The sequence below is a fragment of the Pongo pygmaeus genome, chromosome 6 (assembly GCF_028885625.2).
Source record: "Pongo pygmaeus isolate AG05252 chromosome 6, NHGRI_mPonPyg2-v2.0_pri, whole genome shotgun sequence".
Classification (NCBI taxonomy): domain Eukaryota; kingdom Metazoa; phylum Chordata; class Mammalia; order Primates; family Hominidae; genus Pongo; species Pongo pygmaeus.
Genome location: NC_072379.2, coordinates 148,497,150 through 148,641,328, shown reverse-complemented (window position 1 = coordinate 148,641,328; position 144,179 = coordinate 148,497,150). Strand labels below are relative to the sequence as shown.

Here is a 144,179-nt window from a genome sequence, read left to right as displayed (position 1 = left end):
TCAACAAGAAGGCTTAACCATCCTGGCCCAGGCACGGTGCCGCACACCTATAATCCCAGCACTTTGGGAGGCTGAGGTAGGTGGATTGCTTGAGGCCAGGAGTTGAGACCAGCCTGGCCAACATGGTGAAACCCCATCTCTACTAATAAATACAAAAATTAGCCGGGTATGGTGGTGCATGTCTATAATCCCACCTACTCAGAAGGCTGAGGCAGGAGAATTGCTTGAACCCAGGAGGTGGAGGTTGCAGTGAGCCAAGATCATGCCACCACTCTCAGGCCTGGGCAACAGAGTGAGACTCCATCTCAGGAAAAAAAAAAAAAAAGACTTAATTATCCTAAGTATATACTCACCCAACATTGGAACACCCAGATTTATAAAACAATTACTTCTAGACCTAAGAAAAGATTTGACAACCATGTAATAATTATGGTTACTTCAACACCCCACTGACAGAATTAGGTCAGGGAGGTAGAAAACTAACAGAGAAATTCCAGACTTAAATTTGATACTTGACCGATTAGATCTAATAGATGTCTGCAGAACACTCCACCCAAATTAACACAGAATATACATTCTTCTCTTCTGCACATGGGACATACTCTAAGACTGACCAGGTGCTTGGTCATAGAGCAAGTCTCACAAACTTCTAAAATCTCAAAATTATACCAAGCATCTTCTCAGACCACAGTGGAATAAAAATAGAAATAAATATCCAGAGGAACTCTTAAAACCACACGAATACACAAAAACTAAACAACTTGCTCCTGAATGACTTTTTTGTAAACAACAAAATTAAGGCGGAAATTAAAAAATTGTCTGAAACAAAGAAAGTAGAGACACACCATACCAAAACTTCTGGGATGCAGCAAAAGCAGTATTAAATGCCTACATAAAGAAGATAGAAAGATCTTAAATTAAAAACTTAACCTTGCACCTAAAGGAACTAGAAAAACAAGAACAAACTACACCCAAAGCTAGCAGAAGAAAAGATAACCAAAATCAGAGCAAAACTAAATGAAATTGAGACCCCAAAAAACCATAGAAAGAAACAACAAAACCAAAAATTGGTAATTTGAAAGGATAAACAAGATTGATAGACTGCTAGCTAAAGTAACAAAAGAAAAAAGAGAAGATCCAAATAAGCACAATCAGAAACGACAAAGGAGACATCACAACTGATCTTACAGAAATACAAAAGGTTCTTAGAGACTACTATGAGCATCTTTTTGCACACAAACTAGAAAATCTAGAGGAAATGGATAAGTTCCTGGAAACACACAACATCCCAAGAGTGAACTAGGAAGAAACAGAATTCCTGAACAGGCCAACATCAAGTAATGAAATTAAATAAGTAGTTAAAAACCTACCCAAAAAATGCCCTGGACTGGATGGATTCACAGCCAAATTCCACTAGATGTACAAAGAAGAGCTAGTACCAATCCCAATGAAACAACTCCCAAAAATGGAGGAGGAATACCTCCCTAACTCATTCTATGAAAACAGTATCCCCCTGATACCAAAATCTGGCAAAGATACAACAAAAAAATAAAACTATAGACCAATATTATTCCTGTTGAACACAGACACAAAAATCCTCAACAAAATAATATCATACTGAATTCAGCAACACATCAAAAAGCTAATTCACCACAATCAAGAGGGCTTTATTCATGGGATGCAAGAATGGTTCAACATATGCAATTGATAAATGTGACTTAACACATAAACAGAATTAAAAACAAAAGCCATATGATCATCTCAATAGATGCAGAAAAAGGCATTTAATATAATCCAACATCCCTTCATGACAAAAACCTTCAATAAACTAGGCATCAAAGGAATATATCTCAAAATAATAAGAGTCATCTCTGACAAACCCATGTCAATGTTATACTGAATGGGCAAAAGTTGGAAGCATTCCCCCTAAGAACTGGAGCAAGATAAGGATGTTCATTATCACCACTCCTATTTATCATAATACTGGAAGTCCTAGCCAGAGCAATCACACAAGAAAAGGCAACCAAATAGGAAAAGAGGAAGTCACATTATTTCTCTTCACTGACAATATGATTCTATACCTAGAAAACTCTAAAGATTCTACCAAAAGACTCCTAGACCTGATAAACTACTTCAGTAAAGTTTCAGGACATAAAATCAACATGCAAAAATCAGTAGCATTTCTATACATCAACAACATTCCAGCTAAGAGCCAAATCAGGAATACAATCCCATTTATAATAGCCACACGTGCAAAAATACACCTAGCCAAGGAGTTGAAAGATCGCTACAAAGAGAACTACAAAATACTGTTAAAAGAAATCAGATGACACAAACAAATGGAAAAAATATTCCATGTTCATGGATTAGAAGAATCAATATCATTAAAATGGCCATACTGCCCAAAGCAATCTACAGATTTAATGTTATTCCTATCAAATTACCAATATCATTTTTCACAGAATTAGAAAAAACTATTCTAAAATTTATATGGGGCCAGGTGTTGTGGCTCATGCTTATAATCCCAGCAATTTGGGAGGCTGATGTGGGCAGATTGCTTGAGCCCAGGAGTGTCAGGCCAGCCAGGGCAACATGGTGAAACTACATCTCTACAAAAAATACAAAAATTAGCTGGACATGGTTGTGTGCACCTGTAGTCCCAGCTACTCAGGAGGCTGAGGTGCGAGGATCACTTGAGCCCAAGAGGTGGAGGTTGCAGTGAGCCAAAATTGTGCCACTGCCCTCCAGCCTAGGCAACAGAGCAACACCCTGTCTTAAAAATAAATAAATAAATAATAAATAAATAAATTTAACTTAATTCATATGGAACCATAGAAATGCCCAAGTAGCCAAAGCAATCCTAAGTAAAAAGAGCAAAGGTGGAGGCATCACATTACCCAACTTGAAACTATGCTATAGGCTACAGTAACTAAAATGGCACAGTACTGGTACAAAAATAGACACATAGCCGAGTGGAACAGAATAGAGACCACTGAAATAAAGCCACATCTATAACCAATTGATCTTCAACAAAATTGATTTTTTTTAATGGGGAAAGGATAGCCTATTCAGTAAGTGGTGCTGGGAAAACTGGCTAACCATATGCAGAAGAATGAAACTGGACCCCTACCTCTCGCCATAAACAAAAATTAACTCAAGATGGATTAAAGACTTAAATGTCTTATTCTAGAAGAAAACCTAGGAAATACTCTTCTAGACATTGACCTAGGCAAAGAGTTTATGACTAAGTCCTCAAAAGCAAATGCAACAAAAACAAAAAATTGACTAGTGGGACCTAATTAAACTAAAGAGCTTCTGCACAGCAAAAAACAAAAACAAAAAAACTGTTAACAGAGTAGACACGCTACCAAATGGGGGAAAATATTTGCAAACTATGCATCCAACAAGGGTTTAATATCCAGAATCTATGAGAAACATAAATCAATAAGAAAAAGACAAACAACTGCATTAAAAAGTTGGCAAAGGACATGATCAGACACTTCTCAAAAGAAGACATACACATAGCCAACAAACATGTTTTTTAAACGCTCAACATTATTAATTATCAGAGAGATGCAAATAAAAACTAAAATGAGATACCATCTCACACCAATCTGAATAGCTATTATTAAAAATTTTTTAAATAACAGAGGTTGACAAAGTTGCAAAGAAAAAGGAATGCTTATACACTATTGGTGGGAAGGTAAATTAGTTCAGCCCCTGTAGAAAGCAATTTGGAGATTTCTCAAAGAACTACAAATAGAATTACCATTCAACCCAGCAATCCCACTACTGGGTATACACCCAAAGGAAAATAAATCATTCTGCCAAAAAGACACCTTGACTTGTATGTTTATCACAGCACTATTCACAATAACAAAGACATGGAAGGCTGGGCGCAGTGGCTTATGCCTGTAATCCCAGCACTTTGGGAGGCCAAGGCAGGCGGATCACCTGAGGTCAAGAGTCAAAGGCCAGCCTGGCCAACACAATGAAACTGTGTCTCTACTAAAAATACAATACTTAGCCGGAATGATGGCAGGTGCCTGTAATCCCAGCTACTTGGGAGGCTGAGGTGGGAGAATTGTTTGAACCTGGGAGGGAGAGGTTGCAGTAAGCTGAGATCGTGCCACTGCACTCCAGCCTAGGGGACAGAGCAAGACTCTGCCTCAAAAAAAAAAAAAAAAAAAGACATGGAATCAACCCAGGTGCCCATCACCAGTGATAGGATAAAGAGAATATGGGACCAGGAATGGTGGCTCATGCCTATAATCCCACACTTTAGGTGGCCAAGGCAGGAGGATCTCTTGAGTCCAGGAACTTGAGACCAGCCTGGTCCACATAGTGATACCCCCATCTCTACAAAAAATTTTTTAAAATAGCCAGGCATGGTGGTGCATGCCTGTAGTCCCAGCTACTCAGAAGCCTGAAGTGGGAGGATTGCTTGAGCCCAGGAGGTTGAGGCTGCAGAGACTCAAGATTGCCATGATTGCACCACCGCACTCCAGCCTGGGTGACAAAGCAAGGCCTTGTCAAAAAAAAATGTGGTACATATATACCATGGAATACTACACAGTCACAAAAAAAAGAATGAAATCACATCATTTGCAGCAACGTGGATGCAGCTGGAGGCTATTATCCTAAGTGAGTTAATGCAGAAACAACCAAATACCACATGTTCTCACTTATAAGTGGGAGCTAAACATTAGATACATATAGACAGAGAGATGGGAACAATAAGCATTGGGGAATCCAAAAGGGGAGAAGGAGGGAGAGGGAGAAGGGTTAATAAACTACCTGTTTGGCAATGGGATCATTAGAAGCCCAAACATCAGCATTCCTTAGTGTACCCATGTAACAAATCTGTACATGTACCCCTTGAGTTTAAAATTTAAAAATTTTTAAAAAGGTCATCAGTAGTTCATGTATTCAACAAACATTTATTGAGCTCCTACCTGTTCCAATCTGTGTCATGTTCTGTGAACCCCTAGCTTATGAAGACTTTGTTTTGGCAGTCAAGGAGCTCATGGGCCAGAGAACTGTTCCCACTGCAGATATATACAGAGTACCCAAGGGACAACATGATCCTCATCCTAGTCTCAGGCCTCCAGGAGAGGTCTCTGCACCCCAGGCCAACAGCTCTTTTGAGCTTGAGCTTATGTGCAGACCAGCAAAGAAAAATTTTCTTGTTGATATCTTTGTCCACAGCATGGGGGAAGGGAAAGAGAAGAGTATTTGTTTGTTCTCACACTGCTATAAAGACATACCTGAGACTGGGTAATTTATAAAGAAAATAGGTGTAATTGGCTCACAGTTCTGCGGGATGTACAGGCTTCTTCTGGGAAGGTCTCAGGAAACTTACAATCATGGCAGAAGGGGTATGAGAAGCAAGCACATATTCACATGGCCGGCAGGAAAGAAAGAGAATAAAGGGGGAAGTGCTACACACTCTCAAACAACCAGATCTCATGAGAACTCACTCACTATCACAAGAACAGTAAGGGAAAAATTTGCCCCATAATCACCCCCCACTAGATCCCTACCCCAACATTGGGGAATACAATTCAACAAGAGATTTGGGTGACAACACAGAACCAAACCATATCAAGAGAGTGCAAGGGCTTTGGGACTAGACCTCCAGTGAGGCTAATTGTTGAGAAGGAACAATACTCAGTCCAGCTCTGCTCAGCACATCATTATTGCAGCAGTCTAGCATCTCTTCCTGTCTTCTCCTCCAACTCAGACATTGCTGGGCCAAACTAGATTTTTTTTTTTCTTTCAGATTTCAGCCTGACCATATCACTCCCTCTGGTGGACAGTTGTTGATTCTTTTTACCCAGCATCCATTTCTCCATCTTAAGCTTCTTTCATTGTTTCTCCTTCATCTCCTTTTTTGTCTCAAATACTGTCTCCCAAAAGATGCATTCTAGAAGAGAAGAAAACTAGGGGGCACCTGGATTTGAATCAGGGACCTCTTGATCTGCAGTCAAATGCTTTACCACTGAGCTCTACCCCCTGCTGCCATTATGTTTCCTATTATTTCAGCTTTGGAATCGTTTTGTATTAACATGATGGTAAGTGGCAGAGATTAAATTTCAGCTGATAGAAAATAAAATATAATGTAAATATCAGAAGCTGACTTCCAGGAACTCAAATGTTCTCAGGACTCTCTCCCTGTAGCTTTATTCTTTGGTTCCCTCTTAAGTTAGCTTTAATGTCTCAAACCCATCTCTCCACACAGCTGAGACCCTGCCTCCAACATTTGTAAGTTCATTGCTCCACACTTTGATTGCCAGAGAGAAAAAGACTTGAGTCTAAAAAATTCTAGAGAAGGACTCTGGTTGGTTTGGCTTGGGTTCTGTGCCTATCCATGACCAGCCACTGCCACCAAGGGTTAAGGTATGTAAGAGGTATAACCATTTCAGGAATAAGGTCTTCTAAGAGTATATCTGCTTCCACTCAGAATAAATGTCTATAGTATGAGGAGAAAAGTGGTTCTCTAAAAGAAGTCAGGAGTAGCCAGGACATGGCCATGGGGGACCATCACTGCAGCCCTAGGGGCTTCTCAGTATCCTCAGTAGAGTGGAACATATTAAGAAAGACTAACAACCTACTGCCTCTGCTAAACAGAGCCATGGAAAGCCCTGCACAGCCAGATTCCTTGATGAGTTTCATGCATTAATTCAATGAGCACTAGTAGGTGCCTTCTGTGTCCCAGACTCTAACAACCACACAATTCCCGGCCTCAGGAGCTAAAAGTTTAGTGGAAATGCCTGTCACGGCAATTCATGATAATAGCTCCTGGAATACAGAGGAGATGGTGTAAATTACACACCTGACCAAAACTAGGGTAATGGCATGTTCCCTATTCAAAATGGGCCTTGCATTCTGAAGGGCTTACTTAATAAACAAGGCAGGTGGGAAGGAATTCCTTGTGAAAATGGCAGCAAGAGCAATGGATTCAGGTGCAGCCTTGACAAGAAAGTTCGAGGATGGTCATTGCACAGTGTTGGGTGAGACTACCGGGGAGGATCCTGGAGAGGCGTCGAGGCCCAAGGGCTACAGTACAGCAAGACCTCCTTGCAGAATTAATAGTCAACATAAGGCCCCGAGTGTGACCCCAGTGGAGAAAAGGACCCACAAGAACTGCTGATGTGTTGGGGCCATGGCTTAGGGCACTGGACTGTAGGTCAAGAAGTTGGGGTTCAAATCCAGGTGTCTTCTCCCTATTCTGGATTTCGCACATGAATGTCTTCCCATATTTTTCATATTATAGCCCACTTAAGAGACAAACTCTGGTATTCAAGAGTGGTCTTCACTGTGCGTGTTCGCCAGGAGACAAGGTCCCTGCTTTGGGTTGAATGGGTCACCTAAAAAGGTATGTTGAAGCCCTAACCTCTGGTACCTGTGAATGGGACCTTATCTGGAAACAGGGTCTTTGCAGATATGATGCGCTCAAGATGAGGTCATTAGGGTGGGCCCTTATCCAATATCACTGGTGTCCCTGTAAGAAGAGGAAAGGAGACAGACACAAACACAGAATGTCATGGGAAGATGGAGGCAGAGACTGGAGCGAATGTCTGTAAGCCAAAAGCACCAAGGAGTGAGGCCACACCAGAAGTCGGGAGGAGGCAAGGAAGAGCTCTACCTAGCGTCTCCGAGGAAGCAGGCCTGACTGGTATCTCCGCTTCTGACTTCTGGTCTCCAGAACTGTCCAAGAATAAACTGCTGTTGTTTCAAGCCACTCCATTTGTAATAGCCCTGTATGGCAGCCCTAGGGAATTAATACAGTCCCCATGCAGGGAGTTACTTAGTCCCTGCATCCAGGGCAGGGACTGCAGAGAAAAGAGTGAAGCTGCCCAACTGGGCCTGATCACCTCCAGGCTGTGAAATTCCAGCTTCTCCAGCCTGGCTGGCCTGCACAGATGTGGGGGTCCCTGGGATTGCTAGGGCTGCGGCCTCTCTGGCCAGGAAATAAATAGCTTTCCCTGGAGACCTTGGCTCCCCAAGGAAGAGGGAGGGCTGAGTAAGGGAAGGGAAGGAAATAGCCCAGATCAGGAGAAAATAAGTGGACTTCACTGCATGTGGCGAAGTAGAGAACTGTTAGGAATGCTCGGTGAAGGCTGAGACGCACACACCACACAAAACCCCATTCCTTACCTATGAAGCCAGGAGGCTGGCCCAGACCCTCATAGGTCCTGTCCACCACCTCTCACCAGCAGGAAGCAAATGAGGAGGAAGCCGCAGTGCTCTGGGAAGGCGGCGGAAAGGGCTGCTCCGCAGCGGGGTGGGAGTCCGTCGGTTCTCCTTCCTGATGGTCCAGCTGGAGCCGTGAGTGTGACTGCCTCCTTGCGTGCTAACTGAGCCCTCTTTTCTCTTGGACCTGCCTAGGACTGTTTTGCCATTTGTTAAATGGGGATGTAAAAGCCCTACAGCGGGGCATGGTGGTTCACACCAGTAATTCCAGCACTTTGGGAGGCTGAGGCTGGAGGATTGCTTGAGCTCAGGAGTTTGAAACCAGCCTGGGCAACATGGTGAGACCCCAACCCTACAAAAAAAATTTTTTTAGATTAGCTGAGTGTGGTGGCACGTGCCTGTGGTCCCAGCTACTTGGGAGGCTGAGGAGGGAGGATTGCTTGAGCCTGGGAGATTGAGGCTGCAGGGACCCATCATCACAGCACTGCACTCCAGCCTGGGCCACAGAACGAGACCCTGCCTCAAAAAGAATAAAATAGAAGGTCCTACAATTGTGAGGATTAAATGAGAACCTTCTTTTTTTTTAACTTTTATTTTAGGTTTGGGGTACATGTGCATGTTTGTTATATGGGTAAATTGCATATCGTGGGGGTTGGGTGCACAGACTATCTTGTCACCAAATAATAAGCATAGTACTCAATAGGTAGTTTTCTGATCCTCACCCTCCTCCCTGTCTCCACCCTCCAGTAGGCCCTGGTGTCTATTGTTCCCTTCTTTGTATCCGTGTGAGGATGTTTAACTCCCACTTCTAAGTGAGAACATTCAGTATTTGGTTTTCTGTTCCTTTGTTAGTTCACTTAGGATAATTGTCTTCAGCCCCATCCATGTTGCTGCAAAGGACATGACCTCATTCTTTTTTATGGCTGCATAGTGTTCCAGGGTATATGTGTACCATATTTTCTTTATCCAGTCTAAATGAGAACCTCTACAGCAGGAATCAGCAAACCATGGCCTGTCACGGGGTACAGTCCCACAGGCTAAGAATGGATTTTACTCTTCTCAATGGCTTGGTTGGGGGGATGGGAAATGGGACCTCATGGAACTTGGGGAAAAGTAAATGAGACAATTGTTGTTTTTTTTAATGGCACAGAGTAAGTGTTTAATAAATATCTGCTGTTGCTTCAAAAAATATTTTGTGGCATGCAAAAATTATATGAAAATCAAATTTCAGCATCCATAAATAAAGTTTCCTTGGAACACGGCCACTCTGGTTCATTTCTTTGGTATCTGTGGCTGCTTTCCTGTTAAAAAGGCAGAGCTGAGTGGTTGCAACAGAGACTATTTTGCCTATAGAATAACAAACATGTACAATCTGGCCCTTTTCAGAACAAGAGTCTGACTCCAGGCTTACAGCCTTAGAGTGGTGCCTGACCCATAGCAAATGTTTCATAAACGATGGCTAGTGTTGTTATTGCAGCAGAGAGTAAGCAAGTCTCACTGGAGAGCCTAGAGTTCCCTGCCTCCCATTCCAGTTTCCCTGACTTTCTGGCCTCATTCACAACAGCTGCAACCCCAGCTCCCTCTCCTCCCCCAGCCTCATTCTCCAAGACCTCCAGGTAAACTCCTTTAAGATGCTAAAAACTACAAAGTCTGATACCACACTAGGGATTCAGGGTGTGTGGGGAACAGTCATGTTTCTGCGTTGTTGGTTGGAGTGTACACTGATACAACCCCTAAGGAGGCACCTGGCAAGAACTTTTGAAATGCTAAAAGCACATAACTTTGACCCAGGAATTACACTTCGAGAAACTAAGAGGTCTGTGAACACAATTGTGAAATGATGTCTGTGCAAAGTTATTCCATAGCCACATCATTTTTAATTATAAAACATTAGAAGCAACTTAATTGTCCATCATCTGGGGACTGTTAAATAAATTGCATACAGCTGTACGACTGAATGCCAGGCAACCCTTTACAAATGGGGGTGCTCTGTATGTACTGATAGGGAAAGACTGCCAAGAAGAAACAGAAAAGCAAGCAAGGACAATGTATTTCCACCATAGCCTGCTACTGTTACATTTATGTCATGAAAAAACTCTAGAAAGATGTACAAGAAACTGGGAACATCAGTTGCTTGCAAGGAGGGGACATGGGTGGCTGGGGACAGGAGTGAGAGGAGATACCATTGTTTCTGTGCCACTGGAATTTTGAACCATGTAAATATATTATTGTGTCAATATTTTCTTACCTTTCTAAAAAGGAAGAGAGTATAACAAGAACAAAAACTCACTGGAGCATAGGTATCACCCCTTCTGTGATGGGGTCACACCTCATCTCCTTCTTCTCTGCCCCCTTCCCATTGGGCCTCTATGTTCCCACACAAACATGTACCTTTTTTCCTAAAAGTAAATATAAAAGTTACTAAAACACCCACAATATTTTTTAAAAATACTAGGAGTAGCCAGACATTGTGGTTCATGCCTGTAATCCCAGCACTTTGGGAGGCTGAGGTGGGTGGATCACCTGAGGTCAGGAGTTCAAGACCAGCCTGGCCAACATGGTGAAACTCTGTCTCTACAAAAATACAAAAATTAGCCGGGCATGATGGTGGGTGCCTGTAATCCTAGCTACTCGGGAGGCTGAGGTGGGAGAATCACTTGAACCCAGGGGGTGGAGTTTGTAGTGAGCCAAGATGGCACCACTGCACTCCAGCCTGAGCGACAGAGTGAGACTTCGTCTCAAAAAAAAAAAAAAATACCAGGAGTAATATGACTCCCAAACTCAGTTGTCTGTATATTATAATAAAATACAAATTAAAAAGGACACATACTTGCAATGTCCAGGAACCCTAAGTTAAATTTCCCAAAACACTGACTCTAGCATGAGTGTAGTGACTTGTTTCTTACGGTCATCCCCGCTGGTCTGAGCCTTGGGGACCCTGCCTTACTTGCCTTGTAGCCCCATCACCTAACACATAGCACATGACTCGGGTTCAGCAAATATTTCTGGAAAGATAAAGGCCAATCCAAGACCCTGGAGGGATGCCTTCTCCCACCAGCAAACAGAGTTAGCACCTCCCAGGGCCCACAGCCTTCAGCAAACCCCCAGGAGCAGCCACAGAGAGAAGAATCCTGTGGGGTGGTGCCGGCAGCCTCCACGCAGCCCGAAGGAAGCTGCAGCTGGTTCACCCTGTCCTATGAGCTGTTCACTCTCCATGCCATCAGCATTTGACCCACCATGAATCCACTCAGGCTGCCATAACAAGACACCACAGACTGGGTGACTTTAACAACAGACATTTATTTTCTCACAGTCCTGGAGGCTGGAGGCCCAAGATCAAGGTGTCGGTGGCACTGGTTTCTCCTAAGGCCTCTCTGTGGTGTGCAGGTGGTCACCTTCTTGCTGTATCCTCACACGCCTTTCCTCTGTGTGTGCCAATCCTGGTGTCTCTTCCCCTTCTCATAAGGACGCCAGTCCCCTTAGATTGGGGCCCCACCCTAACAGCTTCTTTTTAGTTTCATCACCTCTCTAAAGACCTCATCTTCGAATACGGTTACATTATGAGGTACTGAGGTTTGGGACCTCAACATATAAATTTGTTGGGGGGTGGCGGGGTGGTGGCTTACACCTGTAATCCCAGCACTTTGGGAGGCCAAGGCGGGGCGGATCACTTGAGGTCAGGAGTACGAGACCAGCCTGGCCAACACAGTGAAACCCTGTCTCTACTAAAAATGCAAAAATTAGCTGGGCATGGTGGCACCCGCCTGTAGTCTCAGCTACTGGGGAGGCTGAGGCAGGAAAATCACTTCAGCCTGGGAGGCAGAGGTTGCAGTGAGTCGAGATTGTGCCATTGCACTCCAGCCTGGGCAGCAGAGTGAGACTCCATCTCAAAAAAAAAGGGAGGGGGAAATAATTCAACCCATAATACACACAAAATGAATCGGGTCATGTTGTTGCCTTCCAGAAACTTTTCTTGGTTAGTGTTATGGACTGAATGTCTGTGTCCTCCAAAATTCATATGGTGAAGCCCTAATCCCCAAAGTGATAGTGTTTGAAGGTAGGGCTTTTAGGAGGTAATTAGGTTTACATGAGGTCATGAGGGTGGGGCCCCAGGGTGGGATTAGTGCCCTTACATGAAGAGAGACCACATCTCCACATCTCTCTCTCTCTCTCTCTCCTTTTCTCTCGCTCTCTCTCTCTCTCTCTCCCCAACATGTTGAGGATGTCTGCAAGCCAGAAGAAGAGCCCTAAGGAGAGCCAGGAGACAATCTGCCCACATCTTGATCTTGGATTTCCAGCCTCCAGAACTGTGAGAAATAAATTTCTGTTGTTCAAGCTGCCCAGTCCATGGTATTTTGTTTCAGCAGCCCAGGCTGACCAATACCGTCAACACAGTACTTTTTGTTGTTTTGTTTTTGTTTCTGCTTGTTTGTTATCTAGCACTAACATTTTAAGATAGCAAGTCTGGTAAAATGGGATTTTCCACATTTTCAATCCTCTCCAACCCTTTTGGAAAGCAATTTTGGCAATATTGTATTTATTATATTGACTCAGTCATGCCACCTCTGATAATCTATTTTAAATAAATAAACACCCATGAAAAATAATAAACCTAAGATTATCACTGTATTATTTTTAATTTAAAATTAGAAAAAACCTCTAAATATCTAGCTGTAGGGGAATGGTTAACAGCATTCACTTAGTGGAATGTTATGTTGCCATTTGAAGAGATCAGGTAACGTTTATGCAGCATCTCCTCTGTGCCAGGCTCTGTGCTAAACAGGATAGATGCAGAGATGAAGAACATGGTGCTTGCTTTCAAATAATTTACATTTCAGTAGAAGAGACACAAAACACTCATTTCATAATTCAAATATTTAGTAAGCACCTACTATGTGCCAGGCATTATTCTAGGTACTGGGCATCAAGTAGGAACAAAACAAAATCCCCATTCTCGTGGAGTAGATAATAATCAAACAGGCAAGGCACAGTGGCTCACATCTGTAATCCCTGCACTTTGGGAGCAAGAGGCAGGAGGATCATATGAGTCCAGGAGTTCAAGACCAGCCTGGGCAACATGGTGGGACCCCATCTCTACAAAAAATTCAAAAATTAGCCAGGCGTGGTGGCATGTGCATGTGGTCACAGCTACTTGACAGCTGGGGCAGGAGGATTGCTTGAGCCCAGGAGGTTGAGGCTGCAGTGAGCTGTGTTTGTACCACTGCACTCCAGGCTGGGTGGCAGGGGGAGACCCAGTGTCAAAAAATAAATAATTTTTAAAAAAATATAATAATCAAATAATGTCAGGTGCAAATCTGTGCTGTGAAGACACAGAAGGCAGTGGGGGGAAGAGAGGGGCCCCAGCAGCAGGGAGGGTGCTATTTTAGATGGAGCATTCAGAGGTGACATCTGCAAGTGATCTGAAAGGAGTGGGGAGCGAGCCATGTGGATGTCTGAAGGGAAGGGCTCTCAGGCAGAGGACCAGCGAGAGCAGAGGCCTGGAAGCATGGCCAGCGTGGCCAGGTAGAAGGATGGGCCATTTACCCTGGCCATGAGGGAGGCCGCCAGTGGGCAGTGCAGACTGCAGGGAGCCAGGGCAAGGCCTGGCTGTGGAGCATGATGTTTGAGGCAGGATGGTAGCAGAGGTGGTGGCGGAGGTGGGTGGCTGAGGCCTTTGGACGGGATGCATGACTTCAAGAGTCCCTGAAGACATCTACTCATTGTTTGAGACCCAGCACAACTGTCATGCTCCTGTGAGCTCATCCCCGACTCTCTTGACAGCCAGTCTACCCCTCTCCCGGGTTCCCACATCAACGTGTAGTCTATTTCATTATTGCTGCTTTGTATTGGATTCGAGCCATTCAAGCCCTTCACACATCTAATGCATGCACGCTCACACACATCTCAGAGCATGGACTCTCACTGCAGATCCCGCATATTTGACATATCTAATGTACAGGACTTAGCATGGAAAATGCTACTGAATACATGAGTTATTTAATACATAAACTCACACCCCCCAACTGCACTGTGATTTCATAGTAAAAGAGCAGGACTCTGCCTGGAACTCCTGCTCTATTCAGCAGTGCCTGGAACAGGCGATACTAACACCTCTCAAGCACCACTTAGATCAGGAGCGCTTCATGGGCATGAACCTGTGCAGTGGCACAGAGCCCCGTGCTTAGAAAGACCCGAGTTTGCTATCATGCTCTGCTGTTGCCATCAGGAAACTCATAATCTTACCTTTGAACTTGTGTTTTGCAGGTGAAATCCAACAGGACAATGAGCATGTCAGGAGCAGAGATGAGCACAGCATGTTCCCTGCCTGCAGCCCAATTTGCATATAGAGTGTTTGTGTTTCCCCATTGCATTCTGAAGGCCCACAATGCATGGAGTCCAGCAAGACCCAATGGGATATATACAAGGTAAGCACATTCCATCTATGACCGAGAAAGTAGGGTGCTGACAGCCCAAGAGGTCCTACTTTCCTTTGGGACCAGAACTTGGTTCAAATACAGAAAGAATACCATGGTGTATTAGTCCATTTTCATGCTGCTGCTAAAGACATACCCGACTGGGCAATTTACAAAAGAAAGAGGTTTAATGGACTGACAGTTCCACATGGCTGGGGAGGCCTCACAATCATGGCAGAAGGCAAGAAGAAGCAAGTCATATCTTACATGGATTGCAGCAGGCAGAGAGAGAGCTTGTGCGGGGAAACTCCAGTTTTTAAACCATCAGATCTGAATCTCATGAGACTTATTCACTATCACTAGAACAGCGCGGGAAAGATCGCCCCCATGATTCAATTACCTCCCACCAGGTTCCTCCCAAAACACATGGGAATCGTGAGAATTACAATTCAAGATGAGACTTGGGTGGGGACACAGCCAAACCATATCACACAGTGTTCTGAGAAACACAAGCAACCAAGGAAGTGTATCAGACACTTTCTTCCCCATGCTACTCATATTATCATACATGTGCTAGCCAATTACTTACTCTGAAAATGTTGAGCTAGAAGGAAGAAGAGAGGGCAGCCCATGGCTCCTTTTCCCTCCGTCCTTTGCTCCTGGTTATACTGAAGATAGTGTTGGTAGAACGGGCATAGAGCAGGAAGTGAAATGAAAACAATGAAGTTAGCTTTGGGCAGTTTCCACGGTTCTTGTAAGAATGAAATGCATATGCATGTGTGAACTACAAATATTGTTTACTTGTGTGGAATCATGTGATTTCAGTGATTCTGCATCCCAGTATATGCTCTTCTATTTGCATTTAAAACTATCATTTCATAATACAAAGATGAATGGTATACATGCTCATAATGTTTTAAATTTTTGTTTTACATTAACAATTAATGTTTTAACTTTTCTTTACTCAGAATGACAGTAAAGAGCAAACAAAAAACACCATGACAGGTCAAAAGAGAGAGTGTGGAAGAAAGGAAGAAGTTTAGTATTTTAGCACCCTCCATGGTACTTTCTTTCTGCCTTTGAATGAGGGGCCCTGCAGTTTGATTTTGCGCTGGGCCCTGCAAATTACATAGCTGCCCAGATTCAGCTCGAAGCTGCAGTTGCCAATGCCTGGTGTAGGGCAATGATAAAGATGAGGATAGCAAGGGGTCTGGCTTCCATTCACAACATGAACGCTTTGCCATAAATGAAACAGCAGGCTCAGGACAGCCAACCGCCAACTGAAACAAACTGAATACCAGAAGGTCATTAAGGGGCTTTGAAAGAGGCTCTCAGCCAGGCGCGGTGGCTCACGCCTATAATCCCAGCACTTTGGGAGGCTGAGGCAGGCGGATCATGAGGTCAGGAGATCAAGACCATCCTGGCTAACAAGGTGAAACCCCGTCTCTACTAAAAAAAAACCAAAAAAATTAGCTGGGCATGGTGGCGGGCGCCTGTAGTCCCAGCTACTGGGGAAGCTGAGGCAGGAGAATGACATGAACCCAGGAGGCAGAGCTTGCAGTGAGCCCAGATCACACCACTGCACTCCAGCCTGGGTGACAGAGTGAGACTCCTCTGTCTCAAAAAAAAAAAAAAAAAAAAAAAAAAAAAAGAAAAGAAAAGAAAAAGAAAGAGGCTCTCACATCCTGTAGCCATGGGGCAGTCTGTGCAGAAGGCTGGAAGGAGACAAGGGACAGCAACGGGCTGCCCAGGTCAGAGTCAGAGTCCACATGGGACAGTGGGACATGGGGTCCAGGATGGGGAGATTTGGATAGACAAGCCTGAGAAACGGGGACCCCACCCCCACCCAATCTCCCTGCACTTTCCAGATGGTAAAGCGGGGCTGAGGGTGGAAAAGCTATTCTGTTTTCTCCTTATTCCTGCCAGGAGAAAGTGGCACAGCTGCCTCTCACCTGGAGAACAAGTAATAGCCTCTCCTGGAGCAGGGCCCAGCCTCGCCCTCCTCCTCAAAGCTGTGCCTCCACTGCCCCATTCGTCCTGGCCCAGTGGGGAAGCACAGTCTCCACCCCAGGAGTGTCCTAGGGCCACTGAAACAAAGGACCACACACTGTGGGGCTTAAAACAATGGAAATGTATTCCCTCACACTTCCAGAGGCTGCAAGTGTGGTATCAAGGTGCCAGGAAGGCCGTGCTCCCTCTGAAGTCTCCAGGGGAGAACCTGTTCCACATCCCTCTCCTTGCTTCTGGTGTCACCAGCAACCACCCTTCCTTGACCTGCAGACACATCCCTCCAAACTCACTCCACCATCACATGATGTCCTTCCGCATCTGTGCCCTTCACATGGCATTCTCCTCTTACATGGACACCAGCCATACTGGATTAAGGGCCCATCCTACTCCAGTGTGACCTCATCTTAACTTACATCTTAATTATATCTGCAAAACCCCTATAAGGTCACACTTACAGGTACTGAAGATTAGGACTTGAGCATATCTTTGGGAGGACACAATTGAAACCACAACCCCGAGCCAGCTGCCATCAGAGCAACATGTGGCTCTGGATCATCAGGGACAGGATGGATGTAAGCTGGAGACAGCACTGGTATGGACGCCTTCTCCCAGGACTCTGGATTGTGCTCTAGGAAGGAGACCCGGAACAGGTCCTAATCATCTACTGACATGGCTCCTCGGAGCTTGGGCATGACAATGGCCTAGAGTAAATGAAGTGGAAATTCTAGAAGGTGCGGTAATGAGGAAGGGATCAGGAAGCTCTTGAGGGAGGGAACTTGTCTTGGTTGGCTCAGGCTGCCATAACAACATATCCATACACTGGGCAGCTTAAACACCAGAAATTCATGGCAGCGCTGGAGGCTGACATGAGGGCGCTAGCATGCCCAGGTCCTGGTGAGGACACTCTTCCACCCTCACATGACAGGGAGTTCTGGTGTCTCTTCCTCTTCCTGTAAGGACACCAATTCCATCGTGAGTGCCCCACCCTAATAACCTCACCATCTAAGCCTAACTACCTTCCCTAATGGCCCCATCACCAAATACCATCACACTTGAAGTCAGGCCTTCAACATATGAATTTGGGGAGGGGGAGGTACAATTCAGCCCGTAGCAGAATCCTAGAATAAATTTGCTACATGAGACAAGAGGACCTAAAGGACCAGAGGATCCTCCCTGCAATAGGTGCCTCACCTTATTAAGGTGAGGGAGGCTCATGTGTCTCAGGGTGATTTGTCTGTAGCTGGAGTTGACGATAAGAGCTGCTGTCACAAAACTGACCTCCCTGGTGCCAAGAGAAATGATGGGATTCCAAATTCAAGAGCTGTCTAGGATGTGATGTATTGGTAGCCCATCTTGATAGGACCCAATGCTGTTCTTGGTTCACTTTTACACTTCTAGGACCTTTGTTAAAAATGAATCATTGGCCGGGCATGGTGGCTCATGCCTGTAATCTCAACACTTTGGGAGGCCGAGGTAAGCGGATCACAAGGTCAGGAGTTCGAGTGAAACTCGTCTCTACTAAAAATACAAAAATTAGCTTGATATGGTGGCACATGCCTGTAATCCCAGCTACTCAGGAGGCTGAAGCAGGAGAATTGCTTGAACCCGGGAGGTGGAAGTTGCAGTGAGCTGAGACGGTGCCACAGCACTCTAGCCTGGGTGACAAAGCAAGACTCTGTCTCAGGAAAAAAAAAAAAAAGAATCATTTGGCTGGGCACAGTGGCTCACTCCTGTAATCCCAGCACTTTGGGAGGATGAGGTGGGCAGATTGCATGAGCCCAGGAGTTCCAGACCAGCCTGGGCAACATGGTGAAACTCAGTCCTACAAAAAAAAAAAAAAAAAAATTAGCCAGGCATGGTGGCGTGAACCTGTAGTCCCAGCTACTCAAGAGGCTGAAGTGGGAGGATCACCTGAGCCCTGGGATGTCAACGATAAAGTGAGCCATGATTGTGCCACTCCACTCCTGTCTCAACAAAGAAATGAATCAGTTGATCTGACATTGTCAAGAATAGTAACAGTGGCTCACATGTCACCACCTAGTTATCATCCTGCATTGAGAAGAGTCATGGTGAAATTGACACATTTTTTCCTTGCTTAGTGAAGTAGAAAATAAGGGTGTGTCTTACAATCAATGGATCTTAGATTCAATGAAATACTGGAAATGTATTAACAACTATTATTTAAGGCAGGAAATGGTAAAGATGTGTTGTTAAAATTTGCATTATCAGATCAATGACATTAAAATTGAGAATGGCATCACTTATGAAAACATTTTTATTATTCATTCATTCCACAAACATAGGGGCTTTCCATGTGCAGGGCACGGTGCTGGACACTGAGGCCTCTGCCCTCCGGTGCCCATCCAGGGCTTGGTCCTCCAAGCCCACCTGGACTCTGCCTTTCTTTGGGACGTTGTCCTGGACTTCAGTCCATCCAGTACTTCTTTTCAGAACGTCAGAATGGAAGCACAGGTGAAAATCACTATATTTCACCACTGATCATGGGAACCTAGAGTGGAATATCATTACTGCATCACAAATAAGATCACAGACAGGGTAAGAAGGGGGAGAGAGGAAATTTACAATTCCTCATAAATAGTTCCTTATTTATAGAGGTTGCAAGTGATTATGTAAATCACAGAGCTTCCAATTAAAACCAACTCAAGCTACAAACGTGAAAGTCCAGGGCAGTGCCAGAGCCACCTCACTTGCCTGAGTGCTGCTCTCCAGGGCTTGCTACCATCTGCTTGTGTGCCCCTTAAAGCGAGGGCAATGGTAGAGACAGCACCAGTGTCTAGTCCTAGGAAGCACACATGCATTCATGTCAAGCACTGGGGGCTGAGTGGGGAGGAGGAGGGGGACAGGGGTTATCTGACAGCTGAGGATCTAGGGGATCCTGGCCGAGTCTGGGTCGCAGCTGGAGCCCAGATGTGGCTGAGATCTCCAGTAGCTGAGGGGGAACTAATGTATCAAAATGGGAGGGTCTCAAACTGGCCAGCCACCATAAGGGCCTGCCTGAAAAGCCCAAGGGATTGGCCTAATCTTCAGATGGTGGCGGGGCCACCACGATCTCAGGGGGGCTTCTCAGCTGCTGGCAGGCCACGTCCAGGTTTCCTACCTCCCTTCTGCTCAACCTTTAGGTGCTTCTGCAACATTTACTGCAGCCCATGCTGCCTGCTGTTGTCTGTGTGTCCTCTGCCAGGTGCCACTATTGATGTCAGATACTCCTCCCAGCCCCACAGCTAGGAACCAGGCCTCAGTCTTCTTTGTATCCCAGTGGTTGGCACAGGTTGGATCCTCAGAAAGCCCCCTTTGCCTGCCTGTTCCAACAATGGCTTGAAGGCAAATATTACACCAACTGGACAGTGCCCTGTGAGGGCCAAGATGGCTGGTCCTGAGCACTGGGCCACAGCCAGCCCAGGCCCTTCTGGGACACATGGCCCACAAAGCTGCCTTTCCCAGGTAATGGGGAGCAAGGGGGAGGCAGAAGGCAGGGAAAGTTTCCATGAAATTTTACAACTCACGAAGGCTATTGGATTCGCATCTGAGGGACACTTGGGCTCAGCCTGTTAAACAGGAGGCTGGGTCTGGCCTGGACTCTGTCCAAGGCCTCCTGCCACCACTGCCCACCCTAGGAAGCACTTTAGAATCTTCACAGTCAGCATCCAGGAAACCAACAGCTATGGCTAAGGGTGAGCACCTTGGATGTCCCTTCAAAGGTCTGAGGTGTGTTGCATGCTCTTGGATTCAGGTGATGACCCAGTAGGTTCGGTAGAGTCCTCTGCCTCTCAAGATGTGTCCCAGTTTCTTAGCTTGAGCTGTGTGACCTTAGATACTGGACATCGAAGTTGCCTGTGCAGCACCCAGGGAGAGCTGCTCAACCGGCAGTTGGATATAGAGGTCAGATTCTTGGAAGACGTAGCTCAATTAGAGAAAATACATTTGGGAATCACCTGCATATACTAAAAATTCTGAAATATAAAGTGAATTTTCCTCCCAAACCACATCTTAAGAGGACAGATGGTCTCATATTGCAGGGGATGCACTCAGATATTTTATCTGAACCACAAAACAGTTTAAGCGCCACATCCTAAATATTTTATCTGTCATTTGACTTCAAAGGCCAGGATGGTACATATGGAAAACAAGAGCAGCAAGATGGTAGATTGAAATCCAACAGTGTCAATAATCACATTAAGTGTAATGAATGTAAATGCCACAGTTAAAAGGCAGATTAGATAAAAATGCAAGATCCAACTATATGCTGCCTATAAGAAACTCACTTTATGAATACATTAAAAATAGAAGCATGGGAAGATATATGAAAGACATCTGAATAGATAGACAAAGTAGATTTCAGCACAGAGAATATTACTACAGATGATATAGAGGGTCATTTCATGAATAAAAGGTTCAACTTATCAAGAAGAAATAATCCCAGTTTATCAGTTTTTGTGGCCTTTATTTTGAAGTTCTGTTACAACTGCAAGAAGTACACCCATCCACAATTGTAGTAAGAGATTTCAACACACCTCTCAATAATTGATAGAACAAGTAGACAGAAAAACAACCATCTTGGCCTAATTGACACTACCCAGCAACACAATACTTGGAACATCTACCAAGATAGACCATATTCTGGGATATTGAGCGAGGTGTGATATACGTATAGAAATTCAAGTCATGCAAAGTAGAATAGAAATCAATAACAGACACTTGGAAAAATCTCCAAATATTATAAAAAACTAGCACACTTCCCAATACCTTATGGGTCAGAGAAAAAAATCAAAAGGCTATTTTGAACTGACCAAAAATGAAAATACAACAGTGTGTGGCATGCAGCTAAAGCAGTACTTGGAAGTTTTATAGCATTAAGCACCTATATTAGAAAAGGATACAAGTCTCAATGACTTTAGCTTCCATCTTAACAGAAAAAGAGCAAGTTAGACAAAGAGGCAGAAATGAAATATTAAATACCAGAACAGAAATGAATGAAACAAAACTGAGAAAATAAAGCTAAAAGCTGATTTGAGAGATCAATAAAATTGATAAACCTCTAGCCAAAAAAAAAAAAAAAAAACACCCTGAAATTACCAACATCAGGAATAAGTTGCAAGCGCACTAGAGTCTACAGATACTAAAAAGCATGCTGAACAGCAGGAGCTCTGATTCACTGCTGGTGGGAGTGCAAAGTGGTACAGCCACTCTGGCAAGTTTCTTCCTAAACATACTCTTAACCTATGATCCAGCAGTTGTGCTCCTTGGTGTTTACCCAAAGGAGCTGAAAACCACACGAAGCCTGCACATGGATTTTACAGCAGCTTTATTCATGACTGTCGAAACCTGGAAGCAAGATATCCTTCAGTACGGGAATGTTTTATAGCAGCTTTATTCATGATTGCTGAAACCTGGAAGCAAGCAAGATGTCCTTTAGTACACGAATGTTTTATAGCGGCTTTATTCAGGACTGCTGAAACCCGGAAGCAAGATGTCCTTAATACAGGAATGTTTATAGCGGCTTTATTCAGGACTGCCGAAACCCGGAAGCAAGATGTCCTTTAGTGCATGAATGGATGAACTATAGGATGAAATATACTACATTCAGATGATGGAACATTCAGTGCTGAGAAGAATTAAGCCATGAGCCTTGAAAAGTCATGGAGGGATGTTAAGAATATATTACTCAGTGAAAGAAGCCAATCTGAAAAGCTACATATTGTACGATTCCAATTATATGGCATTCTGGAAAAGGCAAAGACAAAAAGATCACTGCTTGCTAGGGGTTATGGGAGAGTGTGATGGTTGATTTTATGTCAACTTGACTGAGCTAAAGAACACCCAGGTAGCTGTAAGACATGATTTCTGCGAGTGTCTGTGAGGGTGGTTCCAGAAGAGAATAGTGTTTGAATCAGCAGACTCAGTAAAGAAGATCCTCTCTCACGAATGTGGGTGGGCACCACTCAATCCATTGGGAGCCCAAATAGAACAAAAAGGTGAAGGAAGGGTGACTTGTTCTCTCCTTGGAGCTAGATGTCAGCGTTCTGGCTCTCAGGCCTTTGGACTCAGACCAGGACCTGCATCATTGGCTCCCCTGGGCCTCAGGCCTTCAGCCTTGGGCTGGAACAACACCACTGCCTTTCCTGGGCTTCCAGCTTGCAGGCAGTAAATCATAGAGCGTCTCAGTCCCTCATAATCTCTTTCTGTATTTCTATACGTCCTATTTGTTCTGCTTTTCTTGAGAACCCAGCTAACACAGGGAGGGAGGGACGAGCAGGTAGAGCACAGAGGATTTTTATATCCTACATAAATACAGAAAAATTTCCTTACAAAAATTAGCAAATCAAATCCAGCAACATATAAAAAGGATGATACGTTATGAACAATTTGGTTTTTGCCCAGGAATGCAAAGATGGTTTAACATTAGAGGTTTGATTAAGATAATTTACAGTGTTAGTAATACAGGGGGAAAGTCATATGCAACCTTGCAGGAAAAAAATGTAGAAAAAAAACTGACAGAATTCAACACCCACTTATGATAACAACTCGGCAAACCAGGAATAGAAAGAAAATTCCTCAACTTCATAAAGTGCATCTATGGAGATACTATAGCTAGCCTCATACAAAGTGAAAGATGATTGGCAACAAGGCAAAGATACCTGTTCTTACCTCTCCTAGCCAGCGCAATACAGCAAGAAAGGCATGTACATTAGGAAGGAAGAAGTAAAAGTGTATTTATTTGCAGACTATGATCAAGTAATGCAGAAAATCACAGGGCGTCTTCAAAACTACTACTAGACATAGTAAGGAATTTATCAGGACCACAAAAAAATCAATATAAAAATGAATTCTTCTTCATATTGGCAACAAACAGCTCAAAACTGAAGTTCATGGTATTGTGATTGCAGTTTACAATAGCATCCAAAATATAAGAATTTAGGGTACATATGACAAAATATGTGTAAGAGTTGTATGATGAAAAGTAGAAAACATTGCTGAGAAAAATTAAGATTAAATAGAGAATTATACTACATTCCTGATTGGAAGGCTCAGTGTTAATAAGATGTTAATTCTCCACAATTTGATCTATGGATTTAATGCTACTTTTAATCAAAATCCCAGTATGCTTTTTGTGGAAACTGATAATTTAATTTTAAAATTGATATGGAAATGCATAGGACTAAGAGTGGCCAAAATAATTTGAAAGAAATAAAGTTGGAGGATTTACACTAATTCAAGACTTACTATGCTGCGGACTTACGGATAATGAATTGATTGGTGGAAGAGAAACAGACCCACACATATATGGCCAATTGATTTGCAGCAAAGGAGCCAATACAATGCAGTGGGGAGGGGAAAATTATTATAACACATGGTGCTGCAAGAATCTGATATCCCTGTGGACAGAAATTACCTGTGACACCCCTGCCACCACCTTATACCGCAAATAAACATTATTTTAAGATCTAAACATAAAAACTAAAATTGTAAAGCTTTCAGAAGAAAATGTAGGAGAATATCTTCATGACTTTAGGGTAGGCAAAGATTCCTTAAGCACTCATTAAAGAGCCAGCCATTGGCCAGGCCTGGTGGCTCATGCCTGCAATCCCAGCACTTTGGGAGGCCAAGGCAGGAGGATCGCTTGAAGCCAGAAGTTTCCAGACCAGCCTGGTCAACATAGTGAGAACCCGTCTCTATTTGAAAAAGATAAAGGCCAGGCACAGGTCGCTCATGCCTGTAATCCCAACACTTTGGGAGGTCAGTGTGGGAGGATTGCTTGAGCTCAGGAGTTAGAGACCAGCCTGGGCAACATAGTGAGATCCTGTCTTTAATAAAACTTTCTTTTTTTAAAAGAACTAGCCATAAAATATTAACAAATTGAACTTCAGAATTAAACTTCTGTTTATCAAGACACCATTGAGAAAATGAAAAAAGCCACAACTGTATTCAAGGGTTTGTGTTTAAAATTCAATACTAAACAGACAATTCAATTTTCAAAATGGACAAAATATTTGGATATGTCACCAAAGTATAAATAGCTCAGTATGTGAAAAGGTGTTCAGTCTCATGGTCATCAAAGAAATGCAAATTAAAACGACATTCAGATGCCACTTTACATCCATTAAAATGGCTGAAATAAAACAGACCAACATGGGGGTTTCTCAGGAAATTGCAGGAAAGGTTGCAGCACAGCTTTCAGATTTTGCCTAGTCAACATCCACATAAAATTAGAGCAACTAGAGAGGCAAACCCAAAACCCATGGATGGTATTTTCAAAGTAGGTAGGTGGCAAGGCAGCTGCAAATTCTCTAAAGCAGGTAGGAGGAGCTGGATGCCCGCGACCTGTGTGGCAGAAAGCCAGGCAAGCTCCAGGCAGATGGTGTGTTGAGGAGCGGAGGACATGGAAAGGCAACGGTGGCCGCAGGAAACTGGGGAGTCAGAGCAGCAAACACCGTGGGGTTGTCTGCCTCTCCAGCATTCGGCAGTGGCAGGGGTCCCTGGGGGAGGGAGGGCTTAGGGGATGAAGCCTTCTAGTTCCTTTGAACTAATGAAACTGCCAGGGCATGGAGTCAAAATTGAGCAAGACAGGGATAATAGAGAAACAGTAGTAAGTGAATAATAATAAAGAAAAAGGACACAGCTTGGAGAAGTAGAGGGAAGTGAAGCCAGGCATTGGCAGAAGGAGTGACCATAGCTTTAGCAGTGCAGGAAAACAGAAGAGGGAGCTCTGCGAGGCTGGGAAAGCCGTCTGAGCCAGGCTCCCCTGTGTGGGAAAGCTGTCTGAGCCACGCTCCCCCGTGTGGGAAAGCCGTCTGGGCCACGCTCCCCCACGTGGGAAAGCCATCTGGGCCAGGCTGCCCCGTGTGGGAAAGCCGTCTGGGCCACGCTCCCCCGTGTGGGAAAGCCGTCTGGGCCACGCTCCCCTGTGTGGGAAAGCCGTCTGGGCCACGCTGCCCCGTGTGGGAAAGCCATCTGGGCCACGCTCCTCCATGTTCAGAAACTCAGTTCCCACCAGATGAGCAACAGAAGATGATCAAGGCCAAGCCCCATACAAAGCATAAGAAGAAAAAGAGAGCTAAATGGCATTTGTATAATGAAAGCACTCCAGAAGGATGTGCTCACAGAACCGACCCAAACTGTAACATACTGATTCAAAAATGAGCTTAAGGTATGAGGAGAGTGACATGAGAGGACTAAATACAGCAAATCTGAAAACTCAGAATGTGGTGGCAGAACTCAAGAAGTGTGAGAAATTAAGAATAGATAAGGAGGAACACGGGGGCAAAGACATAATAAGGCCTTTAAAGAAGTAGAATTTGACAAGAAGGAAACATTTTAAACAAAAAACACAAGTTCTGCTTCTGGCCAAGAAGGAGTAACAGGATCTGGGCTTGTCCTCCTGGAGTAAAAAACTAGAGACTAGAACCTCTTCAGCCAGTGGTTCCCAGGGACTGGCAGGACAGTAATGCCCCCAGAAATGGTGAGCCCGAGACTCTCCCCACCTAGGACAGTTTCCTGACTTTGGCATAAGGAGGGGAACTCAAAAAAAGGCCCATCATCCTGCAGGTCGAGATGGATGCCAGAGTCCAGGGAGGCTAAGGTGGCTGGAATTTGCAACGGAGGATGAAGAAGAGGAAGGAGCTAAACAGAGAGAAGGGCCAGAACCTGCACAGGGGCGCCTGGAGTCTGGCTGTGTTGCAGTCTGCCGGTGGAAACTTACTCCTGAGGCTGGGAGGCTCTAAACTGAACAGCTCCCAAAGATCAGGTGGAGCTGGAAATCATTGAAGCTGCCACCAGCCAAGTAACAGGCCCCACTGAGTATTCGGGGCGCCCAGGGTATTCCCCGAAGGGCCATGCCTTAGGAGTGGGGCTGGACTCGGCCAAGGGTAAAGACGCTGTCAGACTCATCAGAAAAGTGCTTCAAGAACAGGCTTCAAAAGGTAGAAACCAGCTGGGCACGGTGCCTCACGCCTGGAATCCCAGCACTTTGGGAGGCGGAGGCAGGCAGATCACCTCGAGAACAGCCTGGCCAACATGGGGAAAACCAGTCTCTACTAAAAATAAAAAAAATTAGCCGGGCGTGGTAGCACATGCCTGTACTCCCAGCTACCTGGGAGGCTGAGGTGGGAGAATCGCTTGAACCAGGAGGAGGAGGTTGCAGTGAGCCGAGATCACGCCACTAAACTCCAGCCTGGGTGACAGAGTGAGACTCCGTCTGAAAAATATATATAACCGTTACCGGGAGAAAAAGGTGATTTAAACAGGCCTAGAGAGTTCAATCGGGAGTGGGGAGCGGATCCCAGAGAGCCCTGGGCAGCCCACAGCCGCCGTGGTCTAGTTGCCATCACACCCTGGGAGAAGCCCAGGCACCGTCACCCCCGCCGGCGAGGACAAGAAGGCCATCACAGTGAAGGTTTGGGGAACAAACGGTTCAGGGTAAGGAACAGATACGGTTTCATCAACAGGAATGTCATCAAGGAAGATGTTTGTTCACCAGACTGCCGTGAAGGAGAACCCCGAGGAGGACCCTGGTGGCGGAGGAGCTGGGGAGGCCGCGGAGTCTGATGTTGAAGGAGAAAAGGGTGAGGCGCCAGCAAATGTTCCAGGGCCTGGTGGGGCCCAGGTCAAGGCAGTAAACCTGCGACCACGTAACCACTACAGACGCGGGTCCTCCCCGCAATCACCAGCAGAATCACCAGAATCCTCAGTGGGGAACAGAAGGAGGGATGAGACAGCACTGCCGCAGGCCAGGCCCCACCACGCCGGCCCCACCGCAGAGTCCCACTTTCCTCCATGGAGGCCACAGTTCTCCAGCCTCCGGGGCGGCCGGGAGCAGCGATGCAGGGGTGACAGATGCAGGGGTGACAGTGCAGGGAGCGGGGAGACCAGCGAGGCAGCGAGTGTACCGGGGACGCAGACCACGATTCCGCAGGGCCCACCTCACCCAAGACAGCCTGGAGAGGACAGCGATGAAGAGGATAAAGACAATCCAGGAGATGAGACCCAAGGTCACCAGCCACCTCAGCACCGGGCCGCCGCAACTTCAGTTACCGACGCAGTCGCCCAGAAAACCCTAAACCACAATATGGCAGAGACACAGAAGCAGCTGATCCACCAGCTGAGAATTCCTCGCTCCAGGCTGAGCAAATGCCGGCTGCTACCTCTACCATCACCCGGTTTAGTCATCAAACAAGAACTAGGAAATTGCAGCGATAAGAAATGAACAAAAATTGGAGCTGAAGACCGTAAGTGCCTGCTTTTTGTCCGTTGACCAGGTAACTAGAACTATCTGCATTATCTGTGGGGCATGGGGTTTCTAATTATTTTTACCTAAAGACGTCTCTTTTTTGTAATAACCAAGTGTTTTTTTAAAAAGCCTGGTTTTTCTCAATATGCCTTTAAAGGTTTTAAAATTATTTCATCTGCTCATGTCGAGATTTTTAAGAACTTCATTTTTAATTTGTCGTAAAAGTTTACAACTTGGTTTTTTCAAAAAAGTAACAAACTGCAAGCACCTGTTAATAAAAGTCTTAAATAAAATCAAACAGGCCTAGCAATGAAAGGATGGAATTAGCACACACTGGTGTCAAAAACGGCTTTGACAAATATGCTCAATGTGCTAAAAAAAAAAAAAATTTAGGAAAACTTGAAGATAATGAGGATTGAAACTGTCAAATCAGAATTGGTCAAGGTCACGAAAAATAAGGCAAATCTGAGAAACTACCAGATTACCAGTGTCCCGGAAGAGGCTAAGAGGACGTGAGGACCAAGCGCCACGTGGTGCCTGAGCCGCCTCCTGGAACAGAAAAAGGACATCATTGGAAAACCCGGTGAAACCTAAGTAGCCTGGCAGGTTAGTTAACAGCAACGGACCAATGTTCATTTCTTAGTTTTGACAAATGCGCCACAGTTAACATCAGGGGAACGGGATGAGGAGTGTATGGGAAATCTCTGTATTATTTCTGCCACTTTCCTAAAAGTAATCCCAAAGTGCTCCCAAATACTATATTATTAATATGAATATAAAGTAATTCACTTTAGAGATCTGAAAATGTTCTCCATAAAATTGACAAGAAAAAATTGTAAACTCCCTAAACATCTTTCAGTTTCCTTTTTGTCCTCCTTCCCCATTTTTTCTTTATAAATATCGATGTTTTAATCAAAAAACATTATTTTTTACATATTATATTAACTTACGCTGTCAAGAGTATGTGTTTCCAAAAATCCTTCCTTCCTGAGTCGGGGTCCGCTGGGAAATGAGAAGGCGCGCATCTCTGGCATCTTGAAGAGCTGTGAGGGAAGGGACTGTGAAGGTGTTAGCAGCCTCAGGGGCGCGGCCACCTCTGAGCCCGAAGGGTGAGAAGCAGCGTCCGGAGCCGCAGGCCTAGACACAGGCAGCCGCTCCACCACCAGACAGCGGGAGCAGAAACACCCAGGTCCCTTGTCCTGCCTCCCGGCCTCCCCCCACAGCTCCCACTGGCTGAAATGAAGCAGGAGCCAGGAGACCAGAAGGGTCAGCCCTCTGGACCCGGCAGAGCAGGCGGGATTGCGGGGAGGGAGGTGACCACCTGGCACTCTGCGTTCTGCCCGCCCTCCCTCCCTTTTGTGCTGGAGAAATAGTTGCAAGCTAAAGTTCCCACCTTCAGGTGAAAGGAAAGCTTAGAAATGAAAGTGAGAAATGCTCTGATAGACTCACGCGCCAAGAAAACACAGAACGGGGCTGCGCACTCCCACAGCGGGCAAGAGGGCGGGAGAACTTCCTGGAGCAGGCCAGGCGGCCTTGGGATGGACAAGGTCCCGGTGGAACGCACAGCAGTTGGGAAGCATCGAGGCACGCGCACGCATTTCGTCAGGGAATAGCAGGTCGTTCTGTTCTGAAAGCGAAGCGTCTTCCTGGCTGGGGCTGCTGGGATGAAGCCCTGAGCCGGGCAGGCTGTAGAGCGTGAGGATGGCGCGGGGCTCTGGTGTGGGGGCCTGGAAGCGGGTAGCTGCCATTCCGAGCGAGGAGATATTGGTGGAATGGTTCTGGGGAAGAGAAAAAGGATGAAGTCTCTGCAGTGGAGCTTCTGCAGGCCGAGTGGGCAGGCTGCAGGGTCATGCCAGGGGTCTAGAGCTCAGAAGGGAGGCGTCTGGAACGCTGTTCCCACCATGTTGGCTTAAGTTGTAGGTTTGGATGAAGTCAGCGTGGCGAGAGCAGAGGATGAGAAGAGTTGAGAAAAGTGTGGGGGGTGCTAGTATTTAAAAGGTACACACAAAGTTGAGGCTGTGGGGTTGGCAGCAGTGGGAATAGCAGGGCTGGAGTGAGGGAGGGGTGGTGGAAGGAGGAGGGGTCACCTATGAGTGGGGCCTCCGCTGAGAAGTCATACACCTCGTGTGCTCCGCCTGCATCAACTTGTTCTTCAGGAAGCGAAGTTTCGTAAGGTTCCCATCAAGGAAGAGGGAATACTTTTAACATTTCTGCGCTTAGGATAAAAACTAGGTTAAAAGAATTTCTGGGACCCAGGAGTAGTGTCTTCAAAAACAAGAACCCTTGCAGGAACAGAGCATCAGAAACTGCACAGGGAGCCACGAGCAGGCCTGCTCTAGGCAACGAGGGCGCTGGCCCCGGGACAGATGCTGGAGCATCCTCAGGACAGACAAAGTGGATGGAGAGTCTGTAGTACCAGCTGGGACATGTCACAGGCAAAACACTGGCACCAGAGACAGGGTCCCAATGAGATCTCGGCCCCTGAAGGGCTCGATGGACCCACCATGGGTTCTGAGGACACAGGAGCAAGCAGGGCCAGGGTGCAAGATTCCCAGAGACCGGGGGTAAGGCTGTGGCTGACCGGGGATGAGCAGACAGCTGACCCTCCTAGCAAGTAGAACATGGCTTCCATTTTAGAAGATCCTGAATACTTGAAGGAGCCTCCAGGAACTACACATAAAGCTGTGCTGTCAACGGCATGGCAGGAAGAAAACGAGACTTCACAGTGGCGCTGGGCACTGAGCTGGAGCACAGAGCACATTGTGCAAACGGGCACCGTCCGTCTACTCACCTCCCCAGGAGAAGAACCTTGCTTTGCTGATATTTACCCAATTTCTTTAGATATTTGGGAAGGGATTCTTGAACTCTGCCAGAAGGTGATGGGAACGGGAGTCCTCCCAGGCATACCTGGAAACCTGATGGAAGTGCGGAGGCCGCCTTATCTAGGAACACATTTAAGTCTAGTAAGCACAGTTAAAAACATCATTATTCTGCCTCTTGTAACCTTGTCTCTCTCGTTACATAGTCGTAACTGAAATATTTAAATTTTTAATGTTTTAAATGTAGCACTTCTCATTTCAAAGCTGCTGCCAGTGTATGTGACAATGGGCCCCAGGGAACAGGCCACCAGGGGCTTTACTGCATTGCTGTGAAGCTGAGAGAGTGCTGGTGACTCTGCTGTTGAGACTCCTTTCCTATTACAATAGGGCAGGATGGCCCTAGGCTCAGGGCCAAAGAATAAAGTCAGACTCTGTGCCTTTTTTCTTTCCATGGCGTTCACAGCAAACAACCCATTCTTTGGAATTTGTCTACATTGTTCCTGGGCATTTGAAGTGGGACAGTTGTAGTGTCTGTGTCCGAGCCTAATAAAAAATGCACTAGTATCATAGAAGCCATGAATTACTGCATAGCTATGGTTTCCTGGAAGAGTTGGCTTCCATTATTATTCTTTTAATTGAGACAAGAACTTGCTCTGTCACCCAGGTTGGAGTGCAGTGGTACAATCTCAGCTCGTTGCAGCCTTGACTTCCCAGGCTCAAGTGATCCTCCCGCCTCAGCCTCCCAAGTAGCTGGGACTATAGGTGCGCACAACCTCACCTGGCTAATGTTTTGATTTTTTGTAGAGATGGGTCTCACTATGTTGCCCAGGCTGGTCTTGAACTCCTGGCCTCAAGTGATGCTCCTGCCTTGGCCTCCTGAAGGCTGTTTTTCAGATTACTATTAAATACATACCTTAATGATGAAAAAAGAATGGGGTAGAGACCTTAGAGGGAAAAGATTAAAGCAGCAATGTAGGAAGAAAGCCAGGAAAGGGTTCTACTCCACAAGCAGGGGCTGGAGAGAATTTCAGAGACAGTGGCTGCCACTGCCACCAGGGACAGGAAACCCTAATGGCCAGATGATCATCTACTGCATCGGACACCACATCAGACTAAGTGTGTTTCTGCTTGGTGACTAGGACAGAGGGCAGTGCAGCCTCCAAATGACATGGGGCCAAAGGAGGAGGATAGGAGAAGCTGAGGAGAGACTGAGACAAGGTGGTTTTGAAATGGGAAATGGCTGAGCCATCTACATGAAAAACACCTCAACTGCTGCCAGCTCCCTCCATGTCACGACCATCCGCCTAGCCCAGGGCACCCCTCGCTCCTCCTGGGACTCGTACGGAGCCCACTCAGCCTCAGCGTACACACGCTGGTGCCCACAGGCGGGCCCGCCTCTTCTGGGCAGCATGTCACCTCTGTGCACAGTGGGAACTCAGCACCGTCCGGCAGCAGCTTCCTGCTGACCCAGGCGAGCTAAACCTGCGCCACTCACCTTTGCTTTTCTCTCATCTCACCTCCTGCCACTCTGTCCCAGCCACACCTGCCTTTCAGTTACTGGCAGCATCAGCCTCTTTCAGATCTCAAGGCTCCTGTATGAGTTGTCCCCTCTGCCAGGCAAGTCTCTGCCACGCTCCCAGCTCCTCTTCATCCTTCAGGTCTTGCTTAAATGTTGCCTCCTTAGGAATGCCCCCACGGGACTCCCAGCCCACCTCCCATCTAAAAAAGTCACCTGTTTTTGTCCGTGCCCCTCACTAGAAGGCAAGCTCCACGATGGACCAGGAACGCTGGCTGTTTTAGTGTTAGCGAAGTCCCAGTTAAAAATCTGTCCTAGAAATTAAGGGGATTCTGAGCAGTTTTTTTCTTAACCCCTTTATATTTAATATGTTAAATAATTCAATATGATAGAAAGTCTACCACATAGAGTAAGTCTGAAAAGTTGCCTCAAAAGAAAAAAAAAAAAAAAAACACAGCAACATAACCAAGACTAAATTTACCAATTAAACAAAAGCAGGCTTTGAACAAGGCACCAAGGATATTCTAAATTTGGTAAACACCCTAAAAAGATACAGAAGTTCCCTTCTTTATTCAGTTGAAGGGAAGCAAAAAGTATCATAACTAGAATGAATTATGAATTTACATCTAAACTTATTTGAAAATCTAAGAAAACCAAGTTGATTACATCAACACTCTAATTGTGAAAGATATATCAGATGGTCAGTGAACTTCAGACAATCATCAATTTAAGAGCTCAAATTTGAATATGAGGAGTTAACAGAGAAGCTCTAGGCAGCTCTTACAGATGTAAAATATTTTATTTGTAAATGGTGATCTTCTAAATCTGTGTCCACAAATTCCAAAACCCATAACACTCTGTATACTTCAAAAAATTCAATTTTTGCCAACATTAGATACTATTATACAGAACAGAAAACAACAAAAACCCGGTAGGACAAATACTGGTAGGATGTCAGGATATTGTACAAGAGAAGAAAAATATTCAGGAAACAAATTTCATACAGCTATTTATCAAGAGAAAAATATATACAATTGATTTATTCTGTAAGATAAAAATACATCATGCCATATACAAGTTCAGAACTGCATCACTGAATATACCAACAGTTTACAGTCCACTTGAATTGTGCACACAAAACTTCATTTTATACTTAGCTTGTGAAGTGTCAGTACCAGAATTTTAAGTACAAAATAAAAAGCTAACCTGGTTCAAAATGCTGATTAAGTTTCTACAAGCAAACACAAAAACAGTGTTTTTTTTATTAAAGAAATGTAAACAAACAGTTCATACAAACACATTTTAAAATTACATCTTCCAAAAACCCTACTGCCAGAGTCCTGCAGCTGTAAGCATAATCACATCTCCTTTTTTTTAACTTTTTCAAATTTTTGTATTAAATAGAAGGCTAAAGGGTTAGATTTAAGTTTCTGCTACATGATCCTATTATGCTTACATGATTCTCTGTCGCTGAAACAAAGTTCTAATCAAAACTACTTTTGCTGAAGAAAAAATTCAGCCTCCATTTGGGTGTATTTTTAAGCAGTTATTCACAGTTATCACAAATTGTAAGCACAAAAAAACCTGACTGAAGAAGTAGGGATGCAACAATATAATATGAAAAAATTAGTTTAAATGACCAAAACAGCTATAAAAGTTGTAGTCGTAGCATACGCCCCGCTCTGTCAGAAGGAAGGTGTATAAAATCATTAAGTACTAATAGACTGCAGTTTCCAAAAAACCCCAAACACTCTAGGTTGAAATTTTGGTTATTACATAATTATAATGGCATATTTTATAACACAAAATTATATTGTAACATCCCTATGAACATTTTATAAGCGCCCGAGCTGCTGCAGAGCCTGGTAGCATTTGGTCAATAACTATTTTTATACTGTATTTTTTCTCAAAATATTTACATATCTGTACAAAGTAACAGGGTTTGTTAGTTCTGCAGGTAACAGCAGCAGCTTGGCTTTCTTCTAACTTTATTTAAAAATAGCTTCATTCACTTATTCAATAATAAATACAAAAGTTTCTCTTATTTTACAGAAATCAAAAACTACAATAAACTGACTCATGGAATCAAGTATTTAAATGTATTTAGTGCAAGTTATTATCTCTTAGCTCTATCCCTAAGGAAGTCATTTCAGTACATTCCTTGTTCAGTGGTGTCTACTTTATTTAAAGACATTTTGAAGTTAGAGGGCCTGCCCCTTTTTAATAAGGCCGTGGCCAGCACTCTCTGTCCCCTTCGCTGGTGATTTCAGTCTTACATTCATAGGAAGGCCCCTGCCCGGGGCAGGGCAGCCATCGGCTCTTTGCCCCAGTAAAAGTTTCTCCTTAGTGAGACTAAAAAACCAAAACAACAAAACCCACCCACAAGGGAAAAAAAAAAAAAAACAGAAAACAAACAAAAAAAGAAAGAAAAGGAAAAGAAAAAAAAGCAAAAGTGCTGGACCATTCTGTAATTCCGTTTAACCTTGGCCACTTCAGGAACGCTGCTTCTGTCAGCTTCCTCCTGGCGCTTCTTTAACCTAAAGGACTGAGGAAATCAGAACTCCCAGAAGCTTTTTCAAAAAGTCATAAAACAGAAAACAAAAATATCTTTCTGTCTGCAAAATTCCAATGGTGTGTTGAATCGCCTCTTCCTAGGGACAAGCCGCCCGCTGAGCTAGCAAGGAATGCATTTCAGTTCATCCACTTCCAGCAGTTCACAGCTCCACAGTGACACGGAATCTTGTGCTGGTCATCTTCAAAGTCAAACTTATAGTCATAGCAGAGCTGCCCACAGCAAAGACACAGGGTAAGAAAGGACAGCAAGGAAGGCAATGGTGTTTCTGCCTCCATCTCCCTTGCATTTTAAAACCAGCAAACAAAACAGACGTAAATTAAGGAAGACCTGATTTCTTGAGGTTCCATGGGACCCTGGGGGAACCCTGAAAAGAGGCACTGTGCTTGCACAGAGGAAATGAGGGAGGCAGTATTTTTAAACAGCCAGATCTGAGAACGGGGAGCCTGACCGGAGAAAGCTGTATTTCTGTGACTTCTCATAATGCTGTCCCTGCAAGTGGATGGAGGGGACTGGAAGGGCAACTGCTTTCCTACCCCTCTCCCTAAAACCCAGAAGCCTTTCACCTCCCCTGATTTACCAAATGGGGCATGCAAGTCTGGGTGAGATGAACTGCCAGCTAACACTGTTTTCCCTCTTTCATTTTTCCTCACTCAAGACTGAAAGGATGTCTTTCTATTTAGAGGTCACCAAATTAACATCTCAGACCAATCAAGGTAGGTGGGAGTCTGCGTGAGTCCCATGGTACAAGCCTCACTGCGTGGCCCCTGCAACCCCCACCACCCCAGAGAGACCCGATGCTGCAAAATGAAGGGGAGGCCCAGTAATTTCTAGGTCTCTTCTGATTGAAATGATTCTAGACACTAGCTGGAAAGACCTTCTACACAGAAAGGAAGGAAACCAGTGTTTATTGAGCAGCTGTTCTTGGCAATGATTCCACTGCTTTCTTTCAGGTATCTGCTGAGTCCTTACAAGAGCCTGGTAAGGAAGTCATTTTCTCCGTCTTGCAGAAGATAAAATAGGGGCTCAGATTAAACTATTTAGGAAGGAGGCAGGTGGCCCTGGGCTGTCTCTTCTGACCACCATGGTATCCACTGGTTACTGGCACCATGCCAGGGCTCCCACACACTGTCTTATTTACACGTTACTTTGAGATGTATAACGGGCCTTGGGTCTAGTCGGATCCTTATTCTTGACTAAGAAAGGAGATTCCACAAAGACCCAAAATACAGACAGAATCCCACGAATGCCATGGCTATGTTCATGAAGAGAGAGGAGCACCAACAAAGCCAAGTCACTCAGGTGCCTCACTCCCCAAATGCGGGACGTTTCCTACAGAAACCAAGCCTGCTGCTCAGTGACAGCTTTCCAGGAAATGCCAATTCCAGAACCAAGGTACCTGAATCACAGTGGGAAAGACCAAGTTGGGAAGCAAATGCAGCAATTAAGGCCAAAAATAATCCCAACGGGTGAGACGCTGGACCAGAGTCACCTCTGAGAGCACGGAGACAAATAGCAAGCTTGGCACTCGGCATTTTGAAGACAACAACCCACACCTGAACTGCTGGAGAATGTGACGATGTGGGCACTTGGTTAAGCATGCACTGATCGTCAGCGTGAGCACACAATCCTCAGCAGCACGGCTGCCCAGATTTGCCGCCCATAGCCCAACAGTGCCATCCCAGGAGCCACGGCCCCGTTGGAGATGGACGGGAATGCTCTTCAGAGGGGACACTGCCAAACTGTGTCCAGGTTAAGGGGATAAAGAATGATCCTATGGCACATAGAAATGATACCACCTGGGTGCCATGGGGATGCTGAACCCGTGGCACAGAAGGGAAGGGAGAGGTGACAGCAAATGCTCACAGAGCTGCCATGTGGAGGAAGGTGAACTGGAATGCCTGAAGGGTGAGATATTGCAGGGTGGGAATATCTGGCCTACTATAGACAGAGTTTTTATCACAACAAAGAATTGGGAAACAAGTGAGTAAGTGACCTGTGGGAGGAGGGAACTATTCACCCAGGATCTGAACAACATGGCAGATGCAATCTCTCACACTCTTACCTCTTCTCCTTTCTGGATTCTCCGATTGGAGCTGATGATAATTTTGTGTCCTCTCTCAAAAGTCACCACTTCAGCCACACAATTAGGTGCACACGAATGGTTGATATACCTGCAAGCCACCATGTCAGAAAACTATATTGTAAAACAGCTAGAAGCAGCTTTAAAAACTTCCCATTTATTGAGAAAGCAGTTTTTGCTAATTAAATTTCTATTTGCCCATTGTTAGAAGCACAGATATAAAATTTAAATAAAAATTCTCAAAACTCATTTGCTCTGAATGTTTAGTCACTGCCAGGCTGCAGTGAGAGCCTTTCCCTTGGCTTCAGTGTTCTCTCCACCAGCACTGGCCCCATGAGCAAAAGCACTCCCCATCAGGTTCCTCACTGTCTCACCTTGCAGGCCCTCCTGTGAGCGTGGCATCAATCACATGGTCGTTATCCATGCGGAACATGTACACACCACGGTTCTGAGGGAAAAGTCAGTCAGTAAGTCATCAATGTTGACTTGAAACTCCCCTCTGTGTTCCTATCCACACCAGGAGGACTCAGTCAAAACTGAACGGAACGGCACCCTCATCACCCTTACTGTGGATATTCTGTTAGGCACAGATGACATTTACATGGCACGAATGGAAAGCATGGAATCAGTAGGTTGTGTGTGAAGCCACGCTCATTAATTTACAGTTGTCTATCAAAGTAAACCATAACACCAATTGAAAGAGATAAAACTGATAAAAATATAATAATATACAGATATGGCTTTTGTTTAAAGCTGAATGCAGCATGACAGATTTCATTCTGCCTTTCAGGGTGTCTGGTTGGCATGGAGAAAGGGAGAGGATGATGGTGCTGTTTATACAATTGCGGGGACCAGACACCTACCTGAGACTCATAAAGTTTCTCTTTTCTGTTTGCTACTTCATTTCGAATGATAGTCCTGATATACTCAATGACCATGGTGTGCTTCTCAATGTCTCTAGCAGCATACAGGCCCAGCCCCTAAAAAAAAAAAAAAAAAAAAAAAAAGTGTTTACATACTTCCAATTGATGTGACAACAAGTCTTTTTTCTGTTTTTCATACAAAGGTTTCACCCTTGGGTCTTATTAGAAGCCGTATTTAAGTTTCACTTGAACTCAAATCATTTTTGAATATGCTGTTTTCTGAAATTTAAAAAATTGGACATTTTTACTAATTAAAACTATGCCATCACTAGCTTATTCCTACGTCTTTTTTAGCACTAAATTCTTAGGGTCTATGTATAAAGTAGTACTGTGGCTTGGCTATCTTATATATTAGGCTATCTAACCTTCCAGATGAGATAGCTGAGTTCCCACCAACTAAATAAGCTTATTGACTTGTGGTGTTTATTTTACCCCAATACTATTTCAAAAAAGACATAATAAATTTAATAACACAGAAATCGGGCTAACTATAACCAATCGCTGATACTGTAAACAGGGTTCGGACTTGGCTCTGAGTTTCCCAGGAGCCAGGGCAAAGAGCAGACGCAGGAAACGTCACTCTGCTGTAAATATCAGGAATGTTGGAAACAAATGAAGCTCTTGGGGAAGGTAAATTTTTCACTAATACAAAATTCTGAGGCTGGGAAAGAAGTTTGAACTGGCCGAAATGGAAGCAGCTCTCACTGCGCAGCTTGTACTCCCGTGCTGGTGGCCTGCTAGGTGCACTATTTTAGGTTGGTAGCACAACTTGTAGAGAAACATACTCAAAAAATATGGGTCTTTCCCATAAATAGTTGTATTTTCTTGTCCCAATTTTGGGTTTTTGCCCTTAATTCCGACTAGAAGGCAACTGAATGCAAAAGTACTAGACTAGATGTACCAGACTAGATGCAACTGAATCAGAAGTACTAGACTAGAATGCAATTCGAGAATTGAACTGAATTCTAGAATGCAGAAATCAACTGCATTCTAGTCGGAATTACTAGGACCACCATGTGCTGCCCCAGCTGCGTCCTCATGAAGCACATCCGGGAGCACACGGTGGGAAGCGCCATGTAAGAGACTTTAGTATGTGAACTGATTTATCCTCTGAACAAGCATCTTTGATTATCTGTTCTACTCCAGATACAACTCACAAGTGAATGAACCAGAACACACAAAAAGTATGTATGGAGATCAATATAGTGTGGTTTAAGAATAAACAAGATCAGTGGAAATGAAGAGATTCCAAATGGGCCAGGCGTGGTGGCTCACGCCTATAATCCCAGCACTTTGGGAAGCCAAGGCAGGCGGATCCCTTGAGGTCAGGAGTTCAAGACCAGCCTGGCCAACATGGTGAAACCCTGTCTCTACTAAAAATACAACAATTAGCTGGGCGTGATGGTGTGTGCCTGTAATCCCAGCTACTAGGGAGGCTGAGCCAAGAGAATTGCTTGAGCCCCAGAGGCAGAGGTTGCAGTGAGCTGAGATCATGCCACTGCACTCCAGCCTGGGCAACAGGCGAGACTCCAGAGGCTGAGGCATGAGAATCGCTTTAATCTGGGAGGCAGAGGTTGCAGTGAGCCGAGATGGCACCACTGCACTCCAGTCTGGCTGACAGAGCGAGACTCCATCTCAGAAAAGAGAAATAGATCCCTGCATGTATGAAAATCTAACGTATAGTAGTAACTGGTATTAAAATTCAGTTTATAGTCAAGATTTCATGGGGTTAAAAGAAGAAAAAGGCCAGGTGTGGTGGCTCACACCTGTAATACCAGCACTTTGGGAGGCAGAGGTGGGCGGGTCACAAGGTCAGGAGTTTGAGGACCAGCCTGGCCAATATGGTGAAACACCATCTCTACTTAAAAAAAAAAAAAAAATTAGCCGGGCATGGTAGTGCACACCTATAGTCCCAGTTACTTGGGAGGCTGAGGCAGAAGAATCGCTTGAACCTGGGAGGCAGAGGTTGCAGTGAGCCGAGATCGTGCCACTGCACTCCAGCCTGGGTGACAGAGGAAGACTCCGTCTCAAAAACAAAAAAAAAATTCATGCCAGCCACGGGGGCTCATGCCTCTAATCCCAGCACTTTGGGAGGCCGAGGCAGGTGAATTGCTTGAGTTCAGGAGTTCAAGACCAGCCTGGACAACATGGCAAAACCTCATCTCTAAAAAAATGTTTTTAAAAATTAGCCAAGTATTGTGGCATGCGCCTGTAGCCCTGGTTACTCAGGAGGCTGAGGTAAGAGGATCACTTGAGCCCAGGAGATCAAAGCTGCAGTGAGCTGAGATTGTGCCACCGCACTCCAGCCTGGGCGACAGAGTGAGACCCTGTCTCAAAAAAGAAGAAAGAAAATCAGTTAAATATGAGTGGGTTACTTCTAAATGGCCCTTCAACAACTGGTTATCCAATGGAAGAAAACGAAATTATATTTTTAAAATGTTATGCAAGAAAAACTCTAGAATACATATATAATCTAGGGTCTTGACCAAGACTAGATGAAATAGAAAATTATGTATGTTTGTTTATATAAACATTAACTTTTACAAGAAAAAAGATGTCACACTTGCTGGTAGGCAAAGGATATTTTGTAGGGGAAAATTCTGAATAGTGTAAACTGCTAAAAATTGAAAAATGGACAAAGGATATGAATACGCAATTCCTATGAAAGCAAATCCAAATGGCCAACATGAAAAGCTGCCTATTCAATTAAGGTAACAACACCAGTCTATATTTATCAGACCAACTAAACAAAAAAATAGTAACACCAACTACAAATGGGAAACAAGAAAACAGTCTCACACGCTGCAGGAAGAAGTGTGCAGTAAGAGCCTTTTTAGAAAACTGGCAATATCTATTTAAATGAAAAGTACACACGCTTTTACACAGAAACCTCACGTTTGGGAATGTAACCCATAGGAGTGAAACTATTAATTCATTGTGATATTTGTACAAGATATAGCAACACTGTTTGTTATGAGAAAAATTATAAATAAACACTCATCAGTAATGCAATGGTTTAACTGCAGTTCATCAACACTATGGAACATCACGTAACCATTAAAAAGAATGAAATGAAGCTACCTCAGTTGATCGAGAGGGACCTCTGATTATTACAGAGAAAAGGAAGATGGAGAAAAATAAATATAACATGATTCCATTTTTATATATGTACATAAAGGTGTATATAGTTCTAAGATAATAGTACAGAAAAACAGGATACATATTAGATCATCCACGGGATCCCCAGGGAGGTGGGCAGATGGGAGGGTGGCAGGATGAAATGAGTAAAGAGACAGAAACCAGAGCTCTCAAAAATGCTTCAGGTTAAAGATGACAGGTTGAACGCAGTTAAGATACCCACTAAAATCACAGTAAAAGCACACTCCTCAAGAACACGAATGGGTGTAAGAGTGAATGGACTATTTAAAATGAAAAGTAATTGACTTAGCAGGGGAAAGCTAGAACTGGAAGGAGTAGAGGCAAAGCACTAATTCACCCACAGAATCCGAGAGAGGCTCAACAGAGAGGGGCAACAGCAGAGAAAACACAGATACTCCACTCATAATGTAAAAACAAAATATCAAACAACAAGATCAAGAGCAGAAAGGGCTCGTAGCTAATCTCTAAAAATAGACAAGAAAGATTAGCAGATAAAGTAGAGGAAGTCTCAGAAAGAACAGAGAGACAAGGAAACAAAAAACAGAAGGGGAGAAAGGATGTAAGACAGAGATTATTCTCTGGCATGCATGAGAATCATCCACGGGGCCCCACCTCCAGAGCTGGATTCAGTGAGGCTGGGCTGGGGCCCCCGAACCTGCACGTCCTAACAAGCTCCCAGGTGACACTGCTGCTTCTAGTCTCAGGTCCACACTTTGAGATCCTGAATCTCAGGAGTTTTAGTGCAAACACAGAGGAAACAGAGGGGCAGAACTCGCAAAAGAATGAATACGAAACACATTTCTCAGACAGAAGGTCACAATGCTCCAGGTTGAAAGGGCTCATCAAGGGAGGAAAGCAATCAACAAAAAGACCTTCAGTGAGGTGTAGTTCTGTGAAATGTCCAAATATCAATAAAGAGAAGATCCTACAAACTTCTAGTGCGAGTAAAAGGGTTCCAACAAAGGAACAAGAATCTGAACGAGTATAGACAAAGGAATGCTGATCCAATTTATATGGTAAAGATACTTCGCTGGCTGCTGAGAAGGAACTGGATGGGAGGAGACAGCCAGGCCTTGCGGTGGTACAGGCAAGTGATATGTGGCTCAAGATAGAGCTGGGAAACCTAAGAGTGGATCTGAGAGAATTTTTAGAAGAAAACAGAACTTGATGATGCTTTAGGTTTAATCTGGCAGTACTGAAGCCAATGTACACAAACGGTAACATCACTCAGCAAGGAGCCTGTAGGATGGCGGGGTTTAGGAGCTGGACAAGTTTGACAAAGTAAGAGCTTTGTAATTCCATTCTGAGACATCCAAGGAGAAAAATGCTGAACAGGCATTTGGATATTTGGGTCTGCAGCTCAGGAAGTATGGACTATAGGTGTAAACTTAAATGCTTAGCCTATACACAGCCTCACTTGTAAGATAGTCCACAGTCTACCAAAAAACGTGCACTGATTTCATGAAACGGTAGCTTCCAAAAGATAAGGTAACTTCCAAAATTGGTGTACCTTTGGAAAATATTTTCATTTGTATTTCTCTCAAGTGCTTGAAACAGCTCTACTGAGCACTCCACAAATCCAGTGTGTGCAAATTACAATGCTACCTGTCACCCAGGAGCTCTCAACAAGATGCAAAGATGTGAATTCCACTGGTCTGCTTTCCATTTGGGGAAGCCAATCACCAAGTTCCAAGACTACATATTAAATCCCTAGTGTTACCAAGGGACAGGATTTGATACCATTTTGAAAACACGTTTCTGTCCCTGCAGCTAAGTGAAATCATTTTCACATACTGGACATCAATAGCTTCAGATTGCTAGACTCCACCCTGTCTCCCCACTTCCTGTACACAAAGTATTTCTTCACCTGAATCCGAGACCATGCCAGATACACATTGGATTTCCATTCAGTCTTCATCTTCCGGTACTGTGATGACTTGGAGTGAACAAACTGTTTACTATAAGGTGCGTTCAGTTCTCCAGTGACTGTGCTCTGAAATGACTTTGAGGCGCTGGTGCTATTTAAGGTGTGAGGCCTGCAGACAATGGCATATCAATAGGAAAAAAATAAAAGGAAAACTGAAGATACCTCTGAGTAATGCCCAAAACCAGGTTAATTCAAATTCTTACTGACAGAAACATACATGGAAAGCTGCCTAGCAGAGACACACGGCGAGTTCTCTTATGTAGTTGGGCACATACACAGCCAGACAGCAGGGTTTGTAAGCAGCAGACAAATCAAGCACAGGAAACTACTAATATGCCTAGAAACCCTGGGCTGTACTATGTGAAGTTAAAACAAAATACCTTAACACAAACCTCTTGACATGGGCACTCATTTTAGGTTCAGAACGGGCACAACCTGTGGGGTTAACAGCAAGAGGAAGTTCCATGAGAGGATTTCGGCCGTATCGGAAGGTATAGTTTTCACATGCCTCAACCCCAGGTAGCTGAAAAGAAGCAAAGCAGACACAAAGTCACCCCATCTGATGGAGACCACAGACAATCTCAAGCTGGTCAAAGGATGGCCCACGACAGAAATAACTCATCAGCGTTTTCCCCGATAATAAAATGGTCTTCTAGCTTATGTTAACACTATTGGCCTGCAGGTAGATCTACTTAAATATGAGTATGCAAATTCAGTTTCAAAGCCAAACTTAGGTAAACCCTGCCAAATGCTCCTTGAAGAAAAAGATTAGCCCATGCAACAAACACTGGCTGACCAATATACACGCCTGTGTGATTTCAGGGTCTGACTGAAACACACAATACGCACAAACACAGGGCATGTAGTGATTCGCGTTTAGTTCTTTCACCTGTATTAATGCCAACTTTTATATCTCTGTCTGGAATTTTACAATTAAAAACAGTTAAAAAATCATCTATATGGTTTCTTTCTTGATCGTTTCTCACTTCTTTCAATTGGACTCTGATATGATGAGGTCATCGCTCTCCATGTCCTGGGAGCATAAAGCATAGGTGTTAACTCAAGCTTTACTCAAAGTCATTTACATGTTAAAGGTCTTTTCTGGAATACATTGCTTGTGAAATTTATTTCTCTATAGTCATAAAAGATAAGTATCATTTAGGCAGGGCAATTCCAAAGAAAACAATTAGGCACATTACTCAGTGGCTTTTGGGGTTTCCTCTGCCTGTCCAAAGAAAACACACCAATGATATTTTTATTCTTGAAAACAATGCCTTAGAATCATACAATTTTCTAAAACTATTGTGTAGATATGGTTCAGTTAGACTCACTGACAAACAGGCTTGTCATCTTTTAAGCAAAGAAATGTCAAGAGAGGACATAAATCACTGCTGCTGCGATCTACTGCCCTCTAGTGGCTTCATCCTAGGAAGACGGCAGAGAGTGGCCATAAATACCCAAGTGTCAGGAAATGGGCACACTGACATCCTGAGGCGGGAGAAACTTTAGAAAGGCAAGGGGAGAGGAGAGTGTCCTCACCCATCCAGCACACTCAGAAGATGTGACAAGCCTGGTGTCCTTCACCCCTGCTTGCCTCCAGCCTGGAAGAGAACCTGAAGTTTGTTAACTACCTCAACTGGGTGAATACCAACACGTACTGAGCTCTCCCGATTAATCACCAATGCCTTATTTCCCTAAGAGAAACGGGTTAATCCACAGGCTCAGCCACTTTCTGAAGAGTGCCACAAATGTTACGGCATGTGTTCAAGTGGTCACACTGAATCAGGAAAGCAATCCCAATCTCAAAGCCTGACCAAGACACTCACTGATTCCGCTATGCGTGCCACTGCAGAGACGGTCAGGCCAAACAGATCCTCTCCTTTTAAATATGCTGGGAAAAGCTGGAGCATTTCAGACTTTTTTCTCACACATGCCACAGGCTCCAAAATCTTATCCCAGACACCTACATAGGGACAAAAACATAATTTTTATGGGAAATAGGATACAGTATAAAAAACAAGAGCAAAATGAAGAATAACCACTCACAAGGATTTACTAATTTCCAAATAAATCCTGTTGGGCAATAATCTAATAAATCTGTTTGGTAATAATCTAATGAACCTGTTTATTAAATGGTAGCAATTTTTTTTAAAGACCTAAATTTTGGGGAAAATAATAGATTAAGGACATTAAAGTGAAAAAATTTAATGTAACTGAAATTCATGCAAACAGTTCATTTACTTTCATAGTGGCCATATAACATACCAGATTTTAAAATGATTAGTCTAATTGGTAATGTCTATAGCTATGTTCCTTTCCCCTCAGATTTAAATTAAAATGTTAAATTGATATTTTCTTTGGAATTATCTTTAGAGTATTTTCAGACTTTTTTTTTTTTAAAGTGCTAAACTTAAGAAAGCAGCTCCACATACCTTTGTTTGTGTACTTTCTACATAAGCAAAAGTGACAATCTAGACTTAACCATGGAGGTCCAAACTAAGTGTTTAATTTCCATCTCTAAACTTAAGTAATATCTGATGTTCCTAAGATAAGACAATGTATACAGTATGGTTTAGATGTCATTCCTGCCTTCTAGAAACTGACTTTAAGAAAAAGGGGGTCCCCGTCGGGTACTGTGGCTCACACCTGTAATCCCAGCACTTTCGGTGGCTGAGGCAGGTGGATCACCTGAGGTCAGGAGTTTGAGACCAGCCTGGCCAACATGCCGAAACCCCTAAAATACTAAAAATACAAAATTAAAAACTACTAAAAATATAAAAATTAGCCGGGGATGGTAGTGCAAGCCTGTAATCCCAGCTACTCGGGAGGCTGAGGCAGGAGAATCACTTGAACCCAGGAGGCGGAGGTTGCGGGGAACTGAGATCGCACCATTGCAGTCCAGCCTGTGCAACAAAAGAGAAACTCCATCTCAAAAAAAAAAAAAAAAAGAAGAAGAAGAAGAAAAAGAAAAAGGAGGTCCCCAATGCCCAATGCAAATGACAGGCAACCTTTATCTACAAATCATTCTCGGATTTACTTCACCAACTCTTATGTTCAAAGATATATTGACTATGAAAGTGTTTAGACAACTGTATAGCAAAGAGAGCAAGGTGTGAGAACACAAAGATTGGCATTTGTAAATGAAAAATACACATTATAAAATATAAAACGAACATGAGACAAACATGGAAAACTGACAAAATACATTCATTAGCCTGACATCAGAGTAAGTAGCTCTGCACAGCATGTGAATGGCAGACGTTACCTTTAGGTGAGATGTCACTTAGAACCAGGTCTTCATGGCCTTGTTCCACAATCCTGATGACAAACACTGGGCGCCCATCCTTCTCCTCGATGGAGCACAGGTAGCGGCAGTGCCTGTTGGCATAGCGCGTGCTCCAGTACAGCCGGCTGGCTTCATAGCCCACAGGGAAGACTGCTTTAGGAGAATGGAATGCTTGCATCTGCTGTGGAAGCAGCTGACCGATTGTGTGGAAGATGAGGCTACCCACGCGAAAGGTATGGTCCCGTTCTCCTCGTTGCACGATGCTAGCAATCTGTCGCACCTCATCGCGCTGAACATAGACCCTCCTAAAGACTGCAAAGTAACTTAATTCTTGCTCATGAATTCCCTTTGGTTTGTGCATGGGGCAAAGCATAGTTTTGTCCTTAAAAAACATGCATTGTGCTTTAATGGCGCAAGTAAAGTGATAAATGTTGGTGCGTCGAAATCTGTGGCATCCACTAGTGGCACCTGTCTTGTGACAGAAGACACATTTCATTTGTAGGCCTCTCCTCAGAGCTAGCTCCACATTTATTAAGGCACCAGCCTGAGTCTCATAGACCTCCGTGGACACAGAGCGCAGTTCAAGTGGACCCACAGATCCAAGTCAAGGCTGAGTAGCCTTGCTGGTCCATCTGTCAATCCATCACCTTCTTCATGACAAAAGCAACACTTCCGATAGTCTTTGGGCACAGGATCAGGTTTAAGGGAAGTGCCCTATTTCTTTAGAAATTCATCTATTTCATCCTCACAAGGTGGTTTAAATGTCCCCTTAGGGATTACAATATGAATGCTCCACTTCTTCCATTTCATTCCTCTCCATTTTTTATTGAGCGGCCTGCAATCTTCAAACCCACCATGGACAGCTCTTAGCCGAGGCTTCAGCTTGACTGTCACCTTCAGCTCATCTGGCTTGGCCTCGACTTGGGCTGCTTCAGAAGCAGGAGGGAAGGCGATGGGTGGTGAGGCAGGGGGAGAAGCTTTCTCCGGGAGCTGGGGAAGACAGTGCACATCCAAAGTGGAGATGTTGTTGCTGTACTGATGAAATGCTTTGGAAGGCGTTTCTCTCATAGGTGATTGTGGCAATGAAGGAATGGATTCCTGGGCAACATAAAGAAACCATGACAAAGAAAAATAATTCACAAGCCCGAAAAGCAGTTCTTGTTAAGACAAGAAGCTGAGCAGTATGACTGAAGAGGATGGGTGACCTGAGGGGCAGAGGGAGAGTCAGCAGTAAGTGCTGGGGCTCATGCACCACAGAAGCTGACCATGCTCTAAGGTGCACAGGGATAGACAGCGGGTGATGGCAGCTGTGCTGCATCCTTTCGAGGCCTTTTCCACAAAGGCATAATTCTGGAGAATATTCTGTTCTTACACTTTCTGGACAATCCCCTTTCTAACTATATTAAAACCAGAAAAAGAAAAAAAAAAACACACACACACAATGCTGTCAGAAGAGCTAATATAATTTGTACAATGGAACAGTGTTTTTTGTTTAACCAAATAAGAATGCTGCAGCATCATTTCTTGAGAGCTTATCTCCACTCTAAAATTCACATCTGTTAATCTCAGGCTTAATCAATTGGTGTAAATGTTAGAGAAAGGGAAGGAGCCCCTGTCAACAAATGAATCATACTAACTTTTCTCTGAGGCTTCTCAGCTCTGATCTGGCTGCTGAAACAGTTGAGCTGAGGGGAAATCTCCAATAGCTTATTTACTTTATGGTACAGAGTATCATAAACTAATAAACACCAACCCACAGGCTGCCCTCTTTTCACATGCCCCAAGCCTGATGAGGTATCTGAAAAAAGACATGCCTTATACCAAATCAGGCAGGGACTGCACACCAACTTAAACTATCTGGTGAAAAAAAAATCCTTCTTGCATTTAGGCTGATGTATTTTAAGGTCTAAATTTATTTGTCATCTAGCTTGGATTTTATTACAGGCATACTACAGACAACTACCTGTTAAAAATAAGTCTTCAGAATGTTCTTCTGTGAAAGACATACCAGAGCAATAACCTGGATGGAGGAATGACTGGCAGTATTACTGTACAGGAAAAGCTTCCTTCAAAACATGATTACAAACATATCATTTGTATCAACTATTAGTTGGACACACTCAAATTACATAAAATCAAGTAAAGCAGACCTCTTTCACCATACTGTGAGCAAAGTGTTTTCTCTTAAAATGCACAAATAGTCTTAAATTTTATCTTTAAACAGGTTTTCCTATTGGGGTAACATCAATAAAAATAATTTTAAAATATTAAGATATTTACGGCCGGGTGCAGTGGCTCACACCTGTAATCCCAGCACTTTGGGAGGCTGAGGTGGGCAGATGACGAGGTCAGGAATTTGAGACCAGCCTGGCCAACATGGTGAAACCCCATCTCTACTAAACTACAAAAATTAGCTGGGCGTGGTGGCGCGCACCTGTTATCCTAGCTACTCAGGAGGCTGAGGCAGGAGAATTGCTTGAATTGGGAGGCGGAGTCTGCAGTGAGCCAAGATGTGCCAATGCCCTTCAGCCTGTGGGACCAGAATGAGACTCCGTCTCAAAAAAAATATTAAACTGGTAAAATTAAAGATTTTAACATTAGTGTTCTGTTTACTAACTTTTAGAACATAACTCTGCCCACTTCTGTCAAATAACTAAGTTGAAAGGGTAGCACGACTCAAGGCTCCCTACACCCTCTCCTCCTCTGCCGGGTCAGCACCTGCTTTGGATTCCCCACACAGAGCTCCATGAAGGCAGGGACACATCTTTATTCACTCCCATATGCCCAGAACACAGAAGTCACTCGTTACACATTGTTATCAGCTGAGATTATCCTAATCTCACCTTGGTTTCTGAGTTTTTCGCTTGTGCAGTTGATGAATAAAGAATAAAGCAGTTATTACTACAGAAGACAATGTCCTTCTCTACCCTCTTGGTGCTTTCTCAGGAACCCTGAAAAGCAAAGAGAAATGTGTGGAAATCTCAACAAGTCAAAATTTAATGAAAACAGGATCTATACATTGTTTTTATGTTATATTCAGAAGTGACAGTGGTTCTTTATCTTAATAGGAGAAAGGAAACTATGTTCCAATATTTAGCATGTGACAATTTAGCTAGGGAAAAAACACATGTACAAAACCAAACTATGTGGTCCAGGGTTCACTCTATTTAAAAATAGGTAGTCCTCATAATATTCCCTTTAACAGCCTGTTGTAGCTCTTTGGTGTTCAGCCCAAGCACGTCTGATATACGCTGGTGCCATCACCAGAAACATGTGTCCATCACACCACCATAAGTGGTGTCTCTCTCTGATGTTGGAAGAGATACTGCCAAGGACATTTTCGCTGGAGGTAGGAGGTGGGGTCATAAAAGGAATAGCAAAGTACCTTGTTCAAAAGGGTCAGATCTTTGAAAGATTTCCGCACACCACTTCCAAGAATAACCACTTTACAATGACAACACCACTGTGGTCTGAGTGCTGCACTTTCTGCAATACCATGACTAGAATCCTTATATCCAGAAAGACCTAAAGGCAATCAACTTTTGTTAGTAATTAAAACTGACTGATGACACAAGGTGGCACATGGTGAAAAATTATGCAGTATCAACTCATTACAACATGGTTCATTAACTTTATTCTTTAATTAATAAAAAAAATTTATCTTCTAAGCAATGGTTACAGAGTCGATTATCTGACACTAGGGCAGAAATAAAGAAACATGCCTATTCTCAAATAGCCGGGAAAGCAATGGCAGTATAAAAGAAGAATCTAATAAAACTAAGTCACCAAGAGAGATTACTACTCAGTCTAAGCACAAAGTAAGACAGAGAGGGAAACAGAGATTACTACTCAGTCTAAGCACAAAGTAAGACAGAGAGGGAAACAGAGATTACTACTCAGTCTAAGCACAAAGTAAGACAGAGAGGGAAACAGAGATTACTACTCAGTCTAAGCACAAAGTAAGACAGAGAGGGAAACAGAGATTACTACTCAGTCTAAGCACACAGTAAGACGGAGAGGGAAAGAGAGATTACTACTCAGTCTAAGCACACAGTAAGATGGAGAGGGAAACAGATATTACCTTTGCTTGCAGGTTGAGATGGTAAAGAAACATTTTATGAAAGATACAATGACATACGTGTAAGAGTCTTAAATAAGTGTGACTTGCAGAGTCAGAAATGAGGAAAGAGCCAAGGCCAAGGATAAGAAGGTAAATAAGGACTCAGGAATTAGAAAGCATCATTCAGGTGCAGTGTGAAGGCAAAAAGGAGCAGGGAAAAAGTGACAGAAACAGCTAGAAGCCAAGAGGAGGAAGCCAGGGCCTGGACTGAGCACGCTCGTAAGATTGCCAGTGAGGCAGGAAGGAAAGCGACATCATGGTCGGTCTAAGGAAGTTGTTCCATTCTCAGAGATGGGGGGCATGAACACCTCTGTGGGAAGAGAAGGGACCTATAGAGCTGGTGCAGGGGTAAAACAAGAGGTAGGTGAGGATGGAAAGCAGAGGAGAACAGGAAACAGAACCCGCGTCAGGTCACCAGCCCCATCTGTACCAGGTGGCCCAGGTGCAGTGGGATGGGGGTTGGGAGATAGGAAGAACAAAAGCTGCTCAAGGGCAAGCCCGTCACGGGCTTCTTCTGGCAGCCTGCGCAGATGGCTGGCACTCACATAGCCCCTGGTGACAGCATGACAGAATACACAGGCCAAAGCACTAGAGGCCAAATCACAGCACAGAAAACAGAACACCCACACGTGGTGAGTTCACCAAGGACTATACGCCAGTATGTTACCTGTCCGTTGTTAAAAGATAATCAGTATCTCAAAGAGTAAGCTTTTGAATCACGAATGGATTTGGGGTTAACAAAAAGCTCACTAGCTCACCATTGCTTGTTGGAGGAAATGGTACATTAGGCTGCTTCAGCCGGTAAGAGCTCACTAATCTGGGAGGGTTTGCAGATCCTGGCGGAGGCTCACGGAGAAGTAAATGCTGTCGATACTCCAAACCTGGGTTGATTCTGTGGCTACTGACCAAACCCATGGATGGGACATCTGGAGCATTGCTACCCTCATAGCTGTTAGGGATTCGGACGTGAAGAAGGTCGGAAAATGCAGCCACAACACTGCTAATGTTCTAAAACCAAATGCAAATGCTGTATTATTCACCCAGAAGGCAACAGTGAACCACTGAAGAAAAATACACACTTAGGATAAATCCTCTTTGCATGATACACAGATTCTAAGAAAATCCAACAAATTTTATTTAGACTTAAAGAATCTCAGGAAAAAAATTAGCTCTAATGAACCAATATCCAAAAAAAGAAATTTATAAACAGAAATCCTCATAAAGGGATTCTAATTAACATTAAATATCTAGTAACACATTAAACTATTTTAGATATCGTAACATCTGACAGACCCCGGCAGTTCCTACAGGTGGTCAGAAAGCTTACTTCCAGGGGCTTCCCTCCAGCTCTGACACATCCCATAAGAACAGACAAAGGTCTTGCTACTGCTGTATTTTGTTGATAACCAAAATATCACATCATTAGACTTTTAGTTTGGTCTCTACTGAAATGTCTTCACAGAATTCAGAGTTAAAAAAATAAAAAATCCTCAGGAAATTACTTATGTTTGATATAAGCAGATGCTACTTGAAGAACATTTCTATTGCTTCTGCAAAACTATTACTGCTGATAAAGTTCTTTTTCATTGCTTAATTTTCTTCTCTGTTAACAGTTACAAAGAAGTTTTTTCTGAGATGGACATGATGGCTCACACATGTAGTCCCAGCTACTGAGGAGGCTAAAGCAGAAGGATTACTTGAGCCCAGTAAGTTTGAGGCTGCAGTGAGCTATGACTGTGCCACTGCACTCCAGCCTGGGCAACAGAAGGACGACTGTCTCTACTTAAAAAAAAAAAAAAAAAAAGAGTTCTCTAAAGTATACACCCTTTAATAAGAAAATGTGAGCTCTAATTTCCCTTTTTACTTGACGTAGGCTGAGACCAATTCAATGACAAACGATGGCACTCAAAGGCAGCTGAGAGGTCTGCAGTGAGCATCAGCCCTGCTCTCTGACCCTTTATCCTCAGTGATCCTGTTGTGTGTGTTTCATGGTAGACACCTGACCCATCTTTTAAAATTGGGGACATACTGTTTAACAATAAGAAGTCATTTAATCTTTTACCTCAGCAGCTGTAGGATGCAGAGTAATTGCTACAGATATAAGACCTGATCTGGGACATTTGGGGAAGGACCAAAAGGTGACGCAAAATATAAAGTGCCTGGCTCAGTTTTGATGTCATTCCTTCTTGATTCTGAACCTTAAAAAAGAAGAGAGAAAAAAAGAGGAAAAAAGTGTTAATGGATTTTCAAAATCAAAATATTTACATTAGTAAATTGGCGTAGTGTAAAGGGAAATAATAAGGTTAAGTGTTTTTCTTACTTTTCCCAGCAGTGCTAGGAAGAATTGGAATGATGGGGGACACCGCACCAGTTCTGGAGGCTCCTCCTTGACCAATGACAGATCTGGATACCTGCTCACTTCTACCCCAACCACACTCTCAGGAGAGGATGAGGGAACAAAACTGTCAGGAGTATCTCGATCACCACAGTGATCCTGTATCCTGAAAAAACATAAACACACACATCAAAGTCTGCAAATCCACCACTGGGGGCTTCCTGTACCAACCCTGCTGACATCTATGAATACAGCTGTAAGGATACTCTGGGCAGCACCTATACGATGAGCAGCAAATGAATCAGCTCAGAGCCACACTGGGAAAAAAATACAAGAACAATATTTAGTTACAAAATAATTTAAATGGTATGTTTCCTTTTAACCAAAGCTTCAGCACCAAAGTTTGAAGACCTGCCAAAGAGGAAGATGTTCTGATTAGCATGTAACATAGAAAGCATGAAAGCACCTTTTCAAAATCCCAGATCGTTGAGCCTAGGCAGCACTCCTGTAGCTTGAAAAGGAAAGAGCTGCTGGTTGGATTTAACAATAAAAAAGGAAAACTTTAAAAAGACAAAAAAAAGGAAAGAGAAGTCCAAGCACATATGCAATGGTCACACCTGCGTTCACCTGACTGGGAAAACAGCTGTCCTACTGCTGCTCTTTATACTGGCAAGATGGGAGAAAACTTGGCCATTGACTTCATCGGCCCTTATTTTTCTTAACTGATAAAGTGAGGTGAGAAAAACAAAAGACTGGTCCCTCCTGTTGAGTTCAAGTTTGAGTCTACCAGGCCAATTGTGAGGTCTCAGACTAAGTTCCACAACCCTGTGGAACTGCTGTCTCCCACTCCTCACGCAGAGAAGCAGCTGTCATGCAGGAGACCCAAGAAAGGCTGGCCTACTGAGGTACAGCAGAAAGAGGACCTGGATCCTCAATCGGGACAGATTATTCTCCACTTTGGTCCAAAGTTTCCCCATTAATAAAGTAAGGGACTTAGGTTAAATAAATGTCTCATCAAATAGAGGGTAGTGGGCAGATTTTCCAAGGAAGAGATAATTATTTGATGAAGTTGTAAGAACCCTCTGGATCTAAAGAGTTGGCTAGCGATTATCTGCTAACAGAACTTGATTCTCCCCAATTAGAATCTCACAGTTAAAGAACTGACACAAAGAGGTCAAACCCCCGACAGTTCTTAAACTCTCTTCCATGACAGCGTTCTCTGATATAGCAACTTCTGCTCTTTCATTTTAGACATCTATAAACAACAATAAACCCAATAAATCACATTAATAGCCTTTAAAGGACAATGATTTCTGAAATATGTTGCAAGGAGATTTTCCACTGCCTTAATGTCTATTAGATTATTTAATTAGATTAAATAATCTAATAATTAAATGTCTATTCGATTATTTAACTCTCTATATGATGTAGGCTTAAAAAAATGCAAACTAATTATGTTTAATGGTAACAATGTCTTATAAACTTTAAATCCTGAAGATTATTCACCAAATTTTACTCTTCAAATGTTTCTACATGCTATTCCTAAAGACATTATGCCACATACATACATTTATTTTTTTTAAAAAAAAGAAATAACTAAGAATTATTTGAGAAAAAAATAACCTGTACCTTAATTCTTCCTGATTGTTATGAGGTGGTGTTGGGAGGGAGGCTGGCACATCAACTGTCTTGGGGCCCTGAGCAAGAGCTCGGGCCAACAAGTCGTCCCAGGGTCTGAAGGGCAGCTGAAATGGTTTAGGTCCTAGAGTTTTGGTAACTAGAAAAGCAAAAAACACAAAACCATAAATACATTTAGTCAACACTGATATATGGGTAGAACTTTACAATTCTATTGCCATTTCACAATACACAACTGGCAGAGGCACGTTTCTCCAAGGTGTGAAATTTGGAGGCTATAATCATACCTTCATGGCTCACTAACGCTCCGGCTTTTCCAGCAAGTTCTTCAGTTGTTGCAAAACCATTGGCCATCTTCTGACAAGCCATAGGAGGTGGTGTAGGAGGAAGAGAGGCAGGGGGTGTTGGAGGATTACTTAAATTATTCTGCTGCAGGAGACCAAAAAATTTAAATTATACGCTACTGAGCAAATATGCAATGACCTTGCTAAAACGTAGTTCTGTGAATTTTTTGCACATAGAAGCAAGGCTACAGAAATGTAATCAAGACGTATCTTGCACACCAAGAAAACAATACATACAAGGCCAGGAGGCTTCTTAGTGGAACAGATACTCGTGATTTTATGGACATATCAACTTGCTTACTTTACCCAGCTTGACTACTTAAGCTCTGAAATTAAGAAGCTAATTTCCTTTATACCTGATTTTATTTATGCAATTCTTCAAGTTTCATGGTTATAGCTAGTGAAGGATAACTTTAAAATGCAATCAATAAATTGCAAAATATTATCAAAATATCCTTTAAGTTCTCATTAAGATATGCCCTAGTTCTATGAAAAACTTAAGAATTTCTGGTCTTAAACTTGTAATACAACTCACATCCGAGATATGAGAATCTGGATTGACTAAGACCTTTAAAAGAAGCAACAGTAGTAATACTACTACTAAAGTAACTAAATCATTAATGTAGTTCCTCTTCAGACACCTCTCCCAGCTTAACAGTTATCACCAATTTGTCATTTACTGATTAGTCTCTCAAGGAGAGACTTGGAATCTACCAATAACACCATGCAAATCAAGTGCAAAGTCAAATTACAAATTTTGCAAAGATAAAGAATTTCATGAGGATGATAAAATAAGGTTGGAGAACAGCTTATGAGTTAAGATAGGTTTTTGTTTTTTTGGTTTTTTTCTTTTTGGAGACAGAGACTTGCTCTGTCACCCAAGCCAGAGGTAGAGGGCAATGGCACAATCATGCTCACTGCAGCCTTGACCTCAGGGCGTGGTGGTGCATGCCTGTAGTCCCAGCTACTTGGTAGGTTGAGGCACTAGAATTGCTTGAATTTGGGAGGCAGAGATTACAGTGAGCTGAGACTGCACCACTGCAATCTGGCCTGGGTAACAGAGCAAGACCCTGTCTCAAAAAAAAAAAAAAAAAACCTACAATAGTCTAGGAATTAGTTGTAATTAATACCTAAATTATTAGATAAGATACACTTAAAATTGTTTTAATTTCATTTTTCAAGGTAAAATACTACTTTTTTTAAATCCCCACCATTTACAATGATTTTTGAATTCATTTTAAGCGTTAATAAAGGTTATAAGGAAATAAGGATTTCCACTACCATGGAAGTACATAATAGATATTTCTTGCAATTTGTACTCTTACCTATAAAAACAACTTCAAATGTTTATGCTAGAAATACTTCACCAGGTAAAATTTTAACCCTGTAGCTGAACTTAGGTTTTAATAAAACTTGGAAGAGTAGATGTAAACTAAATACAAGAACAAGACAAGCTCTATCAATTCTGACATGTTACCCAAAGATGAAGCAAGACAACACCTTGGCAGAGAAACATACTTTGTAGATCAACTGAGAATAGTAGTCCAAAACCTCTTCCAGGGTAGCACTGCCAAAAGTTCCTAGAAGTTGATTCCCACTATTAAACTGGCCACTGCCATAAGGAAGGAAGTGCGCAAAGTTCACTCCAATGATTGGTTCCATTAGAGGGAGCAGAGAGCGCTGCTATTAAAAAACACATTTAAGAGTAATGTACATGATAAAAGGAACTCAGTGTAGCTCAACTTTCTAAGACCCGAAGCAACTTTGTTGAATAAGGCTTCAGAAAAATGAGACTTAAAATTTTCAAGTATCAAAATGCTGGAATAAGTGAGAGAGACTACAGACCTTTGAGACTTAAAAATAAGCTCTGTACTAAATGAATGCTGCCAGGCATCTAACAAGAAAAACATATTTCTTATCTATGCTCAGCAAAAACCGGGGTATAAACTGAGGCTGGGTACCACCAACAGCACTATTAGCAACTGTCTCCCACCTTCTGTAACAACTACAAAGGTGTAGAACAGAATTTACAATGCATTTCTTTGGATTCAGAGTCACAACGAAGTACTGAGGACAGATTTTTTTCTTGGTACTGAGGCTACTCCTTATGAACATAAGAAAATCTTGACTATCACCTATCAATCCATTTGTATTACCGTAAATTTCAGATGCCAATAGGATACGGTGCAATTCTGCTTGGAAAAAGTCTACTAGGTTCCTTGTCCAGATGTCTTTTAGCATTTGACCTCTCATGTCCTTGAATTTTTTTTTTTTTTTTTTTTTTTTTTTTTTTTTTTTTTTTTGAGACAAGAGTCTCATTCTGTCACCCAGGCTGGAGTGCAGTGGCACAGTCTCGGCTCACTGCAACCTCCGCCATCCAGGCTCAAGCAATTCTCGTGCCTCAGCCTCCCAAGTAGCTGGGATTACAGGCGTGTACCACCACGCCCAGTAAATGTTTGTATTTTTAGTAGAGATGGGGTTTTGCCATGTTGGCTAAGCTCATCTCGAACTCATGCCTCAAGTGATCCACCTGCCTCAGCCTCCCAAAGTGCTGGGATCACAGGCATGAGCCACTGCCCCCAGCCTATATCTATATCCTTGACTTTTAAAAGGGGCTGCTCTAAATGACTCACCCTCACCTGTTTCAAGTGGGCAAATGTGTCAGTGCTAGAGTACATAGCTTGTTTCTCCTCTTCGTCCTCTTTCCTTTTCTTTGAGCGAGGTGCTGCTTTCTCACCCGTCCTCTGAGTCCGTTTGCTTTGCTGTTTCTTGGTTTCACTTCCTTCATCTGTTTTTGGCAACTGGTTGCCACATCCAAAACCACCTTGCATTTGAGCCCCCAAAGTTTGCTAATATAATTGGAAAGGGTAAAAAATAAGTGAACAATTTGCATATTTGGTTTTTAGTTCATGCAGTGCCAAGCTATGACACATCATCCTAACATGGCACTACAAGTTATTAAATAAGTAGGGAAGATAGAGTGGTGTCAAATGCTGGTTTTCCGAAAACATCATCCTTTTCTTCAAATGTTATTCTCAAGTATGGAAATCAGTAAGCTGTGAAGCTTGAGGAAAGAGCAGAACTCATTAGTAAGGCCATAGCCCTTTCTGGCAAAGCATTACCCCTCATGCTGACCTCCCTGGGGCTGGGGAACCCCTTATTCCTGCTTACTGACTGCAGAAGGGAAGGAGATGCTTGTAGATGGCTATAGGAGCCTCTGCATAGTGGTCTTGGTGAGTTATTTTTGGTTTAGGAACTAGTGAAATATGAGGTGTGCTGAAACAATTCACAGGCTCCAGAAAAGCTTTATAGCCTATGCATCTTAGGTGAGAGAACAGATAGCACCAGACAACAATAAAAAGAAAAAACACCGGTTCTTCAAATTAGTTCACAACTGTATTTGACTGAAAAATAATGGCCATGTACTTAAAGTCAATGGGAGAGAACATAGATGATAACAAATAAACCTTTCCTTTATTTTTATCATTACAAAGTGAGAATAAGCCAAGCCCTGAAAAGGCCTTTAAGGGTAGTCCTATCAATACCTTAAAATACAGGAATATTTTCAGACTCCATTATTTCTAAATTTAACAGCAGTACTTCGCTATAGACGATTATAGTAGCTGAACTTACTGTAATGAATTCTGCATTGAATCTTTGAGGGTTCTGAAAATTAGTTTCCAGTTATAGTCTAAATAGTTTAGCGCATGGATGGCAACATTTTTACGTAAAGAGCCAGATGGTAAATATTGTAAGCCTTTGTAGGCCATACAGCCCCTGGCATAATTACTCAACTCTGCCCTTGTACTTCAAAAGCAGCCATAAACAATTCATAAATCAGTGAGCTTGGCTGCGTTCAAATAAAACTTTTAAAATTCACGGACAAATTTGAATTTTGTATACTTTTTATGTGTCACAAAATACTACTCTTCCTTAGATTTTTTTTCAACCATTTAAAAATGTAAAAGCCATTCTCAGCTCATGGAGGGAGGTGAAAGCAGGCTCAGACTGCTCATCTCCAGGCTAGTTCTGTGGCTCTCAAGGGGAGTCTCCAGGGCGGCAGCAGCATCTAGAACTGGTTTAGAAATGCAAATTATCTGGTCCCACCCAGACCTACAGAATCAGAAATACTGGGGCTGGTGTCCAGCAATCTTGGTTTAACAAGTCCTCCTGGTGCTCCTCACACTTTAGTTTTGAGAATCACCTGCCTAGAGCAGTACTTTTCCCCCCTTCAGATGCACAGGAATCACCTGGGGATCTTGTTAAGTCTCACATTCTGAGAAGCAGGTGTGTGGCGGGAGATTCTGCATGTGTTACAAAGCTCCCACCTGATGTGGATGCTGCGGATCCCCAGGGACTGCACTCTGAGTGGCAAGAACCTAAAAATTTCTTAATTTTATATATATATATATATGTATTATATATATATTTCTATATATTCATATTTTTATAAATTTACATATATTTATATATTTATATATATTTATATATTTATATATTTAAATCACTATATATTTAAATCACACTTTAATTTGGGGGGAGGGGCTACTTTTTAAACTTGACGTGGTTGTTCCCCATGCCATTAAACATTCTTATACAGCATAAATTTTAATATAAACGTGCTCAAAATGTAGTCTACATCCTTCAAGGAGCTATTTAAATAATGTTAAGTGGTACAACAGAAATTGCTATGTGAGAACACGAGCATCAACACATATTTGAGATTGGGAGAGGTGAGAAAGGTATCTGGAAAAAGATGACTCAAGAACTGCATTTCAAAAGATAAAAATATATTGTCCAGACGTATATAAGAAGGGAGAACAGAACAGGCAGAAGCAGCAGCATGTGGTATACATAGAAGGGTAAAAAGAGAGAAGGCTGCAAGTTATTTAGTACTCCTCAGCGTATAAGATGTCTTAGAGAAAGTGGATGGAGATTGTGCTGGAGAGTTGCCTATATTTACTGGTGACAACTGTAAAAGCATAACCAGTAAAATTTACAAAAATTACACAAATCTATCAAGTCAACACTCAATCTCTACTGAATGGTCAAAGACAAGAAAAAAAGCAACACTTGCAAAAAGATGAGCTTCATTAACAATCTTAAAATGAAAAAACTGGACAACTAAATATACCACTCAACCCCTAATTAAAATATGAAAATGAAATCCAATTTGAGAAGCTCTCTAGGGACAGCTTTATGAATGCACTGGTAATGGCACTGCACCTTCTGAAAGATAAACAGGCAAGAGCTATTAAGCAGACCGATTCCCATGACTCAGAAACTCCAGTTTTGGAACTATCTTAATGAAGTTAACTGAAATAAAGGGGACGGATTCTTGTAAAGGTATATTTACAAGTTAGCTCTTCATATAAATGAAAAAAAAAGGAAATTAAATGTTAATAACTTAAAACTGATAGAAAATTGATACATGGAAAACTACAAAATAGTATCTACATGTAACATTACATTAAGTATCAATACAACACTGTAACCACACAATAGCTTCCCAGTGTGGTATCCCTAAGAGTGCCAAGGGTATTAATAGGGGTGCATGGGCTATCCTCTACATTTTAAAGAGGTTAATGGAAATTAATCACTTATTTACAATAAAGTACATAGACATTTATTTACTTTGCTTTAGTCATATCAACTCAATGTGGTAATAACCAGTTGCTATACATCATGTTATATATGAAATGCAATACATGCCTTTGCTTTTTAAAAAATAGTTAACAAATTATTATTTAATATAGTTTAGATATAAGTAAAAACATGGGTTCCAGAGAGGTAGAAATGACAAAATAAAAAATGGTCCTTTAGAATAAAAAGATTGTAGAATAATGTGGAAATATAGTTGCTGGTACTAATCTGCTGTAAGTATAATTTAAAACAAAAGAAAAAAGTTGTTGTTTTTATGATTTACACTTACCAGTCCTTCAGCTGGGTTCTGCTTCTCAACTGGTTTATTATCCTTTGTATAGTCATCTTCTGAACAAATACTGCCCTCAGGTTTTTGATTCAAAAGAGAAGATGACTTTTTATTTTTCAACAAGTGTTTCAGAAGTTCATTCCCTGAGTCTCCTTTGGCAGCAGGGGCCCCAGCAGAATGGGGAGGACTCTGTGCTGAGGAGACAGGACAGGCTACAGCATTTCCTTCTACTTTACTACCATTCTGTTCCTCCAATTTAGGCTCCTCTTGGCCTGGGCAGGACTCTGTCTCAGCCTTTTCCAGTTTTCTCTCTTCTGTTTTGGCAGGGGTTCCCATGGAGAGCTTATCTACTTCTGAATTTGCATAAGTCTGTTGATTTGGAGTTGCTTGTGAGAAATCACTATTGGGCAGTTCGTTCTCTAATTCTGTACCTAGCTGGCCTGTTGCCATATTGGGAGTGGATGGGCCGACTGGTTCCACTGACTCTTGGTCGGCTTGTTGAGGAAGCTCACTGGGTGTGCTCACTGTAGGAGTAGAGGTAGTTTCTGAGATGCCTGGAGTCGGTGGGGCAGTTCTATCTGAATGGGGAGTTGATGGAGCCTTGGTGGATTCTGCATCATCATCTCTTTTCTTCTTTCTTTTTCCCTTTTTCCTCTGGGATTATATCAGAACACAACTGAATGAGCGATTGGGTTGATCCCGGATAACTGTGTCCATGGGTTATAGTAGAATCTTGGCCACATGGGAGACTGCTATTAGCTACTGGAGGTGCTGCTGGTAAAGCAGGTGTAAAAGAAGGCCTCACTGGGGACTGCAGGAAGCTGGTCCCAGAAAGATTTCCATGTCCCTGCTTAACAGAAGAAAAATTTGGGCTTCCAACAGGGATTGATGGTGAATCAGGAACAAATGAAGGAGGCCCTACCTGCCTTCGCTCATTAGTCTGCATGAAAGTTTGGGTGGAGGGTGAATTAATTGATCCTTGTTGTATACTCTGCTGCTGTAAAACCTGCCCCATTTGCTGTTGGTGTTGTGGAGACTGCTGAAGGGGTCTTGGAGGTTGCATAAAATCACAAGGTAAGTCGGAACTGTAGAAGGGAATCTGGGACACAGATGTCCTACTACTACTTATCTCAGAGCCCACCATGCCATGCTGCTCCATTTCCATCCTCTGCTGCAAAGCTCTTTGTCTATCTACCTCCTGCATGAGTTGGATCTGTTGTCTCTCTTGCTGTTCTCGTAAACATTCCTTACGTTCCCGTTCTTGAAAACTTTCACTAAAGGGATTGTTGTCATCAAATTCTACCCAAGGTGGTGGTCCACTCTGTGGATTTGCATTTGAGACTGTCCCTGGGGCTGGTGTACAAGTTTTTATTGGTAATTGGGCAATTGGGGGCTGAATTCTAGGAGGATTGAGGGGCAGATGGGCAGGAGCACTGTTGGGTTGCCATCCAGGTAAACTGGGCATTCTAACAGGGCTAGTATGGCCAGAAATAACTGTTGTGTGCTGCTGGTGCTGAAGCTGCTGTGGCACCATGGGAAAGGCGGGTTGGCTCATGGTGGGTGGAGTGGCACCTGGAATTAGGGGTGGCTGGGGCTGGACAATGGGCATCATGGTAGGTGGGGCCATCGCACATTGCTGCTGCTGTTGCTGCTGTTTGATCCGATAATCTTCAATCAATTCAGCATGTTCTTTCTGTTGTTTACGAATCTAGAATAACAAAATGCATCATTACTCATTTCTATACAGCATAGGTACTGAAGTAAAACACTGGCTGATGACTGTGGTTGAGGTTACACAGAGGGCAGTTTGGCCCTGTAGAAGCAAACATATTTTGCTTGGGTAACTGCAAAAGTCACAAAAAAATTGAATTGATAAGCCTTAACTAACGACTGTCAATCTCTTTAACAACAGGATTTTTATAAAGTTATCTGTAAAAGTGCTCCACATATGAAATATCAAAAACGGTTTTGTAAAATAGGTATTAAAATCTTATGGTGAAACTCATATATACTATTTATACTATACATAAAAAATATACAATAAAAAAAGGTTACACAAGCAGCTAATTTGATGTCCTAGAAATTACATTAACATACAATGTTAGAATAACAGACTTAACTCAAACTTGAACCATTTAAATGTTAAGATTTCATTTCTTAAATATATAAATTGTACAACATTTTAACACAAGATGAATTACCAGCACGAATATCACACCCCCCGCCCAGATTAAAAAGACTAAATTTGTTGAACACTTTCAATTTAATGGCTAACACTCAAATTATAATTTCTGAAATCTATACAAGCTCCGAGGCAGTATTTTGAATAGTCTGTAAATAGTCTCTTAATATAATGGCTAATATCAATTAATTAATCAATTACAAAAACCTTTTGTGTCCCAATGTGCTCAATACTACAGACCAGATATCAATCAAGACGCAATCTATGCTCTGGAGAACCTCACCATCTCATTCAGCAAGCTAGGGAAAGAAGGAATGCAAAAGGATGTGTATATGAATTTTTAGATAAATATTAGGTTAATATACTAAACTCAGGAGTTCTAATAGTTTTTCAAAGTATTTTCTTGGGTTCCCCAGGTAGACTAATATTTTCTGCAAATAATCATGTTTGATCTCTTCTTCAACAGTTGTGTAACTCCTATTTTCTTATTTTTCCTGGCCAGTTTACTGGTTAGAACTGAGAAATTACCATTGGTTGGTGAAGTAGTAAGAAAGTACAGAAAGCACCTACAACAGTATCTGGGATATATAAGGTGGTCATCCATGTCTTTCTCATGATATTTTATAATACTTTTTAAAACATTACCATCAAACTGCTTATCTTAATATAATTATACTGGATCTTTGGCAACTATGTAATAGATGATGTATCCCATTTCTCAAGTATTAGCTTCTAAATAGGATTTGATCCATGGATATGCAAAAATTAGGCCCTCATCAAAAGACCTTGTACAAATATGCCAGATGGCAATGAAAGTGCTAAAAAAAAAATATACACTTTATTAAACATATCTTTACAAGAATATTAACCTACAGTAAACACGAACCCAGAGAGTAGATTTAAAGAGAACAGAAACCTTTCATTCTGGAATAATCCTAGTTTTAAACAATTGGAATTATAATCACCTTGTTGGTACGTTATTGTGGTAGCTGTGGTTTGAAGATAAGACACTTGAGTCCAAATCCCTAATCTAATAGTTATAAGCAAACATGTACAGTGGGGGTATTTTTTGGGATTTTTTGGTTTTGTTTTGTTTTGTTTTTGAGACAAGAGTTTTGTTCTTGTTGCCCAGGCTGGAGTGCAATGGTACAATCTCGGCTCACTGCAGCCTCCACCTCCCGGGTTCAAACAATTCTCCTGCCTCAACCTCCCAAGCAGCTGGGATTACAGGCACCTGCCACCATGCCTGGCTAACTTTTTGTATTTTTAGTAGAGATGGGTTTTGCCATGTTGGCCAGGCTGGTCTCGAACTCCCGGCCTCAGGTGATCCGCCTGCCTTGGCTTCCCAAAGTGCTGGGATTACAGGCATGAGCCACTGCGCCTGGCCACATGTACACAGTGTTTATAACCTCTACAATGAATCAGTTTGTAAAATGGGGATAATACCAACTCCTTCAGAAAGATGTAGATAAGACAACGTAAATGGAAGTGCTTCCTACAGTGTTCATTATAGAGCACTCCCTTTTTTTTTTTTTTTTTTTTTTTTGAGATGGAGTCTCACTTTGTCGCCAGGCTGGAGTATGGTGGCGCAAGCTCGGCTCACAACCTCTGACTCCTTGGTTCAAGGGATTCTCCTGCCTCAGCCTCCCAAATAGCTGGGATTACAGGCACACGCCACCATACTTAACTAATTTTTGTATTTTTAGTAGAGACAGGGTTTCACCATGTTGGCCAGGCTGGTCTCAAACTCCTGACCTCAAGTGATCCACCCACCTCGGCCTCCCAAAGTGCTGGAATTATAGGTATGAACCACCACGCCTGGCCTGAACCTTAAGTTTTTAATTTACTTGGGTAAATATACCTAGGAGTTGGCTCTGAACCCATTTTGTACACTACTATTGTTTTATTTTAAATACAATTTTTACATGTTCTTTTCCAGTATATTATTCAGTTTAAATATTCTGATAAACATCTCGTTTATAATAGAAGATAATGGCAAAATGATTTCATTTTTCTGGAACGGTCCTTCACATAAGACATACCAATGTATTTTAAGACCAAAACATTAAGAAATAATAATAATATCAACTCCAAGTAAACAAAAATACTTCCTGGGCCCCCAATTCTTATTCCAAACTAAACCCAGTATCTCCCCATGAGCTCGGTCCTCAGTTGAGTTGAATACTCTCAATGATGTATAATGGAAACATGGTCTTTGCAGTGATTTCTTAGTGCAGAAAAAATAACGTCTCCAACTATACCAAGGTTGAAAACAGTTCTTCGAAGTCGAAATTATGAGACTCAATCTCTTTTGTGTCATTTATTTAGTATGTGCTGTGACCATCACTCTAAGTAAAAGACTGGAGCTGTTATGGCTGCAGTTACTAAGAGGTCTCAGAGCTGTCACTTTTTGGCAATGTACTTTTAATGCCATTTAATACTAGTCAAAAAAAATCACTAGTCAAAGTCACTAATGGACGACACACCAAAACATTCTACTCATTAATTGTTGGTAGTTTCTATTTTGCAAACCTATTTATTACCTGTTCTAGCTGTTTCTGAACCATGCTTTGCTATTCAGTAACATGCTTGAGTTGTTCTGCATCTTCCTCTGGAAATTCACGCCCAGCTTTCTTGGCAGTACGTTGTTTAGCTGAAAGGGCCTTCTTAGATTTTCTGTGAGCACCAATTTGTTCTTCAAGATACTTCTGCTGCATTTGAAGCAGCTGTTGGGTCTCCTGGAGCCACTCTTCATACTGCTTATGCTGTGAATCATCTGAGGAAAAATTAAAATTCAGTTGTGTTAATTTTCTAAAGAGTCCAACATTATAAGTTACACAAATCTATTTTGTAAGGAAGTAGTTTCACCATGACCACATAATAGGAAATTTGAAAACACAATACTAAATATTAGACCATTATGTAATGATAAAATATCAGATTTTAGAAAAATATTTAATTGAGAAAGCCAGAGAATGCACATTCTTGAGATACTGGTTAACTTAGCACTTATAAATATTACAAATCCAATCTTGGAAAAGCAGAAGACTTATGTAATGAAATTCTTTTTTTTTACTAAACAAATTCTCTAACCCACAAGCCAAGCTACATACTAAGGTATACATGCATTTTATCAATACGACTTTACAGATTTTGAAGAGACAAAGACATATCCCATTAACGTCTAGCGCATAGACTAGGAAATCACTTCCCATGTTAATTTTCCTGAGTTTATAAGTTCTTTCCTATTTCTTAATAGTGAAAAAATATCCTAAACAGAGAGAAAGGGAACCCAGAATGTTTTAGAATGGAATAACTTAAAGTCTATGACTTATAAAGGAAATCCATAAGTTGAAAACATTGGTAATTATTATTCTGTAGTTTATATTTTTTAAAATAAGGGGAGGGAATAGTTAACCAAGCAAAACATTTTCTGCTTTTACAACTGCTAGTAATTCTCCCCAAATGGCTATATCTCTTCATTTTGTACCAATATTCTCTTCTTTATTCTTTAAGGGCACTTTACTTCATTGATACCCAGTCCAAGGGGGAAAAAAAAAGCCATCGTATATAGTGAAATTCTGAATATACCTTTTTGACTCACTATAAGACAAAGAAATGAATAAATACATTTCTAAAAAGGACATTCACTGAAAATAACATCAATGATAACAGAATATTGTCATACATTAAGAATCCAACCAAAGCCAATGGGCACAATAAAGCTAGAAAAAGCCAGTTGGTATAGTTCTTTACTTGTTTTTAATACAAATATGTATTCAAATTATAGTAACAATTAATGTAGGGGGAATTTCAAAAGGTCAGACTTTGGGTTTGTTCCTAAACCCAGAAGTTCCAGTACAAGTATGAATTTGAAATCTAGTCTACTAAATTTGAAGGGCATTTTTTAAGAACAGGCTTTTTCACAAGATTTCAGAAGCTCTGCTTCTGGTAGAATGAGACCTACCGCAAGGAAAGCCTTTCTGGTTTCTGGAACCAGGAGAGCAGAAGTGAGCAAAATGAAAAATAATGGTGAAAAAAAAGTTAGCTAAACAGTCTGAAGATTTCAGAAAGGTTCAGTTTGGGGAGAACTTTAAACACTATCCTGAACCACCTTGGGACCCCTGCAAATAACTAGAAAGGATTCAGGGGCACCTTGCATACCTGACCTTTACACCATGCTGCTAACCCAACTTATTGCTAAGTATAATCCCTTTGTTTTTCCCATTTAGTGTCCTTGTCACTTAGGAAGACAGTTCTTAGAGCAAAACGTGGTTTAATTCTATAGACTGTAAAGTGCCCAATCTGTACACAAAAACAGCAACAATATTGAAGAGAATGGGGAAGATGGTTTTTCTGTATTAAAATACTTTTCTGTAACTATAATTCTTCATGCACAGTGAAAAAAGCAATGAAAACACATGCCTTGAAGAAGAGTTGCCTAATAGTGCAGTGATGTTTAGTAAGACAGGAGGGCACCTGGGCTTGAACTGGTGTACCTACACTCACTTCAGGTTTAGAACAGCACACATAGAGTGCAGACAAGCAATCCCCAGAAAACATTAACTTATTAGATTTATACTTACTGACAAAGCCTGGACCAAAATTTGGAGGATTAGGCCTAGAAATCTGATGTGTTATACTGCCATCCTAAAATAAGTAAAATTTACAAATATGTTTATTCCACATTTCAGTTAAAGGGGGGAAAAAACTTTAAAAGAAAGAAAGAAAAAGAAATGGAAGAAAAAACCCTTTAATTTCCTAAGATATCTTTTAAAGGTTTTTTTATAAAAAGTAGAATGAATTTAGTGGTGGCAACCTAATTCTGAATTCTTATTACTATCTCTGAACTACCACACTGTCTAGATTTTGGCTGAAAACAATTATGCTTGAGGTAAAGGATTATTCATCAGAAATATAATACAGGGCAAATCAGTTACTGCTAATACTAAGCGAGAGATCTATATAAAAAATCTCACTTTTTGATGAAGTTTACCTGGTTTCTGTTTCAATCAAACACAAGTTCCAGATTGACTAAATGCCACTCCACAGCATGGTTATTTATAACAAAAACTAATGTCTCTAACATGCACAAATATAAAAGAAAAATAAGTTAATAAAAATATTAGCCTTATTTTCTACACACGCCTGTAGTCCCGGCTACTTGGGAGGCTGAGGTGGTAGGATCGCTTGAGCCCAGGTGTTTGAGGCCAGCCTGGGCAACACAGCAAGATCCTGTTCCCAAAAAAATTAAAAAAATAAGTAAATAATAAGTATTTAATTCGTTTTATTTTCAAGTTAAAAGTCTTATTTCTTCCAGGTGACTGAACAAGCAGTTATTAATCTCACAAGTCCCTGATAATCACCTAACAAATTAATGTTGAAAAATGTTTATCCAGTTGTCACAAGTTCTCCTTAACATGAGCTGTATACAAGGTAATAATTATAAACTTATACTAGCAGCCAGAATGTATTATGTGCAATCTTCACAATACTACAAAGCAGTTGGTTTAACATTTGACATATTAAAAAACAAGAGGCTAAAGAATTTGCCCAAAGTTGCACAGTAAATTCATAGTGGAACTATAATTTCTTTAAAAAACTCAGCTATAAAGGCTATGCTTTTCCCATTATATCAAATGGCTTCTGTTTCCTCTTTTAATAATGAGAAGAATATAATTATCAGCATAATAAATCTAAAGCATAACTGGCAGGGCAAGGAAGAAAACAGGACATATATTATAGTAAGTAGCTCCCTTTATAAAAAAAAAATCACTGACAAAAATACTACATGAGTTTTACTTCCCCAGATACCGCTTGATATTATATTAAGAATATAGCATATCTTCCAACAAGGATGGGAAGAAAAAAGGAAAAAACAAATACAGCATATTGTTTTCTAGTTGCTTTGTTTGTTTGTTTGAGACGAAGTCTCGCTCTGTCACCCAAGCTGGAGTGCAGTGGCGTGATCTCGGCTCACTGCAACCTCTGCCTCCCGGGTTCAAGCCATTCTCCTGCCTCAGTCTCCCAAGTAGCTGGGACTATAGGTGCATGCCACCACGCCTGACTAATTTTTGTATTTTTAGTAGAGACGGGGTTTCACTATGTTGGTCAGGCTGGTCTCAAACTGCTGACTTCATAATTTGCCCATCTCAGCCTCCCAAAGTGCTGGGATTAGAGGCGTGAGCCACCGTGCCCAGCCGTTTTCTAGTATTTATATAAGTTTTACATTTTAAATATAATGGGTTTAATTCTAAAATGCAGGACATGAAAATGTCCTTCTGGAGTTAAAAATAAGTGAATAAAAGTAAAACCAAAAGTCCTGAGCATTTGGTTTTGCCATCAAGTGACTTGTAACCCGTAAGTATATAAATCCTTTTCAGAAATCACAGCCAATTTTTTTAACCTTAATTTGTCTTTTGTTTAAAAAGCAGTAAAATGTCTTTTTGGTTACTTTTGGCTGTGCTGATAATAAGGCTACTATTTAGGTTGGTGAAAAAGTAATTGCGGTTTTTGCCACTGGCAAATGGCGTAAGGTGAAATCCGCAATTACTTCTGCACAAACCTAGTACTACTCTCTAGCAGGGGCCTTACTCTAAAGCATGAGTTTGCTGGGAAACAGAAAAGCGTGCATTCTAGAGTGACTCATTACAGGCAGTGTTACCTGAGGAACGGCCTGTGGTCCAAGGTTCTGTCCTTCACTGTTCTGTGTTCCAGTTACCGCCTGGCCCATAAAAGGGAACCTGTCAAAACAGGGTACACCAGTATCAAATGATGAGCGTTTAGAAATTATTAATATTAAAAACTGTATTAGGTGCTTAACAGTTTTCTCTTCCAGAGTAGAACAGTGGCAATTTCTTCTTCATCAAAACACTAAAGCCCTAACTTTCATGTACTGAGAAGATGTGATCCTCACTGTAATTCTATCAAGTGTGTGCTCTTAGCACCCTCATGTTACTTATGATGAAAGTAAGATTCAGAGATATTCCGTAACCTTCCCCACAAGGACTAGTAGGGCTGCAATAAGAAGCCAGCTAGGCTGACTCTAGAGGTTTTACTCTCTATTGTGTGCCTCACTCCACCTTACGATAAAATGAATTCAAGACTTCAGAATAAAAATAAGTTGATTTAGTTTTATAACATAAACTCTAAGGAAATGTTTTCTCATTCCAGTCTTTGTTAAAAACTAATTGAGAGCTTAGTTATTTTATATTCTAAAACAAAAGACATTTCACAATTTAAGAATTTTCATACATTTCTATATCTAATGTTAAAGCAAATCAAAAATTGACGACTGACCAAGATCAGTCTGCATGGTTAAATGTGTTTAGAGAAATGTTACTCATTCTAAGTAAAACTATAAAAACTTCACAGAAGCATTACTGCTTACATGAAAATATTTCCTCTGGCATTATCAAATGCTTTAATATATCAAGCTATACATACAATTTTCAAAATGTATTCCAAATGCTGTATATTACTATTTAAGTACTATTAGGATATAGAATATGTTTTTAAATTTTTTACTCAGGTTTTTCATTCATCTGTCACCCCACCCATTGCTACAGGTCTGGTCTAAATGATCTTCTAATCTGAATATCACACATGGTCTATCATCCTAACTCAACATATCACACTCTAAGAAGGGACTATCACTTCCATTTCTAAAAAGCAGTCAGTAGAATAGTAAGCCATATACCTGATACATGACTAATGTATCTAACCGGCAGACGCATGATGCTAAAAGAGCATCAGATGCTGAAAGGCCTCAAATTCTGAGGTCCATATTTAAAACTAAGTGCTGGTCGGGTGCAGTGGCTCATGCCTGTAATTCCAACACTTTGGGAGGCGGACGCAGGTGGATCACCTGAGGTCAGGAGTTCAAGACCAGCCTGACCAACATGGTGAAACCCTGTCTCTACTAAAAATACAAAAATTAGCTGGGCATGGTGGCATGTGCCTGTAATCCCAGCTATTCCAGAGGCTGATGCAGGAGAATCGCTTGAACCTCGGAGGTGAAGGCTGCAGTGAGCCATTGCACTCTATCCTGGGCAACAAGAGCGAAACTCTGTCTCAGAAACAAAAACAAAAACAAAACTAAGCAGTAAATAAAACAGCATTTCCTTGTTTTGAATATACATGGAAACTACAATATTATTAGCAAGTACGACGACTATCACCAATAGAAGACAGATTATTTTCTTATCGAGTGTTGCAGGCACATAATAGATCAGTTATGTTCATCATTACTTTCAAATTACGGTTTATTGCTAAATTTGTTAATACTTTAAGGAGCATATATACCATAAATTTAATTATATTTTAATAACTATATTTCAAGTATAATCATTTCCTTTGTAATGCTACGTTTTAAATTTTCTGCATATAAAACATTCTGAGAATTTCAAAGGCTTCACTGGAATCCAAAAAGATTCAAGACATAAAACAGTTAGGAACTTCTATGATAGAGAAATAGTGTTAATAAATATTGCTCAATAATGAAAATCATTAGAAACCACTATCTCTACTTTGATCTCAAAAATGCTTCTTAACCATGTCCAAAGTATCTCAACAATTGAAAAGAACTATACCTTAAGAATTCAAATTTCTCTGAAATATATGCATCTTAAATTCGTGCAAATTTTATATTCAATTCTATAATCATCCACATTTTTATATAAAAGTTTTTCAACAAGATAATTAGACTAAATTGAGGCTCTATACTTACTTTATTGATAGAGGTTCTCATATAGTAATACATGTAAGACTCATTCATGCTTGCTAAAAATACAGACACATAGGCAACCATCTCCAGACATTCTTATTTAGTAGGTCTGCAGTAGAGCAAAATAATCTGCATTTAAAAAAAAATTACCCCATAATTCTCATGGTGGTCCATGATCAAAATTTAAGAAACAGTGCCCTGTGGTTAATAACCCTTAGAGGGCATAATTTCAAAGATTCAGATATTGAAATAACCCCTACTGTCTTCTTTAATGCATAATTTCTGTTTTTCTCCTAAGAGGGAAAAGACAAACTCTGTAACTCCAACTCCCAACTGTCCTCTTATGTATTCCTTGTAACTTTCTTTTTCTGATTCAAAACCAGTTTGGGAACAGTTTATTTTAGAACTGAATTTATAATTGCTTTAATCACTCAGTGTCTTAACTGAAAAAAATCTTAGATAACATGAACAATTCTAAAGGTATTAAAAGAGCACAGACTTAAATACTTTGACTTGAGTAATCAGGAAATCCAATCTTCCAAATATTTTTAAGATGTTTTACATTTACCATCCTTGAGACTAATGCTCTTAAACTGGTTCTTACACTAATTTCTTAAATTGGTATAGCATTTTATATCTGATCATATCGAGCTGATACCATGACAACTTAAATAGTATTGTTCATTCCTAGAACAAAGGCTTTCCATTTTCTGTATGTTTTTTCTAAAAACTAGTAATGATTTCATGAATGTCTAGATGCCCAGTAAAAACAAGCAGCCCCTCCACCTACCTGCTCATCACCATTGGTGGCATGCCCAGATTGTTTTGTGCCATCACTTTATTTATGCCTTTAAGGGCCACCATTTTGGCTTTCATTATAGGATCTGTAATTGCATCAAAATCTAGAAAAGAAATATACTTATTTCACAGTAATTAGTTCAAGGTACACTAAGAAGTAATTCAAATATTACAAGCTCTTAAACTTTATTATTTAATAATCATTACAGATTTCTGAGATGGCAACCTTATCCTGGGTTTAATTGCATCTCAGTAGTCCTTAATTGAATCATGCTTTAATACCTTAGCCCTGCAGGAATTAAAACAAAAAGTCAAGTTTAAGGGAGATTATAAGCAATAATCTAAAGCAATGCAATTAATTCCCTTTCATCCAAACTTTTGCAATGCTAATCAGAATGGCTTCTTTAGTAAATATAACATCACAAATAAGAATTTGCAATACTAAGGAATTCTACTAAATTAGTTATCACTCTTAAAAGAAAAATGCACCAATTTCTTAAGGGTATACCCTCTCAATAAGAAGCTACTAAGAAAAAACCTATTTGCACCTAAATGAAAAAAAGGGAGCAAAATGATGAAATTGGGGATATATAAAATGGAATGTCAATTTTATTATTTAGAATAAGGCACACTACTTAGACATGTGCCCTTTGATTGCTAATTCTTATTTTTAGAGGCACTGAGGCATTTTGACTGCATTGCTTTTGTTGTTTTTAGAATCAGTAAACCATTAGAAACAAGTTAAAGAGGTTTATATAGCAAAAAATCGCCAAGCATTTGTCATACACAAAAGGACAGTAAGAAACTTTATTTCCATCATAATTTTCTTAAATTCATCCTTCCATGACTGAAAACATATGGCAACAATGGTTGGAATGTAGGAACTAAGAAGACAACTAGTTTCTATTAAACAATTCCATAAATAATAGAATTGAGGGAAGTTTGTAACTCAGTTTTGGATCTCTTAACTTACCTGGAAAGAATCTAAAACTCTTCATTGCTTTCATTTTTTTTTTGAGACAGAGTCTCGCTCTGTCCCCCAGGCTGGAGTGCAATGGCGCGATCTCGCCTCACTGCAACTTCCGCCTCCTGGGTTCACACCATTCTCCTGCCTCTGTCTCCCGAATAACTGGGACTACAGGCACATGCTGCTATGCCCAACTAATTTTTTGTTATTTTTTTAAATTATTATACTTTAAATTCTGGGATACTTGTGCAGAATGTGCTGGTTTGTTACATAGGTATACACATGCCATGGTGGTTTGCTGCACCCATCAACCCGTCATCTACATTAGGTATTTCTCCTATTGCTATCCGTCCCCTAGTCCCCCACCCCCCGACAGGTTCCGGTGTGTGATGTTCCCCTCCCTGTGTCCATGTGTTCTCATTGCTCAACTCCCACTTATGAGTGAGAACATGCAGTGTATAGTTTTCTGTTCCTGCATTAGTTTGCTGAGAATGATGGTTTCCAGCTTCATCCATGTCCTGTGTTGCCCAGGCTGGTCTGGAACTCCTGAGCTGAGGCAATCTGTCTGACTCGGCCTCCCAAAGTGCTAGGATTACAGGCATGAGCCACTGTGCCCAGCCAACTGCTTTCATTCTAAAGCTCAAGGAGGGCCAGGCAGGGTGGCTCATGCCTGTAATCCCAGCACTTTGGGAGGCCAAAGCAGGCGGATCACCTGAGGTCAGGAGTTTGAGACCAGCCTGGCCAACATGGTGAAACCCCGCACCTCTACTAAAAATACAAAAATTAGCCAGGCATGGTGGCGTGTGTCTGTAGTCCCAGCTACTCGGGAGGCTGAGGCAGGTTCACTTGAACCCGGGAGGTGGAGGTTGCAGTGAGCCGAGATCGCGCCACTGCACTCCATCTTGGGTGACACAGTGAGACTCCGTCTCAAACAAAACAAAAAAAACCCTCAAGGAGGAATAGAAAAACTCAGTGCTCTATTCCAACTGTAATTCTAATAATAAAATCTTATAAGCATATCGCATGCCACTCTAATATCCATAGTAATACATGTTGAGACTCAAGAAAACTCCTACCAATATTAGGGAAGAATGGTTCTGATCGCTGACGAATCATGGCTTGCATCTGTCTTTGCTGCTGCTGTTCTTGCCTTTCTTGATCCAAAAGATCCTGTAGAAGTAGAGGCTGTTCTTCTAGAAGAAGGGGCCTCTCTCTATTCTGCTGTGCTAATGTTTGAGGAATCATTAGCTGTTGGAGTCCAGACATGCTACTGGTACCAGACTGACTTGTTAGAGGCCCAGTTTGAGTTGTAGGTTTTCCTGTCCCCAGATTGTGGTTAACTGTTGATTGACCTGGAATGAATCCTGGACTTACCTGCACACCCTGAGAAAAAATATGGTTTACCCTAGAGACTACTGTTACATTAGAATTCATGGTATTATCCAAAACATGGCCAGGCGGTGCTATTAAAGGAGGCAAACTTGACACGATTGGATGGTGAGGCCAGCAGAGTTGGTGGTGGAGACCTCAATGGCCTAATGTCTGAATTATCAGATTTCTCATTAGCAAGTAAACTTGAGAGAACTGGAGTTGATCCAGTTATGCCACAAGTTTATTACATCTTGAGCAGGTAGTTGAGTGGATGCTTGAATGACATTTGCACCGGGGCCAGCAGTTTCTCGATTGGTTCTTTTCTCAAATAGATCTGGATCCCAAGGATGCAAAGAAGTCTTTTCAACATCATTTAGGTCTGAGTGAGCAGAAGCCTGTGAGCAAGGAGTGTCAACATTATCTTTATTCTCATCACTTTTTTCAATTTCACATTTGGATTCCACCTTAGAATTTGGAGACAGTACTTCTGTTTTTACCTCATTGGTAACAGTGGATTTTTTCTGTGGTGAATGTTTATCAGAGAGAACCAGAGTTTTGTCTTCTTGTTCCTTTTTTTTGGTTCAACAGATACACACTGATTATCTAACTTATCATCAATTGGAAGGTCTACTTCCTCATTAAACATGCTTTTCTTATCTCCCATGTCAAGTTCTGGATCTGTATATGCAATGATATCAAACTCTCCTGACCTTAAGAGGTCATCCAGGTTGGGATCATTAGTTTCCAAATTATCTAAAGTATCCAATTCAACTACCTTGCCATCCTCTGTATCTAAATTTAAGTTTTCAAGATCTTCATCATCTAAGTCTTTGACTTCAACCCCCTCAAGGTCTTCAACATCCAGTTCTTTCACAGAAGGGTCATCAGAATCGAGTTTTTCTTCTAGACCATCAGAAGGTTGGGTGGCTATCTGTAAATTATCAGACGTTGTTTCAGATGGTACAGATGTTGACAAAGGAGCTTCTGAAAATTCACCACCTAGTGGATGGTTCAGAGTCCTCATGACCACAGAAGATGAATGGACAGAATGACCTTGCTCTTGTTGAGATGGTGGCACTTGTTCCAAATCTGGGTGCACAGGTAGCTGATTAGGTAGACCTTGGGGAGGTCGTCTCATGGGCTCTGTGTGTCTAGGGCCCAGAAAGTATGGCCGGGGAATGAAGTTTCCATGTCTCAGATTAGAAGATGCCTCTACAATGCTGCCAGGTGGTGCAATGAAAGGCAGTCATTGCCTTCCGTCAGAAGCCCTATGTCTCAGTTCAATATATGCTTGGCCCAGTATGTTGTGCTGCTGAACTGGCAAGCTCTGTGGTGAAAAATGCTGAGGAAGTCCAACTGGATTATTCATCTGTGAGTTATTTAAAGGCCTAGGCATATCTACAGATATTGATCTTCTTAGCTGTGGAGAAACTCCAGATCCCTGTATTTGTTGAGGAGGCACAAGGAAGCGCTCTTGACTTGGCATGGTACCATGACTACCTCCTGGAAATCCAAATCTTTAAAAAAAAAAAAGCAAATAGGTATTATGTTAAATTTAGAGTTATGTTGAAAAAAAGAAAAGTCTTCAATTAAACTATACATACAAAATGTTGCCAAATACAATGACTTACAAAAGCAAAGCTATCACCATTAAAAAGTATTTACAGGTATTCATATGCAAGTCAGATTTTGCTAAGAATCCTATAATGAACACCATATCTGAGCTCTAAAGGCTTAAGATTTAACAGAAAACAAAAATGAAGACGAAGGAACAACAACCAAGCAGATGAAATCAATTGTTCAGAGATAAGAACAATACTACTGGACTTTTTCAGGAAGAGTTTCTTTTATCTATATTTAGGGAGGTTCGATGGAGGAAGCTGATTTGGGGAGGATGTTTGAATGAAGATAGGTCTTCATATCTATTGAGGGACTTAGAGGCCTCAGTACATGAGACTACAAAGGCACAGGTTTGATGATGGGACAGATTAAACTTAGAGAAAAAGACGAGTAGGCCTCATCTATAAAGATTAAGTAAATGAATAAATTGTTGGACTATTTTATATCGTACTTCCTTCTAGACAGGATTACAGGCAACTTACACAGAATACAAAGCATAGCAAGAGGCATAAATTATAACAAGGTGGAAGAAAAAAGGGAAATTAAGAGTAAGATTACAGGCAATTTACACAGAATATAAAATGTAGAAAGAGGCATAAATTATAACTAAGGTAGAAGAAAAGTTAACTAAAAGAATATAACATGGAGGTAGATATAAGACTAAAAGACATAAAACTAAAAAGCATATCTTAAAGAACTATTTCCTTATTATAACTAGGGCATAGGTTTGGCTTTGACTTTAGCCACTTTGAAAAAGGAAACATTCTTATGATTCATCACCACTAACTTACAACCCTATCTCACCATGGAAAGTTCCTAAAGGGAAAGTCCTTTCAGTTTGGAAATCTCTAAAATTTATTACTTTTTAAATTGCGACAGAGTCTTGTTCTGTCTCCCAGGCTGGAGTGCAGTGGCGTGACCTCGGCTCACTGCAACCTCCACCTCCTGGGTTCAAGCGATCCTTTTGTCTCAGCCTCCTGAGTAGCTGTGAATACAGGCGCGGTGCATGCCGCCATGGCCGGCCAATTTTTGTATTTTTACTAGAGGCAGGGTTTTACCATGTTGGCCAGGTTGGTCTCGAACTCCTGACCTCAAGTGATCCGCCCACCTCGGCCTCCCAAAGTGTTGGGATTACAGGCCTGAGCCACTGCGCCCAGCCTAAAATTAATTTAGAATGTAAAGTTAAAAGGTAGAAATTTGGAGAGAGGACAAGTCTCATCACGTCGTAGGAGGCCTTGCCTATACAGAATAGCTACATTTTGAGGATGTCATATGATAAACTACATCATTAAGGGTGCAAGGTAATGCTAACACAGTTAATACTTAAAGACAAAGGTAATGTTTTCAGAGTCTGTAGAGTTCTTAGAGGAAAAAAATGTCTATGACCTCTCATTAGCATTAAATAGCTGATTATATATATTTCAAAGGGGAGAAAGAAGTAGAAAGCAGTAACAGCTTCCTGATTAATACTAACTTCATTTGTCTATTTCTTTTTAAAAATTTTTAAATTTAAGAGGTGGGGGGTGGTCTCACTATATTGCCCAGGCCGGTCTCAAACTCCTAGCCTCAAGCAATCCTCCTGCCTCAGCCAGTAGCTAGGATTACAGGCAATAGCCACCACACCCAGCTCTGTTTCCCTCTTCTAATAGCAATTTAAATTTGGCAGGAAATTAAAAGCATTACCTAAATCCATGAGGTCTCATCCCCATACTAGCAACATCAGGAGGATAGGGTCCACGCTGATCTTTTGGGAAAACAGCATATCTAGGTCCTAAAGGAGGGGCAACAGGAGACCTAATGTTCCCAGGATAGGGAGGTGGGGGTCTGGTGAAAGCCTGGTTAACATTCTCTGGTTGCCAGTGTTGAAGAGGCCCTGGATGAGGCACTGTGGGTGAATCCTGTGACCCCTTCTCCTGTCGACTGCAATCTTCTGCTGCTGTTGCTGCTGGAGAATGATTTCACGTAACTTCTGCCGCTAAATGGGAAGAAACAAAAATCACTGGGATTTGTGGTAATTAATGGCTTTTTAAAGGTTACTGGCTTTTTATTTTTAGATATGGGATCTTGCTATGTTGCCCAGGCTGGCCTCAAATTCCTGGACTCAAGCGATCCTCCTGTCTCAGCCTCTCAAGTAGCTGGGATTACAAGCATGCGCCACCATGCCTGACAGGTTAGTGGCTTTTTAAATCCTGATACTTTCATTATGTGGCTATGGTAATGTTTCAAAGTTTGATGAAATACCAGTTACATTTAACTATTCAATATATTAGGAAAAATAATTTGATGATTTGGGTCCTTTTCCTTGCCAGACAACTATCACAAAACAAAGCTTTAATATTTAAGGATTCCCCTGCGAATTTGTGAAGACTGAAATCAGATACAGAATAAATTAAACTGGTGTTAATTTCGTCAATTTCATTTTTCTTTTTTGCAGTATGACAAACTCTACAGAATAAAAAAAATAAAAAATTAACTCCTGTGTAGAAATTACTCAGTTTGATGAAATGAACAGCTTCCTCAAATAATACATTTAAAACTGAGAACATACAATGTGTTTACCTGTCTCAATTTCTCTGTATTGAGCCATATTTACAGTATTCTGTGTATCAGTTACTCCTGAAGTTGGCACAGGTCCAGGAAGCTGGGAGACACCAGAGAACTGCTGGCCTTGGAAGTGCATTGGAGAGTTTGAAGATGCACAGAAGCTCCCCTCTGATCCAGGCCTTGGCTGATCAGCAACATCATGGGCAGTTTGACTTGTTCCAAAAGAGTCAGACTGAGATCCTGGAGTCATTGGAGGCTGATCATAGGGATCACGGGCAGCAGATGGGGAAACACGGCTAAATGTGTCTGAAAGACCAGGTGCAGGGGGCCTAGGTGTCTGGGAACATGTATCAGGTGGCCTTACCAACAGGCCAGGTAAAGCTGGGCCTTGGTTTTGTGCTGCTTGCAGGAAAGGATCCTGATTTGGCAGGAGGACTGGTCTTGTCATTGAGGACCTAGTAAAACCCTCTGAAATCCTTGGCCTTGGTGTTGCTGGTGGCTGACAGTAAGGGACAGAAATTCCAGGTCTTGGTGTTCCAGGAGGATGAGCATACGGATCAGAATGCCTCTGATTAGTTACAGGTGTAACAAACAAGTCAGTTTGTGTAGATGGTCTTGGGGTTGGGGGCTGCTGACTATATGGGTCAACAGTAGTAGGCCGGGGAGTTCCAGGAGGTTGAGAGTAAGGGTCTGTACTGGACCTAGCTGTTCCTGAAGATTGGGAATAAGAATCTACAACAGCTTGTGGAGTTCCTGGGGATTGGGAGTATGGGTCCTGAGATGTTGGCCTTGATATGGTTCCAGGCTGGGAAAAAGCCCTTGAAGGACGGGCAAAAGATTCATTCATTGCTGCATGTGGGATTAGGGGAGGCTGACTCTATGGATCATTTGACTGATTATGAGAAAAATTATCTATAGGTCTTGGTGTCAAAGCAGGCCTTTCATAAGGGTCAACAGACAATCGCCTTGATGCCTGTGACACTGATTCACAAGGATCCTGAGAGGATGGAGGAGGTTGCATTAGAGTCTTAAAAGGTCCAGGACCACTATCAAGAGGTGCAGGTGTCAACAAGGGTCGTGCGTATGAGTCAGGTAGCCTTTGTCTTTGAAACACATCTGCCCTAGGAGATGGTTTAGTAAAGTGATCATTGGTTCCAGCTGCTACAGGGCCTTTTGCAATTTGTTCTGAAACTACAGGAGACCGGGATAGGCCCAAGGATTTGGGAAATTGATCTGTCATCACAGGCCTAGGTGTGTCTGGAGGTTTTGCATAAGGGTCATTATTTGTCGTGGAGGAAGAACATAAATCTCTGACTGGGGATGGCCTATTTGCTGTTGTATCATTCATTTGAAGGGGCCTAGATACCAATGATAAAGGTGTACAGTTTTCCACTGGTGCAGCAGAATTTCTTCTGGAAAAACTATGGCCCACAGGAGATGGTCAAGGGGTACCAACCATTTTTGCATATGGATCCATTGGAGATGGTGGTCCTGAGTTAGAGGACCCAGGTGAAAACACTTGTGGTGAAGGTGGCTGAGAAGTCTGAGCCTGAGAAAGACTATCCTGGATGGGAATCCGGGATGGGGCTGGAGGAGGAGGTGGAGCTTGTGGTTTTACAAACACATCATCTGAAGATGTAGACGTAGGGGTACTGGGTGGCTGTTTTGTAAACAGTTCTTTATGGAATGACTGTGCAGGAGACATATTTCCATTGCCAGGCTGAGGTGTCAAAGGACTCTGTATCCCACTACTTGGTGTATCTGAACCAGACTGAACCAGAAGATGCTGAGAACCAAACTGCTGTTGTTGCTGCTGCTGCTGCTCATTTTTCACCTGTTCAAGTTTCTGTGTGGCTTCAATTTCAGCTTGCTGCTTACTTTTCTGATGCATTTGCTATTAAAATAGAAAAGAAAAAGCAATCATATTTAGGTTAAGGAAGAAAACTACCATCATGGGGGGAAAAAGCAACAGAAAGTTAATTTGTTTGATGTCAGCAGCTACCGGATTGCTCCCATATTAGATTATGAATTCCTGAAGAAGAGAAATTACTCATCATGGTATGTTCCATTTGTGCCTAGGGCAGTATATTGTTTATAATATTTCGATAAACTTCCCAAATCAATTTAAATATATTTTACTGGAAAGAGAAACAAGTCTATCCTAAATCAAATTTTCATGGTCTAAGAACTATATTCTAAAATAATAATGCAAAGACCTCCCTTCTCAAAACAAAAATGCAACTTCAAAAAGTAGATTATCCAAAAATTCCATACCTGTCTAAATTTCCATTCCTGTTCATGTTCTGATTCTCTTTGCTTTAAAGGATCTTTAAAAAGCTCCGAATCCACACGAGAGCTGGGATCAATGCTATCTTGCTGCTGCTGCCTTTTCATGGAATCGTTTGACATCTGTACTTTATTAATGCGTAAAGCAGCTCTGTTATCTCTGGCTTTTTGCTTTGACAAAAGAAGAAAAAAAATTTCCCAGATTATGTTAAATGTTTTAAGGAATAAAATAAAACTATCATGAACTTTCTCAAATAAAAGAAAAAAAAGTCAGGTAAAATAGTTGAAATACTTACGGCACCTCCCAAAAAAGGATCTGGACACTAACTCATCTTCTCTTTACAGTGCATAGTACCTATCAGTTGAGGATATATTTCTATGTAATTGAATTAAGCTTAAAGATCCTAGGTGTGATTTAATATTTTAGCTCCTAGTTTTCTTAACACATCCTTAGAAATTATGTCTCCTTCAATTTAGAAAGAAGGGGCTGGGGCCAGGCATGGTGGCTCATGCTCGTAATCCCAGCACTTCGGGAGGCCAAGGCGGGTGGATCACCTGAGGTCAGGTGTTCGAGATCAGCCTGACCAACATGGTGAAACCCCACCTCTACTAAAAATACAAAATTAGGCCGGCCGCAGTGGCTCACACCTGTAATCCCAGTACTTTGGGAGGCTGAGACAGGCGGATCACCTGAGGTCAGGAGTTCGACAACAGCCTGACCAACATGGAGACACCCCATCTCTACTAAAAATACAAAATTAGCCAGGTGTGGTGGCACATGCCTGTAATCCCGGCTACTCGGGAGGCTGAGGCAGGAGAATCACTTGAACCTGGGAGGCGGAGGTTGTGGTGAGCCAAGATCGCACCATTGCACTCCAGCCTGGGCAACAAGAGCAAAACTCTGTCTCAAAAAATAAAAAAGAAAAAGAAAAATCAGCCAGGCATGGTGGCACATGCCTGTAATCCCAGCTACTTGGGAGGCTGAGGCAGGAGAATCGCTTGAATCTGGAAGGCAGACAGTGAGCCGAGATCGCACCATTGCACTCCAGCCTGGGCAACAACTGTGAAGCTCCATCTCAAAAAAAAAAAAAAAAAAATTTAGAAAAAGGAAAAATATCCAATCAATCTTAAAAAAAAAAAAATCTGGATATTTGAAATGTATCATTAAAGAAATCACTTAAAAATTTTAAAAATTCTGTCATTACATAATTCAAGATAAAACACAGCATATCAATACATCTATATATGTGATAGAGCATATACACACATATATGCTCTATCCAAAATAATCATTGTAACTGAAAACATGTGCACTGGGGAACAAGCTGGAAAATATATATATTTTCCAACAATAATACAGATTTAATATGCTTTAAAATGAAAGCAAGGATTTGGTTCCAGCTGACAATCTTAATTTGGCTCTTTGGGAGAAAATAATTTACCATATGACCTGCGAATCTTATAAAATTACCTAATAGTTCATGGCAAAGATTATGTGACAAAAACTCTTTAAAGATGTCTAAATATTTCTCTTTCAAGATGCACAAAGATTCTCTATGAAACCTAACAAGAAAAGAGGTGACTGTGGAAGACACTGAGGCATGCCAATCCAGTCTCCAAATTTAGTACAGTTGTCCCTCTGTATCCATGGGGTATTGGTTCCAGGATTCCCTGCAGATACCAAAATCCACAGATGCTCAAGTCCCTTATAGAAAATGTCACAGTATTTGCATATAACCTACACATATCCTCCTGTATACTTTCTCCCTTTTTATTTTTTGACCCAGCAGGGTCTTGCTCTGTCACCTAGGCTGGAATGCAGTGGTACAATTTTGGCTCACTGAAGCCTCAACCCCTCAAGTCTCTCATGTAGCTGAGACTACAGGCATGCGCCATCATACCCAGCTAATTTTTTCATTTTTTATAGAGATGAGGTTTTGGCTATGTTGCCCAGGCTGGTCTTGAACTCCTGGGCTCAAGCCAACTGCCCACCTTGGCCTCTCAAACTGCTGGGATTACAGGTGTGGGCCACTGTGTCTGGCCCCTCCTGTATACTTTAAGTCATCTTTAGATTACTTGTAATACTTAACACAATATAAATGCTATGTAAATCGTTGTTATATTGTTTTAAAAACCATGACAAGGAAAAGAGTCTGTACAAGTTCAGTATAGATGTTTTTCCAAAATATTTTTGATCCATGGTTGGTTGAATCCACAGATACAGAACTCATGGATACAGACTGCCAACTGTACCTCTGCTGAAGAGATAAAACAATTTTAAAGTGAAATGAATTACTCCTTCCCCCCTAAAATAGCTGATTTTCAATCTTCAACATTTTGGTTCTGTTAACTTGCTTATAAAAATGTCACACTCTCTATTAAGACATAAGGAGTTAGAAAATCACTGTAAAAATAAAGTTGCTTGTTGTACAGGTACTAACAAGCATTTTCTGAAATGGAAATTTGTTTTTTTATTAACCTAATACAAATAAGGTTCAAGCACTGTATTTAAATATTTAGAAGATAGGAGTTTCTTAAAATACCACATATGGTGCTCTTTCTTGTGAGCTTGCTTTTCTCCACAATTTGGCAATTTGCTTCACTCTAGTAGTCCAATCTGCAACAAAAGAACAGAGTATAACACTTTCTCAGAGCCATGCTAATGATGTGTTGTAATAAAGAATGTTGATGAACTGCTGACAGTTAATCTTATTCAGGCCATATTCTCATGAGGTCATACACCTATATTAAGTTTTTTACAAAGAACAAAGATCCTGGCACACTGCAGGCCAAACAAATGTTTTCTAAATGAAGTGTTGCCTTATTAACAACCTAGCTTGTAAAGTTGGGAAGTTTTTAGATTCAAGGGACAAAGTAGCAAAAATGTAAGCCAAACATAATAAATTCCCTCTGGTGGTAAGATACCACCAGAACCAAAGTGCAAGTTTGCAAAACATCTGTGCTAAACAGAAATCTATCAGTTTGACCTACCAGAAGTAAACAAAGTCATAAATAAGCATCTCACTAGCATTTGTGGACAACAAACACATGGAAAAGTAATGAGTTCAAACCATTTATATGAAATTCAGTGTCATCATGGTATACAAAATGAAGAAGCCTGGGTAAGATCAACAGTTAATGATAAATACAGAAATTATTTATTCCACATTACAAAAAGAAAGCAAGCTTCCAAAAAGCCAATGAAAATGAAAAATCAGTTCACAGACCAACAGCTTTAACACAGTATTTCATGAGGTTCTTGAGTCACAAAGTAAAATTATTAAAGAAAATTACTTTTAAAAAAGTTACAGCTCTGCTGTAAGGACAATTTGTGCTGACACAAAATGACAACATACCCATGTATGTTCATAAACAGCAAATGTAAGCATGGAAAGAAAGTGGCTGAAGAATGGGACACTGCCTTCACAGGTCTCCCCGCATCAAACCACTGATTTCTGTTGTTAGATAAAAAGCATTTCATTTATTACAATACATAATGAATAAAGTACCATGAAGACGCCAATCCAAAAAGGTACCTTAAAACAGGGGTCATCCAAATGAAAAGTCACTTCCAGGTACCCCTCTAGTAATTTAAGAGTTTGTGTATTGATAGATAGCTGGGAAACTATTACAAAACTGAGTCTGAATAACTTTTTCAATCCTGGTTTGTCTGACACCAAATCAAAATAATAAAACCGCATTGCTTGCATATATTCAATAATTGACATTTCATTAATCCAAATTTCTCATTTACTGGTTAATCAGAATTTTCACAAACTGTACTATTATCATCTGTGTTTTTCAAGAGGCAGTGGTAATAGCTGGACAGTCAGGGAAAGTGAGAGGGGAAGAAGGGAAGACAATATTGAATTCGTTTCATAAAAACACTATTTAGGATTCACTGATTTAGCCTAGCGGTATTTTTGATTAAATGATAGTTTGGGTTCCAGAAATTTTTTAAAGAATCACGTAACATTGATTTCTGCATATTAATAAGTACTGCTAGGAGCTGAAAAACTGACCATTTCACTAATTGAAACTAATTTTTGGGAAACATGAGGATGGATGCAGGTTCTAGGACAAAGTAAAATGCAAGATGTTTCTAGACATCTAGGGAATCTTTATGTTGTGGGTCATCATAGACGAAAATTAGTTAAGCTACCTTTCTATTGCAGTTAAAAAAAAAGGTATTGCACATGCGAAAATGTTGGTAAAAGAGAGAAATAATATATTCATGACTTACCAGGGAATTCTTCCTTTAAGTTGGGGAAATTAATATTGGTGTAGAGAACTGAGGCAACTGTTGCCATTTCACCCAGAGCCTCCTCTTTCTCCCACTTAAGCGTGCTTCTCTGGGCATTCAACATTGCGTCATTTTCTCCTTCCACAGTGGGAGCTGATAATGTCCAAGAGTTGTTAGGATCACTTGCCATTGGATTAAAGGCTGAATTTTTATCCCTGGGAAAAAATAAATATCTTTACTTTATAAACATAAAATAACTTTTTAATATATGTTCAAGTATAGCTTTCATTAAAACCTATTACAAAATAGTTAAAAGTAACATATTTATAGCAAAAGCCACAATAAATGCAACATACAATAATATCATACACAATCATTTAAGCAGACTAATTTATATATAAATCAAACAGAAATTAGTGCAATTTAAGTTTCCATAGAAAATAAGTCTTGTACCTGGCATCAGGATAAGGGGATTGTACAATTGCAGAGAAAGCTCCCAGTCCGCTTCCAGGTGGCAAAGAGTTACGTGGGAGATGAGGACTGGATCCAATAAGGCCATTCATGAGAGGCATCCGTGAAAAAACATCTTAAGAGAAAAAAATAATTCCGTTTGCATAATATTCATAAATAACAAGGAGTTGAAGTAAAGCCGACCCTTGAACAACATGGTTTTTAACTACATGGGTCCACATAAACACAAATTTTTTTCAACTGAATGTGGATGGAAAACACAGTGAAACCCATGCATAGAGAGGACCAACTTTTCTTGTATGCCAAGTTCCATAGGGCCAACATTTGACTTATGTATTCTCAGATTTTGGTTATACCTGGGGGTCCTGGAACCAAAGCCCCAAGTATAGAAGAGATGCTTATACTTCTAAATCAAAACCTTTAATGCAATTTAAAAGATTTTTTTCAGTATTATATTATATAATACTTAAAAGAGTGACTTTTGGCTATAAGATTTTGAAATACGATCTCTACAGCTGTGATTATTTCATTATTATGTACTAGAAATAGCAAGTGTTCTGGAGTCCAAAAGCCTGGGGTGTGAACCTCAATTTTACCTGTTAGAAGCAGAATCAATTTCTATTTCTGTAAACCGTAGGTATTCTGTTATTTGGGTTAATTGAGATAATGTATATACAGCTCTAAACACAGTTCCTGGTATGCAGTAACTATTCGACACATATTAACTCCTAAAAAACACTAATGAATCACAGCAAATGCTAGTAAGTTTTATCAAATATTCTTTCTCGTCATTAAAAATTTACAAACAGATGTTTCTTATATTTTATTCCTGTTCCTCTTAATACTAAAAAAAAAAAAAAAAAATCTATGATTCTTTCCTTTTTTTTTTTTCTTGAGATGGAGTCTCACTCTGTTGCCCAGGCTGGAGTGCAGTGGCAAGATCTCAGCTCACTGCCACCTCCGCCTCCCAGGTTCAAGCAATTCTGCCTCAGCCTCCTGAGTAGTTGGAATCACAGGCACTTGCCACCATGCCCAGCTTTTCTGTATTTTTAGTGGAGGTGGGGTTTCACCATTTTGGCCAAGCTGATCTCAAACTTCTGCCTCAAGTGATCCACCCGCCTCAGCCTCCCAAAGTGCTGGGATTACAGGTGTGAGCCACTGTGTCCACCCCACCTATGATTCTTAAATTGATACTTTCTCTAAATTAGTTTTGAGTAAGCAATATATCTATCACTATCAATCAGATGATTATTGCTAAAAGTATACACACTCTGGTTTTGGCCTAATTTTTATAACTTACAGTTCAGCCCCCAAACACATTTGAATTCTCATTCGAGCTTATTCACAAATATCAAATACCTTATCGCTTTCTTTCTGAATAGACATTAGGCAAATAAAAGGACCATCTTATGTTTCTTTACAACACTCCTTTAAGCATGTAACTCCAATCCTTATTGTGAAAGTCTACTTGTCTAAACTATTTGGAAATAAGCCAGCTGTCCATACTGGAGCAGTTTCCAGAAAAAAGAAAGAACAACAACAACAAAAACTTTGTGTACCTTCAAAAAGCCCTCCCAATTAAACTTGGTGATTTGTGGAAATACATAAGGCCTCTGTTAATTGTTGCAACACTTAGAGCCATACTATTACAGGAGATCCACATCACCAATTAATTACACAAATAGCAATACAGAGTTGACTAATACTTGGTATAACTAGAGAATTCCTAATCTGATCACCTGATTTTTTTTTTATCTAATGTCATTCCATTAGATAAAAAAAAAAGTCTTATACACGTACATTTTACAATGTATAATGGTCTTTCACTTAAACCACATCATTTGAATGTTACAACACTAAAGCCTACATAGCTCCAGTATGTATGTGCAGATACTAAGGATGATCACTGACAAGTTTAAAAGATTTTGTCTCAAAGACTTCCTAGAACTCTGACTTCCACAAATGGGCTTACCCTACTAAATGCCACAGCTGGGTCCACTGGATCAGGTTTTCACAATGACAAATATCTCATGACACTTACATTTACTGCAAGGATTAAAGGGCAAGATTTCTGCTTTTTTCAAACTAGAATGCTACATCTATTTTCAACTTCAGTGAAAAGCAGGTTCCATTAAGGCAGGGGTCCCCAACTCTGGGGCCACAGACTGGTACCAGTCCATGGCCTGTTAAGAACCCAGCCGCACAGTAGGTGAATAGCGGACAAGTGACCATTACCGCCTGAGCTCCACCTCCTGTCAGATCAGCGGCGGTATGAGATTCTCATAGGAGCGCAAACCCTATTGTGAAGTGTGCATGCGAGCATGTTCCTATGAGAATCTAATGCCTCATAATCTGAGGTGGAACAGTTTCATCGCAAAACCATTCCCCAACCCACAAACCTGGGTTTGTGAAAAAATTGTCTTCCTTGAAACTGGTCCCTGGTGCGAAAAAGGCTGGGGACTGCTGCGTTAAGGAATGTGGAATTTTAATAAACAATATCAAATGTCTTTCATGTAATTAGGAGAAACAAGAGTTTATTGACAGGAGAATGTGATCCATACTGTAGCTAGGTATCAGTGCCATCTACTGATATTACAATAATAATCTTGTAATAATCTACAATATTACCATGTTGAAACTTTTCCCAATAGTAATATTAGCTATTATTTGTTAAGTACTTTATGCTATGCTAAGCACTGTCTTAAAAGCTTTACAGCTTCACGAAAACCCATTGAAACCCATGTTCAGCTCCATTTAAGCAAAGAGGACCCACAGAAATTAAATAATTTGGTCAAGGACAAACAAGTAAAAGCAAAGTATTTCTTCTTATTTTATTCAAGAGGTGGTCTTTTTTTTCCCAAGTCCACCATATCTACCCAAACTAGTCATATTAGTTTATAAAAGTTCAAAAGTTACTTCACAACTTTTACATAAAGGTATTTCAAGTTACTCTATCTCAATCTTGAAAATTCTGTTCTCTACTTTCTGAACTTTATTACCATCAGACAATAAAGCATATCACATATTACATGATAACATATTACACTTTGCCTCCCCTTTCTCATCAATTCTACTGAAGTTACTCCACTGAAGATTAGCAACAACCTTCCCATGGTCCAATGAAACAATGTTTTTCAAGTAGTCATCTTACTTAACTGTACAACCTGTCTCTAACGATCATTCATTTCCAAGATCCTATACCTCTCACTCAATGTCTGAAATCTCTCACTACTTTTCTTACTTTCACCTAACCTTTAAAAGGAAGAAAGATAAGAAACATGTAATTGCACACCTAATATAAATCAGATGAGTTAAGCATATACTTAATTACATTTAATTAAAAAGCATTCCTCGAGATTCTATACTCTACTGGCAGTATATTCTCTTAATAAATCTCATCCTTCCCACATCTGCAATTAGCACAATTACACAGATAATTCCTACATTTTCATCCATCTCCTTGACTAACTGCAACTGCCTGTAAGTCAGAATAGTGTATATGTCCCATTTCTACCAACCTAAAAGAGGCCTAAAACTAAATTCATTGTACCTCCACTACCTTCTACCAGCACACACACTAAGTCTTCCTTTGTTTCATGTTTCATGATTATCCTCTGGGCCCCTGGTTTATACACAGTCGAATTCACTTTAATTTCCCCCTTTCCTCACACCTTATATCCATTCAGTAGCACAGTCCTACTTGTTCTGATGTCATTTTCTCTTGTATCTATTCCTTCCTTTCAATCAGCATTGAAGTATCTTTACATGGAACCTACTTTTTAACTTAGTCTCCACCACCATAACCTCATTAGTACAATTCTTCTTGTCCCAAATGTATTCCCAATATTGACACCAGAGCTACCTTAGCGAAACACATAAGTGATCAGATCACACCACTCGTGTAAGGTCTTCAAAGGCTCTTGGAAGCCTCTAGGGAAAAGGCCAGCTGCCTCTGCCTATTTCTCAGAGCCCTTTACAATCAGCACCAATGTCCACTTCTAGTTTTGCTTCCTTAAACAATGCCCACTCCCTTTGCTCTGGAAACATTAAAGTTGCCATTCTTGAATAACTATGTGTCACCCTATATGTAACTTGATCATGCTTTGCCCTTACATTAGAACTACTATTCTTTCAAACAAGAACAATGAAATCTTAGTGATTCATAAGGCTGTACTTGAATTATACTGCACTATAATACACATTAGTTGTATACCTGAAAGTCCACAGTATTAGAATTACAAACTCCTAAGGGTAGGCAACCTGAGTCACCCTGTATTACACATTAACACCTTGCAAAAAAAAAAAAAAAGAAAAGAAAAAGAAGTCATCCTCTCAAGACCTTTTAAAAATGAGACTGCACAATGAAGTGAGTTTCATAATGATTGTAAGATGTTTTTTATAAAGAAATACATCTTTGATTTTTAAAATATGCACTTTCAGTTCAGAAAACATAAAGACAGGTCATTTTTATATGTTGAATAGAGAAATACTGAATAGTTCTTAATCGTTAAAACAGCATATGGGGGCTGGGCGCGGTGGCTCACGCCTGTAATCCCAGCACTTTGGGAGGCCGAGGCAGATGGATCACAAGGTCAGGAGTTTAAGACCAGCCTGACCAAGATGGTGAAACCCCATCTCTACTAAAAATACAAAAAATTAGCCAGGCGCAGTGGCAGGCACCTGTAATCCCAGCTACTCAGGAGGCTGAGGCAGAAGAATCGCTGAACTCGGAGGGCAGAGGTTGCAGTGAGCCGAGATCACGCCACTGCACTCCAGCCTGGGCGAAGGCATGAGACTCTGTCTCAGAAAAAAAAGAAAAAAAAAAAAGCATATGGGAACAATTAAGGCAAGTAGTTATGATGAGTATATTACCCAAATGTAAATCACATGTTTAGCCTAGCAAAAATCAAGGTAAATTTATGTTTAGAGGCTAAACTGGTAAAAACTCAAATATTTCCATTATGTGCATTATGGAATTTTCATGTATATACAAAGTTGTTAGTAAAGGTTACAAATTATTCACACACTTTGGCACTTATACAAGAAAAGGATAAGATATCCTCATGTTATTCAATTCAGGATATAGTCATGAGGCAGTGACAATAGGATATAGAGAAATGTTCCTATGCTCAAATCATCAGAAATATATACTAGCTGGGCACAGAAGTCCACGCCTGTAATCTCAGCACTTTGGGAGGCCGAGGTGGGAGGATCACTTGAACCCAGGCGTTCTAGACTGGCCTGGGCAACAAAGTGAGACCCCCACCTCTGCAAAAAATCAAACAATTAGCCAGGCATGATGGCGTGTGTCTGTGGTCACAGCTACATGGGAGGCTGAGGACAGTAGGATCGCTTGAGCCCAGGAGATCGCAGCTGACGTGAGTTGTGTTCACACCACTGCATGTCAGCCTGGGTGACAGAGCGAGACCCTGTCTCAAAACAAAACAAAAATACATATAGATAGAGTTATATACATGCCACCATGCAACTCCATAAACTCCTTCCTATAGGAGATTCCCGTACCTGTACCAATTTCCCTATTTACTCATACAGACCTTAATCCTAGGCTATCAAATCTCAGCTCTACACAAAAGGGGAGAAATTGGTAGCTAGTTGTAAGTAGGCAGAAGAAAAATGAACAAAATAGGCAAACATTCACAAAATTTCATAGTGTCTACAAGGATAGAAAGGTCACTGATTTACTATGAAAGTATGTACTGAACACATACTCTGTGGCAGGGCATAAAAGCAAGCACATGGACAACTCTAGTCTTTAAAGAGCTCACAATCTAAAGGGAAGACATAATTACCCCAACAGGTATTATATTTGTGCCATATGCTACAAATGAAAAACGTGGGGGTGGGGTGGTGACCAGCTAACCTCTGAGAGATGACAGTGAAACCGAGGGGAGATCAATGAGTACAGGCAGCCAGGTGAGCGGGGACAGTTCCACACACACAGAGAAGTGCCTATGTGGGAAATGACTCGAGTGGAGTGAGCTGGGAATGGGACTTGCAGGGAGGGAAGAGGGCAGGCACTGTTACATCCTCCCCACTGCCAGTGAATGAGCAAAAGAATTCTAGACATAAGGATAATTACAGAATTACAAAGAATTTCAGGGAGACCGCTGTGTGAAGTCAGTATTTTTCTATCATTACAAAAGGGTTTTTCTCCCTATCAGTTTGTATATGTGGCTACTAAAGAACAGGGCAAAACTTGCTTGTGTGTGTATATGTACCCACATATATACACATGTGTGTGAATATAATGTAGAATTATAAAGTCATAACATACCCTGATTGTGTATTGGCAACAGCTGTGTTGGTGGGGGAGGCTGTGGCAATGGAGTTGGCTGAGTGTTCGCAGGACTAAGTACAGCTGTAAATAAGTCTTCAACATCTTTTCCGCCAAGCTCTAGGAGATAAAACAATAATAGCAACAAGATTAAAAGACTAGTAGGGTCATGGTATGGGGAATGCCATTTTCATAAACTAGAAAATCAAAACACATTTACCTGGAATTTTATATAATTTTCCAAGAATTGCCCCTAGAATAAATTAAAAAAAAAAAAGAAACATTAACAGCTACTAATTCAATATACTGATACAAAATAGTATTTAACTGACAGAAATAATTAGAAGTTAAATTATAACCATGCAAAAATCTTTAAAAATCATATTTACTCAGGTCTTTTAGAAAGCCTAGATGTAGGGCAAATATTTTACCATCTGTGACCATTTTGTCTAGTTCAGGACTGAGGATCCCATCTAGCTGTTCTTCACTTAATGGTCGTGAACTCTGATTGACACTTGGCTGAGGCAAAGAGGAAGGATCATCAGTGACGGGACCAATATCTACAAGAGTAAGGAAAATAAATTTGAAGGTACATTCAGAATACTCACGCAAAAATGTATAGCACTATTTACCTGTACTTAATATATAACAATATGATTAAAATAGAGAAATAAAGTCTGTAATTCTGAATCAGAATTCTCATATCAATTTGGAGAGTTGCTCAGTAAAAATCAGGCACAATATATTTGTATTCGGTGCCATGTAAAGTTCTATTTTAAGTAAAAACATTTCCTGAGGAATAAAAGAATACATTTGATTTTAACTTGCCAACTCCTGCCAAAAAACAAAAGCTTAAGATAGGTGTTTATGAGAAATCGATATGCAAATAATTGCTTTAATTTGGAAAATAGTGTTATCAAATGTACAGATCAATTATTATTCACAGTATGTAAAAAGGAATGTTTCATGTAAATTAATGAAAAGCCCTAAAATTCTCAGTGTTTAATATTATCCTTTGTAAATAACTTCAATTATAGGTAATATTTTTAAAGTATTCTATAGGCACATTCTGATTATGTACATTACATTTTATAAAATTGTAACATGCTGTAGCTCACATTTGTAAGAGTCACATGTAAAAGTGGTTCATCATCTACATTTTTTTCATACTTTCTCAATATTATTACTATTAAAAAGTAAAACTTTAGTCTGTTCTTATTTGATCTTATATTAGGAACTAGCTCTACAACATTTAGGTAATATTATAAATCACATATTAACAAAAATAAAATTATTCATTAAAGAAAACTACTGAGAAAGTCACCCAAAGTACAGTACAGCTATACTATACTTTAGCCACACACAAAAAGGGAAAAGCAAAGTATGGATTAGTGACAAATTAGCACGACTGACAAACAGCATGCACCTACAGGTTGTTTCAGCTGAAATCACTATAGAAAAAGAAGACTACTTCTAGTCAGCCGTCATCCATTGCTCAGTTTCTTACCAAATGGAAAAGGTGAGTTCTCAACCTGGAAAGTGCATAAATCAAGACCTATAAGACCCAAACCAAATAAAATGGATGATTACCACAGGAGCAGGAAGTGAGGGAAAATACAAACAAAAGAAGAAAAAAGATACAGCAAGACTTTAAGGCAACGTGCCTTAAACGTGATGCAATTAGAAAGACAACAGAAATTAACTAACTTGCTATAGTGATGCAATTAGAAAGACAACAGAAATTAACTAACTTGCTATAGTGATGCAATTAGAAAGACAACAGAAATTAACTAACTTGCTATAGTGATGCAATTAGAAAGACAACAGAAATTAACTAACTTGCTATAGTGATGCAATTAGAAAGACAACAGAAATTAACTAACTTGCTATAGTGATGCAATTAGAAAGACAACAGAAATTAACTAACTTGCTATACCCCTCCTAAAGCAGGAAAGCTGAGGAAGATCAAAGAAAATGCTGAGTTCTTTAACAAAGCCAAAAACAAAAACAAAGTTACTGGGAAACAGACAAAAGGCTAAACTTGTTCCACACACCACACACCTCTCGCTCACATGAGAAACCAGAAAAAGGGTAAACAGTATTCATATATACCTGAATGATCAACTGATTTTGCTAGATCATCTGAAATTATTCCAAGAATGTAATCATCTGTGTTTAAAACTTCAGAAATATCAGCTAATGGGTCATCAGCAGGACCTAAATATAGTAAATATGGTTTTTAAAATTTCAGTATTTTCTCAGATATTAAGCCATTTGCTAAAAACCTAGAGTACAGCAGATACTGAGTGAGGCAAGTGCTACAATAAAAACCTGAGACTCTTAATTTTACAGTAAAAATTTTTCATAGCAAAGGAGATAATGTTTTGAATTACAAAAATTTACTAAAAATTCAGACTATTTTGTCTTTTGACTAATGTATATTGAGACAAAATTTAAAGACCTGTAGGCAATAAAAGTGAAACAGAATAAATGCTGTAAGAAACAAAGCAAAAAAACAATTTTTTTCATTAAGAAAGTGGCATGTCTAAAAGTGACATTGAGAAATTAAAACACAGTAGGAAAAGTTAAAATATGAAAGACAAAACTATCACTCTTTAGAAATTCCATATGGAGCACAAGCCAGGTACCATCTAGTAACTACCTGCAGCTTTGCTGTTCATACTGATTACTCACTCATTTATTTAAAAAAGTATTTCACTACCCACAGAACTGTGTCTATGGATCAAGTATCAGGCATTACCCACTCAGCAATGACTGAAACAAAGTGCCTGCCCTCAGAGGGCTTACTTTCTCAGGGGGAGTTAGTAAATAAACAACATCACTGTAAGTGCTATTTAAAAAAAAAACAAGGAAAAAGGATTAAAAATAAGCTGCGGGGATGTTGTATTAGACAGAGCGGTCTATGAAGACCTTTAGGACATGACTGAGCATAAAACTAAATGAGGGAGTAAGTTATATGCACAAAGATGGAGATAACCCTCCAAACTAAGGCAAAGCAGACATAAAGCCCCTGGGGCAAGCCGGGTTTGCCAACAAGAGAGGCCAGAGTGTTAACAGTAAGAAAAACTGTGGTAGGGATAAAAAAGAGGCAGCTAGGGCAAGATTATGTAAGATTTTAGAGATCATGGGGAAGACTGGGTTTTATTCTGAAGTGTAATGAGAAGTTGCTGGGAGGCTGAAAGATAGGAGATGACTAATATTTTAAAGGGAACATACTAGCTGCTATATGTAGAGCAGATGAGGGGTGGGAATTAGAGAGGGGCTGGCAAGATTAGAAAAGGGCACTGGTGCAGTCTGAGAGGTGAGGTGATGACAGCACCAGGATTCTAAGGAAAGTTGAGACAAGTGGTTGGCTTTGGGACGTATTTTGAAGGCAGAGACAAACGTGGATGAATGAAAGGGAAAGAAAAGTCAAGGAGGATTCTAAGGGTTTGGGGCTTAACTAAGAAACTATTGGAACTCTTGTTTAGGCTAGCTTTAATAATTATATTAGTCATTCAGTAAAGAGAAACTGAAATTTTTAATCCATCTCAAGTTTATTTTTACTTAAAAACGGGAGGAGGGCATAAATGTAATATTCCAGGTCAAATACTTCTGTCAAACAGTCTTGGTCCCATTATATAGTTTTCAAAATGTAATTCATATGTAACATATCACATTAAGTTTTGTGTGCCCAAATATCCAGGAACTTTTTAGAGAAAATTATTTCAATAATGACAACACTGCAGTTGAAAGAAAAAAATTCTGGATAATTTTTTTAGGAGTCATATAGCAGTTTTTTGTTTTAAAGTAATGGAATTCTACTATACAATTATAACTAATTTTTTAAAGACTGTTTTACAAGTTTGCCCCTACCTAAAGGATTTTATATCTGAATAAATCATTAAAATTGATATAATAGGCTATAATGAATGACATGTTAAAAAAAAAGCCTTTAGTCATTAATTTTCCATTATAAAGTGAAAAGAGTGGTTCAATTGCAAAGAACAATTAATCTAGGTTTTGAAATGGGCATATTTTTCTAGTCCTCCAAGTTTTGGCCTTATTGTAAAACTGTTCTCTCTTCAGTATTTTTGTGGAAAAAAAAATCAAATAAAGAAAAAAAAAACTTGTATCAATATCTTTCCTATATGTTCTCTGTCCAATTTCAATCCTTTTCCTTTTAAAACTCAAGTGCAAAGAGCTCCTATTTAAGTCTTCAAGTGGCTAGTTATGAGAGTTATACGATATACTTTATCGTAAAATATCCTTTGAAGGACCCACAGGTCTTTCATTATACATTATTTTTAACAACATACTGATGAGGACAAGAGCAGGTCAATACTTAAAACAACAGAATTAAAGTAGGAGTTAAAAAATATACAAGATTGAACAAACAAGAAGCATGACCTCACTACCAACAGTGAGGCAGACTGGACATGCACATGTGTCCAACACTGGGTAAGATTGCTTCTAATTATTTCAAAAAGTCAAAATCAAAAATAGCTGTCAGTATTTCAATTCAGGATAATGCCAAGTTAATGAAGCATTAACTACTTAACATCAAAAGTCATTTTTCAGTGGAAGATTGCTTTAAAATTGTTTTTCAAAATCAGTTTCTAAAATTAACTGAGTAACAAATGCAATTAATGGTAAAAAAGGAAGCTTACCAGAAGAACAATGATTTACAATCGACAGAACCATAGGGGAGAAGTGGGAGAAACACTGATCATGACACTTACCTACCCAATGAGTTAAACTCCTAGAGCCTTGCTGACATTGCTGTAACTCTGTAAATATACCAAGTTCTCATACCTTTCTCTGATTGTTAATAGTTCCTATAGGCACTGCATTTAGGATAATGGTTCTCAACCGGGGGTGATTTTGCCCACCAAAAGATATTTGGCAATATCTGGAGATATTTTTGATCATCATGAGGCCAAAGATGCTGTTAAACATCCTTCTATACACCAGAAAGGCTCCCTCCCACAACAAAGAATTACTGGTGCAAACTGTCAGTAGTAAGAAACCACGACCTAGGGCAACAGACTTCACTGTAGTAACACAGTATGCCAGCAAGTTCCCAAGTACCCCCACATCCATTTTGGTTTCTCTGTTTTGAATTTAAGCTGTATGATTAACAAAAATCTATCTTAGATTTTTAGTCAAAAAGTCACTGTTGGCCAAATTATAACCCCTCACATTGCCCTCAGCAAAGTGTAAACCAAACGTTTTCCTTCACAACTCTTGATGTTGGTACTAGTTACACAGGTAAATTAATTTGCTACATCTTATACACCTGTCTACTTAAAATAGTTCCACTTACTGAATGTAAGTTATACTTCAATGCAGTTGATTTTTAAAATGCATATGAGGCCAAACAAAAACATTTCAAAAAGATTTAACTGAAAGGAAGATGTATGTTATATGATATAAAGAAAGTATCTGTGAATAATTCTACATACCGTGAGTTCCAGATTTTGTTGGAGCCGAGGATGAACTAAGTAGCAGATGTAAGGAAGGATCCAAGAAACCTGTGTTCATGTTTGTTTTATATGAAAGCTGAGCTGCATCTTCTGATAGATTATCTAAACTTATCTTGCTTTGTCTACTTGTATCTAGAAGATCTTTTCCAAAGAAAGCTTCCTAGATGAAGATAAGCACATACAAAAATGGTTAGTTAGAAAATTCTAAAAAGACAATAGATTATTCTGTCATGGTTTTTGACAAGGAAGCAGAAATAACAGAAAAGGTTTATATTTAACAATACAGAAACTGAATACAGAAGTATAAAAAAATAGAAATATCCTGTCAATTATTTTATATAGATTCTCCTTATTTTAAAAATAAGATTTTTTTGGTAGCTTTACTAGAGACAAAATTATGGAAATAAAACCACACAATTATACCAAAGATTTCTAGAAACTGCAGAATAGCTTCACGAATATTATTAATTTTTATAGATTACTTGCAGAGGACAGCATAAGACTTTGATCTACAGCTTTAATATTTACTTCAGGTAGATTTGTAATCTATTGATTCATATAACCACACTTACACTATAAGACTACTTACCCCATCAATCTGAAAGAGGGTTTTATAGTCAGTTTAGCCATACTATGTGTGCAATATTTACAGCTACTAAAGGCTTGTGGTTTTCTATTTATTTACGCATATTAACATTTTTCCATTTCAATATACTTTCAAGCTGGGTTCCTTGCAACTCCAAGATCTCTCCAAAATTTCTCAAAAATCAATACCAAAGACAAAAGGGAAGCACAGTTCCACCCCTTTACCCTGCTTTAACCCAGGAACTCTGCTTTAGTCTATATCCTATGATGTGGTCTATCTGGAAAAAGGATCCTCCATACAGGACAATTTTGCAATACAACATTTAACACATTCTTGCCAAACATGCACAAAGAAGTTCACTGTAGCATATTTTGTAATGTCAAAAAGTAAAAATGGCCTTAATGTCTATCAACAGGCATAGAACTATCCAAATTATAGACACTTATATTACAAAATACAACAATTTTTTAAAACTATATAGTTCTGTTATCAAAGAAAAAGCCCTAAAATACATTACTAAAAGAAAATAAGTTGAATTACACACACAGTAAATTATAAAATACAGGTTGGGCGTGGTAGCTCATGCCTGTAATCCCAGCATTTTGGGAGGCCGAGGTGGGTGGATCACTTAGGCCCAGGAGTTAGAGACCAGCTTGGGCAACATGGCAAAACTCTGACTACACAAAACACAAAAATTAGCCAGGCATGTGCCAACATGCCTGTAATCCCAGCTACCTGGAAGGCTGAGGCACGAGAATCACTTGAACCCAGAAGGCAGAGGTTGCAGTGAGCTGAGATCACATCACTGCATTCCAGCCTGACAGAGTGAGACTCTGTCTCAAAAAAAAATTAGAAAATTCAAATCAAGACTATTATAAGTTTGCAAAAATAAATTATAAAAAAGTTTCTGAAGGACAAATGCCAAATTATTAACAATACTACCTTTTGAGAAAAGAGGTTGGGAGTGTGTGAAGTCTGGTGGAGGTAATGATATAACTGATTTGAAATGTTCACATTTTAAATGAAAAAGTTGTCTCACTATGAAAAATCTAAAAATTCACAAAACTAGAGTACCAGGTAGAAGGGGATTCATTTCTTATAATAAGCAATGCTTTTATCATTAGAAAAAATGATGAACAGCAGAAAGCATTTTAGAAGTTTAGAGGTCATTTATTTAATGCCTTCAGTATAAATCTGAGAAATCTTAGATCATCATCAGCAAGAATTCTGTCTAATGACTCATGACTTTACTGGTGTTTATCAAAAACTGTGTCACCCTTATTAATGTAGTTGGTTTTACATTCCCTGTAGATAACATAAAGAGGTGGCTCCATCCACATCGTCTCTAAAAGTCCAAGAAAACAGTACCATTAAAAAGGCCTCCCCCATATCACACATACAGACACACACACACACACACACACACACACACACACACGCTGAAAGTTACTGATGTGCAACAGGGGAACAAGACAGCCCAGGAGACTAAGATCACAGCAGTAATTGGGAAATTAGACCTAATAATTTTAAAGACTCTTTTGCCAAAGTATTAAATGGCTAGTTTTCATACTTGCATAAACACCTAAAAAAGCTTCTTAAATTTATATTACACTTTACAGAAGGATCAATAGGAGGAAAGGCAGGTTGCCATCACAATATTCCTAGGAAGGACTATTAAGAAGGGAGGTAAAGGGAATCCCAGGAGAAAACAACAACAAAGATGCAAAAAAAAAAAAAAAAAAAAAAAAAAGGTCAGCCAAACTATAAATGGATTTTTTTCCTGACCAATTAAATGATTGTTTAAAAAAAACAAAGGTGCAAACCTAGGATATAAGAGATTGAGGGGAAAAACATCTATGAAGGATACACAAAAGGTAAGGCACAGGTTAGGCACTTTACATACATACTCTTACTGAACTTCTGAGCATTTCTGAGAGGCACCACTATGTCACAAATGAGGAAACCGAGACACAAGAGATGTTAAACAGAACAAAATCACACAGCTAACTGGTAGTGGAATGGTATTTAAATCCTCTGACTTTATAGGCTGAACTAACATGAACACTGCCATTAAGATGTTAGTAGCTACAAAAAAGAAAATTGAGGAAGTTGTATGCTAGTTGAAAGGCAATGTATTTTAAAACCAATTAAACTAGCAATACCTAACTGGAAAATTTGATGTAAACAATAAATACAACTCAGGCAATGAAGGGTTATCTATGTAAGCCATAGTGTCTTAGGGGGAACAGATCAGATGAATAGTTGTCTACAACGAGATTAGGATGGACTCTCAATGACAGTCTGTTCCAGTTCCATTTTAACACATGAAGAAACAGAGGCCAGGGAGGATGAATAACATGCTTAGGAATTTACAATTAGTTAGATGCAGAGCCAGATGTTTAATCTCAGTACAATTTCTAATATTGAGCTGTTTCCGTATCACATGGCCTTAAACTCTGACTTAATGTTTACAAGATGAACTAGAAAAGAAATTTTTTTGTAGTCTACATCTATCAAACATAATTTCTTCATACTGAAAGGTATTTTTCTGATGTGTATTTTGGAAAACAAAAAGAATACTGCTTAAATCTTTGGTTCTCCAGGCCTCTAAAAGTGGTAACAATTATTAAAGCTATAACTTTGGCTGAAAAGCCTATCTTTAATCAATGAATATAATTAATGTAACTTGTATTGGCAAAGGAAATTTCAACAGAACTTGGGTGTGGGGTATACATAGCTATCAATGGCTTGGAAGACTGAGTTTTTCCTATCCCAAAGTGTCCTTGTTACATCTTATAGAATGCTTAGAAGTGAACAACTGGGATTAAAAAAGCAATTTGTGACAAGTATCAAAGCACACAAAAAAGTAAATTTAATTTTTATGGACCCCTGAAAGGTAAAAATGGCATTTATGATGACTAAATGAAAACAAAACAAGTAAAACATTAACAAAAACAACAAACCTATGTTTTAAAACTCAATACATTTTATTTCCTCAATTAACAAACCATGTAAAATAATGTAAAGCAAAATATTACTTGTAAATAGGCAGGGAAAGTTTCTTCAAGCTTATTTTTCCTTTTTCAGTATCTCTTCTTTATTTTTTCAGTGCTTTCAGTAACAGAAACAGATTCATCAACTAAAGTATCTGGTAACTGCTCACTCCAGCCTGAAACAACAGTCACATTTATAAATATGTGACATTTAAAATTTCTAGACAAACCCACTGAAGGTAATTTTATACCTTACCAACATACACACAGTTTCATATAAACAAACAAGCTTTTTGAACAAAAAATCTCAAATCAAGTTTGTTACTTTTAAGTGCCATAAAATTTTCATTTCATGTCTATTTAGTATTAGCATGTTTCCTATTTTCTTAATAATCGATTTCTTTACAAAGCAAAAACATATTTAAACATATTTTGTTAAAGACTAAAATAATAATAATTAATACCCAAAGCTCATGAGTATGAGGAAATGGCAACTCATAAACTATTAAAGGAAATTCTGTGGGTATAACTTTTTTGTAGGGTGTATTGAGAATACTCAACAAAAACCTTAAAGAAAAAGTATGTCCTTTAATACAGCAATTCCAAGTTCAGAAATTTATTATAAATTAATTATTTGTAGGATATACACATTGTGAAAACATGACTACGAATATGCTAATAAATATGCAATGAACACTCATTCTTGAAATCAGAAACGGAAATAAATTTGGGGACTATGAAACTAGCAAAGAAACAAGAACACAGCTTAAATTTGACAAATAAACAATCAAATGATATTCTCAGATGCTTCATAATGGCAGGGCAAATGGCACATCCCTTCTGAAAATCAATATGGGCACTCTACCACCAGACTACGTAAGTGAATTGACTCTTCTGAAAACTAGAAATAGACAAACATTTTTTACAGCAATCTTTTTAAAGGCACCAGTAACCTAGCCAGAACACACGGAATCCATGAAAAACAAAAATTAAGATAAATAAGGAACCACAGAAGTAAGCAAAAAAGTAAAAGCTCTCCGAAATTTGCTGAAATCCAACGACCTCAAACTCCAATTTTCAGAGCATTGTGAGGAATAGGGAATAGAAGTCAAAGCTTAAGGCCTCTCTCCAAGGCAGACAGGCCAGAGGTGACTTGCATAAAGGTGAGTCCCTCAGGGACTCCATGCTCAGGGTCAGTTTAATAAGAAATACACCTTCACACAAACCATCACTCGCCACCTCCTGCTCACCACCAATAGCAAAAAAAAAAAAAACAAAAAAACAACTCCTGGCTGGATGCAGTGGTTCACGCCTGTAATCCCAGCCACTTGGGACGCTGACGCATGAGAATTGCTTGGACTTGGGAGGCGGAGGTTGCAGTGAGCTGAGACGGCACCACAGCACTCCAGCCTGGGCAACAGAGGGAGACTGTCTCAAAAACAAAATTTTTTTTAGATATCAGCTGGGCTCACATTTGTAATCCCAGCACTTTGGGAGGCTGAGGCAGGAGGATCGCTTGAGCACAGGAGTTCTAGGCCAGCCTGGGCAACAAAGTGAGACTCTGTCTTTGCAAAAAGCCAAAAAATTAGCTAGGCATGGTGGTGTGTGCCTGTGGTCTCCAGCTACATCAGAGGCTGAGGACAGGAGAACTGCCTGAGCTCAGGAGTGCAAGGCTGCAGTGACCCATGATTGTGCCACTGCATGCCAACCTGGGTGACATAGTGAGACCCTAAGATAGAGAGAGAGAGAGATACATAGATACATAGATAGACAGATAAAAATTGAGGTGCACTGTCACTTGAGAATTTCAAATTATATGATAAGTAGCTAAAGCAGTCAAAGAAAGGCTTTGGAGATGACCAGAAAGTACCTTATGTAACTAAGTTATTCAGTCCCTAAACCATTTATATTTAAATATAGAAAATATATTTAATAATTTGATACAGGAAAAAAGAGCTTGTCAAAAAATCTCAAAAGAATAAAGTCTATTGGATTTAAACCATTTCCTTATAAAACCTGATTGCTGTATTACAGATATGAACTCTATACGCACTCAAATCCTTTCATCAATAAAAAGCAATAAGACTCTTATTGAGTAACAATAAGAGGCAATAAGGCTCTTATTGACTGTAACATTATTTAGGATAGTTCTTTCCAATAGAAATATCAAGACCAAGGGGTTACATTAAAAAAAAAATTTTTTTTTAAGTCAGTACTATACCATCATCTCTGCAAGGTAACTGCTCAGAAATAGAGCCTGAGGAATCTTTTCTGATCACAGATCTTTTGGTTTTCCCTTGCCCAGTTCGACTTCTTTGCCGCACCATAAATCCACCAATACCTATCCGAAAAAGAAATTGGGTAAACTGATAAATAATTTCTCCCTACGTTTCCACAGTACACAGGATAAAACTGCTTTATCTTGAATAGTAAGTCATTTTCCAAAATTAAATCTGTGCTAATCTAAATCAATAACCTGATTTTTAGGTAAAATAGAAGTTAAAAACAACCAAAAAAAAAAAAAAAAAAGGCAAAGCCACTGTTATCACTTATCAAACAGAATACAAAAAGACCTGTGTGCACTTCCTCTTCTAAACAGTATCAGTGTAAATATCAAACACTAAATTACACTGGCTTATCTATTTGACAAATATTAGTGCCTCATACATCAAATAACAGTCATGCACTGCATAATGATGTTGGTCAACAAAGGGCTGCATGTTAAGGCAGTGGTCCCATAAGATTATGATGGAGCTGAAAAATTCCCACCACATACAGACATCACCGTAGTTGTAACACCGTAGCACAATTACTTTATTTTTTTAAATGAATTTAGCGTACCATACAGCCTAAGTGTGTAGTAAGCTATACCATCTAGGTTTGTGGAAGTGCACTCTATGATGTTCACACAAGGCTGAAAATGCCTAATGATGTATTTCCCTGAACTTAAGTGATGGATGACCGTGTCTGTATGTTAACCGGCTAACTGGTACATTAGCTGGAGGATAGAAGACACAAACCACCTAGATGACACAAATATTCTGACTGATATGATTTCAGGGGGACGGTGTCTGGTACTCCAAGGTATGAGGGCATTTATACATGGGACACATAGAGCCCTGTGGTTAAGAGCATGGAATCTGGAGTCAGACTATGTAATTCTGCTTACTCACTAAATACTTCTCAATGCCTCAGTTCTTTCACTGGTTAAAAATGGGGGTAAGACAAAGCAGCTTCTCATACATATGTTAAAAGGACAAATAACATAAGTGAAGTGCTCAGAATAGAGGTCTGGTACACAGTCAACACTACAAGCTTTTGTGAAATGATATCGCTGTCTAGCAATATACTCCGTGACCTAATGGGTCCCTCAATTAGAGGGTTGACTTCCATGTGAGGCAGAGGAAAAGAAGAAAAACGGTAAATACAAGTTCCTGGAAGAAATCTGCAATGTCTAAAAAAGTACACGTATAAGCCTCATGATTAGGAGGAAATGAAATCATTTTCATAAAATGATTTAGAAGCAACTAATCTTAGGTCCTTATTATAGATACGACCTATTTAAAAGACAGGTTATCTTTTAAGGTCTCATGGAATACGAATGAAGTAATAAAGTTCTTCCTTACATATCAAAAGGATTTAGATCACTCTTACCAATAAAATATAAGCAATAAGAAGCATAAAGATTGTACGAATCCAATTTAAAACCTCATCGGTAAACTGACATTAATAAACTGCCTAAGGAAAGCCTACTCAACACGTGTGAAAAGCGGAAAAAAATTTTTTAAATAAATACATAAAAGCCTACAACTTCTGTATTGTGACAATTTTAATAATTTTTTCCAATAAGGCAAATAAAACTGACAAGCAAGACCGCTTTTCTCTCCACTCCTGAGGCAGATAAGAAATGAGTGTTTAATCAGTCATGGTTTTTAACTGGACTATAAATTCTAGGAGCCATAATAACTCTGTCTTGTTCCCCTTCACACTGTATACTTACTGGCACTCCTGCACAAACACTGAAATAAGTTTTTTCAAAAAAAGATATTAGAAAGTGAATACTGAAAATTAAAAGTGTTACAGAAGTACACATCCAGAGGAACTATATAAATGGCCTTCAAAGTCCAAGTATGAACAAAAGCCAATCTAGTAAAGCATTTAATAGAATGGTTAACATTTGGGATAAGGCATTCAATAATGATTCATTGTGAAGTATTCACATATTCAAAATAAAGAACTCTAGAGCTAAAAAGTCGTATTCAAATAGTTTAGTTCTTTAATTTATGTGCACATATTTTTGTTTAGACAGTTCTTAATCCTGAATATTTAATTTTAATTGAAGTCTTCAGTATTGCATTTTTCTTAAATTAACCAAGTTTTGATGATATTGAAATGTCTACCTCAGGCACTATACCTGGTCTGTATGGTTTCCTTTTTCTCTTTTTGACACCATCTGTTCCTTCCACTCCTTTAGTTTCATCATCCACAGCTTCCCGCTCAGGACTAGATTCTGATTTTCCATCACAATCCATAAGTTCTCCTTCTGGAAAAAAGTAAATGTATACACAAAACTGGAAAAACCTATCAAATATATAATCCCTACATAATGGGGAATAAAAAGTAGGGTTGTTGCTGAGCCATTTTAATTGTACATCCCTGTTGGTAGGGAAAGTATGAAAGGAGATAGAAGCAGCCCCAAATGGTTGTAGAAATTGTGCTGCTTAGTGCAGTGTTCCCATGAAATAAAACATAATCAGAGAAGGGGAACATAGAACTCAGAGTTCTGTTAAGTGCAATCCATTTGCACTTAACAAATTCACTTGCTTTTAATTATGTCTTCAGGTCCAGGTCTCTAGACTAGAACTCTCTTCTGAGCTTCAACCACAGCTATAATTGATATTACCTAGTTACTGAAAACTGTATATCCAAAATGAACTACTAATTTAAAATAAACTTTCTTTTTCCCATGTTGCCTATCATCATTAAAAGGCATGGAAATGTAACCTGGAGAAGACAGAGGCCTGGAAGACCACCTTAATCATTCCTAATCTCTTTCCTCCTACAACCAAGACTCCTCAATACCTCTGAAATGCATTTTATCACTCTCTATTACAGTCTAGTCCAACCTCAGATGACTCACTATTAATACAACATGCTCCTATCTAGTTCCCCACCTCAAAGCTTACCCCTCTCCAATCAGTTCTCTAAATTACTGCATAAATGATCTTTCTATAAATATGTATCAATTTTCTGCTTAAAATCCTTTCATGTCTTCCCAATGCCCTCAAAATAAACTTCAAATTGCAAGGCCCATTACAACAGTCTCTTGTAAACTTTCCAGCTTCATCTCACTCCCACCGGGGAACTATACTCAGTTCTTTGAATGTATCAAGCTCTTTCTTCCACTACCTTCCCCAATTTCTGCCTTCTACCTAACTTGTCTTTCAGGATTTATTCTAAACTTCACTGTATTAAGGAATTCCTGATATTTAGATAAGATTATGTCAAACAGTTGTATGCTCCTATGTATGAATGTCATGCTTCATTTTTATTGGTTCTTTCAAATCTGTGTCCCTGCTAGACTATATTCTCCATGAGAACAGGTACACAGATTTTCTTAGTAACAGATGTATTGTTAGTAGGATACCTAATACATGTTCAATAAATACTTCACTGAATGAGGTAAATGGAATGCTTAGAGAATGCTATTTTAACGCTATGGTAATCAAACTTTTCCAAGTTATATATGCTTTACATTGTATTACAGGAAAAAGACATGTTTATCAAATACATTTTAAAATCAAGTTGTTAACTCCTTCAATATTCTCAGTATTAGAGATAACATATTTCTGTAATGCCATGAACAGGGTATTTGTCTTTTGTTTTTTTATTATATTTGGTCTATATTTGAGGCCAATCTAATAATGGCTATGGACTTATGACTAAACCATGAAAAGAAAAGTTTATAGGCCAGGCACGGTGGCTCATGCCCATAATCCCAGCACTTTGGAAGGCCAAAGCAGGTGGATCACTTGAGGTCAGGAGTTCCGTACCAGCCTGACCAACATGGTGAGTCTCTACTAAAAATACAAAATTATCTGGGCATGGTGGTACACGCCTATAATCCCAGCTATTCAGGAGGCTGAGGCAGGAGAATTGCTTGAACCCAGGAGGCGGAGGTTTCAGTGAGCCGAGATCGTGCCATTGCACTCCAGCCTGAGCAACAAGAGTGAAATTCCATCTCTCAAAAAAAAAAGGCCGGGCGCAGAGGCTCACGCCTGTAATCCCAGAACTTTGGGAGGCCAAGGCGGGCGGATCACGAGGTCAGGAGATCGAGACCATCCTGGCTAACACGATGAAACCCCATCTCTACTAAAAATACAAAAAAATAGCCAGGCGAGGTGGCTGGTGCCTGTAGTCCCAGCTACTCAGGAGGCTGAGGCAGGAGCATGGCGTGAACCCGGGAGGCGGAGCTTGCAGTGAGCCGAGATGGCGCCACTGCACTCCAGCCTGGGCAACAGTGAGACTCCGTCTCAAAAAAAAAAAAAAAAAGAAAAGAAGAGAAAAAAGAAAATTACTGAAAAAAACAAGCAGCAAAGATGACAATACCAATTGTTTTCCTTCAAATAAACCCACCTAAAAGTTAATGACAGGGAATTTTGGGTTAAGGTGGCAGACTAAATTCATACATTAAAATTACATTCTCCTGAAACCCTACTAAAAACACACTGAAATAATCTATTTTTAAAAGATAAAATCAAGCTGTGGCATGGTGGCATGCCTGTAATCCCAGGTATTTGGGAGGCTGAGGTGGGAGAAGAGAATTGCTTGAGCCCAGAAGGTTGAGGCTAGTGAGTTATGATCACGCTACTGCATTCCAGCCTGGACAACAGAAAAAGACCCAATCTCCTTAAAAAAAAAAAAAAAAAAAAGACAATAGGAAAGGAGAAAAACAACTTAACAAAGGCAAATTCTCAGTTGAGAGCAGAAAGAACTGAAAAAAAGAATCCACTTTATAACAATCCTCAGAAGGCTGAGAAACTAGGAAAACTGGCCACCTTTGGAAATAAGCGGGAGAAACCCGAAGCAACAAGAGATTTAATTATCTGCAGAAGTCATACTCCCTACACCTGCTTCCTAGGTTTACACACTGAGAAGCTGCTACTCTCATTTGTGGAATGCAGGATTCCTGGGTGACCTTAAATGGAACAATGGGATGAAGATTGAAAATAGGACCAAGAAAATATGGGCATACTAAATGTGGACAACCCCATCCCGCTCCTGCTGCCGGACCCCACGTTTCCCCACTGAATTCTCAGAAAGCTAGCAGCCAGATCTCTAGCCTCCAAGTATGAGGTTTGAAAAGACTGTTGTTGGGGAACCTGATCAGTTCAAGAAGAACATCTAAAGATACTGAAACCAGAGGGTTCACCAAATGGTCAGCACAAATCACCCCACTAGACTTACAAATCGACAAGCACCACCACATACTGAAAGCTTTCTAATCAACTACTTAATTCCTTTTTTTAAAAATAAAAATACTATCTATCCAGTCTCCATCTTTAGTTCTTCACTTTTAATCATGCATGTACCATAAAGATTATCTGACGATGGTCTATAACAAGCTTGTCCAACCTGCAGCCAAGATCCTTTAAATGCAGCCCAACACAAATTCATAAACTTTCATAAAACAATATGAGACTTTTTATGGGTTTTTTTGTTTTGTTTTGTTTTTTAAAAAAAGCTCATCAGCTATCATTAGTGTATTTTATGTGTGGCCCAAGACAATGCTTCTTCCAATGTGGGCCATGGAAGCCAGAAGATCTGCAACACCCCTGATCTGTAACATAAAAGACAGAGACCTGAGAACATAAAAGACGATTTGGAATTAACAGACTAAGTAGGAAGAAAAAAAATCTTAAAAAAGATTAAAATCCTCTGAGGGATAATATAAGATACCCACGAGGCAAGAATAGGATGCTACAAAAGAAACATTCAAAGGGAGGAAAGAAAGCTCTTGAAATAACTGAAATAAAAACAAAATTCAGTAGAGGAAGATAAAATAAGGACATGAATTGGAAAGAAGCAGAGAAAAACTGAATACGTTTCACATCTGAAAAGCAGAATTCCGGAAAAAGAGAGGGAATTGTTATCAATAATATAGTTCAAGAACATTTCCTACCACTGAAGGATATAAGACAGCAGACTGAAAGAGACCACTCAGTGCCTAACAAAACAGATTTTAAAAATCAAAAATAGACCAAAACAGACATTATACTCATGAAATTTTAGAACACTGAGGACAAAGAATTTCCTAAAATCTTAAGAGCTTCCAAGAAAACACAGGTCACACAGAAAGAACCGAGTTCTTCATATACTAGAAACTAAAAGACAGTGGATCAATTGACTAAAAATGATAAATGAAAATGTATTTCCAACCTGGAAAAGATGAGTCAGGTAGGAAGGTAAAATAAAGACATTTTCAGAAGTATATAATGCTCAAAACCTACCTTCCACACATTCTCTGTCAGGGAGCTATGGAAGATACGTTCCACCCAAATTGACGGAAGAAATAAAGAGAAATTCATGAAATTGCAGAAAACACATGTAACACAGGAGAGAACAGAAGATGATCTCCAGGATGATGAAGAGGAAATCCCCAAATTAATCATATGTAATGGTTTGTGGCCAAGAATAGCACTGGATCTAGTACAAAGACCACCTTTCACCTGAAACAATGCACACAAGGACAGTAAAAACCAAGAGAGCACTTTTATTGATGAGGTTCATAGTGACACCACTAAGCATACATGTTGAGACAAATGGCATAAAGTAGCACATACAGTGCCCTAACACAAGTTGTATCACTGAAGGCTAAAGTCTCTTCTAACCAACATCTTCACAAGGCCTTCTGATTTCCCACAGGCTGAAATAAAGAAAAAGACCGTATCGGCCAGGCACGGTGGCTCATGCCTGTAATCCCAGCACCCTGGGAGGCTGAGGCGGGCAGATCACGAGGTCAGGAGATAGAGACCATCCTGGCTAACACGGTGGAAAACTCGTCTCTACTAAAAATACAAAAAATTAGCCGGGCGTGGTGGCGGGTGCCTGTAGTCCCAGCTACTCCAGAGGCTGAGGCAAGAGAATGGCATGAATCTGGGAGACAGAGCTTGCAGTGAGCCGAGATTCCGCCACTGCACTCCAGCCTGGGCAACAAAGCAAGACTCCATCAAAAGAAACAAAGAAAAGAGAAGAGAAGAGACGAGACGAGGACAGAAAGAAAGAAAGACAGAAAGACAGAAAGAGAAGAAAAGAAAAGAAAAGAAAAAGAAAAAGAAAAGAAAAGAAAAAAAGACCATATCACCCAAATATGAGAAATTCTCCCATATATACATACTTGTATCTAGATGACTAATCTCTGGAAAGTTATGAGAAAACACTGGTTCTTTCCAAGGAAGGGATGGCCAAAAGGTAGGCTAACTTAACATTGTTCACTCTTTTTAAGACCTTTGTATTTCTTATATCATGCACAGGTATTGCCTATTCAAAAACAAACCTACAACAGGGAAAGACTGAAAGCTTTTCTTCAATATCTGCTACAAGGCAAGGATGTCTACTCTTAACACTTATATTCAACATAGTCCTAGCCAGAGCAATCACATAAGAAAAGGAAATAAAAGGCATCAGCAGAAAAAAGGGGGTAAAATCATCCCTGTGTGCAGATGACATGATCCTGTATGTAGAAACCCCTAAAAATTCCACAGTTACTAGAATAAATGAATTCAGTTAAGTAGCAGGATACAAAATCAATATACAAAAATCAGATGCATTTCTTCATACAAATAATGATCTGAAAAAAAAATCAAGAAAACATTTCCACTTAAAATAACATCAAAAAGAATAAAACACTGAGGAACAAATTTAATGAAGGAAGTGAAAGCTTTATATACTAAACACTATAAAATATTGACAAAATAAACTGAAGACACACAGCCGGGCATGGTGGCTCACACCTGTAATCCCAGCACTTTGGGAGGCCGAGGCGGGTAGACCACCTGAAGTCAGGAGTTCAAGACCAGCCTGGCCAACATGGCGAAACCCTGTCTCTACTAAAAATACAAAAATTGGCCAGGCAGGCATGGTGGCAGGCACCTGTAATCCCAGCTACTTGGGGGGCTGAGGCAGCAGAATTGCTTGAACCCAGGAGGAGGCGGAGGTTGCAGTGAGCTGAGATCACACCACTGCACTTCTGCCTGGGCAACAGAGCGTGATTCTGTCTCAAAAAACAGAAAAAAAACTAAAGACACAAATAAATATAACGATATCCCCATGTTTGTGGATTGGAAGAATATTGTTAAAATGTCCATACTATCCAAAGTCATCTACAGATTCAATGCAATCCCTATCAAATTTCCAAAGGCATTTTTCACAAAAATAGAAAACACAATTCTAAAATTTGTATTAAATCATAAAAGACCCTGAATAGCCAAAAGAATCTCGAGAAAGAAAAACAAAGTAGAAGGTATCACACTACCTGATTTCAAGTTATATTACAAAGTGATAGTTATCAAAACAGTACGGTACTGGCATAAAAACAGACACATGGATCAATGGAACTGAATACAGAGCCCAAAAATAAACCTAAGCATATATTACGAGCTAATTTTTGACAAGTCCAATAAGATACAATAGGGAAAAGATGGTGTCTTCAATAAGTAGTGGTAAGAAAACTAGATATCTATATGCAAAAGAATGAAACTGGACCTGATGCCTGTCTTACACATCATACGTAAAAAGCAACTCAAAACAGATTAAATACCTAACACCTGAAACCATAAAACTCCTAGAAGGAAATATAGGAGAAAAACTCCTTGATATCCTCCTTGACAATGATTTTTCGGATATCACACCAAAAGCTCAGGTAGCAAAAGCAAAAACAAGCAAGTGGGACTACATCAAGCAAATAAGCTTCTGCATAGCAATAAAAAAAAAAAAAAAAAAAAACGGGGTAAAAAGGTAGTACAGGGATTAGGGGAAAATACTGGCAAACCACACATCTGATAAGGGGTTAAAATCCAAAACATATAAGGAACTCACACAACTCAGTAGCAAAAGAACCCCAAATAACTGGATTTTAAAATAGGCAAGGACCTGAACAGCCATTTTTCCAAAGTCACACAAATGGTCAAACGGTATATGAAAAGATGCTCAACATCATAATCATGAGGAAAATGAAAATTAAAACCACAACAGATATCATCTCATGTCTCTTAGAATGACTATTATCAAAAAGGCAAAGACATAAGTGTTGGTGAGGATGTGTAGAAAAAGAAACCTTTGTACATGGTTGATAGGAATGTAAATTAGTATAGCCATTATTGAAAACAGTATAGAGTTTCCTTAAAAAAAATACAACTACCATAAGATCCAACAATGCCTCTGTTGGGCATATACTCAAAGGTAATAAAATCAGCATCTGAGAGAGACATCTGCACTCCCACGTTCATGGCGGCATTACTCACAATAGCCAAGATATGGAAACAAACTAAGTGTCCTAATGGACAATTTACTTACCCATTCAAGGACAGATGAATGGATAAAGAAATTGTGACATGTGTATATACATATATTAAGTCCTCCCTTAATGTCATCAATAGGTTTTTGGGAACTGAGACATTAAGCTAAATGAACATACGGTAGGTCCTCAAGTAACACTGTTTCCTTCCATCTAATTTTGGCATAATGCAAAATGAAAAAAAAAAATCAGTTGTCATACTTTTTTTCCCCTCTTAACCACAGTTTCTAAGAACTTACTGATGACAATGAGGACTTTATACAATGGAATAGTTAGCTTTAAGAAAGGAGATACTGCCATTTGTGACAACATGGATGAACCGGGAGGAAAGTATGCTAAATAAAGTAAGCCAGACACAGAAAAATACTGTATGATCTCACTTAATAAGCAGAATGGGAGGCAGGGGGGTGAGAAGCTGAATGTATAGAGAGTAGAATGGTGGTTATCAAGGGTCTGGAGGTAGGGGATGGGTGGGATGGGCAGAAGTAGGTCGGAGGGTACAAATCTGCAGTTAGGTAAGATGAATAATTCTAGAGATCAAATTAATACACCGCATGAGAACCATAGTTAATAATATTGTGTACTGAAAATTTGCTGAAAGAGATTTTAGGTGTACACACACAGAGAGTAACTATGGAAGGTGAAGGATACAGACATTTGTTTGACCATAGTAATCATTTCACTACGTATACAAAGCATGTTGTATACCTCAGATATGTACAATAAAAATAAATGAAAAAAAAAAAAAACTGTATCCTACCTGCCAAAAACAGTTTCAAATGCATTATGTCTTTGGATTTAGCAAGGAATTCACCTTTGCAGGCCCACTTACATACAACATTATAAATATACCAGGTGATTCATTGTACTATTCACAGTAAAAGATTGAAAGAAAGCCGGGCACAGTGGCTCATGCCTGTAATCCCAGCACTTTGGGAGGCTGAGGCGGGCAGATCACAAGGTCAGGAGATCGAGACCATCCTGGCTAACATGGTGAAACCCCGTCTCTACTAAAAATACAAAAAAGTTAGCCGGGTCTGGTGGCGGGCACCTGTAGTCCCAGCTACTCGGGAGGCTGAGGCAGGAGAATGGCGTGAACCCAGGAGGCGGAGCTTGCAGTGAGCGAAGATCGTGCCACTGCACTCCAGCCTGGGTGACAGAGCGAGACTCTGTCTCAAAAAAAAAAAAAGACTGAAAGAAACCCAAAGGTCTATCAACAGGGGAAAGAACAGGTAAATTAAATTGCTTATATTTCCATACAAAGGAATATTTGCAGCCATAAAAAAATGAAGGACAGTAAAAAGTAGTAAGACAAAAGGAGATGTAAACTGGGGGCATAAAGGCAGGGGAAAGGGAGAGACTTCACTGTTTACCTTTTTATTATTTTCCAATTTTAAATCATTTGAATGTATAACTTGTCTAAAATCAAATTTTAAAAGTTGAGGGAATTAACATTACAGAAAGTAACAAACCTCAAGGAAGCAGCCACCTTCACCAGCTGGATAGTCTACCTCACTCTTCCCACTCTCCAGTAGTTACTGAATGCCAGTCCCCTCCCTTCATTCAGTCTGCCCCACCTGCTGGCCTTCTAGAGCCTCAGTGCAGTCCTATTCCCACACCTCCAAACACATCCATACACTGTGATGGTCGATCTGGGACCACCAGTTGAGAAGAAATGTGTTGTGTTTCCACTCTTGAGACAAACAGAGTGTTATTTTATTGAGGTTTGGGATTTTTTTCTTGCATTAACAGGGTTTCTAGATCCCAGTAGGTGAATGAGAAAGAAGTATGCTTTTATTGCATAAGGAATTTGTTTCTGATACACCAAAGTGATGATGTATGACTTTTCTTAAAGAAGTGGTTATTAGAAGAGTTAAAAATCAATAGAAACAAAAAGTCATAGGTATTGTACCAATACTCCAGGAACATCACAGTTTGGATTCTGTAGATGTGTGTAATATAATGTGTAACATTACATTCTGACAACCTCAAGTTGAAAACTGCACAGCTGAAGATCACTTACAGTCAATAATACTTTTCAAACTTTAATTTTAAATTCATCAAGTCTCTCCCTAATATATTGTACTTTTTAATAAAGGAAACTGTCAGATATGCTATAATACAGAGGAAAACGTCTATATACTCTTTCATTATAATTCTTCCACAACTTCCAAAATGAAGAAAAAGACATGGAAACATTAAGTTCAGAGAATAATTGTGGCAGACAATTCCCTCATCCTAAAAGTTCAATTACCCCAACACAGACATAATTTCTTACTAACTCAAAAGGAACTGAATTCACATATAAAGACAAGCGTGGGATTCTGTTGAGTTCTGTTGGACACAGAACACAATTGCTGAAGCACTGGTTGAGCACTTGTATTCTAATAGCTCACGGTTACTGAGCACTCCATGTGTGGGAAGAGCCAGTGCTGGGTGCCTGGCATGCATCCTTGCACCTCATCAGCACAACTATCCTATGGGCTCATCCTGGTTCACCTATTTTATAAATGAGAACACTAGCATCAGAGAAGTTAAAAAATTTGCCTAAAAACATCCAGAGTAGGTTTCATCATTGCCCACTACTTTATAATGCTTTCCCAAGGATACTGAGACATTATCAAAACACGTTAGTGAAACAGTCTAAAACATCACAATTTTAGGTTTAATACAAAATACCCAGAAAAGGGCAGCGTTATTAGAAATCTCAGCATAATGTAATAAGAACTTATTATGATGATTGTATTCTTTTCCTACTTTTTCTCCTGTAGAGGCATATGAAATACCATAAAACTTATTTTAGGGGTGTGTGTGTACATGTAGTTTCAGGATAATATAGTAATCTAAAACATTTTTAATATGGCAAAGTGTGGCAATACTAAATTTTTAAAAGGGATTTTTAGTTAGCAAACAGAAAGCAAAAATGTTGTCCAAGTAACATGCATTTATTTATCCCTAGGAATGTACCTTTCCTTCTGCAAAGGATGTGAGATCCTGGCATGTAAATGAACATGAGGGACTAGTCATGAAAATACTGTATATTCAATTCCTTAAATTCTAAAATTGTCTTAGCATTTAACATCCAACACACTAAACAATCTTTTTTCATATTCAATAAAAATAAGGACAAATTCAGTAAATTCAGATGGGCTATTTTATCACGTAAATTTTAAAAAAGCAAGGGTAATTTTTCAACTGATTTTCTTTTACCCTGATACGAGTCAATGAGAAAATATGAAATTGAAACATATCACCATTTCTCAGTGTTTACAAGTGGTAGTCACAAGGAAAACCTTCCAAGGTCTTTTGTGTTGTTTTTAAAAGGTATTATAATCTCATAATTTGGGAAACAATGTGTACTATTATCAAGAAACCTTTCATATTTTGTGAAATGGAGCACTTCCCAAATTTAAGAGACTATGGAAACCTTTTTCAGACATTTTTTAACATCCTCAGAAATGGAAATTCTTGTTAATGCTGATCTGATCAATTCCTCCTAAGTATATGGACTAATTTTTTGCAAACTCCAAGCCCCCAAATCAAATTACCTGTTCAATTGTATCTGAAAATCAGTTACATACAAGCATCAGAAAGTGTTTCTCCCAGCAACATAGACCCAAAACACACTACAAAACAAAAATTATCAAGAACATACAAAAGACATATGTTTTATTTATTTATTTATTTTTTGAGATGGAGTCTCACTCTGTCACCAGGCTGGAGTGCAGTGGCTCGATCCTGGCTCACTGCAACCTCTGCCTCCTGGGTTCAAGCAATCCTCTGCCTCTGCCTCCCGAATAGCTGGGATTACAGGTGCCTGCCACCATGCCCAGCTAATTTTTGTATTTTTAGTAGAGACAAGGTTTCACCATGTTGGCCAGGATGGTCTTGATCTCCTGACCTCAGGTGATCTACCTGCCTTGGCCTCCCAAAGTGCTGGGATTACAGGCATGAGCCACCGAGCCCGGCCACAAAAGACATACCTTTTCAAAGCCACAATTACCTCTCACCTGGACCATTGTTTCTCACTCATCTACCTGTCATAACTCTTGCACCTAATCATCTACTTATATCATAGGAGAGTGCTCCTCTTAAAATATAAATAAGATCATGGTGTTCTTCTTTTCAGGAACATTCAATGGCCTCCCATTCCATTGCTATTAAGCACAAACTACTGACACATCACCTTATGGTTGTGTGAGATATACTGAGCCGTCCTTCTTGTCCTCACATCTCTAATCTTCTCACCTTCTGACTGTCCCCTCTGCTCACTCTGTTGGTCTCCACAACACTCTTCAAACACGCTCAGCACACTCTCACCCAGAGCCTTTACACTGGCTTCCTCACTGTCTGGGATGCTCTTCTCTCAGGTAATCAAGTGGCTCACTCACTCACCTCTTTAAAATCTGTGCTCAAATACTGCTTTCTGTTCATATGGACCCTAAACACCCATCTCTACTTCCAATTCCTTTTTTTTTTTTTTTGGAGACAGAGTCTTGCTCTGTCACCCATGCTGGAGTGCAGTGGTGCAATCTCGGCTCACTGTAACCTCCGCCTCCCAGGTTCAAGCAATTCTCCTGCCTTGGCCTCCCGAGTAGCTGGGATTACAGGTGTATGCCACTGAGCCCGGCTAATTTTTGTATTTTTAGCAGAGACTGGGTTTCACCATGTTGGCCAGTCTGGTCTCGAACTCCTGACCTCAAGTGATCTACCTACCTCGGCCTCCCAAAGTGCTGAGATTACAGGCATGAGCCACTGTGCCTGGCCAGGCAATTCCTCTTTATCAAACTTTATTTTTACCATGGGACTTGCCAAACACATTATAATTAACTGATTTTTTTTAAGAGTTGGGTTACCTAACATTAAAATACAAACTCTATGCAGAGAATTCTACCTGCTTTGTACACTGATATGATTTCCAACAACTGACATACAGTAGGTATTCAATAAATTCTATTGTCTCAAAGCCAGTTGCAGTGGTGCATGCCTATAGTACCTGCTACTTGAGAGGCTGAGGCAGGAGGATCACTTGAGCCCAGGAGTTGGAAACCAGCCTGGGCAACGTAACAAGACACTGTCCCTTAAAAAAAAACAACTATGAAATAAAATATAATGGAACAGAAATAATTATCACTTCATTTCTGAATCAGCTGAAAATAAATAACCGCCCCAAAAATGAGCAAACCTACAGTAATCCTCTTTAACTCATATTGGATTTTAGGTTACTATTAAAATATTTTGCTATCTCAAGAATTCAGCAGGCTGAGCAGAGCAGATGGCTTGAGCCCAGGAGTTCAAGACCAGTCTGGGCAACATGGCAAAACCCCATCTCTACAAAAAAATACAAAAATCAGCCAGGCATGGTGGCCACATCCATGGTCCCAGCTACTCAGGAGGCTGAGGCAGGAGGGTTGCATGAACCCAGGAGGCAGAGGTTGTAGTAAGCCAAGATCGTCCCACTGCACTCTAACCTGGGCAACAGAGCAAGACCCTGTCTCCCAACCAAAAAAAAAAATAATTCAGCTAGAAAAACCTTATATTTACTTTGATCAAGAAAATGTTTATAAACCAATACTTTATGATGCATACTGGTGAATATGAAGTTATACCTGAAGTAATATTAAATGACAGCTTTTCCATTTCTAGAATGTATGCATCAACTACCTTAACTTAAACATGGTATTATCCAAGCTCACAGTATCTGAGAAGGTTTATGTCGTTATCTAGCAAACTAAAGTCAAGCCCTCTGTATTTCCCCACCTGTGATCTTCAAAGATATGGTGCTCCTTGAGATTTCTGTAAGGTAGGTCTGTTCTAAAATGTGTGAAAGGAAGAGAACCTGAAAAGGCAAGGTCTAAGAAGATCACTCATTTGGAAATGGCAAGGGTCACATCAGGGGTTATCTAAGTCAGTGTGATTTACCCTTTGGTAAATCATACACATATTTCAAAAGTTACTTTATATGCTTTAATTCTTGCACACATATTTCATGGAAAATAAATTAGTATTACCTCGACTATCATCCATTTCACCATCCCATGAATGCTCTGATTGGATGTCTGGAGGGGTCTCAAGGACGGCCACGCTATTCTGATTTATAATCTTCAATTTCAATTTTGGTTTTGACCGTTTTCTTCTTGGAACTGTAACTGAGAGGCTCTGTAACTGAGTCATCCCTGATTCAGTCAAACACACACCATCCTGGGTATAAGTCTTGGGTGGGTCTAAAATTACAAAATCCCAAGAATACAAATTTAAACTTTCATTTTAAATTTGACTGATTACTGTTCCAAAATACCCATGTCAAGGGAATGTGACTGTAGTTCTAGAAAGCAATTACGTATCTATGAAATGCATGAATAATTAACTTCATGATACCCAATAAAAACTAGGAACAATAGGTCAAACTTCCTTGGATTATAGGCAGAAAGATTGCATGTTTTTAAAAAATGGTCTTCCTGGGCCTGGTGCAGGGGCTCACGCCTGTAATCCCAGCACTTTGGGAGGCCGAGGCAGCAGGCAGATCACAAGGTCGGGAGATCGAGACCATCCTGGCTAACACAGTGAAACCCCGCCTCTTCTAAAAATACAAAAAATTAGCCGGGCGTGGTGGCGGGCACCTGTAATCCCAGCTATGCGGGAGACTGAGGCAGGAGAATCGCTTGAACCCGGGAGGTGGAGGTTGCAGCGAGCCGAGATTGTGCCACTGCACTCCAGCCTGGGCGACAGGGCGAGACTCCGTCTCAAAAAAGTCTTCCTGGCATTTCTATCTCCATGTCCCAATAAAAAGAGTTAGAAGCACTGCAACTAAATGCAATGCTCAGCTAATCCACTATGAGCTTTTTCCTAGAAAAGATCAAAAGGCAGGGATCTATTTACATAAGAGAAGAGAGAATACTCCAGAAGCTCATCTGGAAAAATCAGAGTATCAACATAATTACTAATAGGGAGAAGTAAGAAATAAGTACTAATCCTGAAGATTTAATTTTAAATGTACAAAACTGTTGTTCCTTAGAACAATTCCTGTACTATCCAAATGTTTTTGTATCAGGTGCTATTAAATACGTATTCAAAAGAATGACTGTTTAATAAGAATATCATATTAATCACCATACTAGGCTTATTAATTATTTTAAAAATTAAGAGACTGAATTAATTCTAAAAGAAATCTGTTTAAAATTAAGAGATTGAATTAATTCTAAAAGAAATCTGTTTGCTAAGTAGGCTGTATTTTCTGCTAACTGATAATTAAGCACAGTAACATATCAATGAAACCAAAGCAAGTATGGCATTAATGGTTATTCTAAGAGCTGTTATTTTTGTTGCCAACTTGCTGAAATTTATAGGAATACTGCCCCAGTAAAGCTGGATGACATTTTATATATCATTGTGGAAATGATTACCAACATTACGGAATTTGGATAGAACACCCATATGATTGAAGCAGGTTTGACAAGTGGCAAGCCAATGATGTAAAAATTAAGCAAAGTAAATTAATTAAATTAAGTAAAGCATTTCAAATTTTACCTAGCTCTTTCACTTTTGTGACAATTTGTGCTACAAGTGAAGATTCACAGCAGTCTGAGGAAGGCACTGAAAGGAAAAAAAAAAATCCAGGTAATTCTTTTCAGAAAAGGTAAAGTGTATTTAAATACTTATACATGATTAAAATTTGTTTCTATACTCAATTTATTAAAATAAATGTTTGAACACTAAAGTTAAAAGTGCTTTTTAAAGCAACAACAAAACAAGAAGTGATGAAGGAAAAAAGTCATGGAGGAAAACCTGGCTAAGAAAGAATCAACATATTGGATTTTGACATATTGTCAATAACTACAAGATCATGTTCCTTGGAAGCAAAACTATAGTTTACATCTAAAGTATATGCTTTTTATTGTTTCATGTAAATTGTTTTATAACAAGTTGTGATAAGTCATGTATAACCAAAAATAATATTTTTCATAAAATACTTGTCAAAGTAAGTTTCACAAAGAGAAAATAGAGTAGAGCTAAGCTAATTCATTGGTTACGGACAGTAAGGTGCAAGTGAGTGGTACAGGAGTGCAGACTCACAGTTTAAATTATTCTCTTACCATTAGACGCAGGCATATAGGGTCTGCACATGCTACAATCAAAACCAATGTCTGCTACATTTTCCACTTCTTCCTCAGTATTTAAGTTCTGACAAACAGCATGCATCCATCTAAAAAGACCATATTTGTACATTTTTTTTAAAAAATGGAATATACTGAGAACTGCTACCTTTAAAAACCTGTAACACTGAGTCTTCAAACTTAAAAGCCCTAAGCCTCACATGCTCCTCCTACCTTGCCCTTTTCTCCTAACTATCCCTATTAACAGAAAAACTTTCCTAGAGCTAAGAAGGAAAAAAAAGGAATGAGAACAACTATTAGAGAGGAAGCAAAGCACATTACATAAGGAAGCTAATTATTTTATCATCATATATTAAATATTTCAAAGACAGCAAGGAAGCTAGTTAGGGCAAACACAAAGGTATTCAGAAAACTGCAAATGGCAGTGCTAGCATATATGTGCTCCAGATAATGCATCTAATTTGAAGTAGACATATCTCACGTAAAGCAATGTTGAATGGTAATTGGGAAAGTAAAAAGTTGTCTTGCAATGGAACAAATAATTAGTAGCCAGAGTCCCAAGAATACTGTACTACTGATAAAATAATACTATTAATAATAATATACGTTCACTGCTTAACTTCTAAAGAGTACAATATACCAATGAAAGCAAGGAAACATTCTTGATTTTGAAATTCCACATAATTACGTAGGGAGGGCAGAAGGTGCTATCTAATATCTAGATATCTAGTATCTAGAGCTTTAAGAAAAAGTGGTTGAAGGAGAACAGAATGTGTTAGATATTTTTTATAATCTATTAAAAGATTCAGAAACCCTTCATAAGAAACGGCATTGATGAAGGCAATAATTCTCCATCTAATTTCAAGGGATTCCTAAACCCTCAAAAAGGCCTAAATTAAAAATCTTTAGTCTTGGGCGGACACAGTGGCTCACGCCTATAATCAAAAAACTTTGGGAGGCTGAGGCAGGCGGATCACAAGGTCAAAAGATGGAGACCGTCCTGGCCAACATGGTGAAACCCTGTCTCTACTAAAAATACAAAAATTAGCTGGGTGTGGTGGCATGCACCTGTATTCCCAGCTACTCGGGAGGCTGAGGCAGGAGAATCGCTTGAACCCAGGAGGCGGAGGTGGAGGTTGCAGTGAACCAGGATAGCGCCACTGCACTCCAGCCTGGCGACAGAGCAAGTCGCTGTCTCTAAATTTAAACAAACAAACAAACAAAAAACTTTAGTCTGGAGTTGAGAATTCAAAACAGGAAATCACTTCTGTAAGTTTCTAGGTGACTAAAAATCTACATGGCAAAAAGTTCTGTACCTAAAACTTGTGATTAAGGAAAAGCTATTTTCCATTTTTTTTTTTTTTTTGCTACATTTCAAAGAGAAAAGCTTTAAAAAGATGAAAAAATAGCACAATACCTATCACATTGTCTACATTGCAGAATAAGATCTTCTTCTCTATAGTTTCGATAGCAGACTGGACAGGAAGATAAGCTTGCACAAGGAGCGCACTGTGTGTAATTGTTCTGCCATTCACATCTTAGACCTGCAGATGTTGCTCCACAGTGTCTGCACCAAACACACTTGAAATCCAAATCCTCCCGAAAAGTCTCAATTTTATTTTCTTAGCTATTCAGTTACTATAATTCAGGAAGCTACATACGAACATAATGGGGGAAATGATTTAATGTGTACGTGAAAATTTTTCTGATTAGTGGTATCTATCATAGCATATGTGTATTACTCAATTACATAGGTGTGGCTAATTTTTAAAAACTAAAGTGGTATGAGAAAGTTCTGAACTTGAAAGACTAACAAGGCAAACAAACCCTAGAGTACCATTTGCACTTCCAGCCTCCTTTGGGAACTGTCTGCAATGGAGGGTCTAGGCAGTAGGTGTGATAACTTATGTCACAATCATCACACAGCAGGAGTCTTCCTGGGTCAGTTGCCTTCCCACAGGCCTCACACACAGTGCACTCAAGACACCTCCAACCTTTGCTAAGAACCACTTTAGTGATCTGTAAAAGAAACAACCAATCCATGTGATTTATGCATTAACCTAACATAATCAAATATACTATATAAATTAATATGGTGCTTATGTACCTAGAAGCAGAAAAGAGGCAATCAACTAACATTTATTGAGCACCTACGGAGGCCCAATACTGGGTTAGGCATGTTCATACACGCTTTTAAGAGCCTACTGAGCAGAATAATAGAAAATGGCACATATTTTAATGCCTTTTTAAAGTCCACATAATAACCTTATGCTGTACACTTCATGTCCACTATATTTATAGATATAGTGACCAGATTTTAAAGAAATCAAGTAAGCTTCCCCATTATTGATACATAATTTGAAAACGCATCAACAAAATCTCCATCTACATTTCCATGCTTAGAATCAATAGAAAAAATACCAAAAAAATTAATGTAAAGCATGAGTTCTTAGGAACATTTTATGATCTTAGAGGATTTCTATTTAGACTATGAAGCTAGGAATTCTGAAGTTCACATTCACTCCTCTGTTTATTCTCTTCTCTCTCAAGGGTATAAGTTAGTAGAATATTTGGGAAACTTCAAATCCCTAATAAACTCCTGAAGGAAGCCACACCATGTAATATTAAGATTGTGGAACTTCTTAAAGATCTCAAAAGACTAGGATCCTCAAACAGAACCAATCAAGCGCCCACATTATAATGAAACAGCAAGTAATGAGGGTACAGAATAAAAATTCAGATCATGAGGTACATGAAAGCCTAAAAGCTACCAGAGAAGAAAATAAAAGAGTTAAATTCAAAGGAACACCCATCAGAATGGCACCAAACTTCCCAACTCCAGATGCTAGAAGAGTGTAAGTTTCCAATTCTACAGGAAAATAATTTTCAAAGTACAATTCTCAACCTAGCTACACAAGCAACTATGTGTGAAAACAGAATACGTTGTAGACACAGGAAGACTCAAAATTCAGCTCCCTCATTCTTCTAATAAAGTTACTTAGAGATATGCGGAACAGAATGAGGATCTATTATAAAGAAAAGGAAGACTTGGGATCTATAAATCAACAGATCCAACAAAGGACATCAGGCCAGGGAAGTTTAAGGATGAGAACAACACACCTAGAAGCCACTGGCACGTATCAGAGCAGGAGAAGGGAATGTCAAGAAGGAGGGTAGGACTTCTCCCAGAAAAAAACAGTACTTTAAAAAATAATCTTATATGATAGTTCTATAGTAGGCAAAAACAAAGAACGAATGGAGAGTCACTATTACTTTCTTGTTATTAAAAACTCCATGAAAGACAAAAGAAACTCACAGTACACTGTTTAGAGCTGCAGTGAACATTTACTGAGTCATAACCAACACCTTATTAATTGAACTAACCATAGTAATACAACTATATTGGGAGAAGGAAGGAGGTGTATTTTAAGACCTAAATCAGAATTTATTTATTCATAGCAGAAAGTCAACAAAATCTAGCATTGATAAAGCAGTAAATCAGTTGATTATTTAGAGCTATAGCATTAACCACAAGAAAAAAGACCTGAAAAGATTAAAAGTGATTGCCTCAGACATGGAGGTAGAGTAAGACAAGAGTTGGTTGTTTTGTTTTGTTTTGTTTTGTTTTGTTTTGTTTTTTTGTTTTGAGATGGAGTCTTGCTCTGTTGCCTGGAATGGAGTGCAGTGGTGTGATCTCAGCTCACTGCAACCTCCGCCTCCTATGTTCAAATAATTCTCCTGGCTCAGCCTCCTGAGTAGCTAGGACTACAGGAATGAGCCACCACACCCGGCTAATTTTTGTATTTTTAGTAGAGATGGGGTTTTACTGTGTTGGCCAGGCTTGCTTGAACTCCTGCCCTCAAGTGATCCACCCGCCTCGGCCTCCCAAAGTGCTGGGATTACGGGTGTGAGGCACCACACCCAGCCCATTACAAGGCTTTTAATGTCATTTGATTTTTAAACATGTATATTTGTTATTTTGATTAGCTTATTGATTTTTAAGAATTTGTCTTAGATTACCAAGTTAATATATTATTTGCCCAAATGAAAGAAATGGCCTGGGGTAAGATCAGGGTGGCTTAGAGCAGTAGCCAGAAAACATTTCCAAGAAAGGGCCAGAGAGTAAATAGAAAGTTTTGAGGGCCATATGATCTGTCGCAACTTTATAAAAACTCTGCCAGTGTAATGCAAAAACCGCTACAAATGTATGTAAACAAAAGAACATGGCCATATTTCAATAAAAGTTTATTTGCAAACACAGGAAATGGGCCAGATTTAGTCTATGGGCCAGTCTGCCTGCCCCTGGCTTAAACAATGACCTGAAGATAAAGTGGCAGACAGATCTGAGGTGTTTAGTGGCAGAATTTTTAACATATTTATCTTCACTCCTACTCAGTTTTCTTCACAGATACCTGTGGTCCCTTTTACAACCAAACTCTCAAGTTTCTCAGCTTATATTCACTCTTCGAAACACTACAGTCTGGTCTCTACACCCACATCCACTCATACCTGCTTAAGCCAGGCTTGTCAAGACCTTCTTATTCTCAAATCTAATGGAAACATTAGTGTTTGTGTTTCTTGACTTCTAGTACTTCAACACTTGAACAATTTCTCCCTCTTTGAAATTTCCTTTTAACTTAGGTACTGGGGTTGTACTGTCATTTTTTTCTTCCGTTGAACCAGTTTAGCCTTAGTTTTAAAAGTTTTTTCAAATAAGATGTCATCCAGGATTCCATCCATGGCACCATGTCCAAAGTTGTTACAGATATGTTTTATAATCTAATACGGATACACGCTTCAACTATAATGGAGTAGGTGGGACCAGCCTGTTCTCCCATAAGATAGTAGAAAATTGGACAAAGTATATGAAACAACTGTTTTCAGATATTGGACAACACATAGTACAGGAGACAGTGGTCCCTGAGAGGAAGGAAACACTCAGGGAGTCCTATGATATCCTGCCTAGAAACATTTTCCAGAACGCTGCCCAGGCAAGGAGAACCTCAGCAGAGTACAATCAATGGCCTCGCTGAGGTTAGGGAAGGTGAGGCAGTGGAATTTGCGGGACAGTACTCAAAATGAAGAAGCAATAACGACTAAGAGCTCCAGAAATCTACAAAGGATCCCCTGAAGTCTTTGGTGGAACACCAAGCCGTACTTCTAGAAGCCCAAAGACCCACAACCAGGGGAAAGTACATCTACTGGGAATTTGTAAGCTGCACAATTACCAGAGCTTGCAAAAGGCTCAAAGACAAGTGAAGCACAACCAGTCAGAGTACAAAGACACTGGTGAACAGGAGGTAGAATTCAGTAGAGATCCCAGAAAGGCCAAGTCTTAACTATAGGGTTAAACTAATGGTAGCACCGCAGCTACCAAAATGTGGTCTAGGGAACCCCAGTGGGTCTGTAACGTTAAACCAAGTTTAAATAATAGTGAGATTTAATTTGCCTTTTTTCACTTTAATTCATTCACAATTACACAGTGGTGTTTACAGAGGCTACATGTTGTATCATAATATTACATTGACATTGTACAGGTTGTGCTTCTGTAGTCTTGTATTATAAAATGTTCCTAGTTTTAATTTCTAAAATGCTGAATAGTCCATAGTTAAAATCCTCATAAACAAAAACTATGGAGTCCCCAGTAATTTTAAAGAGTGTTAAGGTTCTAAAACCATAAAGTTTGAAAATATCCAACTTAGAGTGAAGGCTTTCTAGACTTGCCCCAGCAAGCTTAAAAAGAAGCTTCAAAGGTATCAAACTTATCCACAAACAATTGCCTCCTACAATAAAAATGCAAGCTGAGCCAATTCACATGTCCCTAGTATATTTCTAGATACTGCTGTATTTCTCAATGAGACTGCAGTATTCTATACTGTCCAAAACAGTGTCATCGTGTAAAAGGAACCACACACAATTTTTAAAAACAGGAATTCAAATTCTAGCTCTACCAGTAACTAGGTGTTTGATAGTGCACTAATTGTCCAATCTTAACTTATGTAAGTCGTACTCATCTGTAAAATGGGAATTCGGTAATTGTTGGATGGGTTAAAAGAAATACATTACTATCTTGAAAGGGACCTTATTCAATTTCCTTAGGTCCAAAACATTAAGTACTCTAAAAAACAAAATCTAATGATGGCAGCAACTTTTATACAGAATATAAAGTACAAAGAAAAGAAACATGTTTTATGCATATATAACTCTATTTTTTAATTGGCTTTATATACTCTGTGTTTTTCAGTCACATACCATGAGCAACTAATTTTAAAAGACTACATAAATTAACCGTACTAGTCTTCTATTTTGGATAGTATTAATTACAATCTTTCATTTTGATTCCTAAATTCACAAAAACCTGTATTACCCTATAAAATAAATACTAGTGTAGTTATCAACAAAGAATTCTCAAGGAGAAAATGTTCATTTGCTTACTATACTGACATTTTACTGACAATGATATAATACAGTGATGTTTGAAGGGCAGGGGAGAAAGGTATAAAAATCACTCATGGTTCACAACCTATTATTGAAACTGAGGTTAGTATTTATATTACATGGTATGGCAGTACTAGAAAAGATTTACTTGTGGAGTATACAGTTTAAGACCTCTGCTGTACAGCTATACCTCCATGCTTGCTTCCAGTGGCCATGACACTTTATTCAAATATGTAAGTTTTATTAAGACTGAGTTCTTAAAAAGAAAAAACCAAGAACCTTAGATACAACTACTAAAGTATTGAGACCTGTCCATATTTAAAACCAAGCACACGATACCACTTAAAAGGTTCCCCAGAAAGCCTCTATCCTGAAATGCTTGAAAGTGAGCAGTGCTGACTCTCGATTATTACCCATTGCATTAAATATGACACTTGTTTTGTCTCTTTTGGCTATAAGGAGAAAATGTCTTTTTGTATACGAGTGAGCAGAGGAGAGAGAATGCGGGAAAGAACAGAATGGGCTAATAATTTTTTACTAAATACTCCAGTTCTCAGCTTTTTAAATCAACAGACAAAATGAATCAGCTAAACCTAAAATCTTTGTGAATAGTATAAATTGTCTTTTAAATTAGATGCATATATTTTTATGTTTTACTTTTTCAAGACAAAAGCAGGATATTAGTACAATATAAGATTTATAGAGGAGCAAATTTCTTGAGATAGGAAACCCTTAAAAGCAGTATTTAAAGTACTTAAATACTGTCACATATGTTTAATAATCATAATACTTAATTGTGAGAACTGGGAGCTCATGTTACTACTAAAACCAAATAAAAATTCAATACATATTTGTTAACTCAATTTAAGGATGTTTACCTTAATACTGACACAATATGGATGGTAACACTGACCACACTGAGAACAGGCAAGTAATCTTCCTTCTGCTCCTTGGCCAAAACTGCCACAAACTACACACATATCCTGAAGTTAAGAAAACAGAACATATTTTAAATGGAGACTAAGCTAAAAACCTACAAATTTTACTTTAAAAATACCTTCTTAACTAATATAGCTCTATAGCTAAATATTGGATGACCTCTGTGTATATGAGATAAAGCAGAAATGTGCAAGGAGGAATTCAATGAGGAAGACAGTAAATTGTCAAGTTCAAACCTGATTCAAAGTGAACTTGTCACTGCTAGAAAACAACACAACTGTATTGTGCATAGAGTTTTCTTCATCATCCTTATTTGATGAAATATCTGCAGTAGACACCTATAAAAAGCAAAATACACAAAATACGAAGTTATATTTTTCACTTGTTTTACACTTAACTGGAAAGCTTCCGAAAATTCATAATCAAAACATATATTTTTGCTAAGGTCTAGAATAACAATTCGAAATATTAATGCTAAGATACTACTGTAAAATGGAGTCATGACATTTTATTATTCACCTAATTCTCTCTTTAGAGGTAGAATTCCTATAGACCAAGAAGTAGTCCCTCTCCCTCCCCCTCCCCCTCCCCCTCCCCCTCCCCCTCCCCCTCCCCCTCCCCCTCCCCCTCTCTTCTTCGGTCTCCCTCTCCTTCTTTTTTCGGTCTCCTGCTGTTATCGAAGCTGGACTGTACTGCCATGATCTCAGCTCGCTGCAACCTCCCTGCCTCGGGCTCCTGTGACTCTCCTGCCTCGGCCTGCCTAGTGCCTGGGATTCCAGGCGCGCGCCGCCACGCCTGAATGGTTTTTGTATTTTTGGTGGAGACGGGGTTTCACCGTGTTGACTGGGCTGGTCTCCAGCTCCTGGCCTCGAGTGATCTGCCTGCCTCAGCCTCCTGAGGTGCTGGGATTGCAGACGGAGTCTCACTCACTCAATGCTCAATGGTGCTCAGGCTGGAGTGCAGTGGTGTGATCTCGGCTCGCTGCAACCTCCACCTACCAGCCCCCTGCCTTGGCCTCTTAAAGTGCTAAGATTACAGCCTCTGTCCCGCCGCCACCCCGTCTAGGAACTGAGGAGCATCTCTGCCTGGCCGCCCATCGTCTGGGATGTGAGGAGCCCCTCTGCCCGGCCGCCCTATCTGGGAAGTGAGGAGCGCCTCTGCCCGGCCGCCGATCGTCTGGGATGTGAGAAGCGCCTCTGCCCGGCTGCCACCCCGTCTGGGAGGAAGTGAGGAGCGCCTCTGCCCGGCTGCCCCGTCTGGGAGATGAGGAGCACCTCTGCCCGGCCGCCCTGTCTGGGAGGTGAGGAGCGCCTCTGCCTGGCCGCCACCCCATCTGGGAGGAAGTGAGGAGCGCCTCTGCCCGGTTGCCCCATCTGGGAAGTGAGGAGCGCCTCTGCCCGGCTGCCACCCCATATGGGAAGTGAGGAGCGCCTCTGCCCAGCCGCCCCTTCTGGGAGGTGAGGAGCGCCTCTGCCCAGCCGCCCCGTCTGGGAGGTGAGGAGTGCCTCTGCCCGGACGCCCCGTCTGGGAGGTGAGCAGCGCCACTGCCTGGCCGCCACCCCGTCTGGGAGGAAGCGAGGAGCACCTCTGCCCAGCTGCCCCATCTGGGAGGTGAGGAGCGCCTCTGCCCGGCTGCCACCCCCTATGGGAAGTGAGGAACGCCTCTGCCCAGCCGCCCACTCTGGGAAGTGAGGAGCGCCTCTGCCTGGCCGCCCACTCTGGGAGGTGAGGAGCGCCTCTGCCCGGCCACTCCGTCTGGGAAGGGAGGAGCACCTCTGCCCGGCCACCCCGTCTGGGAAGTGAGGAGCGCCTCTGCCCGGCCGCCACCCCGTCTGGGAGGAAGTGAGGAGTACCTCTGCCCGGCTGCCCCATCTGGGAAGTGAGGAGCGCCTCTGCCCGGCTGCCACCCCGTCTGGGAAGTGAGGAGCGCCTCTGCCCGGCCACCCCGTCTGGGAAGTGAGGAGCGCCTCTGCCTGGCCACCACCCCGTCTGGGAGGAAGTGAGGAGCGCCTCTGCCCGGCCGCCACCCCCTATGGGAAGTGAGGAGCACCTCTGCCCGGCCGCCCCGTCTGGGAGGTGAGGAGTGCCTCTGCCCGGCTGCCACCCCGTCTGGGAGGAAGTGAGGAGCACCTATGCCCGGCTGCCCCGTCTGGGAGATGAGGAGCACCTCTGCCCGGCCGCCCTGTCTGGGAGGTGAGGAGTGCCTCTGCCTGGCCGCCACCCCGTCTGGGAGGAAGTGAGGAGCGCCTCTGCCCGGCTGCCCCATCTGGGAAGTGAGGAGCGCCTCTGCCCGGCCGCCACCCCATATGGGAAGTGAGGAGCGCCTCTGCCTGACCACTCCGTCTGGGAGGTGAGGAGCGCCTCTGCCCGGCCGTCACCCCGTCTGGGAGGAAGTGAGGAGCACCTCTGCCCGGCTGCCCCGTCTGGGAGATGAGGAGCACCTCTGCCCGGCCGCCCCATCTGGGAGATGAGGAGCACCTCTGCCCGGCCGCCCCGTCTGGGAGATGAGGAGCACCTCTGCCCGGCCGCCCCGTCTGGGAGGTGAGGAGCACCTCTGCCTGGCCGCCACCCCGTCTGGGAGGAAGTGAGGAGCGCCTCTGCCCGGCTGCCCCATCTGGGAAGTGAGGAGCCCCTCTGCCCAGCCGCCACCCCATATGGGAAGTGAGGAGCGCCTCTGCCTGGCCACTCCGTCTGGGAGGTGAGGAGCGCCTCTGCCCGGCCGCCCCGTCTGGGAGGTGAGGAGTGCCTCTGCCCGGCCGTCACCCCGTCTGGGAGGAAGTGAGGAGCACCTCTGCCTGGCCGCCCCCTCTGGGAAGTGAGGAGCGCCTCTGCCTGGCTGCCCCATCTGGGAAGGGAGGAGCGCCTCTGCCCAGCCGCCACACCGTCTGGGAAGTGAGGCGCGCCTCTGCCTGGCCACCCTGTCTAGGAGGTGAGGAGCGCCTCTGCCCGGCCGCCCAGTCTGGGAAGTGAGGAGCGCCTCTGCCTGGCCACCCAGTCTGGGAAGTGAGGAGCGCCTCTGCCCAGCCGCCCTGTCTGGGAGGTGAGGAGCGCCTCTGCCTGGCCGCCACCCCGTCTGGGAGGAAGTGAGGAGCGCCTCTGCCCGGCCGCCCCGTCTGGGAAGTGAGGAGCGCCTCTGCCCGGCCGCCCCCTCTGGGAAGTGAGGAGCACCTCTGCTCGGCTGCCCCGTCTGGGAAGTGAGGAGCGCCTCTGCCCAGCCGCCCCGTCTGGGAGGTGAGGAGCGCCTCTGCCCGGCTGCCACCCGGTCTGGGAGGAAGTGAGGAGCGCCTCTGCCCGGGCGGCCCCGTCTGGGAAGCGAGGAGCGCCTCTGCCCGGCCGCCCCATCTGGGAGGAGAGGAGCGCCTCTGCCCGGGGGGCCCCGTCTGGGAAGCGAGGAGTGCCTCTGCCCGGCCGCCCTGTCTGGGAGGTGAGGAGCGCCTCTGCCCGGCCGCCCTGTCTGGGAGGTGAGGAGCGCCTCTGCCCGGACGCCCTGTCTGGGAGGTGTACCCAACAGCTCCGAAGAGACAGCGACCATCGGGAGCGGGCCATGAGGATGATGGCGGTTTTGTTGAAGAGAAGGGGGGGAAGTGTGGGGAAAGGAAGGAGAGATCAGATTGTTTCTGTGTCTGTGTAGAAAGAGGTGGGCATAGGAGACTCCATTTTGTTCTGACTAGGAGAAATTCTTCTGCCTTGGGATGCTGTTTATCTATGGCCTTTCCTCCAGCCCCATGCTCTCTGAAACATATGCTGTGTCAACTCAGGGTTAAATGGATTAAGGGCGGTGCAAGATGTGCTTTGTTAAACAGATGCTTGAAGGCAGCATGCTCTTTAAGAGTCATCGCCACTCCCTAATCTCAAGTACTCAGGGGCACAAACACTGCAGAAGGCCGCAGGGTCCTCTGCCTAGGAAAACCAGAGACCTTTGTTCATGTGTTTATCTCCTGACCTTCTCTCCACTATTATCCTATGACCCTGCCACATCCCCCTCTCCGAGAAACGCCCAAGAATGATCAATAAATACTTCATAAATTAAAAAAATAATAATAATTAAAAAAAGAAGTAATGAGAAAATATAATAAACCTGTCTTAGTAAGACTTGATTATACAGAATTCTAATCAAGAAACTATAAATGATAATATTATATGTATGTACACACACAAATCTATCACTGTTTGAATGACACACACTTGGGATCTGCAATGTAGCTAGTCTGAACTGAGATGTCCTGCAAACATAAAATACAGCACATAATTACATATTACATGTTGAAATGGTAATATTTTAGATATATCGGTCAAAATGGAAGGCATTAAAATTAATTTCGCCTGTTCACTATAACCTTTATTTTGTTTTGAGAGGAGTTTCACTCTTGTTGCCCAGGCTGGAGTGTAATGGCACGATCTCGGCTCGTTGCAACCTCTGCCTCCTGGTTCAAGCTGTTCTCCTGTCTCAGCCTCCCAAGTAGCTGGGATTACAGTTGTCCACCACCATGCCCAGCTAATTTCTGTATTTTTAATAGAGACGGGGTTTCACCATATTGGTCAGGCTGGTCTCTAACTCCTGACCTCAAATGATCCACTGCACCCAGCTCACTATAACTTTTTAATGTGGCTACTAGGAAGTTTTAAATTGCATATGTGGTTCTCATTATATTTCTATTAGCACCGCTTTAGAATATTATTTTGAATAACATCAAAATTTCAATATTAGCCAAATGATTATCAACCAAGATTGTTCAGTCTGGACTTAGTTCTATTTGACTAAATCCACTAAGTATCCACTGGTTTGTTAATAATTTCTAGAGTGATTATGAAACAAAATAAAGCTCTGAACTAGAAGTTGTAGAAGAAGACAAGGAGGGCACTGCCAAAATCATAAAATACAATCCTCTTTCTTTAAAAAGCTTACAACCTAAGCCTGGAAAGACAGAGTTGAAACACAACAGGTTATGTTCAAGGTCAAAACATAAAACAACTGAATTACTTTTCTTGAGGAACAACTGAAAGAAGATTAACCAGCTGGGTGTGGTGGCTCATGCCTATAATCTTAGCACTTTGGGAGGCTAAAGTGGGTGGATCGCTTGAGCTCAGGAGTTCGAGACCAGTCTGGGCAACATGGTGAAATCCTGTCTCTACCAAAAATACAAAAAACAGCCAAGCATGGTGGCACACGCCTGTAGTCTCAGCTACTCAGGAGGCTGAGGCAGAAGAATCACTTGAACCCAGGAGGCAGAGGTTACAGTGAGCCAAGATTACGCCACTGCACTCCAGCCTGGGTGACAGAGCGAGACCCTGTCTCAAAAAAAAAGGAAGGAAGAAAGGAAAGAAGGAAGGAAGGTTGGTTAAGTAAATAGAAGGACTACATCTCAGTATTTTTCAATACAAATACATTTAAAAGCAGTTTTTTTGTTTGTTTGTTTGTTTTTGAGACGGAGTCTCCCTATGTCGCCCAGGCTGGAGTGCAGTGGCGCAATCTCGGCTCACTGCAAGCTCGGTCTCCCAGGTTCACGCCATTCTCCTGCCTCAGCCTCCCGAGTAGCTGGGACTACAGGCGTCTGCCACCATGCCCGGCTAATTTTTTGTATTTTTGTATTTTTAGTAGACACGGGGTTTCACCGTGTTAGCCAGGATGGTCTCGGTCTCCTGACCTCATGATCCGCCCACCTCGGCCTCCCAAAGTGCTGGGATTACAGGCATGAGCCACCGCGCCCAGCCTAAAAGCAGTTTTATGGATAGTAATAATGCTTTACAAGAGCAATTTATAGTCATATGAACCCTAATGACTACAAGTGTTAATAATGCCAATATTCATCATTAGGGAGTAAGTAAAGCAATGACAAATCCAAACATTAGAAAATTATGCAACATTTTAAAAGTAGGGAGGTAGAAACTTGTATAGACTCCCATGAAAGAAATTATCAAAAGACATTGTTGAGTGAAAAAATAAATTGCAGAACAGTATGTGAGGTATAGCACTATAATATAAAAACATGCAAAGTCATTATACGTAGTCTATGGGCACATATAATAGGTTGAATCATAAGAAATTGCTGCTTTTCATCAGTTCAGAAATAATATTGGCCATTTCATATGGATCAACCTAATATATAAATATACCAAACTGGTAACAGGGAAATAAGAAGGACTGAGGAGTTAGTAATGGTAAATTCTGATCTACCTATAATGCTTTAATTTTTTTAATAGAGAAAATGTATTGATGTGTTATATGCATAGCATTAACAAAATTAGCTTTCTAAGATTTTAGAGAATCATCCAAGATGATTCACAAAAGTAGAATCATCATCATCAGTAAGAAATTAAGTGACTACTAAAAGTAATCATTAATTCAGTCATAGGACTACTGATGCATTGACAAGACTATTGAGATATATAATTATGGAAATGGCTAAAATAGAGATGAAGTATCTATTTCTACCTCCCAACCACTAACAGAAAATTCAACACATTATACACACTGAGCAGTTCAAAGAAATTGTAAAGATCCATTATTATTTTTAAAAGGAAATTTAACCAGTGAATGCTTTCACTGAAAATGATAAACAATATATTCCCAGTATAAACTAGAAACAAAGTCTGCAGTAGAAAACTACAATGTCCCTAGATTCAAGTGGGGGTGGGGAGTCATATTTAAATAATAAGTGCAGAAAAACCAAAATATTTTAAAATAATTGTCCATGCAAGAAAGAAAACAGTATCATCTAGCTTGAAGATCCACTGTTTTTATTTTATAATTTATTTTCATGACCTTTAGACTGCTAGAAAAATAAAATCTACCTTGAGGGCAAAGGTAATCTTTGAGAAAATATGTGCTATTGTTGCCTGCATAGATAATAGTGTGATTTATCCAGAAGGTGATAGAAATTTCATTTTCCTAGACCACAGATATAAGCCAAGGAGAATAGAAAGCTCTGACCTAAACTTCACAAGTGTCCCTTCCAAGCAGGGACACATAAGAGTAAACAAAAAAAGAAGATCAAATTAAACTCAAAGTGAGAAGATAAGAAAAAATAAAGATGAGAATATAAATCAATAAAACAGAAAGGGGAAAGAAAATAGAGGAAAGTCCATCAAAACAAAGGCTGACTCAAGAAGATCAATAAGATTGATAAATCTCTAGCCAGACTGATCAGGAAAAAAATAAGACAAGATACAAATTATTAATATCAAGAATGAGGAAGGTGAAATCACTACAGATTCTACAGGTATTAAAATAATAAGAAACATTATGATCAACTCCATTCCTTTGTCAAGATAGACAAAATGAACAAATTTCTTGAAAGATGCAAATTTATGCAAGGAGAGACAGATAACCTAAATAGGTACCTATTAAAGAAATAAAATTTGTTGTTAAAAACTGTCCCACAGGCTGGGCGCCGGTGGCTCATCCCGTAATCCCAGCACTTTGGGAGACGGATCACCTGAGGCCAGGAGCTCGAGACCAGCCTGGCCAACGTGGCGAAACCCCATCTCTACCCAAAACACAAAAATTAGCCAGGCATGTTGGTGCACGCCAGTAATCCCAGCTACTCAGAAGGCTGAGGCAGGAGAATTGCTTGAACCTGGGAGGTGGAGGCTGTAGTGAGCAGAGATCATGCCACTGCACTCCAGCCTGGGCATGGTGGCTCACGCCTATAATCCCAACACTTTGGGAGGCCGAGGCAGGTGGATCACCTGAGGTCAGGAGTTCGAGACCAGCCTGGCCAACTGGTGAAAAACTGTCTCCACTAAAAATACAAAAAAAAAATTAGCCAGGCGTGCTGGCAGGCACCTGTAATCCCAGCTACCCAGGGGGCTGAGGCAGGGGAATCACTTGAACCTGGGAGGCAGCGGTTGCATGAGCTGAGATTGTGGCATTGCACTCCAGCCTACACAACAAGAGCGAAACTCCATCTCAAAAGAAAGAAAGAAAAAAAAAAAAGAAAACACAACAAAAACCCCCCACAAAGAAAATTTCAGGCCAAGATGGTTTCACTAATAAATTCACGTATAATATAAGAAGATACATTTCCACTACTACACAACTTTTCCAGAAAACTGAAGAGGAGAATATACTTCCTGATTCATTCTATGAAGCTGGAGTTATGCTGATACCAAAACCAGACGAAGACATTACAAGAATGTAAGACTACAGGCTGGGGCATGGTGACTCAGGCCTGTAATCCCAGCACTTTGGGAAGCCAAGGTGGGAAAATTGCTTGAGCTTAGAAGTTCGAGACCAGCCTGGACAACATACTGAGATGCTGTCTCTATTAAAAATTTTTAAAAAGCAGTTGGGTGTGGTGGCACACACCTATGGTCCCAGCTACTTAGGAGACGGAGGTGGGAGGTCGAAGCTGGAGTTAGCTATGATCGCACCAGTGGACTCCAGCCCAGGAATTAGAACGAGAACCTGTCTCAGAAAAAAAAAAAAGAAGAAAAAAAGAAGTGCGCAGGTCTACAACCATGGTGCACCCACCGTTTTATTAATACTCAGCAAGAAAAGGGAGTACACTGTTAACAAATGCAACAGCATAGATGAATCTCCAAATAACTGTGCTGAAATAAATCAGTCCAAAAAGCGTACAGTTCTGTATGATTCCACTTATATACAACTCTAGAAAATGCAAACTAATCTTGGGGACAAGGACGGATGGCAGGGGGAATGCAGAAAATTACAGAGGGGCATGCAGAAACTTTGGGAGATGAATATATTCACTATCATGATTGTGGTATCGTTTTCAAGGGTGTATATATATATATCAAAGCTTATGGAATTGTACATGTCAAATATAGCTTATATCAACTATACCTCAATAAGCCTGGTTTTAAAATTTTTCTTTTTGAAAAAAGGACGAGAATCTAAGCTTCCTTATTCCTGGTTTAGTAGTAAACTTGAACAATTTCACGTGTCTCCTATACTTAAAATGACATTTCAGAATTTTAAAAACAGGATTTTAATAAAATAGCGAAGTTATTACATAAAATATTTGCTAGTAGTTAGCAAATAAATTTGTAATACACATATAAATAAAGCCTCATAACATGTTAGTAAGCAAATATCTATCAATCTTAAAATTTTTTAAATAAAAGAGCAACTATATTACATGCTGACTTTTTAGAGAGGGTTGGCATAGAAAGATAAGGAGGCAAAGAGGAAGGTAAGAAAAGAGAAAGGATGAGAAAGTAAATATACAAGAAAACGTAACCAGAGGCTCAAAAAAAAAAAGCAAAGTAGGACAGTAAAATAAACATTTTGACCTATTTATATGACTCTTAAGATCAAAATAACTTGCTATGAGATTTTCATCATTAACTGACATTTAGATTAGAGAAAATATACATGAAGCAAGCCTCACCCCAGGCAATACAACAGCTCTGATTCCACTTTTCAGCTTTGACCTGCCTCGGCCACCTCGCCCCGACAGTCCTGCACCTCGAGGTCTCCGCTTTCCTAGAAATCCAGACCCACGGCCCTATGTGACAGATGAGGAAAAGTCAACATTCTGTGACAGCCCAAAATAATTTTTAAATCCAAATGCCACTGAGAGAAAACATTTTATTAAATGTTACACAAACACTTCTTTAGATAAGTATTAAGAGACCTGGCTTATTATTTTTATCTTCAAAAGTATATTCCACAACTTAAAAATCTAAATATAAAATGCTTACACAACCTTAGATTCATACCTTAGGCCTGTCACTGTGAACACTATCAGCAAGCCTTTGCATGATTTTTCTCTTTCCCACTCCTACATTCTCGGTGCCGACAACAACTATAGCCTGATCCAGATATTTCGAAGTGCAACAAATTGTATTCAATATAGAGTAAGTATAAGGAAGAACTCTCTCGTTAACTGGTCTCGTGGTGATTACAGTACTAGCTAACATCTATTGAGTACTTACTATGTACTAATCTAAGTATTTTTTACTCTCAACAATCCCATATAGTAGGTTTTATTATCCCCATTTGAGATGAGTGTGCTGAGGAATAAAAAGGTTAAGTAACTTGTCCAAGGTCACTTAGCTAGCAAGTCTGGCTCCAGCGTCCCTGGGTTGGAACCATATTCTGTACTGCTACATCAGCACGAAAGTTCATTTTTGCTAGTGTGTAACAGTATTCTTCCCGTCATTAAAATTAAGTCAGTTTCCTTCACTATTCAACAGTTCTCTTATGAACTCAACATTTCTACCTCATTCACCATTGTATTTAGAGGAAAATTCATTATTATTGTTATTACTTTTATTTTTGAGACAAGAACTTGCTCCGTCACTCAGGCTGGAGTGCAGTAGTGTGATCACAGCTCACTGCAGCCTAGAACTCTCGGGCTCAAGTGATCCTCCTGCTTCTGCCTCCCAAAGTGCCAGGATTACAGGAGTAAGCCAAAGCATCCAGCCAGGAAAAATTATTTGAGGATTATAGGAAAGCTGACAAAAGGCTTCGTGAAAGCTTTGCTTTAAATAATCTGAATAATAAATACTTGAAATGGAAATAATTTATCTGACTTCTTACACAAGAAGTAAACCTATGGGAAAATGTGTTAAATTCCCTGATAATTTCAGACATTAAGTACCAGAGTATGGTGTTCCCTGCCCCCTCACCCTTGTTGGTACTAATTAATTACTCCTTGAAAAAAACCTGGCACCTACCTAAGTAGATGAACTACGTCTATTTAAAATTATCCAGATGCTCAGGAAAATACTTAGACGTTTCCCTCACAATAAGTTAAATAATATGCCATATCTTCAGCTGATGGCCCTTATCACAGTTTGAAATGAACTTATTTCCTATTTAGCAGAATGGTTTCCAAGTCAAAAATTTATGGTGATACTGTAAGCATAAAATAGATACACATGAACAAAAGGAACGGGAGGAATGGCTTTTTTCCCTTTGGATGTAATAAATACAGCCAGCTCCCAGTTTCAAACTGCCACTCCTATCTTCTCTTACCCTGCTCTCCTTGAGATCCCTTTTGAGAAGTGCATCAGCTTCTTTGAACAACAGATGGATGGGGTCAGGTTAGTTTTTTTGGGTTGTTTGTTTGTTTTTCAGACGGAGTCTCACTTCTTTGCCCAGGCTGGAGTGCAATGGTGTGATCTTGGCTCACTGCAACCTCCGTCTCCTGGGTTCAAGCAATTCTTCTGCCTCAGCCTCCCTAGCAGCTGGGATTACAGGCACATGCCACCACGCCCGGCTAAATTTCTTTGTATTTTTAGTAGAGACGGGGTTTCACCACGTTGGCCAGGTTGGCCTCGAACTCCTGACCTCAAGTGATCTGCCCCCTCAGCCTCCCAAAGTGCTGGGATTACAGGCGTGAGCCACTGCGCCGGGCCGAGTTTGTTTTGTTTTTAAATTGGTATAAAAGATTTTTGAAAAATTAAGTCAGTGATTAAAAATCAAGACTACAGTAATCTCTCAATTTATTTTCTCGAACATGAAATGCTGACCCAGAAAAAAAGTAAGTGAAAATTGGTGGTCTATATTATCAAACTGTCAAATGAGGTATATTTATACCTCAATATCTTGGATGATATCAGGGGGAGGTAGGGAGGTTAAAAAAAAATAGTTCTTCCAGTCATGAAAGAAAATAAAAGTATAATCTAGAATTCCTTAAAATCCTTGATTAGTCTAAATTAAACAGCCATATTCCAGAACATTAAATATAGAATATGAAGAAAAACTGTCATCTCTAGTCAATGAAGTATTTTAACTTTTGAGTTAATACTTTTTCAAATTAATTTTTTTCTCTTCAAAATGCATCACACTACTTAACTCACTTCAAGGACTGGCAGAGCCATCAACCAATGTCATGGGGGAAAAAGCCTTGTCATTTTAAGGTATTAACCAGACAATGAAATCTGCCACAATTTTGGTATTTCTTCTCCATGAGAACATAATAAATTAATCGAGTTTTTTCTTTTGCTTTTTTCTAAGCAACAAAGTTTTATGATATCATGAATGAAAAGGTCCTTAATTACCTTTTGGTCTACATCTCAAGGACTTCTCCCTCATAAAAACAGTAGTAATCACAACAAAAGGAATTAACCATAAAAAGAGGTATTAAAAATGTATACTTGATTTTTAAATGCAAGCATATTATTTCTTTACATTAAAATTTTTAGATTTAAAAAGTGTTTCTGGAAGCTCAATCTAGAAAAGAAATTTAATTCTTAACATCCAGTAGGGCAAAACAAATCAGACAGAAATGATATATGAATGTAAATGCAATTTTATTTACCACTTTGATGCTCCAAATGGCACTGCCAGGAAGCTGCCTGGGTTTAAAAATTTCCCGATCTTCTGAAATGTCTGGGGACCAGGAAGGTGGGCTCACTGTATTATGGGTACTCCAAGCCCCCTAGGATATGGCAATTGAGAAAATAGATGTGTAAAACTCAGCAACATAAAAGGTCAAAGCCAGCAACTAAGGAATTTTAGAATAGCAAAAACAAATGCAAACGTATGGAAATTTAGGACAAACTGCTTCAAGGAAGGCAAAATAAGCTAATCACTAACAGTGATTTAAACATTTAAGTTTAACTTAAATAACTTAAATGTTTGCTGCTACAATTTACATTAAATATTTTATTCTGCCTGAGACATCACTACAATGAAACATTAAAAATTAAGGTTTATGTGACATCAACATTGACTCATGAACTGCAATTACTGCACCAAAAAGTAAATAAAAGTCAATCACACTTTAAGAATTAACACTAGAAGAAAGCATTGGGGGAGTATTTTTCTTCTAACAACTATCACTCTACTTAAAAGGAGAAATGGATAACCATAAGGAATTCTATATTCTACAGCTATAAACAACCAAAACCAGTAGGCCAAAGAATGCAGTGAGAAACATAAGCAATCGATAAATGCATAAACTTTAAACTGTAGAGAGCTGGTAACATTAAAATGCAAATACCATTATAATCTTAGCATTTAATCTTAGCTCACATTTGTAAGAGTCACATGTAAAAGTGGTTCATCATCTACATTTTTTTCATACTTTCTCAATATTATTACTATTAAAAAGTAAAAATTTAGTCTGTTCTTATTTGATCTTATATTAGGAACTAGCTCTACAACATTTAGGTAATATTGTAAATCACATATTAACAAAAATAAAATTATTCATTAAAGAAAAACTACTGAGAAAGTCACCCAAAGTACAGTACAGCTATACTATGCTTTAGCCACACACAAAAAGGGAAAAGCAAAGTATGCATTAGTGACAAATTAGCACTACTGATGAACAGCATGCACCTACAGGTTTGTTTCAGCTGAAATCACTATAAAAAAAGAAGACTACTTCTAGTCAGCCGTCATCCATTGCTCAGTTTCTTACCAAATGGAAAAGGTGAGCTCTCAACCTGGAAAGTGCATAAATCAAGACCTATAAAACCCAAACCAAATAAAATGGATGATTACCACAGGAGCGGGAAGTGAGGGAAAATACAAACAAAAGAAGAAAAAAGATACAGCAAGACTTTAAGGCAACGTGCCTTAAACGTCATGCAATTAGAAAAACAACAGAAAGACAACAGCGGCCGGGGCTGCAGCTGGCGCTGGCCATTGAGGAGCTTCTGCTCCACAGTGCGATCGGTTGCACCTTCTGCGACAGGTGCCGGCCGGTTGGCGCTCAGCGCCTGCTAGCGCAGAGTCTGGCCCTTGCTGCGCCCAGCCCCGAAGACCGGGAAGTCGTAAAGTTCCTCCTCGCAGCTTACCTGCGGCGGCGGCCAGGCCGAAGCCTCGGGACACAGAACTGCCAGCTCAGCAGCCGGTTACATCCAGCCCGGCCACCCATAGCGAGCGTGGGCTCATGCGCGCTCCTGGAAGACCCAGCAGCCCCGCTGCGAGTTCCGATTGGCTCCGCGTGAGCGTCGGCCTCCTGTGACGTCACAAGGACGCGCCTTCCGTAACGTCACAAGGGCGCGTCTTCGCCGACACCATAGAGGTGAGCCTTCGGCGACGTGAGAGGGGCGGGTGTTTGGCTACCTCACTGGGGCGCTACAGTGCCTGGAGCTGGGTCTGGCGTGGCTGAGGCGGGAGGACCCTTCAGGCCAAGAGCAGCCTAGCACCGTGGCGCAACCCCATCTCTGTAGTCCTACCTCAGCCCCCCAGCTACTTGAACCTAAAGGTTCAAGGCTCCAGTGAGCTATGATCCCAGCACAGCATTCCAGCCTGCGAGATTGAGGTAAACCCTGTCTAAAAAAATTAAGAAACTATCCAAGTGTGCAACAGGGAGGGACTGCTAAATAAAACGTGAGGCTGGCTGGGCCCTACTGTAATCCCAGCACTTTGGGAGGCCGAGGCGGGAGGATGGATGGCTTGGGCTCAGGAGTTCGAGACCAGCCTGGGCAACATGACGAAACCCCGTCTCTACAAAAGATACAAAAATTAGCCGGGCGCGGTGTGCACCTGGCCTAATTTTTGTATTTTTTCTAGAGATGGGGGGGGCCTCGCTATGTTGCCCGGGCCAATTTCGAACTCCTGAGTTGAAGCTATCTTCTCACCTTGGCCATCAGAGTTGTCGGGATTACAGGCGTGAGGGACCGCGCCCCACCTGGGTTAGGCTACTTAATAACATAAGAAAGTGCTCCGCCAGGCTCAGTGGCTGACGCCTGTAATCCCAACACTTTGGGAGGCCGAAGCGGGTGGATCACCTGAGGTCAGCCTGGCCATGGTGAAACCCAGTCTCTACAAAAAATACAAAAATTAGCTGGGCGTGGTGGCGCATGCCTGTAGTCCCAGCTACTTGGGAGGGTGATAAAGGAGAATTACTTGAACCCGGGAGGCGGAGGTTGCATTGGGACGAGATCGCACAACTGCATCCCAGCTTGGGCGACACAGCGAGACTCCAAAGTTTGACACCAGCCTGGGCAATGTAGTGAAACCCTGACTCTACAAAACAAACAAACAAAAACCCAGGCGTAACTGTGTCCACCTGTGGCCCTAGCTAGTTAGGAGGCTGAGTCAGGAGGATCACTTGAGGCCAGGAGCTCAAGGCTGCAGTGAGCTATGATAATCCCACTGCTTCCCATCCTGAGCAATAGAATGAAAGCATGTCTCTAGCTAGCTAGCTAGCTAGCTAGCTAGATAATTGATACATAGTTTTGTATCAAATTTTTTCCCTGGATTTGAACATGTTTTTCTAAAGTAGCATTCAACACATCAGCATTTTACAGTGTTATTGTTAATATGATTATGTTTTTCTGAAATACAGTATCCTTTACAAAAGCAGTTTTGTCTTTCAAGGCACATAGATAAGGCCCTCAAAGTGAATTTGTCTGATGTTGGCGACCTTGGTACCATTTTTCCACTTGATTGGAAAAGTCAGTCAATAATTTCAGGTTACTGTTGGCCTTAGAAGAAGAGCCCAAAGGCAACAAGCAAAGGCACTGGTGCCCAGTCGCCTTCTAGAAGCATTTTCACTTTCCCTTAAGGTTTCCCTTGATGAACATAAAAGTACTGTATGTAGAATTGACCCAGTGCTGCCCTGGCAACTTTGTATATTAGGCCAAATTTACATTTGTTACCTTTATGAGAGGCACCCTGGAAGGCTAGTGGAGTTACACACAAAGTCTGATCTCGGCTGCACTGTCCAGAGATGCAACACGGTCCAATCAAATAACATTCTCTGAGCCTGTTTCTTTAGCTATAAAAGAAGAATAACATACCCATCTAAAAAGGCAGCTTATTGTATTTGATTGGTCTTTTATTTTCTATGAAACTGTGTTTAACACAGTAATTATTTTTGTTTGTATACTACATTTGTGTTGTGTTTTTGGTTTTAGTTTTGTTTTTGAAATGGAGTCTTTTTTTTCGTGGTTTTTTGTTTTGTTTTGTTTTGTTTTTGAGATGGAGTCTTTCTATTGTCACCCAGGCTGGAGTGCAGTGGCATGATCTCCGCTCACTGCAACCTCCACCTCCCAGGTTCAAGTGATTGTCCTGCCTCAGCCTCCTGAGAAGCTGGGATTACAGGTGCCCACCACCACACCCAGCTAATTTTTAAAATATATTTTTAGTAGAGATG

General features: G+C 40.6%; 1 protein-coding gene across 1 annotated transcript; it reads right to left on the bottom strand.

The window, feature by feature from the left end:
• Window positions 1–32,979: 32,979 nt before the first annotated feature.
• LOC129040099 (histone-lysine N-methyltransferase 2C-like) lies at window positions 32,980–141,892 on the bottom strand. Its single transcript, XM_063667966.1, is given in 55 exon segments — window positions 32,980–34,983; window positions 36,837–36,945; window positions 37,229–37,302; window positions 37,718–37,834; window positions 42,804–42,972; window positions 43,244–43,386; window positions 44,690–44,826; window positions 46,129–46,719; window positions 46,722–47,247; window positions 48,993–49,100; window positions 49,535–49,674; window positions 51,028–51,277; window positions 52,332–52,387; window positions 52,390–52,467; window positions 52,590–52,632; window positions 52,635–52,770; window positions 54,234–54,381; window positions 54,530–54,671; window positions 57,226–57,435; window positions 60,519–61,158; window positions 61,160–62,226; window positions 65,244–65,476; window positions 67,287–67,350; window positions 69,365–69,443; window positions 72,216–72,327; window positions 74,267–74,679; window positions 74,681–74,800; window positions 74,802–75,132; window positions 75,135–76,078; window positions 77,865–78,102; window positions 78,105–78,156; window positions 78,741–78,759; window positions 78,761–80,619; window positions 81,000–81,182; window positions 83,555–83,628; window positions 85,255–85,469; window positions 85,708–85,840; window positions 92,021–92,140; window positions 92,241–92,273; window positions 92,452–92,580; window positions 94,133–94,237; window positions 97,486–97,666; window positions 101,131–101,261; window positions 103,307–103,426; window positions 105,500–105,628; window positions 118,672–118,884; window positions 120,188–120,253; window positions 120,754–120,863; window positions 122,192–122,355; window positions 122,602–122,793; window positions 128,091–128,195; window positions 128,388–128,489; window positions 137,505–137,621; window positions 140,385–140,504; window positions 141,871–141,892. Coding segments are annotated over 52 exon segments (11,898 nt in total). The 5' UTR covers window positions 128,442–128,489; window positions 137,505–137,621; window positions 140,385–140,504; window positions 141,871–141,892; the 3' UTR covers window positions 32,980–34,890.
• Window positions 141,893–144,179: the final 2,287 nt, after the last annotated feature.